The sequence below is a fragment of the Papaver somniferum genome, unplaced genomic scaffold, assembly GCF_003573695.1.
Source record: "Papaver somniferum cultivar HN1 unplaced genomic scaffold, ASM357369v1 unplaced-scaffold_107, whole genome shotgun sequence".
Lineage (NCBI taxonomy): Eukaryota > Viridiplantae > Streptophyta > Magnoliopsida > Ranunculales > Papaveraceae > Papaver > Papaver somniferum.
In genome coordinates, this window is record NW_020619603.1 from 2934317 (window position 1) to 3066518 (window position 132202).

Consider the following 132202-nt stretch of genomic DNA (forward strand, 5'->3'; position numbering starts at 1 on the left):
TCCTTTTGTGTGACCTAAATAACAATTTTTTTAGTCACACCTGAACTTGTATACTTAATATGTTTGGTAAAATGCTTAGCCGAGCCACGAGTATGGTTTTAAGTTTCACATCCTCTGCTTAGGTCTAATTCATGTTCAAATACCATCAACAAATTGGTTTCAGTTTTTTATATCTAAATTAACTAATCATCTTAATCTTATTCTAGTTTTACGACTTAAATTTAGGCTCTTAAATCAACGGATAGTTGCTATTTGAATCTTGTTTGGTGGGGCATTGAATTCAGTAAAGCCTCAAGAGAAGCTCTGCGTTGTCACCGCGACTAAAGAAAAGAAGCTGCATCACCCATGAGATAGTAGTTGATTGTGGAAATAATAAGCTTTACCTAATTCTTTAAGTTTTAATTCTGGGTTCACTTATTAACATGCCTATTTTGGGTTTTTAATCTTTTACCAAGGGGACTAACTATCCAACTCGTGTTCTAGTTGGATTATTGATTTGTAGGCTCATCTCAGAATCAATGGATGATCACTACTCGTACAACGTTCTGGAAAGCAGAAGTCGAGAGTTTTCCAAATGACATTTCACACCACATATACAGATAAAGTCCTTGACTAACTCATTAATATTTGATACATTCCATCGTTTTGTTTCATGAAAGTGCAGAGGCAGAAGTGAACTGTTAACAAAATTATTTCTTAACTAATGATTGTTCCTGCCTTATATGTTTAACCATTTGCACTAACATTTATTGCAAAAGAATTCGGTAACACATGGTGGGAGCAAGCATTGGTTTGATTTTTGAGTGTTCAAGTTTATTCATTCCTTGTCAATTCACTCAATACTGATATAAAAATTGTATTTTTGTAGCAGTGTTACCAACGAAATTAGGTGATACTTATGCAACACCAGTTTACAATAACAAGGGGCAGTGAGAATCAAGCTACACGTGTACACGGACTCGCAAAAGTGCCAAAATTGGATGAGTTTTAATTTCCTTCTCTTTTTGATTTTAAGGATTATAAAAGACTTCACCCAAAAAGTGACAGAGCATCATAACTAAGGAAGGAACAGTAACATTTTTGGTGCGAACATGGATGAGAACAACCTGGCACGCAATTGTCCCCTTACTACACTCTCATCATGGAGGACTTTGGCCTATATATTCCCAGTATTGACACGTTTTATCATCACTAACTGTGCCTCTGGTTGTTATTTTTATTACTACTGCTCTTACTACTAATGCCATCACTTACCTCTTGAGTCCCGCCTTTCAGTTCTTAATGCCACAGGGTGCAGTCCTCAATGCCACAAAGAAACCAGACCGTAGAGAAAACGATAAGTGTTAGATTCTATCATTAATATTTAAGGGCATTTTCTGTTCTTCTTCATCTTGACATGGCAGGGGGCAAAAAGTGAGCTTTAGGCAGGCACAAAAATGAGTTAATAGCACGTTGATTCTCAACTGGTGTATTCACTCGACAAATTTTATTGTTACCTCTTCGTTATTACTCTCTCGTTAATCTTTATTGTCGAATATCCTATTGTATTTTGTTTTTCTTGAAAGCGCAGGTTCAAAATGAGTTAATAGCAGGTTTTTCTCAACTATATGTGCTCTCTTGACAACCTTTATTGTTACATCTTCGTTATTACTCTCTCAGTAATTATTATTGTTGCATCTACTATGGTGTTTATCTTTCTTGTTAATCTAATCTTTATTGTTACATCATACTAGGGAAAAATGCAAGTTTGTGAAAACACCAACTTCTTCTCAGAAAAGATTCCTGCTTCCGTTCTGTTCTGTCGCGCAGCCAGTAAACCGCAGATTGTCATTATCGTCTTCAACGGCAAGTTTGCATCACGCAACATAGTCACGGCCTCATGGGAACCAATAAGTTTTATTTCCTTTTTGTCTCATCTATTTTAGTTTAACATGGTTTGAGTAATCCTTGTGTCTAATCTATATGATTTATTCAATCCGTAATAAGTGTTCAATTCTCTATCTAATCTTTAATCCGCTAAAATGGCATTTTCTGTAGCTATTCTTCTTGACAATGCTGGGGGCAAAAAGCCTTCTTCAGGCAGATGCAAAAATGAGCTATAGCAGCTGCAAAAATGAGCTAATATCAGGCTCTTCTCAACTATCTGTGCTCCCTTGACAATCTTTATTGTTACATCATACTGGGGAAAGCACTTACATGCAATCTCTCAGGACTCCCCCGTAAGTGTCTATGAGTGTATGACCGGGGGAAGGCTTCCAAAAGAAAGAGATACCCAACATGACACGCCTTTGGCAGCTCGGCGGAACGGGTGTTTGTTTATATTGCATACGCCACGTTACCGAGAGTTTCGGATCCCCACCGCTTGGTAATCCCCTGGCCAGGGTTTAGCCAGCGGGGTGACAAGTCCACACGTAACGCAAGGTAAAACCCCCTTGTGAATTTACGCGATCAAACACTCATCCCACACCTACAAAACATGAACTTCAGCACCAACCAATGGTTTGATCCACACTAGAGCATATTTAAAGCTGCAATATACTGGGAAAGCTCACAACCAAGTTCTAGGAAGCACCTATCAATCAGAAAGGGTAAGATACATTTGACTTCTTTGTCTGCAGGAATGTCTCAGAGCTTCGGTAAAGAATAGGGGCAAGTATTTATACTTCGATGTAGCATATTCTTTACCAAAATTCTTCTACAAAGAGCCCAAGTCATTCAACAAGGGGCAGTACTTCTTATTATTCCTTATTAACGGTTAAGAGTGGCATTTCTCTCTTATACTTCATACTTATAATTGGTCATGCTTCATATTTCTAATTGGTTATGGTTATACTTCATGTACTTCATATTGGTTATACTTCATACTTCTTATTGGTACTTCTTATACTTCATACTTGTTATTTCTAGTACTTCATATTTCTTCAAGGATTGATCATTGATACTTCTTACTTTGGTACTTTATACTTCTTACGCGAAGTGTACTTCTTCAACAATTTATACTTCGTACTTCCACTTCCAGTACTTCATATATGAAAAGACTTACTCAAGGATCGATACTTCTTACTTCTTATACTTCATGCTTCTTGTCAAAAAATACTTATTGCGGATTTTTTATTTTTATCATACTTCTATTCGTTATTGATCAGTGTTACTTCGTGTACATCTATAATCACTCCACATACATCATATATGTTTCTCAACGATACTTATCTCATTACCTATACACTCATAAAGTACTATCAGTCTTCTATTACAGGAATCTTTATACTTATTCAGGAATCAATGCTTATTATTATTAATTGTGTTTCCATAAGAACTAATGTGTTATAAGCAGGAGCAACAAAAGATGTCGGTGCCACTGGATCCAGTCCAAGCAAGCTGCTAGTACATGCAAAGCAGAGCTGAACTCATCTCACGCTACAAATCCAATCACCATAGTTGAAGAAACAACCAGTTTCCTCGGCCACAACGCAACAAAGAGATCCACACTTTCTGCTTGTACAATTGTAACGGAATGATGCAGTCTAACATAACCCAACTTATATGTGTACGCATACAGCAAATGTTAACGGTTTAGTTTCAATTTTCTTTGGTTTTGCAGGTATGTAAGCCAAGAATGGGACATCCAACTTACCCTCAACAGCAGATTCCAATAGCATTGGACATGAACCTCGCAGATTGAATCATTGAGATATACTAGCGTTTTTGTACATTGAAATAACTTTTGATCTTAAGTTTACAGGCACAAAAGGAGGCAGACATCAAATTAATGTGGCGAGTACACTTTGCCATGAAATTGTAATTTATATTTGAAACTACTTTGTTTGCAGGAAGTTGATCAAAGATGCCTTGGAATCTCGCAAAGAATGGGGGCAAGTACATATACTCCGGCGTAGTTTTACATTCTTCACTTCTTCACTTCAATTCCTACACCATCAACAGCAGCAGGACAATCGTAAGACCTATGCAAGAAGTAAGAAATGCAGCTAGAGCAGCAGAGCGTGAATCTACTACTGGGGAAGGATCAACTCAAGACCAAAAGACAGCTCCATCAATCAAAGAAAAACTCAAGCCACCTACAGGTCAAGTTAAAATTTATTTAATACATGTTTGAGTCTCTGAGCAGTGCTGTTTTTTTATTTCAGAAAAACGTAACCAAGTGTTCGGTACAACACAATTCCGAAGAACTCAACCGTCGACCATTACGCACGACTCAATGCGCAGATAACTCCAAGCTGCAGAATAGAAGGAAGATCCCTCTATCAGCTCCAGAATGCACACGCCACAGTCGCTTGCCTATAATCTGTTGCAACGAAGTCCACCACGCTCCCAGCAAGACACATAGCATCAATGTGCAACCATCTCCATAAGAAGTAAGTGCACAAAACTAAATCTCAACTCTTTTAGCTACATGCAGGTCTAGCCTACAACCACTAGCAAGTGCATAGAATTCTATCTCACAACTAAAGACAAGCAGAGCTACACACCAATTGGGAAAGGATCCACATGCATACCCTTAAAAAAGAGCTAAGTACTCATAACTCTTGAATCTGACACTTTAAAAACTCGATTTTCAACTAAAACTTCTAAAACCGTTTCAAATTTTCTTGGTTCATCCATTTTGTTTTTATGAATTCCTTGTACCTACTATATTTGGCCATCGGTATGAGTCATGAAAAGGTCTCTTACTGATAGTAGCGGCACACTCAAGATGACAGGTACCAATACATGCATTTGCACGTACGTACAAAGTTGTGTCTAATGACACCTTACAAACTACCCATCTCGATAACCCTCTTGAATTTGAGTCCCCGATTGACTTATGCTTGTGAACTAGATGATGTAGTACATATTTTCATAAAGATTGAATGGATGGCGAGTTCCATTCATCTAGTTATCATCTCTGTTCATGACGTATTGGGATGAGATCTTTACACTAATGTGTGTGCTTATGCGTAAGTATTGGCAGCAAAACTCTGTACTTAAGTGGACATTTCAGGCTAAAATCTCTCATCATGACAAGGCAGTGAAAAAAGCAACCACCGGGGAAACACAATAACCAGGAGGAAGACACTTCACACCATTGCCAAGAGGCACCAACGAAATGGTAGCCGCATCAGACCTAGCCAAGGCGCAGCATAAAGCATATCAACATCAACTGTCAAAGCAAGGTACAAGCAAGACATGAAGACGTTTTCTTAAGGATTGTTCTTCCAACAAACCTTATGAAAATGGGCAAATTGTAGATACAAAATATAAACATCAACACGTGGCACTTGATTAAGGCATCAATAACATACAATTCCACATCAACATACACTACATCTTTCTTATGTTAGCTTAATTATTAAGCTAGGGATATTTTAGTAAATAGCTTGGTATCTCTTTCCTTTATAAAGGAAGAGATTAGGTCAGAGAAAGGGATGGCTCTCTTCTCATCTATTTGACCTCTTTACTTACCTTTTCACTTGCAGAGCTCCTCATTAATGGAGGCTCTTCATATACATAATAAAATCACTAATCCGTGGACGTAGGCCTGAGTATGCCGAACCACTTTAAATCTGGTGTCAACATTCAATATCGCTCACCCCATTCTTCTTATATTTCACTTATCATTTCATTGATTTCATTTTAACCATTAAATCAAATTTGGTTGTGCTACTGCATTTTCAGTAGTCACACTTCAGATTACCAAAATTCGCTTAAAAATACTGATGATCATACGTGGAAGTTAGATCAAGGTACTGGGATAAGAGAACTCTGCCTCGATTATGCACAGACGGTATTTTGGTATGAGGCAGATTATGGGTCTATATAATACTCGAGATCTAGACGCAAATATGGAGTCACGTGGATGAAAGGTTTTGGGTCAAATGGCAAATATTCTATGGTTCTATCAATTTACCATTTTTGGATCACAATGGTAAGTTTTTATGGACATAAACATGAGGAAGGATTCCTTCACACTCTTATAATCACACTATCTCACACGTTGGACGCTATTTTTGAGGATAAAAACCAAACTATAACGGATTTGAAGTTAATATTTTGAGGATATGTTTGTCTTACTAATTTCTACATATACACCAAATATGAGCTCATTCCGAAATGTAAACCCTCATAATCTACCGGTCTTTATTTTGACGGCCAGAAATCCGCAGATTTTCAACAGCTCATTTTCGAAGTAGTAGCTAATGGTGTTATACGTCTCGGAATACGCTCATTTTCGATAGGAAAGTAGAGCTATATAATACTCCCTTCGTCCCATTTTACTTGAAAGTTTAGGTTTTTTTTAAGTCCCAAATTAGGTGAAGGTTTTCATATTTTTTTCACTTTTTTCCTGTTTTGTCCCTGCATTGAAATTAACCACTAGAAATAAGGAACAAAAAACTTGGAGATTTAAATATTTTAATAATTATAATTAAGGGGATATATATGAAAAATAATTAATCTCTTTCTATTTTCTTAATCTACGTGAAATCATCTAAACCTTCGAGTAAAATAAATTGGGACGGAGGGAGTAGTAACATATCCCCCAAGTATTAGCTTCAAATCCGTTACGGTGTGATTTTAATTCGCAATAATTATGTCCAACGTGTGAGATAGTGTAATAATGAAAGTGTGAGGGGATCCCTCCTCCATAAACATAGTGCACATTTCGGGTAACAAGCTAGGTTCGGAATTGTGGAGCAATTTTGGATTGCAACGGTAAATTCAAGTTGGCTTCCACATTTTGGATAACACAAATTTTAGTTAACAATGGCGCATTTTAGGGATCACCAGGCACTTTTGAAGTCATTTTTTTTTGAAGCATAAAATTTCATGGAACTACTAAAGCACTATTACATGGGGTAGGTGATACCTACAAAGACAACGCTTACAATCAGCTCATTAAGTTTATAGTCTTCAATAACATGACGATGGAGCAGAATGCGAGCAACACTTTCCAGATCAACGTTGCGTTGGGGGGAAGTGTTGGAATTGATGAGGTGAATATGGTTGAGGTTATCGATGGTCCGTAGCTTCGATGAATGCTTTCCACAAAAAAAGTTATACTTTTGTTGGACACAACAGTGCCCAAAGAAACTTTGATGATGGTATTGGGTCACAACTCAATCGATCTGAGGAGCTAGTGCGACATTTGTGTCCAGATGTTGTGGTATATTGCTTGTGCTTTAGCTGTCCATTTCCTTGTTTTCCTGCGGTCCATGGTGGTACTTTTGAAGTGATATTGTAGATTCTGGGTCACAAGTAATTTTTTGATTCACATTATCACATGACAGATTATAAGTCGCGCAAAAAAGTATTACTATCGGTATCTCAAATTAGACTAAAAATAAACTAAGATGAAAAAATTGATAGTAACAGTTTTGCAGAAACAGATATAATATTGCCAATGAGAGATAAGCTTTGGTTACAGGAAGTCGAGACCAAGGTGCAAATCTGAGTTGTAACATCCACCGGGACAAGCTTTTTTTTTTCTTCTTTTGATAGGCTAAAGCCGAACCCAGGTCCCTGCCCAAATCCCGCCAGTTAGACTAGCCCTACTGCTAGACCCAACCTCGCCAAACCCCTCTATATAACTAAATTAAATACAAACCTCTACGGTGGGAGATCGAACGCTTGATTTCCTCCTTACTGGAATTGATGGGATGCCACTGAGTTATGCTCTTGAACCCCATCGGGACAAGCTTTGGATTACATGAACTCGGGAACAAGTAGTGGCAGAGTCATCTCAAGGGAAGAAGGGTCGGCAGTTGCATACCCTGATGGGCTGACCCGCGAGCCTAATAATTTTGAAATTATTGGACTTCAAAGCCCAATTATGCCTAACTGTCCACTTTAAAGAAGATTGCCTTCCCAGGACAAGATTTCTGACGGCGCTACTGGGTGCCAAGGTGCAAATTTGAGTCACAACTGCCATTGTTTTTATTAATAATGTATCGACTAAGGGACAAGGTAAGCTCATGTAACATTCCAGCCTACCTTGCCCTTGAGTTCATCGAAGTAACATATACGTGGCCAATATTTTATTGCAGCATTTGGAGTTTGACATATTTGTTTCAAATAGTGACGCGATGGAACTTTATTATACAGGGAAATGGAGAAAACGATACCTAATTAACTAAAAACCTCTCACTCTCAAATCTGATCCCCATTTCTCAATTATTGGAGCTCTTCTTTATGTGTTAAACTAAAAATATATATAATTAGGTTAAAATATTGTGGTTCTTGTTAATTAACACAAATTAATAAACTTATCAAGTAAAGTACGTAATTAACAACTACTATAACTATTGATTACATTATTCTTTTTGACCTTCTTAAGATTATTCCCATACAAACACATGGCTAGCTTGCCTAGCTAGTTGTTTAATTAGCTCATTATAATCTCTATTATCAAGAATTATGAATCTCCTATCACTCGATTAATTGAGTTTTCGTACGATATATGGTGGTCAGATGGATCCTATGAGCTCTGTTGCTATAAGTATCCATTTTCAGTTGGAGTTGTTCATCGGAACAAGACTTAAAAATGGGTGAAATTCTCGCACTTACATAAGTGCTAAAAGTCCAAAAGGTATAAAACCGCTGCTAAAAGTCCAAAATGGTATTTTTGGACTTTTACCAACCGTTTTTCAGCCCTCGAGGATAGATTTTTAATAATTGTTTTGCTCAAAAGAGGATTTATCGAGTCCCACAAACATACCACGTACGTATCATTGACGGTTGACTATTGCAGTTGACTGACACAAGTATTCGGGTGGACTCCTACTAGACACTCGAAAATTGTATTGTTGACCGTTGACTAAATAGTGTCGAGTGTTATTATCATGAATATGAGTCCAGTTGACTGGTCAATATTTTGAACGCACTATTAGTGCACTCTAAAAAATGTTCCCACTGCATTTATCGTGCACTCGTGTATAGGGATATGTGCGTCATTTTTCGATCATATTTTGTCCTTCTGGTCATGTATGTTGTTTGTGGAATTCAATATTACGTTGACCATAACACAGAATTTGGTGATTTTTCAAGTCCCTTTTTTGGCAAAAATCTCCTTTTGTTGCTACGAGTATCCAACATCAATTAACTCTTTTTACCTCGTGCACACATATTACGTGGAAGTCTTGAATCCGTGGATAACCACCTATAAAATAAATACACACATCCTTAATTTATATATCGATGGTTTGATCGGCCGGGTTCTTTATTAGCTGAGTTGATGCGTGACATGCATCTGACATGAAATTGACTTGGCCGGAATGACCGAGTCACGTTACTATATATCCTTCTGTTCTTATCAATCTTCGGCAAATTACGTACACAGCATGGTTTCTCTTTACTAAATACCGTTGAATCCACAGTCCGATCTTATAAAACTGTGATTAGTAATTTTGATTAGTGAGCTAATTAATTAAAAACTAGATCAGATAACATTAGATTAAATGTAGACCAGATCAAACCAAAATGAAAGGTGTGCATGGTCGGTGATGCGTAAAGGATCCAGCTTGCAAAATAAAAACCTAAATCTCCTCCATGGATTCCTTCTTCTTCTTCTTCATTCTCAAACACATTATTAATAGACATTACTGTATTATTCAACCCCAGCAAACAGTATTAATATTGTGACGCATGCATCTTGTGGTATAGGATAGTGATGGAATGAAAGAAGAAATGGTCCAAAATCAACCAATAATATCATAAACCAAATCTAACTAACGTGACAAACATGAATGTGCCTGCCGCCCTGCCTTTGGGTAATGACTCTTCTTAGCCACAAACTCACAAGAAATATCAAAAAGTTTTTTCTTGCCATGTTTTGCAAGTTGCTAAGTACTTTATCATGTTTGCAACATGCTCCTTAATTATACTTTTCTGATGTTTGCGAGTAGGGGAAGGAGGTAGTTTCGGTAGGATAAGATAAAGTGGGTGCAACTGCCTACACTTGCCAATCAGGTGTTTAAAGTATGTTAGCTGGTTAGGATGTTAGAAGTAGAAATGTTTCTGCTTCTCCAGAATAGAAAATTAATCCCAAAAATCATAAGCAAAAAGATTATGCTTCCTAAAATGTTAACCTTCTTATTTCCAAAAGTTATTTTAAAATTGTGTTGATGAACTAACTTTTTAATTTTTTGACTTCTAAAAGTCGAAAAGCAACCTCCCAAGATACATTGAGACGTCAAAATAACTCTAAACTATATCTTTTATAAAATGTTTTGCCCATGTAATAAGACCTTTTTTTGCTCCCTTTAACCTCTAATCTTGGCTCTGCAAATGGTATTTATTTTCTGATGTTTGCATGATAGCTTCTACTGCATTGTATGGAAATTGGAGATTTTTCGTTTGTTGGTAATGTTAGGCTAGTTTACGTGTGAATATTATCGAGTCGATCAACAAAACCAAACTATTAGTTGTGGGTCAAGAGGATTAGGTGTATAATTACCACATATGTGTACATCACTATGACTAATTCCTATTTGATTAATTAAGGTATTTGAGATATTTGCTCAAGCATTTAAATTTATCTAAATACGTAAGAGCATCGTCATCAATTGACAGTTATACTATGATGATGATGATTAAATAGTTTTCTAATTTAGCAGGCCAACTCCCTTGGGAAAGAACAGTTTTGTAAGCAAATATTTTGACAGTCAATTTGATAATTTATTACAAATACTTTATTTATATACAAATAGTTACCCGCAACCATAGTATCCATGATCATACCATAAAATTCTAAATATGCCTACCGGAATAGGTAGTGCATTCATTCACGATTGATCTTAGTAAACATAGAAATTTTAGAATCTCAATGCAAAAAGAAAATTCATGTTTCATCGTGATTGATCTTTCGATATTTGATAATATACGGGTTTTTCTGCTCTACAATTACTTTCATTTTCATGTAGTGTCATTTAAAACTGTTATATGCGAGTGCAAAGGACTCGAGTAATTATCCCCGGAATCTAGCTTCTGGCGAATAGGCTTATCTTCGAATCATAACATTACTCACTTTTCTTTATGAAATATATTAGTGAAGTTTCTTTGAGATCAACAAACTCCAAAAAAAAAAAAAAAACTCGAAAATAACTTCATATAGGAACTGACTTTCTGGCCCATTGGACTATCGAGCTGGGAATCAGGTGCGTAACAATCGAACTGTCCCTAGATGGTCTAGGTCTTGTTTGTTTAGATCTGAGTTTGAGTTGGTCTTTGATTCAGTCCAAATAAGATGTCTGTGTGGTCATTTTTCTGATGTTTGACGCGAGGTCTGACTGACTTGACTAATACATCTGACTCGGTGTCTCATTCAGTCTGAATCAAATGTCAGACTGATTGTGTGTTCATTTATTTAATGTCTGACTAGGGGTATGACTTGAGGCATAGCTCTGACACTGAAGTATATGAATCAGATACAAAATTCTACTGGATTCGTCGAGACATATCTAACTTAATTCAAAAAGAAGCTCAAAATTCAAATGTAATGAGTCAGAATTTAGACGAGTGAGACGGAAAAAAAATCACAGATCGCTCGGTTTTTTCCAGACTCTACCGGCTCATTTGGATCTGATACATCTGAATCTAACTCAAAAATTATAAAATAACATAATTACAAATTTTTATTTTTATTCAATTCAAATAGTGTCCAACGAGTTAGGTACAAAATGATATCTAACACAGATATACGAGCCAAGTCAGACCGCGAACGAGACATTAAAAAAGATACTAAAAAACCGACCTGACATTTGATTCGTCTCAACCAAACAAAAATCGAATCAGATGCCGAGTCAGATTCAAATCACGAATCACAGCCAAACAACCACGATGCCATCTAATTGATACTCCCTCCGTCCCTAATTAGATGACCTACTTGGTTTTAAGTTTTGTCCCATAAATAGATGACCTATTTTTATTACTATAAGAAATATGTATAATTTGATAGTTATGTTTATATTCGTTACGTATGTGTTTTAAAATGTTTTTCAACGGTATAAAGTTTACGAAAAACCGTGATATAGTTTAAAAGATAAATCATTTCTAAGTTTTACTAACATCCTTGTCTTAAAAATTGTGCAAACTACAGTTAGGTCATCTAATTAGGGACGAACGAAGTATTTGATTGCAGCTGCAAGGCAGTAACAAATCGGAATAAGCCATTTTACACCAGAAAAAGTCAAAAAAAAAAAAAATCAATTTCTCATACTTATATACAGAGAGGAAAAATAAAATAAAAACAAAACAAGAAATAATTTTCTCAGATTATTAATTTTGTTGTGTGTGTGGGGAGGAACAACAGATTGATCGAGTGGTCACGGAAGCTCTCCTCTGCATCTCTCTCTCTCTCTCTGTAGAAACCAACAACAGCCCTCTCTCTGTAGATTCTCTCTGTATCTGCTGCTCTGAAGAAGAAGAACCTGGAGATTTTGAATTTTTGTCTTTCTCTCTGATTTTTCTTAAAGAATTTGCTAAAAAGCTTGAAGCTTTGACACAAATTGATCAATTTTGGCATCTGGGGGTGTTTCATTTTTGAAAGGGTTGTTATAGTTACTGATTTCATGAATGGAAGAAAAGGAATTACAGTAAAAGGAAGAAGAAGGAAGAAAGGGTATCCCAACAGAAAATGCTATACTTGAAACAACCCAACAGCAACTCAATTTGTTAGGGTTTTGTTATATAAAAGTTTGATCTTTGTCTCTCGCATGTCCATTTGATCTTCCCTCGAGCTCAAGCTCGGGGATCTCTGAAGGGTTTCAGATTTTTCATCAATGGCAGCAAATAACGAGCTTGATCCAATAATGGGTAGTAGTTATTTTCTTCAGAAGTTTAAGTTATACGAAACTGAATCGGTAAACTAATTCTTCAATTAATTTCAATTTTGCCCATTTTTGTTAAATTAGGGTTTTAGTACTCATTTTGAAGATCTAATTGGTGTTTCCATTTGCCCCAAATACATAGTCTTGTAACTTGTTTAGTTATTATTGATCTTGAACCGTAGAACCCGTGTCGTTTATTCGTGCACAATTGTATGTTGCAGCATGCCCAGAATGCAATTGGGGTTTGATTTTGTGATTTCAGTGTGAAATTTGAGTGGTTTTGTTTTTCTTTGTGACAGAATTTTTATATGGTGGGAAGAGACAAGAGTAGAATGGTATGGAGAGTGTTAAAGATTGATAGATTAGAGGCTACTGAGCTAAACATTGGCGAAGATGCTACTACGTATTCGCAAATAGAGTGTTCTGATCTACTGAAGCGAATAGACGAAGGAAACAAGTCAACTGGTGGACTTAAGTTTGTCACTGCTTGTTACGGGATTGTTGGTAAGTCTTTGAGATTCGTGCTTCAGATGGTTAAATTGTGTCTTCCTTTACTCATTTGGTGGTTTTGTCTTGCTAGGATTTGTGAAATTTTTGGGGCCTTACTATATGATACTTATTACGAAGAGGAAGCAAATTGGTGCAATATGCGGTCATAGTGTTTATGCTGTTACGAAGAGCGAGATGATTCCGCTTCCAAATTCTACCGTGCGGTCCACTATGCCTTTTTCTAACAACGAGAACAGGTCTTTATCTATTCTGTCTGCAAATGTAAAATGATTGCAGTATTTCTAAAGGATATACCTATAAAGAAATCGTAGTCAAAGGGGTTCAGTTCTCTTGTTTATTTAGACAAGAAAGTTTAGTTTTGATTACATTATTTGCTAGTTTGGACACATAACCTGATCTGTGGACGCCTTTTTGTGCCAATAGACAAGTCTATTGCATTGTGGAGATGATATGGTCAAACCCAACCCCGTGATAGTCGTCTGAATAATCCATTGCATCTATGAACCTTCAGTAATTCCTTTGTCCTCATTAGGTTGTACTATGAAAACATTTGAACGAAATCATGTATTGTAAGTGTTCATACTAGTTGCTTTCTTTCTTATGTTATGGATTACCATCTACAAGCTATATTTCTGTTCCAATTATGTATCAGTTCTAGTCAACTCTGTTATCGTATGTTCTATGTATTGTGTTTTTATGTCCCATTTAGCAAGGACTTATTTTCATAAGTTCTATGTTTGTGTTTCTTGTTGATGGCATAGATACAAGAAGCTCCTATCCACAGTGGATCTTACAAAGGACTTCTACTTTAGCTACTCATACAATGTTATGCGTAGTCTACAAAAGAATTTATGTGATGGAGAGACGAGGAAGGTCCTATACGAAACAATGTTCGTTTGGAATGAATTCTTGACACGGGGGATCCGTAATCACCTCAAAAATACTTTATGGACAGTTGCGTTGGTCTATGGCTTCTTTAAACAGGTAATCCTTCTCTTTCTGAGTGCAGTGACAATGTGAGAAAATGATATTTGGTTCATAAAATAAAACAATGGGATAGATATTCACATATCTCCCAAATCTGCTTCCTCTTCTTTTATCTGCCCACCTTATCTGCAGTCTGTTAGTTTAAAGCGTGTCACCGTGTAGTGATTATCAACAGCTATTCTTGAAATGCACTTGGAACTATGACTGGGTTGGGTTAGGTACCTCAGGAGAATCAGCAAATGCTTATGCACGATTTATGAAGGCTTCAAATATGTTGTAACTGATGGAATTTCCCCACCTTTGCGTGCAGGCTAGACTTTCGTTGTCAGGCAGAGATTTCAATTTCACACTCATTGCTAGGCGTTCACGTCATTATGCTGGCACCAGGTTGGAACACAGCCATGACTGCTAAAATGTGTTTCCCGTTTAATCTTGTCTTTCCCTGATATTGTTTGTATGCTGAGATCACTTACAAGGGGTCTGAACATTTGATGGCCGTGAACTAGGAGATCCTGAAATCAAGGCAGCCATCTGCTCTTATCATTCACATTTGGATATTCTTAGGATCATAGAGGAAAATTCTTTAATTCCGAGAAGAATTTGAAAGTTCTGTAGTGATCTGATTGGTTTGGTTTGGCATAATGTACTAGATTTTGGGCACAGAATAGTGGGTTCTGATGCCACTGCGGGTAGGAAGACAGGTCTTGTTTAACACCCCTCTCCCAATGCCTACCCTATACTGGTCCCTTTATCATCAAGGCTCATGGCACAGGGGCAGTACAGGGTAGGCATCTGGAGATGGGTGCTTCAGTTTGGTTTTAGAGCCAAGTGGTTACCTGTTATTAGACTACTTGAAAGTCATTTACTTATTTAGTTGTGTTCTCGTGCAGATTAGATTTGGGAATCATGTCCTGGATTAAGATTGACCTTATTAATTATCTGGTTATGGTACCTGAAGAACTTCATATCGGCGTCCCACCTATAAGTCTAATTTCAGGAATATCATATTGTATCCTAGATTACCACATGTTTTCAGCTCTTAGTATCGGATCTTTATATTCAAGGGGCTCATATTACTTCTTGTTCCTTTCACTATGTAGGTATTTGAAGCGAGGTGTAAATGAAAATGGTAGAGTAGCAAATGATGTTGAGACAGAGCAGATTGTGTTTGAGGATGTTGCTGAAGGAAGTCCAATTCAAATAAGTTCTGTGGTGCAGAACCGTGGTTCGATACCCCTCTTCTGGTCTCAGGAAACTTCTCGTCTCAATATGAAACCTGATATTACATGTGAGTTTAAGAAATATAAATCAGCAGATAGAAAGTAGTAAGTTTTTTTTCGTCTTTCTACTGACAATTCTGTTCATGATTATATTCCAGTATCAAAGAAGGATCAGAATTACGAAGCTACCAGACTTCATTTTGAGAATCTGGTCAAGAGATATGGAAACCCAATAATCATTTTGAATTTGATCAAGGTAAGCGATTATAAAATCATAAAAATTGAAGGATGTCGATCAAAACAATATATTATTGAGGGATCAACTAATTAGCTACATGTATATCTACTGATACATACCCCAGTATCTTAAACACTGATTATTGTTGTTTTTGTTTTCAATCATTGTTGACAAAAACCAGACACGTGAGAAGAGGCCACGAGAGTCTATACTCCGTACAGAGTTTGCAAATGCAATTGAATTTATTAATAAAGATCTTCCAGAGGAGAACCGCCTGAGGTTTCTTCATTGGGATTTAAGCAGACACTCAAGGAGGTAAAACCATCATGCTCAGTGATTCAGCAATGATTTTCTTTTTTCTTGTAAGAAAATCTTGTCTAACGAGCACTTGTCTTTTCAGCAAAGCTACAAATGTACTGGCAGTACTAGGTAGAGTGGCTGCTAATGCGCTGGACTTGACAGATTTCTTCTTATGTGAAGTAAAGCAAGAGTCGGGACCCGACGAAACAATAAAGTCTCCTCCACATGAGTAAGTTTTACCTAACAAGCAGTCAATTTTTCGAACCTGTTTGTCTTGATTATTTTGTTGTTTGAATGTGTATGTTAAACCATCGACTCAAAGGTGTATAATGTCTCATTTGTGATCTGCTCAAAAAATAAAATCCTATGGATCTGATTCACATAACATCTACCGGGTTTATCAGCTTACTTGCCTTATCACTAAACATAGACGTGGATGGACCAACTGTGGCTTGGATGGGTCCCAGATTTGTGCTCGATCCAGCCTTTAGCCTCCCCCTCTTCCTTATTTGCCATTCCGCAGAGAGTACTGAAATCATATCACCAATAACTTCTGGTCAGATTTTGCTGTGCTAGTCCAACATATTACTAGCATTGCCTGCTTGGTGCAACTATATCTCTCCCTAAAATCAAATTTTAAGTCATTATATTTGTGCATTATTCCAAAATTAGGGACGAAAAATCATTTTTATTTTAAACTGATAGGTGTGCATTTTATTACAGGACAAGTGATGCTTGTGATGGGTCTCCCGTGACCCATTTCGACGATAACTTAGAGAGTGCAGATAGCTCAGAAACATTCCCTGGTGAAGAGAGTGGTGAAACTCAAGAATATCCCTCAGTGAAACCACTTAGATGTCAGAAAGGGGTTCTCAGGACCAATTGCATTGACTGCTTGGATCGCACAAATGTTGCACAATACGCCTATGGCTTGGTTGCATTGGGTCATCAGCTCCATGTCATAGGGTTCATAAACGTCCCAAAAATTGATCTGGATTCCCGTTTGGCTGACAATGTAATGCGGTTTTATGAAACAATGGGTGACACCCTTGCACACCAATATGGTGGATCTGCTGCTCACAACAAGGTAACCACCTATGCTGATCTCTTGCAGCGTTGCTCCATTTACTATCTTATTGATTCATTCAAGTTATTAGTGTGAATTGCGTATCTAGTGAGAGAAAAGCTTTTTACTTTAGGATATTTAGATGGATTCATCCGTCAGAAACCTGATCGTAAATAGTTACTGAAGTTTGTACAAGGGATTTGTTCATATATTCACAAGGAAAAATCCTTGTGCTATGATTAAAGTATGATTCTTATGTATGATTGCATACGTGTGAGACTACGGTCAATCGTAAAGAGGTTTCTTAGTATCTTGCTTCATCGTATCTGAAGTAGCTGTTTTATATTCCGAAGAATCTAAACCACAACCTAAAATATGTAAGACTGTATCATCTGAATGTATTTGCAACACCTGTGTTAAAACAGATATTCTCCGAGAGAAGAGGCCAATGGAGAGCAGCAACCCAGTCCCAAGAATTCTTCAGAACACTTCAACGGTACTATAGCAATGCCTACATGGATGGCGAAAAGCAAGCTGCAATAAATGTGTAAGTTCACAAAATGACTCTCCATAAACTCTAAACTATTGTCAGAGAATAAAGCATGTGCTACCTCCGAAATCACTAGGAAAGGCAAACACACATGTAACGCAGTTAATTGTGGCGCAGTTCTTGCATCTAATTACCGAGTCATAGTGTTTAAGCCTTTTCCATTGCGTTAAAGACGTCAATGATTCATATTCTTTCTGCACTTTTATACCAAACGATCAGGTTTCTGGGCAATTTCCAACCACAACAAGGCAGACCTGCGCTATGGGAGCTGGACTCAAATCAGCATTACAATGCTGACAGTATGAGGTACTGGAGTTGTTACGTTTACCATACATTTCTTTTGCCCTCACTTGAAGTAAATGATTTTTCTCTTTTAGATAATTTGGCAACCATTCTTGATTGTTATGGACTAATGAAAAAATATGTGGTTATTCACTTACTTATATATATTTACTTACCTGTATATGCAGTACATATTTCAAAAGATCGTTTTCAGAAAATCTTCTTTCTGAAAAAAATCCCCATTCGCCGAACACAACAGTTAGAGAAAAGAAACTTCCTGGCTCACCTTTGCTTGAAAGAACCCAAGGAAGTAATAAACGTTTTTCTGACTCCACTCCAGAAATATCAACATGTGAAAGTGAAGCGTCATATAACAGGTTGGCTTCTATCACTTGCTAAGGATACATTATGTTTTTCTTTGACCTACGGTCAGAGAAACCTTTTAAATGCCATATGCGAAGATTTGGCTCATCCAATTATCACTTTGCTTTCCGTTCTCCATTATGGTCAGTAAAATATTTCTTGCCATCTTTTGTCTCATTCTCTTGGTTTAAACATCTTGATTTGTTAACTGTCGGAGGTATCACATTGAAGTGATACTTTAGAAATGTGAAATTCCCATCAGTACGTTTTTTTTTCAACATATTCACACTACATGCCACCCGTAATCTCTAATTGTCTAATCTTATCATATATTTTTGTAGGCATACTCCATCAATGGCAGACAGGCGACTTTTTTCGGACATGCGGAGCAACCAGATACTTGATGATGATTCATTTAGCTGCTCAAATTTTGTCGATCTTGAACTGATTTCTTCCTCTGGGACTTCTTGCGAAGAAGAGTCTTATGAAAGGTAACTTCTCCAACTGGGTCTTTTTAAAACATGTAACTGTCAGTGCCATAATACAAGTGTTAGTAACACCATTTGTACTTACATTGTTCCAGGTCTGAGCTCATAAAGTCTCCATTAAGTGGAATGTCAGGAGAGGATATTTCGAATCCGTCTCCAAGTGATAGTGGATCCAGCATCAAGGTTTGTGATTTATCACATCAATGCAACTTAACTTCCACTTATCATTTTTCGAGGGATGTTTTCTTTCTACCCTGAACCTTTACCCGATAAGAGACTATCGTAATTACTTATGGTTCAGACATCTATCTCGAGTAAAATACTGCATTACACTGTAGTAACATGTTACCCTTGCAGGGAAGAACACAGATAGGGGAAGACTCATCAAGCAAAACAGTGGATGAATTTTCTGACAGATTTGCTGACTGGGTGAATTGTGGAGAGACGCTATGCCATTGAGGTGCAAACGCTAATGTATTCATCCGAAATCTTGCATTTAGTTTCCTTCATGGCTATATCCATCTCGACACGTGACATTTCCCGCCAACACCCACATTGTGGATTTGTGTATGTAATGGGAACCATGATTCGTGAAGGTCGTCAGAGTGAGCACAACTCATCATTCATTGTAAAAATATATGTGCCACCCCCTTAGAGGTTCTCTTCTGCTGTTGCACCGCTCGCAAAGACAACAATGAAGTTTCGCTTGGTACAGAACTACGAGGAGTAAATAGTAAAAAGTAAAGAAATATATTTTTCCAAATTCAGCTCTTTTCTTTTCCTTTTAACACCTTATCTATGGACTTGGGGGTCCTAAAATCTTGTAAATATGGTAGTATCAGCTCCAATTAATTCGCATTCACAGATCGTCTGTTTTTTGTTGTTATGAAATAATTGTTTCAAGCATAATGTTGGAATCACGGTATTCTGTCTGGCTCATTTCATACTGCTTGTTCAAGCCTATAATCTTACAGTCCCCGAGAAGTCCCAGTCATGACTGCAGTGCTGCTGAACCAAATTGAACTGCAGTGGAGTTGCCAGTCTTGCCTAGCCAATGCAAATTTCTTTGAAGTATGAGAACCCCAACGGGAAGCTACTGTGATGGGAACTTAAGTCTTTATTTAGAGTGCGCCTGGCCTTTGAAGCAGTGCAACGAAAGGCAGCAAGCTACTGTGATGGGAACTCACAGATGCAAATTGAATACTCTGAATACTCCAAGAAATACAACATGTGCAAATTGAATACTCCAAGAGATGCAACATGTGCAAATAGAACTTGTCAGTGGTTGAACCAAAACAGAAGGCTGATCAGGGGTTTCCACTATAAGCCTCAGAAAAATTTGCTAGCAACATATCAGACATAAATGACAAGCAAATAAAATGACAAGCAAATAAAATGACAAAAGGCTTCAACTCGAATAATCCTCCTAATGGTTCATTAACTACAATCCATTAGTGTGAAAAGATTCATTCTGCTATGAGAATAAATAAGAGGTGTGCAGTATCGAGCTAAGAAAAACCCCAAACATCTTTTAACTACATACTAATTAAAACAAAACTATCTCAAAAGAAAATAAAAGGGTTTGATATAGCCCCATGACTAAATGAGAAAAGAGGCGGCAAAAATATAAGATCTACAATTCCCAGCCACCAGGTGCAGGCATGACGGCAGGTTCAACTGGTGCAGCTGCTGTCTCCCAAGCTACCTCTCCTCCTTCCACGGGAACTCCTGTGCATGGTAAACAGATAGAAGTAAGATCCCAGCATTATCACTATAATACTAGTGACTGCAAATACCTGAAAATGATATGTAAAGAATGGATATCGAGATATATTACCTGCATCTGTAGCCCACTCTGCACCACCAGCAAGGGCTGGAGCAGCAACAGCATCACCGGCCCATTGGCCATCGGCACCCCAATTATCATTAGCGATCATACCACCACCATATTCAGTAACACCATATTCGGCCACTGGAGCACCACTCTCATCAGCTTCCTGATCCTTGGTTTCCTCAGGCTCCCTGTAGAAAAATAGATCCACCTGCAAATAACAATTGCTAAATAAGTTTCATTGATATCCCATGTACCGTTGGAATCCATGAAAGAAAAGAAAAAAAAATGTAATACACAGTTCGAAGCACCATTCACCGTGAGTAATTGAGCAGAATGAACATTAACAACGGTGAAACATGAGAAACGACTACCTTTTGACTATTTCTTAAAACTACATTAGATAGAGGCGAACGATGCAAAATAATAAAAACTTCACAGTTCCACAGTGCATCTCAAACGAAAATCATGGGGTTGGACATTCTTACCATAACATCCCACTTGTGTCCAGGGAGAATGGTGCCACGCATCTGCAGAACCATCCTTGCCAACATCCAGAAAAGACACCCAATGCTGTTCTTTCCCTTGTTGTTAGCAGGGATACCGATGTCAACATATGGCATTGGTGAGTCCGTGTCACAGAAGGCAATTGTGGGGATATTACCAAGAGCAGCCTCCTTGATGGGCTGCAAAACGTATCAACATAGACAGAAATGAGAAAGCAGTGCAAACACATTGAACAGATACTCTCCATAAAAGCAATGAACGAATCAGTAACTAAAGTGAAGAGATATACCTGATGATCAGTCCTTGGGTCAGTAAGGATAAGAAGACGTGGCTCGGTGAAGGATTTCTGCATCTGATTGGTAAATGTACCAGGGGTGTGTCTTCCTGCTAATGGCTGAGCACCAATGTAGTGAGCGAATTTCAACACAGCCCTCTGTCCATATGGCCTTGCAGATTGAACAATAATGTCTTGTGGGTTCTCAATAGCAACAATAACTCTAGCAGCCATCATAAGCTTCTCCCATGTCTTTCCAAGGTTGATAATGTAAATACCTGACAATCAATCACAAACCAATTAACAATTCATATGTCAAAACACCATACGAAAGAAACAACATTTCATGATGACTACCATTTACAAAAGAGGACAATTGCAACATATGAAAATCTAGCACACAATTTCATAATAGTGCAATGGCCCTCCACATTGTAAGTGGTAGTCATCATGAAATGCTGTCAATAGCATGCATGCAACATCTAACAAAACCCCAGCAAGTCCAATCCCATTAAAAAATCAATAATCCACAACTACCACTGAACACCACCACCCACCAGACAACCACAATCCACCACCCCCACTATCATGAAGCGCTAGTTTCTTTCAAATGGGATGCACTGACAAGTCTCAAACCTAAACTGCAGCATACATACGGTAACTAGCAAAACGATTGATCAAAACACAGGACCGAGAACCCACCAAAATCCACCACCACCCAGGCCTCAACACCAGAACATCATACAAATAGTAACTTTCAAAACCCCATCAAAACTCAATCCCATTCACATAAGATCAATAACCCACCACTGACCACCACAATCCACCACCACCACTATTATAAACTGTTGTTTCTATCAAATGGGAGTAGACACAAAACAAGTCTCAACACCAAAACAACATCAAACAAACAGTAACCAGCAAAAGCCCTACAAAGACTAATAGATCTAAAACATAAGAACAAATAAAAACACCCCCGAACCCCAAAACATGAAATCAAACTCTAAAAACACTAAAAACATGATTATTATGAAGAATCGGAGAAAGGGTCTAGTTTAGATTAGTTTACCATCAGCTCTTCTCTTGAAGACATATCTTTCCATCTGAAAATTAACATTTTTGGTACCGAGATGTGCATCTGCAGCTACGAGCATCTGTATATCTTCTTCCTTTTGAGATAAAACTTTCGCCATGATTGATTGCTTGCTGCCGCCGTGAATTCTTCTTCTTGTTAGGGTTTTTCACAGCAAAAGGTGCAAAGGAGAGAAGACAAGAGAAAGGGATTATAAGGCCATTTATATAGAGAGCCCTTTTAACTAAAAAAGCCCAAGGGTTCATTTTTTTTGGACAAGATGACGATAATGCCCTTGTGGTCTATTACCTTGGATGTCTGAAAACTGACTCAGGATCTGATTCGGCTTGTATTTTTATTATTTGAATTGGGAGTTACGTGAGTCAGTTATCATTTGTGCCTGACTCGTTGGGCGCATATAGTGTAGCCTCGGTCCAGATCCCGCTGAGACGAGATTTGTCTGAAAAACTCATTGAGACAACCAAAATTGCACCGAAATGTGGCTGAGATTTCACCTAATACAAATTTAACAAATGATTACTGTTGTTTTCGTGTTATTTACATTTCTTAAAAATTAGTGTTGTTTCTTAAGAAAAAAAAAAAAAAAAGTATAAATCTACCACTTGACAAGTTTTGTATAACGAGTCAATCCGGACATAATGAACGAGTGGGAATCAGACGAGTTAGTGGAGTAAGACACTCTTTTTGTTTATAACTCAAATGACTCATTTGAGTCTTTCTCATTACATATGAGGCTGACTTATTGCATGTCCCGACATTTTTTACTAGATTATGGGATTATAATCGTGTCCAACGAGTCAGATACAAAATTGTACCACGTTGTACCGAATGTGTGAGCCGAGGATAAACTCAAATCAGACATCGAATAATTGAAAAACAAATGATCTAGCATCTCACTCAAAGCCAAACAAATAGTGTGTAAGTTAAGGAAGTAAATCTCATATTCAAGGTGTAATTCCACCATTTACTCTGATGAGGTCAAATCGATGATATGAGGCTAGATCGATGAGTCGAGGTTAATATTGATGTTATTCAAGTGGTTTGTTTAACTTGTTTCTAAGATGAGTCGAGGTTAATATTGATGTTATTCAAGTGGTTTGTTTAACTTGTTTCTAAGATGAGTCGAGGTTAATATTGATGTTATTCAAGTGGTTTGTTTAACTTGTTTCTAAATTACTGGCAAAATAAATTAGGTGTTGTATCTCAGATCTATGGTGTGATCCACAATCTTGACCCTGATTCAAAAATTGTAGTACGACTTTAATTTACTTTGGGTGAATATCTACGTTGTAATCTAAAATATATTATCACGACCCAAATATTGTCATGTTAAGCCAAATTTTCCCGACCCAAAAACTCCATTTTAACCGAGAACATGCATTGTAATCTAAAATTTTCACCACAACTCAACACAAGTTTCATTGATATTATGGCTTTTTACTACTGTACACGATGTGTATGATATGTGTGGTTTTGAATCCTTCCTCAAATACATGACAACTTCAACTTGTGCATTTTATATGACTAGTTTGTTTCATTACATATATAAATAACAAAAGATAACAATAACCAATCAAATTCCAAAATTAGAATTAGAAAATGAATTGTTTTAGGTATGTTTATAATTTTTGTGTTTTCGTAAATAAGATATTAGAGGAAACCAAATCAAGAGTTGGACATAATTAAAATACCGATCACGAATACCGCAGACACCTTTCTTGAATTAAAATGGAGATTACCTTTGACGTATTCCTATTTTTGAAAAGATGTACAGATCATAAAAAATTGTGTACTCTTGAAATTTATAGCTTCTTGAAAAGGCTTGAATTTTAGTCAATTTTATTATTCAAAAAAATGAAAGAGAGTTTTATAGAGCTTTATGGATAAACGTTTTCTTGTATTGTTTGGGTCTCATAAATTTGTATATTTGCGAACTCGACTCCAATTGCTCATCCCTACGTAAAAGATAAAATGATAAGACAAGCGATAGAAGGCCATTTATACAAGAGTCCTTTTAACAAAAGCCGATTGTTTATTTTGACAAAATGACGATAATTTTATTATGTCCTATTACTTTGTACTTGTGTGTTTGAAAGTTGAAACTGATTCGGGATCTGAATTTGACATCGAGTCGGATGTTAGATCATTTGTGTTTTTTTTCTTTCTTCTTCTTCTAATGTATGACTCAGAGTTAGAGATTTGATTAGGCCCATACATCTGACTTGGAGGTATTTGAATCATGTACAGTTACGTGCTTAACTCGTTGAGCACATATCTAATTGAGTTAATAAAAATTAAAAATGTTATAATTATACTATTTTATTTTTTTTATTTTTTTTATTCAGATATAATGATTCAAATCCAATTATAATTAGTCAAATTCGGAAGAGACTGTTGAGTCAGGAAAAAAACAAAACAAATTGTGTATTTGTGGGCAGGAATAGGCCTGCCTAATGGAACATACCACATCATATAGCTCGTGTATTTTTTTCCCAGTGGGAAAGTTCATGAGTTGCACTATTCACTGTTCAATTAACAAAAGAAAATAAAACTTTGGGATTAGTTTTAATGTCTTGGAAGAGAAAGTGAGCTCTTTGGTCTTCCAAGAGCTGCCTCATCTTGATTTTCTCTATGCTACATCACTATCAATTACAATCTTCTCGTACTTTCTTTCTCAATTAATCATCACGACATATGTAATCGATCGCGCTTCGGCTTCTTCTGCTAAAATGCATCTAAGGTGTGAATGGTTTCTGCATGTATAAAATTACAGTTAGAATCAATGCGTTGATTTTTCTCCAACCCTACTTGAGGAGCTATCCAATTTGACTGTTGGTTAGGAGTTATAATTGCAGTGATACAATTCAAATCAAATGTCTTATCAGGATTCAACATCATTGAATTAAATCTAACCATAATCGCAATAGATTTTATAGACTTTCCATCATGAACAATGTCAATTCTGTTCGTCCAGATATACCAAAGCAGACAAGTACACAAAAGGGAACTTTCAAATCTTCCAAATGAATCCTTGCAGGGATAAGCTTGTAACCAGAATATATTGTACAAAGTTATGATTTTGAAATTGTGGACTTTGAGCATTTATTCAAAACCAAAATCTACTCAGATTTTTGCATATGACCAAAGAATTCATGATAAATTATGGTCTCATTTTGCATGATTTGTATGAGTTGTAGAGTTTGAAACCCATCATCAAAGGCATGATAACTTCCATTGGTGCCTTTCAATATGACTATTTTGTTTCTCACACAACTACAAATAAGAATAAATAGCATTAACCGCCCATATATTTCAAGATTAAAATTAGAATGAATTGTTTTACGCTTATTTACAATGTTGGTGTTTTCATAAGAGGTATCATAGGAAACCACATCAAAAGTTCGATATCACCAAAATTTTGATCTCAAATATCTTTATCATCAATACTGAAACAAACATAGATTACCCCATCTTGTTCCTCTTCTTGAAAAGATAATTAGAATATTAGAAATTATATATGTCTTGAAATTATATTTATAGGTTCCTGACACCACTAGAGTTATAATTGATTTTATTTTTCAAACAAATTAAAGAAAATTGTATAAAACTGAGGAGACATATTATTGTAGTCTCGATTTGGGTCTTAGAAATATGCTTCTAGTGTGTTCTATGAAATGCCAAAATTTCATCCAAGTAGTTCAATTCAACCAGTCATGTAAACACTTTAGTGTTGGTGTCAATTTTGTGCAACTTATATATTTTTCTCTACTTAATTATGTTTTTGTGTTATTGGCGAACAATATTTTTGAACTGCAACCATAACAATATTTTTATCTATTATATCTGGCCAAGATAAACGATTTTCGATATTAAGTACATCAGTTTCTTTAATGAAAATATCATATACTAGATTATGGAACCCTGGTTAGATCTACTAGCTGAGGTTTCTGTTGGCTCAATTCAAGTGGTAAGTTTAACTTGTTTTTATTTGCAAAACAGAAAAAGTGTTGCATTCAAATATTATTCAGTGACCCAAAATCTGAACTCTGATACAAAAATTATCACGTGACTTAAAATTCGCTTTGATCATATCTACTTTTAAATCTAAAATATGGATCATGACCCAAAATTGTCATGTAACCTAAGTTTCGACATGCCCACCTTCTGATATTTTTGCATATGTGTGTGGAGTTTGAAAGCCTTCTCCAAATGCACGATGACTTCCGTTGGTGCCTTTTAATATGACTAGTTTGTTTCTCCGCAACTATATATAAATAAGAATAAATAACAGTAACCGGACATATTTACGAGATTAGAATAAGAAATGAACTGTTTAAGTTTGTTTACAATTTTGGTGTTTTCATAAGTAAGATATTAGAGTAAACCAAATCAAAAGTATGAGATCACCAAAATTTCAATCACAAGTATCCACGTCAACGCTTTCGAAATACATAAAGATTTCCATGTCTTTATCCTCATCTTGAAAAGATATTTAGATTATAAGAAACTACACAAGTCTTGTGATTCGCCGCATCTCGGCACAACTGAAATTTGACTCAATTTTATTGTTCGAAAAAATAAAAGAGAATTGTGTAGAACTTCATGATCAAACATTTTCATTTATTTCTCGGTTTGCGTATTATGAATTTGCTCTTAAGGTCTGTTCGTTGGTGCCTTTTAATATGACTAGTTTGTTTCTCCATAATTATATATAAATAAGAATAAATAACAGTAACCAGACATATTTACGAGATTAGAATAAGAAATGAACTGTTTAAGTTTGTTTGCAATTTTGGTGTTTTCATAAGTAAGATATTAGAGTAAACCAAATCAAAAGTATGAGATCACCAAAATTTCAATCGCAAGTATCCACGTCAACGCTTTCTAAATACATAAAGATTTCCATGTCTTTATCTTCATCTTGAAAAGATATTTGGATTATAAGAAACTACGTAAGTCTTGAGATTTGCCGCATCTTGGCACAATGAAATTTGACTCTATTTTACTGTTCGAAAAAATAAAAGAGAATTGTGTAGAACTTCGTGATCAAACATTTTCATTTATTTCTCGGTTTGTGTCCTATGAATTTTCTCTTAAGGTTTTCCATGAAATGCAAAATTTCATTCTAAGTGGTTCAATTAAACCATTCATTACACACTTAAGTGTTGTTATTGATTTTGTATATTTGTCTCTATCTAATTATGTTTAATATCAAGTTTGAAAATGTTAACTCAGTTCCTTCAAAAAATTATGAAAACTGAACTTTTATTTATAACGAAGTGAAGAGAAAGGAATTTGCCAGATTAAAACGAAGCGAAAAGTTATAACATTTAAGCTATAATAGTTAGAGCTATCTAATTATGTTTAATATCAAGTTTGAAAACGTTAACTCAGTATCCGTTCAAAAAGTTAAGGAAACTGAACTTTTATTTATAACGAAGCGAAGAGAAATAAATTTTCCAGATTAAAACGAGGCGAAGAGCTATAATAGTTAAATTTCGCTGTAATTAAGCTATATCGAAACGAAATTCTCCACCATAGTGCTTGGCCTAATCCAGAACATGCACCTATAATTAAGCTATAATAGTTAAATTTCTCTATAATTAAGCTATATCGAAGTGAAATTCTCCGCCATAGTGCTTGGCCTAATCCAGAATATGCACACCTTCTATTTAATTAATTTTGCATGATGTATATGAGTTATGGTTTTAAAATCCTTCCTCAAATTCATGATAATTTTCATTGTGCATTTTATATGACTAGTTTCTTTTTCTCATAGATATAAATAAGAATGGATCATACTAACTTACCGATCCAAAAAAGGATAAAAAAAAATCATAGTAACCGGCCATGTATAAGATTAGAATTAGGACTGGATTATTTTAAGTTTGTCTCAAACGTTGGTGTTTTCATAAGTAAGGTATCAGAGGAAACCAAATCAAAAGTTCGACATCACCAAAATATCCATCTCAAATATCTTCATCACTAATACCAAAACAAACAAAGATTACCTCACCTTCTTCCTTTTCTTGATCCCACTACTACTAGAGTTATAATCGATTTTATGTTTCCAGCAAATGAAATAAAATTGTATAAAACTTTCTATTTTTCAAGCAAATGAAATAAAATTGTATAAAACTTGATGAAAAGACATATCATTGTATTCTCGGTTTGGGTCCTGTAAATATGCTTTTAGGGTGTTCCATAAAATACTAGAATTTCATCCAAGTAGTTTAATTCAATCAATCATGTGTACGCTTTAGTGTTGGTGTCAATTTTGTGCGATTCATATATTTTTCTCTCCTTAATCATGTTTTTGTGTAATTGGCAACAATATTTTTGAACCATAAGCAACAAAAAAAAGATATCTGCATTCGGCCGTAGTGGGCCTAAATTAGTTAACATAGACTAACACTAGCCCAATAATGGACCCAATTTGAAGAGAAAAGAACAGAACATGTTAGATTCTTCTAGAATTTTACTGAGATTTCTTCTAGAAATTGGTAGTTCTTTCTCCCAACACCTCTAGAAATTTCTGCAACTCCTCTTTAAAATCCTCCCCAACCCGTTCGCTCAGTCATCTCATATCATATCATCACAGTGTCAAACTTTTCTCTTACCAAGTTGTTCATCCATCTCTATATTTCAATTCCAAATCCAGCTTTTCAATCAAGTGTTGTTGTTGAAACAAATCAAGAAAGATGATGAGCTCAATGTTGTTTCCAGACGGTGCTCTTGATCTATTGCATGATCATCTCCACCACCACCACCATCATGATCATGGCCATGATCAGAGAGACAAGTTGAGAGCTGCTTTAATCTCAAGCGGTGGCGGTGCTGGTGGAAGTTATCCAGCTGTTGACATTCTCGACACTCCAAAGGAATACATCTTCCATTTTGATGTACCAGGGCTGTGCAAGACTGATATCCAAGTGAATGTAATGGAGGAAGAGAACGCTGATCGCAATCGTGCCGTCGGTCAGATCTTGGTCATTGAAAACGCTACCAGTGGCGGTGTAAAGAGGAAGCGAGAGGGAAATGAGGGTGGTGACCGGGAAAAGAAGAAGAACGGCCACGGCGAGGAGGCTGAAGGAGGATCAGCATCATGCACGTCTTTTAGGCTTGAAAGGAGGGTGTACCCAAAGAAATTCATGAGGAAGTTCAGGTTACCTGAAAACGCTGATGTTTCTGCAATCTCAGCCAAATGTGAGAATGGGGTTTTAACTGTTAAGGTGGAGAAGAAACCTCCTCCTCCACCAGCTAAACCCACTGTCAAAACTGTTGAAATCACAACTACTGGAAATTAACTTGTTATCATATCATGTAATAGCTGTAGTATCTGTTAACTAGTATTAGTGTACTGCTTCTGCTAGACAGTTTCCAGTTTGATGTAATGAAAGTAAGCTACATTTCCTCTGCAAGTGTTGTTGCTATTGAACATTCTTTTACCAAGTTATACCATTACATTTCCTTCACTACCTGATGTCCCAAAAATCTGGAGCTTTTCGCCTGCACTTCATGAGCTCCCTTTATTATCCTTCTACAATTTCGGAAAAAATCCTTTACAGGTAACTGTTACAAAAAGAATATCTCTGATGGCCTTGCACCTTTAACATCAACCAACATTTCCCCTTGATACAATTACTTCCAAGTACATGTCCATCTCTATGCGCCGTTCACTCTTTGAAGCTTTCTGCCTTGTTATCCATCTTGCTGGTTTTACTGCTTCCAGAGTTGTTGTATTACATATAGTGCAACTATAAATTGACTTGTGCATCATTAAATTTACAGAGGTAGGAACCCATACAGGGTCAGATTATCTGGTATGCACTAGAAGAAGGAAAATCCAGTGTAAGCCAACTCTACTCCTCAGCAGCTTTAGGGACCATTGCCGTTCCAGATGACTGTTTTTTATAGAGCAGTAGAGCCACTATAAGACTGGCGGCAAGTCCAACAACTCCACTGAACGGCTGCATCGTGTCTGTACCAGTTAACCATATGGGATAGCTGCGATGGTAGATTAAAAATCCACCTTTCTGCAGGATGTAACATGATGCTAGGATTCCTGCTCGCATTCCGATCGGAACAGCCAGACTGCCTTTGTTTCTTTGTCTCGCCCCAGATAGAGCTAGAGACAATAGCCAAAGCCCTGGTATTGCCTGCAGCGACCTGCAATCCCATGACAGTGGAACAATTAGAATTCAGATGCCTCCATTTACTGCCTCATCATTCACTTTTTAATGGAAGAAATAAATGGAGCTTGGAAAGATGAACAAACTAGAAATCCATCAACTACTGATTAACAACGGAGGTTAGGGACTGATGCTACCACTCACAACTTCAAAAAGTCAAGCCTAGACTTCTTTACCGGGAATTTAAATTTTAATCAACCTACACATCAGCAAATCTTCCTGATACAGAAACTACTCTGTAGTCTAGTGGAGGTTAAAGAACATACCTTTGAAATATGGCAAATGCAAGTCCTGAGACAAGAACTGCACGGTGATGGCCAATATCCACAGCTACTTCTTCAGGCAACCATGACCTAAAAAACAATTCTTCCACAATTGCCACCACAGTTGCCGTCACAACTGCTTGACCAGCCAACAGAAGCATTCCACCATAACCTTTGAGCAAGAAAATAGCTTGTGTTGAAGACGAAGATAGGCTGGAAGGCCACGAGAGGCTGGCACAACCAAGTAGCGCATTTGTAGAATGTATCGATAAGATTAGCATGAATCCTCCTAGCAATCCCACTGCAAAGTCCTGAAGCTGCATGTGCAAATTACAATAATTCTTAGACATTTGGAACAATCTCAAAGATTACAAATCTCTTAAAAAACAACCATATAAATCCACAAGCAAATTGATAACGATACAACAAGACTGATAAACAGTAGACTGTCAATATTTACGGAAGTTTTATCAATTATGATTTCTTCCAATAGCAGAAAAAGAACACTGTTTTCAATGAATCCTGAAAGGTTTTTCATCTTCGCAGGACTTGGACTATGCACTTGCATCTTGTTTACCTAAGTAGTCTAATTATGCACCAAAAGATTCCTTTCACTGACTCATACTGCATTTTTTTGGCACTTATATAAATAAATAACAATTGAGGTTAAGCTGATGAAAACCAGTAGGAGAGTACCTTCGGCAATGATGTCAAATCCAGGCCGTAGCGCCTAAGTGGATGTTCGTGATCACACTCGCGAATTCTCTTTCCCCACAACATTATCAGGATTATTACAGCTGCGTAGAGACCCACAATGCAAGCATATTCGGCCATTCCCGAGCTTTGTGTCGTCCAGTTCTGTACAAGCGTCGGCAACAATGGAATGACCACCGGCGTCCATAGAACAAGAACCATGCAAACAAACCCAAGAATCCTGCGAAAGACACACGACAGCAAAAACAAATACCGCATGAAGATTGAGAGTTCATACTAAAAGCTTAACAACAATCATTCGAGACAAGTCGACATATTTCGTATGGTCGTAGTCAGACACAACTAAGAATGCTATGAAGTATAACTCCATATGGTACAGGAGGAGTAGGACAAGTCGGCTGAGTATAAAACTCCATTCAGCAAGGAAATGGCATAATAGCATAATACATGGAAGATGTAGCATAAGAATGTGCACAGTTTACTGGGACAGCAGCTACGTAGCATGGATGGGTCTTGTTGTTAAGAAAAAACAAGTTACCTCTGAGGCAAGGGGCGCTCTGAAATGTGTAAGAATGAAATAAGTCTGTTAGTCAAGCTCATAGCACCACGTAGACCACCCCAAAGTAAAGCAAGCTTCCCAACCAGTCTTAACATTCCACCCCTTTGTCCCCACTCTGCCAGAACTGCTACCAACCTGTACATAATATTCAAGTGACATTTGAAACAGAGATTAGTTATATAAAAAATGAGGAAAACGTAGGAGTTGGTTTAAAATACAAGTGCTCTGACCTATCCTGATCCACAGCACCATCACTCGTAGTAGGTACCACAGGAGCTGCAACAGACATTGCTTTCTCAGCAAAGCTACTCACTAGGTTATTTTGGCTTCTATCTGAAATGGCATCCCCATTTTCGTTTCTATTCTCACTGAATGAGGTCGATGAGATTTCAGCAGATTCACCGTTTTCAAATTGTTCTTCTATCTGAAAGCAAGGAAACAGATACAGCATGAGCAGAGTGCATATTATATTTTCTTAGTACAAGATAGGAACGAAATTTCAACAGCAACTAAGTAAGGTATAATAAATATTATGATTCAGAAAAATGAGTTGCAATATACATTGCTTTCTCCAAAATGAATGGTCTTGAAAATAAAGAACAAGGTTGCATCATCGGACTATTATTATGGGAGGATAATAGACGGAAGCTTCAAAGGATGCAACGGAAGAGGTCCACAATGTTTAAAATGGAAAATGCAAATCACAAGCTTTAAAAGAGGACCAACTTCAAAGGAGACCAACACATTAAATGCTTGATACTATTAACACCATATCGAACATTTAATATGCTGAAAAACAAACAAGAGCAATATCAAAACCAACAACAGCTTCTACAGTAACAAATTTACCTGTTGAGGGACCAAGAAAGCAGATGCACCCAAGGCAGCTGTAACAGCACCAACCACGACAGTATTGCTGCTCAGATTCTGCACATTCTCACTAGCTAAGCTAATAAAATTATCCAGCGCAGAGTGTTCGTCCTCGCTATCAGAATGTTCATCCTCACTATCAGAGTGTTCATCCTTCTCCTTCTTGACTGAAGGTTTTTGCTTGCTAAGAGTCCCACCTTCATGACCTTGAATTTCCTCCCTTGTTATGTTGGTTTTATCAACACCATCCTCCAAACTATGAGAACCATCCTGCTGCACAGCTACAGTGAAGTACTTCCTCAGAGCGGCCAAGCAAGAGCCAACAATAACACCAACTGGCAGAACTTTTCTCAAGTAAGTGGTTTCAGTAACAGCAAAAGAAATCGTCTTCAATACATACCCACCCTGAATAGTGCCTAGTTTTCCTGAAGATGGCTCTTTATTTTCTTCCAAACCCCGGCTTTGTCCAATACCCAAGGAAACTACATCTGCTACTCGTTCCAACTCACTCGCAAGCGAGGGTTCCATCTCTTGCACACCTAGCCTACGACCAACTTCAACCTTCAGAGTGTCTAGTATGATATTTTTGACTAAGAGCATCGGATCCCCAGATCTAGGGGGCCGCCCTCCAAGTTTTCTAACAAGATCATCCGAAGAATTGTGATCTTCAAGGGGCCGTTGTTCATTTTCCGTATCTAGTACTACATAGGATGTTTCAATAATTTCGTCTGCATCATTGGCCTCTGCTGAAGAACGGACATCTTGACCCTTACTGCTACTTCCCTTATATTCATTAGTGTCATCATCAGATTCAGAAGCACTATCATCATCTTCGTCATCCAAGAACTTCCATTTACCTTCCTCTGAAGAGTACTCAAGGAGTAAGTCAGTAGTCGAATCCAAATCCAATGATTTGGGACCGGAAACATTTGAAAGTAGATATTCACGGAGGTATTCATTGTACAGTGAATCCCCATATGGGTTCACTGTTACATATACTGGAACCTTGTGCAATTGTCTAGTCTTGCCTGAGCTTTTTGACACATTCAAATTTACCCCCCTCTTCTCGCCCTTACCCTTAACTGCATAACCACCTCCCTTACTTCCTTGAGAGCTAAAACTGTTTTTCATGTATGAAATAGAGTTCTGAGTGAGCTGCTTTCCGCGAGATCCATTTCCTGCATCCTCTTCTGTATCGTCAGATTTTTCAAGGTCATCATCAGAGTCTAAGCTCACTTCACCTTTACCAGTGTCTCCACTTGCTGACTTGACTTCACCTTTATCAGCGTCTCCACTTGCTGACTTGACTCCACCTTTATCAGTGTCTCCACTTGCTGACTTGTCTTCGCTTTGCGGTACAGCAGCTTCCCTAGTAGAAGAACCAGGTTGCTCACCGCTCTGCTTTTCTTGTTTGTCACCATTTTTCTGTTGATCTTCCTCATTTTGCGCATCATACTGGTTAATTATATTTTCTAGAACTCCAAATACACTATTAACAGCCATCTGGGTTGAATCATCAAACCCTGTAAATGCTTCGAATGCACCAAGAGCCGGAGGAGGAGCCGGAGGATTTGGTGGGGGTGGTTCTTCCGCCTTGGAAGAGGCTTGCTGGTTTTGATCTGTGGAAGGCTCTGGTTTTTCATCTTCCTTCTTTGGAACATTGTCTGCTTCCTTGTCCGTAGGAGGAGCCTCAGGAGAAGATGCCGCAACTGGCGATGATTCTTCTGTTTTTGCTGTTGTATCCTTCTCATCAATTGAATCATCCTTGGTTTTTCCATCAGTGTGTTGGTCATCATTATCCTCTTTTTTGCCTGAATCAGCAGTTGCTCCGTCCTGATCCGTTTTCACCTGTGCCCCACCAGAATTGCCAGTGTCAACTGTTTCCTCGCTATTACTGTGCTTGTCCGATGTACTGCTTGTTCCTGCCTCATTTTGATCAGCCGACGAATCTATATTTTTTTCTTCAATCTTTTGATCTTTGGATTCGCCCTTTTCCTGATCTTGGTCTATCTTCACAGGCTGATCCTTATCGCCAGTATCATCAGATGATCCATCACTCTCTTTCTTCGACTCCGAAGTTTGAACATCATTTGATTCACTTGCAGGAGGTGAAGGTTCTCCAACTGTTTCTTGGATACTTGCTTTAAAGTCTGATAAATTTATTTGACTAGCATCCATAATTCCATCAGCATTTACTTTCATCCCCTTAGCTTGTGTCATTGCAGAAACAGCAGCTGCAAGCTTTCCACGAACATCTTCAGGCACAGCTCCATCTAGAGCCATCTTAAGTGTTTCTCCTTGCTCCATGGCCATCAGGACCTGGAGAAGAACAACTTATAGTTATCACACATATTGACAGTGGTATATCAAGGTATAACCATAGAAAATCACCGTAGGAAATTCACAGAAGTTGGAAAGTTCGAAAATTGGAACAGCCTATTAAACTAATATAAGATATAGAACTCGGAGAGACTAGCTTCAGATGTTCAGTATGAAACATGTAGCTGTAGCATTTGGGTCCATAGCTTTGGCTCTTCAAATTTCACAAGGAAACCTTAGTCATACCGACCCACCGAAGCACGGTAGATCCATCTTGAAATAAAATACAGATAGTACAAAAGCAATACCTTTCTCTTCTGTTCTGGTGATAGTGTACCAGGCATAGTCACATCAAGCATGTTCATTACCACTTGTGCACTCTGTAGAACTTGGCTTTCTTCGTTAACAGGAACCTCCCCCTCCTCTTCGACTGCTTCAGCATCAGGTGAGCTACTATGTTTTGGTTCATCACTTTCCCCCACTTTTTGTGTTTCAGAGTGGTCGGGTAATTGTTTTTGTGATCTTAAAGGAACATTAGCTACTTTATCACTTTCTTCGGGTGGATCCACACCATATGCACTTAAAGCATTATATTCGGAAAGATTCCGGATCTTAGACGAGTCCTTAGGCTCATCGGATGATATACCTTCAACTAGAGATAAACCTTTTGAAGGATTGATTGTAACATCTACATCTTCCAGTAAAGGATGACGGCCCTTCAAAAATCCAAGCTCCACTGCTGTAAGCCACTGCAGAGGAAAGCATACAGATGTCAGAAAACATCAGGAAAGGTACCCGCTGGATTAGAATCTGGTGAATATATCAAACATGCCTAAAACGGCAGAGGTAAGGGCACCTAAGGGTGTCAACAAGGCATACAGCAAACAGAGACCAAAGCAAGCTGAACAAGCGGAGCCAGATGCAGAAAATTGACATAAAATGGAAAGTATCAAGATGTTTTATAACTTAAAATTACACCCAGTATGCTCATCTACTTTATTTAAGGGCACTTGCATCGCTAAGGAGAATCATAAACCATGGTAAAACTTAATTTCCTGATAAAATCAACATCTATCTTATTACCTCAATGACGAGACCCTGGCACCAAGGCGATGCAGATCTCTCGTTCATAATGCCGGAAGGTAAACGAGAACGGAGAAGCACGCTTGTAAATGGATTTTCTGCTATTGCACTTCTGGGAATCGAGAACTGTGGGGCTGTCCCATTGTCAGTCTGAAAACCAATAAGACCAAAGTAAGAAATAGTACTTCTAAGTATAAAAAATTGGAGGTTCCAAAACTACAGGATATACGAACACATGAAATTAGTGGAGGTAGAAGATTAGGAATGGGGAGCCTGCCTGAATAAAGAGTGTTGGAATCTTCACTTTGTCAACCGATTCTCTTGTACTTGATTTTGAGTAGAACTCTTCGATTCCCTCGTACCCACAAGATACCACAGATATTGCTTGGTCAAAATCACGTAGTGAGGTGGCTTCTAGAGCTTTTTCCACATCAAATTTCTTTGCTCTGCCTTGAAAGAGTGCCTGAAAGTATCAGTAGCATTTTAGCGGCTTTAGCCTACTGGACCCTGTGAAATAATTAGACTACATATTAAAAGAAGGTAAAAAGTAAACGATGCATTTAGCAGTTAAAGGTTCACAAAATCAAAAACCTTGTTGGATTTCAAAATCTCTTTTAATCCATCGGCCAGCTTCTGGTCAAGAGCATTGTGATGCAGAGATGACCTAGTGGCTTCCTCTAGATCGAAGGGATTGTCAATGCATACAACAGCCGTTAGAGGAGTTCTCTCTGAGACTTCTGCGAGGTATTTGGTAAGCATATTTGCACCATAACCCCATCCAACCCCCATCAATGTATTTCCTGGCCTAGAACTATTGATAAACTGTATAGCCGTACGGATATCATCGCTGTCACCAGCTGTAAATAATCTACATAAATGAAATTTTCATGAGTTCCTAAAGAAGACAATACAGAATGTTTGAATGAAATTCAGCATAGTAAAACACGTATAACATTAGTTAGCTTAAATGGATCCCCAATAGTTCGTATATCCCTATATCATCTAGAGCACCCAACCAAATGCAAAAATACCCAACTCTCATTTATCAATTATCCCATTTCAAATACTTGTGCAGTTCCAATACGTAAACCGGAAACAACAATACACCTAGTTAGTGTGCCCAGAGCTTAATACCAGTAGCATTAGCAAGTTAAGAACTAACCACGATATGCACATTTTCACCATACACTAAGAAATCAGCACAATTAGATAGTCTACTGCATACATTTAAAAACTGAAATGAACACAAATATTTTCTCACCTTGGGGTAGTAAGTGGAGAACCAGCAGAACCTCTAGGATTCATCACAATCGGAAAACACCCCCGTCTAAGCGTCTCCGCAACAAACAGCTTCACATCCCTATCGCCACTCCCTTCAGCCGTGCCAGGTACAAGCAACATTGTTGTATCTAACCCATTCCCTTCTTCCAAATCCAAATTCACCGGCCAATCTAACGAAATCACACCACCATCATCACAACTAACACAAACTCTCTGATACACAACACCATCACCACCATCCTCACTACTAAAATCCCTCACTCTCCCATTCAATTTCACATAATGCCTCTCCTCTTTCACTAGCTTCTCATTAACATTACCACCATCATTCTCCAACAACAAAATCGATGAACACCGTAAAATTACGAACCGATTAAACGGCGTCGGACTACTAAACAGTACCCACTCCTCATCCTCCTCCCCACCACCACCACCACTCAATCGCCGCTGCCGTGTGGCGGATGATGAATTCGAAAATAAAGCACGTCGTCTCTTCGATTTCGGTTTTGATTGTTGTAAGTATAGAAAAATCCCAGAAGCTAAACCTAGGGCAGGTAAAATCACATCAAATGAATTAACATAAGGAAATTGAGTAATAAAATTCTTGAATAAATTGTTGAACGAGGATGAAACTATAACTTCTGGAGACAACGAATTGTGAATTGAAAAAGATAATGATGATTTCTTCTTGTTTTTTAAAAATCTTTTCCAGACACGAAATTGTTGGATTTCTTCATGAGTAGTTGTTGATAGAAATGAGAGGTGATTTGTGTTTGGGAACTGGATTTGGAGATTTGAATTTGGAGATGTTAAACTCATTTCATGTGATGAAGACGATGATGAATTGAAACCAGAGAGATGAGTGGAGTGGAAATGGAGTGTGAGAAAAGAAAATGGAAAGAGTTATTAGGGATCTGAATAGTGTGATATGAGGTGGGTATTGGGAATTGGAGGAAGTTTCAAGAAAGGCGGTAGAGTTAAAGTTAGATGAGTGAATGGTCGACGCGTGGCCTGTACTTCCGCGCCAACTCTGTGTTTACTGTGGATCGTTCGTTTTTTATTTTTATTTTATTTTATTTTATTTTTGGTGGAAATGTTTTGTGGGGATGTCATTCTCATGTAACATGTACCGTCGGTTTGGTGAACTGAGTCGTGTGTTTGATGATTTTTGTGGTTATAATCCTCAAAAATGAACCGACATGAAAATTCATACCAAACTAGAGATCCAGCGGTTCGGAGTTTTGATGCCATTCTGGAAACCGAAAATGAATATTTGTCCAAATATTTTTAAAACATGGTTCAAATGGAAGAGTAAAAATTAGTATGGATGAAATGAACACCAAAAAAATAGTATGGATGAAAGTAGATTCTTAAATTTAAAAAATAGTAAGGATGAAACTGGATGCATCCTGATGTAAATTAAAAATAAAAATAAAAAAAGTGTTTGAAAATGGGTAGGATGAAACTGTTTACATCCTGACTATTTTTACATTTTTGTCCATTTAAACAGTATCAAAATCTAAATGTCCTTTCTACCCAGAGATTGTCGATTTTGGTCTTTTTAACTAATTTTGTGTTCTCGAAAAGCATGGTGAAGTTTCTTGTGGTTATGGTTTTTAGTCTCAAATAAACAGACATGAAAAAAAAGCCAACATCGCCAAGAGGATATCATTTCATCGGAAGGGGTACCAAATCCAATATAAGATAGAGGAATTTCTTTTATATGAAATTTGATACTCTCCTTAATAAATTGGTATCCATATTATCAGTTTTGGAGAGAAAAAAAAAAGGATAATTATTCGTATATTATCGGAATATTTTTGAACTAGTAGCATCAATGTCTAAACATGCACGAGAAATTTAACTTGGTCGTATAACTAGAAATGCTAGATTTTAGAGGATGGTTGTTACTCCTAATTACGTTGGTTGTGTCGAGGCTCTAGCAAGCCGACATAAGATTCTTCTATATTTTTATGAGATAATATCTCTACCCTATCTTGACTTGCTGGAGAAAAAAAAAGAATCATATTATTGGGGTTTGGAAAGTCAATGGTCTTCTGGGGCTTTTTAGGATCATGAAATAGCAAATGAGGTTATCCCTTATCACATCATATTCCTAATGTCTATTATACCCTTAAATTTCACTATTCATAAAAAAAAAATCCTAAATCTATAATCTTCTTCTTCTCCTTCTCCTTCTCATTTACAATCATGATGATGATCATGATGAAGATCATAAAAAAATAACTAAATCTATTATCTTCCCCCTATCCTTTTCTTCTCATTCATAAATTGTGAAAAGATGATGAGCATAATTTCATCATTATGAGGATGATGATCATCAAAAAAAACCCAAAACTACTAGTACACCCGTTGCCACGGTGGAAGGGCCGACCGAAAAAAAATCGGAAAATGGGGTTTTTTATGACTACTTTTGTCCCGTTTTAGAAAAAGTGATCACTTTTCCTGAAACGGAGTGAAAGTATCACTTTTCCTGAAACGGAGTGAAAATATCACTTTTCCTAAAACAGAATGATAGAATATCATTTTTTCTAAAACGGAAAATTAATCGATCCATAAACCAAAATATGGTTGCATGATGTGTTATACATTCTTTGTGGTGGTTTGCATAATGGCTATGCATTCAATTTTTGAGAATTGTGTCTAAAGTGCAAGTATCACTTTTCTTGAAACAAAGCGAGTACATCATTTTATTAGTTGCAAAGGAAAATTAGTTGATGCATAAACCAAAATATGGCTACATAAAGTATTATGTATCCTTTGTGATGGTTTGCATAATGAACATACATTTAATTTTCTAAAATTATGCCTAAAATGATAAATACCTCCTAACTTTTTGTAAAAACTTTAAATTTGATATTGTTTTTTGTACTCATTGCGTAGATTTTTTTATAACCTTTCCAACGATATGAAATTCGTAAATTTCAAGGCACGGACTTTTAGATATGTTATATTGAAGTTTGTTTTCCAATTATAGCCCTAAAAAGATAGGATACACAAGTAGATATAGTAATTGGACTAAAAGGGAGGGACAATTTTGTCTAGTGAAAAAGTAACCATGGACATGGAAATTTCTAATCTTTTTTATCAAATTGAACATTTTTGTTAGGTTTCATTTGACAAAAAAGTGGCTATAAAAGGGACTCCCTCCCTACGGGCCCTTCGGGCCCTCCGGTCGGTCGGCCCAATTATCTTCTCTTTCTCCTTCCCATTCATAGATCATGATAAAGATGATGATCATTATAGAAAGAAAAAACTAAAAAAAACCCACCATTTATTTTTGTTTTAAATGGTTAAAAAAATCCAATTCGATGAATTGCGGGTAAAAAAAAAATTCTGAAAGTATTTACGGTTGGGAGTTCTTAGATTCCCAACCGTGAATCAAGATTACGGCCGGGAAAATTTGTCGACCCAGCCGAGAGTTCATTTCGGCTTGGTTTCCCAACCGACAGTTTTTTCGATTTTTTTTAGTTTTCAAAACCAGTTACGGTTGGGAAAACCCAGCCGCAACCGAAACTTATTCGGTTGGGACCCAACCGTAGAACGCAAAAACGGTTGGGAAATGATGGTGTTTCAAGCCGTATTTTTTATTTACGGAGTGGAAATAAGAACTCCTAGCCGAAATCATTTTTCTGATTTTTTTTTTTTTAGAACCAGTTAAGGCTGGGTTTTCCCAGCCGTAACAACAATTTCGGATGAGTTTTCCTAGCCGTAATTGGTTCTGGAAACAAAAAAGAAAACGAAAAACTAATTTCGGTTGGAAAACCAAGCCGAAAAATTTACTTTCGGCTGGGAATCTAAGAACACCCAGCCGTAAACACCTTCAGAAGCTTCTTTTTTTTTTAACAGAATCATATTTTTTAACCATTTGAAAGCAAAAATAAATGGTGGGTTTTCTTAGTTTTTTCTTTTTATGATGATCACCATCTTTATTATGATCTATGAATGGGAAGGAGAAAAAGAAAATAATAGTTTTGGGTTTTCCTTATGATCAATGTTCTCATCATGGTGGAAAAATCACGATGTGATGGAGAAGAAGAAGAAGTAGAAGAAAGAAATTTGAATTATAGATTTAAGCTTTTTTAATAATTTCATCACGATGAAATTATGATCATCATTTTCGTTACGATGAAAAGAAGAAGAGTATATTTACTATTTTATTTTTTTAATAATATGTTTATTGAAAAGGGTATATTTGACTTTTACTATTAGTTAGGTTTCCCCTATCCATATTAGGATGTTAGAACTCAAAAAAGCCCCCAAAACCCCTTGACCTTAAAGCCCCGGTAATAGAGTCCAAAAGAAATTCTGTCTTCGTTGTTAATCTCAAAAAAAACGTAGATATATCCATTTTACTCTTTTTTTTAGCTTATGGTGAATCTCTCGGATTGAGGGTCAGGATCTGATCGGATCATATTTTTTTCCCCTTCCTCGTTGTATGAGTATGGCCATTTTTATTTATTTATTTATTTATTTATTTTTAAGATAAGGTGAACTGGTGGTAGAGCTAGGACGAACTTGGATTAACGGTTTTTCTACTTTTTTTCAAACTTTTTTTTTTTTTTTTTTTGAAGTTGTTTCAAACTTTTGTTGATCCACTTCGTTTTTTTATTTCTGTTCCTGGATGTCCATTTCTCAAAAAGCACATACTTTAGTTGCCTTTGATCATTTCAGGATCTCCTAGAGACCTTGAATGGACATCATAAGCCCATCACCCATGGTTGACATGCTTGTCCCCAATTTCACTTCTTCTGCCTATTTTTTTGTGGATATATATATGGTTTTTAATCTCAAATGAACCGACATGAAAAAAAGAAGAAGAAGATGATACTACCACAGAAGATTATGTGTTTGACAAAAAAAAAATAAAATAAATTGCAGCCATGCTGGGATGTGGCTATTTTGGCTTTTTGGATATTCTAAATCTCCGGATGGATATATTGTTGTGGCCTCCAGATTTTTATTTGTTGATAACTTTGGTTGTTCTACATAGGATTTTGTTTTTCTAGTACTACAAGGAATGTTCAACTGAGGATATTTATGTGTCGACAGCTTTTTCTTAGTATCTATCGACATGAAAGAACGAATTGGAGCCACTGGTATGGCCATGATTGACATGCTCGTCTCACAGCGTTCTTTTAAATATTTCTTGACATAACTTGTGCATTTTTCTTTGTCCAACTTTTTTTATTGAACGGCCATGAAAGATGGAGTTAGAGACATTGATATGACCATGATAGGTCTATGCTTCCCATGCTTGTCTCACAGACTGATTGACTTCACTTCTTTCGCCTATTAAAATATACAACCCACTCCGACTCTTTAATTGTGTGAAACCAAAGTTGCAACAACCATATAAATGTGAAACGTGTCAGGAATCCTCAAACGTAACTAATCTCGAAAACAGGCTTGCAAGATTAGAATTCTCCGAGGCTTACTAAGCACGGGACCTAGATTGTCTTAGGCGATGTGGTACTATTTAACAAAACCAAAGGTCCAAAGTTGAAACAAACATATAAACTACGATCCTGGATAAATATAAATTTGAAATCTGGGTAAAAACATTGTAAGAAATTTATTAGATAAATTTGGTTTGATTAATTACCTTAGAACTGATATCCCTAATAACGCAACAACAAGATACAAATGCAGAACTAGCAACTTCAATCAATTGCATCGAACACCTCTAGCTGAAAATCCAAATTAAGATTGTACAACATCCCCCACCAATGCAGCTCCAATCAGAAGACTGTTTTTATGCCCTAAGATTATGTTGATGTAGATTCTTGGCTTACCAATCTTTATGTAACCGTTGAGTCTTGGGGTATTATATACCCTGTGTAATTGTCCACAAGTAATTTATTAAATAGCATTCTTCAAAAAAAAATAAAAAAGGTCAAGTCAACACTTGAATAATGTTGACTTGGTTTTTTTTTTTTAAATAAGATTTCATAAATAAAACTTAAGTAAGACCGAGGCCCGAATTACATCATTAGTATAGCCATCTTATACCGAGAAGAAATGTATTTCTTCTCCTAATATTAGATTTTTCTATTAATAGTTTGTGATTAGTACATGAAGGGGGAATAACATCCCAATCTAAAATACCACGATTTGTTTCTTCTTCTTTTGCTAACGTGTCTTGTATTTCATTACTCCTTTTGGACATAAAATAAAATCCTAAGAAATTCTGACAATATTTTACCAGTCTGTCTGCTTCCTCCAAAATAGTTTTACTTCTATAGATTGCCATTTAGGTTCTTTTTAAGCTTTCACATTCACTTTCTATGTTGAGATTGGGTGAGTTTTTTTCATGATGCCCATATTGTTGCCTGCAATAAACCTATTGTTTGTGTTTCTTATGGATCTGAACATGATGAAGGTCCTGCTCTTCCTCCTTCAAGAATATCTGAACTAGTGTTGACTTGACTTACGCATACTTGACATGTTCTATGTATTTTAAAGATGTCTTGCCGTAAAGGAGGGAATGTGGGTTTCCTTAGAAAGGCATTTTTGGAACACCATCCAATTACCATGAAATAATATATCTTCATCTTCGAAATTGTTGCTTTATTTGAATGGTGGTCTGCCTTTTTTCCAAGTATTGATTGTAAGAGTATGCATTGCACAATACGATCTTTGTGGACACATATTTCCGATAGTAAAAGGTTTTGGTGTCTTACTAGCTGATTGACCCGTCGAGATGAAGAATGATTGATTTATGTAAAGTATATGTCTAAATTGATTTCCATGATAGGTCTAACTTTTTCATTGAAGTGTTGATGAAATTGCCAGAAGATAATTCTTCAATTCTGACAGAATAGGGAGATATGCTACTCTTGAACATTTGGCTCGCAAGAATCAGGGTAAGTTAACTAAATGATTGTACTAATTCGCTGAATTAAGGAACAATGCAGTTGACATGAAAACTATTCCAGATCAAAACTTAGATATTCATTAGAAGAGATAAGAGAAAAAGAACATACAAAGATCGAATGGAGAAGTAGAAATCTTTCCTTCCAAAAGGAATACATAACTGCCAATATGGTGGTAAGAGCAACCACGCGTAGTAAACTAAACGGAAAATGGGTCATTTGTCCAAATATTTTTAAAACATGGTTCTAATGGACGAGTAAAAATTAATATGGGTGAAATGGACATCAAAAAAATAGCAAGAATGAAACTGGATTCATCCTGTCTTAAATTTAAAAAAGAGCGAGGATGAAACTGGATGCATCCTGATGTAAATTAAAAATAAAAAAGAATATTTGAAAATGGGTAGGATGAAACTGTTACATCCTAGCTATTTTTACATTTTCGTCCATTTGAACAGTATCAAATTTTACATGTCTTTTTCGCCCAGGAATTGTCATTATTGGGTTAATTGACCAATTTTGTGTAAACTAAATTGGGCTACGGGCCGACATTTAAGGATGTGAAAGTAGAAAATTTTGGGGATGTCCAGATATGTTTCCATTGTTATATAAAATTTACCTTAGTTATGAACGTGTTTGTTCCTCATTTCGGGATTTGATCTAAAACCGGAGTCAGATGGATATTTTTCTTCCATCTTTGGGTTTGATTGAAGCCGCAATGTACCGAAATGTCCCCAAAAATAATAATATAGTAATAACTACTCCCTCTGTCCTAAAATTTCTGTCCTCTATTTTATTTTCATCTGTCCCAAAATTCTGGCCTGTTTCTGTTTATAGTCGTATTTTTTAGTCAAACTTTCAAATATACCCTTTAATTTTTTATAATTATAAAATTGTATATATAATTTGAGACCGAAATACTGGCCTCACATTGAAAGTTAGACCAAAAGCTTGAATTCTAGAGCTTCTGGCCCCCGACAATTAGGATTTAAGGATTTTGAAATATTTTCGGCAAAACAAATGGATAAATGATCAAAACCAGAACCACAATGAAAACCCTTCTTTATCTTTTTGTTGCGTCTCCATTTACCTACTCGCAAAACCTGAACGAAAACCTTAATATTTTTCTTTCCTATTCTCTTTTTGTCGCCGTCTCCATTGATTCTATTCTCTTCCCTGTTATACACATGATTTCAATTTGCAAGCGATGGATTTGATGTAATTAGTCAACTAAAGAAGAAAATAATTTATTGATGTGATTTTTGCAGGTGAGAGTGGGAACCGTGAAAGTCGGAAATGCACGACCACCATAAAGGAGTAGAGGAATGAAAATCATCCATAGTTTCGTTTTGTTGGCGAGATGATGCTGACATTTATTGTAATAATGAACATTATAGTTAGGTAATCATTTACCGCCTCCTTACGAATTCCTACTCTTCTCCTCTCTCTGTTTCAATTATCAAATCCTATAGACTTAGCTCTTTTCTATTTATCTTTTGTGTCGCAAATGATGTTACGTGGATCCTCTTGCTTACACGGTGAAGTCCTATTGGTTTTGTTGGATTGAGAACTTTGTTATTTTTTGATTAATCAGGATATGTGGGTTAATTAATTAATTTTTTTTGATTAATCGGGATACGTCTTACATTGTTGTTTTCAGTTACAAGCTATCGAGTATTATGGTTTGTTTCTTCTATAAAAAAATATGTGTTTATGGGTGTAGGATTAGTAGAGAATGAGCGACATTGTGTTTTCATATGTAAAATTATCTGACCAGATTGCAAGTATCATGTGTAAAAGAAGGATAGTTGTTTCCAAATAACTGGCAGGTATATCACACCTATTTCTAACAAAGTGTTTTTGTATATATGCAACCAGCCATGGGTGTGTTTTTGAAATGTTTTGTGCGCAGCTGTAAGGACGATTTTGGTTTATTTGTGGAGTCCAGTATGTTTCCGCCCTTCTGGTGGGTTATTTTTGGGCAGTACTTGACATCGTACACAAAATGCGTTTGTACAAACTGGTGAGGAATATTTTATTTTAGTTCAATCCTAGGTACATGACTATACTTTTGCATTATTAGTCTCCTTTAAAAAATTAATACTCTTTGTTGCTGTAATGGAGTAATGGAATAATTGCAGGAGGTGAAGAGAAAGAGGAGTAAGCAGTAGTAGACCAAAATCCTAACCAGACTTAGGATGCGATGTAGTTCGTTTTTGGATGGTACTGAGATGATAGCTTAATGCGCACTGAAAAAAATATCATTTAAACATTGTCTAATTAATCAGGTGAATTTTTAAATTTCAGTTTCAATTTCTCATCTGAACTGCGTGTTTCTTTATTACTGAATGGGATAATTCACCGTTTCATTTTTGAATTTAGCTCATCATATTCAAATTACAGATAGAACTAAGGTTTGACCATTAGGTGTAGCAGCGCATGTTTGTCAAACAGGATTTCAGTACGAGAAAACACATATCAAAGTTATCTGCAAGTGCCCGTGAGTTGCCTGAATTTTTCGAATTTTTAATTGCAGGTTTAGTTGGTATCTTATAAATCACTGCAAATGCCAAGTAGCTTGGGAGACATGTTGGCCAGCCATGTACGACAGGTATTCAGTTTTTACTATCATTATGACCATTAGTTTACTATATCTAGAAATGCTACCAAGTCCCTAACCAACATATGAATTTCTATGTTAGGGATTCCAAATTGAAAGATTGCTTCTTCTACAAATCAACTTGGGCAATGAACCCATTCGATAAGACAATGACCCAGCGCCGTTGGTGATAGCCATTTGCTCCACTTTTGGAAAGAATTATATATCAAGGTATTCCAGTGATCAAACATACACAAAGCTTCATGAATTTTCTACTTTCATTCATCCAATTTGTAGTTTGAGATGTAATACAATACACCTCTTATTTATATATATGGGAATCGGGATTTTGCCGAATTAAAATGAACATGAATTTGTGGGATTAAGAATGACTATGTGTTGTTTCCATAACTCTGCTATGAACGTGTATGGTTCACTTCGAATCATTGGATCTAACTTCCATTTCGTATCCAGGTTTACTCAGCGCCATGAGATAGCATATTAATGCATCTATAATGAAGTGACAGAAGAAGTTTTAGGTCAAATTTTGAAATATCACTTTGTTTTTAAAATTATTTTAGATTAGTGAATCATTCTTTAGAGTCTTTACTCTATAACTCAAGACTCCAGTATTTCGGTCACTTGCTCATCTCTTTTCATGCATTTTTTTTTAAATTTTTTGTTCCAAATGCAATCGCAATATACCGTTAGTTAGTGATTCAAAATGGTTGATGACATGTAGCTCTTCTCTTATTCATTTGCTGTCTTTTCTTGGACCTGAATTGTTTTGTTACATGTCTCTTTTGCTTTTTATTTAGTACGACAGTTGTCACAGGGTTTCCTTTTGAGTCGCTGACACATCAAAACAGGTATTAACAAAAGCACATCCTTCTTCTAAGGTTTGATCCATTTCATCACTTACTTTCAGTTTCACAAAGCAAATTTACTCCATCACATCAATGTATATTGTCTTTCTCTCTCAATTGACAAGCTAATAATTGTAAAAGTAGTCTATACAAGGATCTTTAGGCGAGAGTATTGATTATAACTAGATACTTGAACTATATATGACTTATAGAACTATGTTCCATGGCTGAGTAGTTAGGGTTATATAGATAGAATTTCATTCTGGGTCGATCCGAAGTACGTATGCCTTTTTTTAATATTAGTTGGGTTTGTCAAATTAAGTACTGAGACTGTTGCACATTTTTGTTGTAACGAAATTATTGTTTAAGTTCTTTTAGATTTTTCATTTTGCTTTCAACTATTTGTGCATTTATATATTGTTTTTTTTTTTTAGTTTTTGGTTGTATGAATGCTCTGAGGGGTTCATCTTTTATGTTCAATTTTATTAGTATAAAAATTAGTTTCTCAATACCAAAAGGAACGGGATTAGTCTGATTTATTTGTATTGGAAAGCAATGTGGCCATTGAAAATTCAGCCGCAAAATGTTGTTATTGCAAATTCAAGTCTTTATCTCTACCTGCCAGGTGAAACTGATTTTATATATTATTGAAGTATTAAGTACAACATTATGTGGCCGCTTAATTATCCTTCTGATTGTATATATTATTTAAGGCTGGGCCAGTTAATGACCAACATGATGAAGAATTGCAGCGTGGCTCCTCAAAGGGCAGGGATAATACCAAGATCTCAAGATGAAAGTAAATAAATGAGGATGCTGATTTCGTGTAAGAGGAAGAGCCAGCATCAGATGATGAACTCTAACATAAGAAGGAAATGTCTTTCACTTCACGTCAGCGAGCCATTCCATGGAGCATTGAAGAAAGACATCTCTGTTATTATACAACTTGAGTTATGAGTACCTTAACCGCACGGCAATCCTGGACCACCAAAAAGTGAGTAATTTTAGTGTATTGGAGAAAAATCATCAATTTAGTTAACCATGCAGAATTTTTTTGAATTAGATCGACAATTAAAAAACACGGAAGCAGCTCTTAGGCGTAAAACACAAGCAGAAAAGGCAGTTGGGTAGTATGAGGTTTGCACTTCATTGGATTTTCTTCTCCTTCTTCCTCTGTTTTTTATTCTTATAGATGTACCCTCTTATTTAGTGTATAATTGGTTTGACTTCAGGCTGAAACCATAATTATTGGTCAATATTTTAGCAGGATGGACAATGAAGATAAGTTGCAAAAGCCACGGTAAGAAATAAGCATGCAGGTACTGACCGAATATGAGAATTATATGGAATTTGCATTAGGATAAGGTCCAATAGTTTCTCAACCAAAGAAGAAGGATGATATCATGATAGATATTTTTCTATTTATATTATATATACCAGACCGATTTTTCTTCTTCTCGAATGGATTTTCTCAATCAAGCTAAAAGTCTTAATGAATATTATAGAACGAACATATGTAATTATCGGACGAACATATGTAATTGTGATGGTAATAACTTCTTTTTTATTTTATTTTATTTTGTAAGGGTAATCCTTCTCCTTACTTTGAAGAGTAATACAGTTAAATAATGGATGATATACGACCATTACTACTTTAAGAAATTACAGATGAATGAAATTCTTTTCTAAAGAATTTTCACAATTGTTCTTTATTTGTTTTTTCTGAGGATATTTTAGATTATGGATATTTTACGATTAATTTTTCTTATGTCATTGCAATATGATTTTTAAAAATATATATATATATTTTTTGTTTTATAATTATAAACATAATTTATTTGTTTCCCGTGAAGTTATTCTATTTGGAACCAAAGAATTTTATATGATTTAAAAAAAAAGTTATATGCTCTTAAAATACTTTTTTCTTTCCGCCGCAGACTTATCAATTTGGCTCAAATAGGCTGAACCCGTGCAACACACGGGCGCAAAACTATTTCTTTTTAAATATAACCAATCCATAATATTTAATGTTATCTTCCTGAATAGGAAACAAATCTTTTAAATCAATCCGTAAAATTATTTTTAAATATAATAGTCTTTAATGATATCTTTCTAAATATGAAACAAATCGACTAAATCAATCCATAAAGATTTATAGTTTTATCTTCTATTTAAATACAACCTTGCTAGGTGATCAGCTGAGTAACAACTAGTTAACAACTAAATGTGACGTGGTAGCTGAAGTGGCAAAATAAGTGGTTATTCGTCTCAACCACGTCATTAAATCAGACAACGAACAAATTGAGATAAATTTTTACATCTTGTTTTCTCAAAGATTCTTTTTTATCCTCCCCCGAATCTGAGAAGCCATTATATACTCTTGGAATAATTTGATTGATTTAGAAACCAGATCTAAGATCAAACGTATTGTTCTTTGCTGATTAGAAATTCTAATGTTTTTTAATGGAAGATTTCATAAGAAATTTCAAACCAATCGTGATGATAAGTACGATCATGCTTAAATTTTAAATCCGAAGACATCTCTACAACCCATGACTTTTCCAACTATTTAGATGATGATGATCCGATGTCTCTCTAACATTTCAAACACCCCATTATTGGTGGATCTTAATTGCCTCCTCCTATTACGTCCAAGGATCTCTACCTTGTTCCGTATGCGAACTTTCTTCTCTTAGATATCTTAATTTAGGAGATAATAATCTAACTGGAAAACTACCAGTTGGTATCACCAGACTTCAAAACCTTGCGTACTTCGTTTATTGGTAGTTAAACCCTGTGAATGCCATGGTGGTTTGATTTTGTTACGGTGATTTTGTAACCGGAAGACGAAGAGAAGAGAGGAATCAAAAGAGAAATAATAGAGGTTACGTGGATGACAAATAAACTTTCTCGTATTGCCACTTGGTGCCACATCAATATGCGGTCATTCAGCTGTTAGATTAAGCTGTTAACATAGCAATTTCGATTTAAATATTTCTATAAATAATAAAATTATTTAATATGTATTCTTCTTACATACTCAATAATCCATATAATCTTTTTAATTTTGGTAATAACATAGCATTCAATAGGGGTAATTTTGTACACTCCTTCAGTCTCCTTAATATCTTGACTTAGTCAAAGCGGACTAATAATTTAGGACGGAGGGAGTAACAAGTAACAGTGGAAACACACAGTTGATCACAATGTGAAATAGCCCGTGTGCCTCGTATAAAATAAATCCTGGCAAGTGGCAATGATATATTATAATTGGTAGTCCGGCCCCAGAATCACATAGACAGGAATAGATGCTACTGTCTAGACTATATTCTACATACCCTTAGTCATGAAGCTAAATTCAGTGCATGCTGAGGAAGTAAGCGAGGGAAAAGGAAAGAAAGTAAGATACCAGCAACTTGCATGGATTGGCGGTGGATATGGATAGATAGAAGAGGTAAAATTTGCAGATTTTTTTTTTTGCAGTCTGAAGTCCCATAACTCTCTTAAATAACACTCCTTTACTTTCTGTCACATTAACACAGAAGTCAGACCGAGAGCCATGAGCATGAGATAGATAGAATGCATTGGTAACAACAACAACAACAGAAACAGAATTCAACCAACAGGAATTAAAACAAAAGTGACGAACCCCATTTAAACACCAACCAACCCATCAAACCACCCAAAACAGCTAAACTAACTAAAGACACACAGAGAGAAAGGGAGTCATAAATAATGTAAATCCAAGTTGGAAGCTCCTCCCTCTTCTTTTAATTGGCTTATCTATGGGCATTATGCATGCACTTGATTTCTGCAAGTGTATACATCATCTCATTGGCTTAATAAAACCAAAGTCTTCATTCCAACAACCACTCTGTTTGTAAGACACGTGTATAATCAACCTCTGATCTACCGTTCGTCGATTGACACGTGGAAGACAAAGAAGGTTAAAAAGTCAGGTCAAGTGTCATCAAGTTCTCTGAAGTAAGTACATTAGCCAATGTAGTTTATTGAGTGAATAACTAGTTACTTTGGAGTTCGCAAATCCCAACAATGTATCCAAAGATGACGAAATCTGATCTGATATGATCTCATCTGATCTGTTCGCCTCTGATCACCACCATCTTGCTTACTAAACAAAGTCTGTCTGCCTTGCAACAGGTTTGTCCATGTTAAACCCCTTTTTCGGCCCTACATATGCAGTCCAGCGGGTCCACACCTTGTGGGGGTTGTAATTTTTTTTTTGTTTAACGATTTTTAGAATTTAAGTCGATAAGCATGTATTTGTAGTCCAGTGAATGAATAACCGGATACGCTCAATGCCGCAAGATTAATTAGGCCTTGCTTGCTTCTGTCTAAATTTTAGGTCCGGAAATCACTTTCTCTAAAAAAAAGGGAGGGATAGACTAGATAGTCAATCAAGGAACACAACTCGATAATAACTAGATTAGTGGAGATGATTAAGTTTGAAATTTGAATCTTTTGCTTAAAAGTCTATTAATATAGGGAGTGTTTTAGAACAGGTTATAAATACAGTTGAAAAAAGAAAAAGTTACTGGTAGAAGAAGAAAAGAGAAAACAAAACGTCTGCAAAAGGAAACCAAGTGCCCATATGAAACCGATAAATGTCACTCAGTCTGTCAGATGCATAGTCAGACACAACACATACACATAACAAAAAAACTCAAGAATTTAAAGAAGTTAGAAGAAGGAAGAAGATACCATTTTCATTTTCATTTTCAAACTAAAACTACTAGGGTAACTACTATCCCTCTTTTTCTCTCTGATCATAATCATAATTATCCAACAAATCAATCACTCCCCATCTCCTCTTACTGGCATGCAAAACGTCTTTTGAATAAGGAAGGAAGACAGATTTTCAAACCCTACTACACATTTATTATTATACTTACAGTTACTAATCTCTTCAAAAGCTCATTTCGAAAGCTACTTCAACTCAACTCTCTCCATCTCTGTTTAATAATTTCAAAAACTCTATATCTTCTTTGATTGCTTTTGTTAAAGGTCAACGAATTGAATCATCGTCGTCATCAAATTCAAATTATAAAGGGTTAGTAAATTAAGTACTTAGTAGAAAACGTTTGTGGATTGATTCATTCATTTTCTGAAGTGTTCTTTTTCTTGCAGAGATGGGTGGTGAAGAGGAAATAGGGAATTCAAGACTTCATCGTGAAGATAACAACAATAATATTATGGATCAGTCAAATGATGGAGGAGCAAATAGGGTATTCCCATGTCTATTTTGTTCAAGAAAGTTTTACAGTTCACAAGCACTAGGAGGACATCAAAACGCTCACAAAAAGGAAAGAACCGCAGCAAGAAAAGCACAGAGAGCTTCTGAATATAGACTGTGTAGTTTAGCTGCTGCTTCTTCACATCCTCCATTAATCTTTGCTAATCATCATTATAATCATCTTAGTTCGTCAAGATATATAACAACTCCTCATGCAGCAAATCTTAATCATCAATTTTCTAATAATAATCATCATCAGCAATTATTCTCTGATGGGTTTGGATCACATGGGGCACCTAAGTTTGATTATGGAATCTATCGTGCTGGTGGACCTGCTGGTGGTGGTGCTAGTACTGCAGGTAATCACCATGGTATTTGGTCTTATCGTCATCAAGCTGATGACCAGAGCTTCTTGAATTGGCAAAAGACTTTAAGACAAAATGGGTACAGCAATGGAGAATCGTCTTCTGTTACTACTACTAATAATTCTAGTTCATCATCTCATCTATCGTTGCTGAATATTAAAGAAAATCTTGATCAGCATGATCAACAAATGAAGATTATTAATGGTACCGATAAGGATAAGGAACAGAAACTTGACCTATCTTTGCATTTATAGTTCAGGGAGGTACAAAACAAAAAATTTGTAATAAAGTTCTGATCTCAAATCAAACAAGGATGAGTTCAAGAAAAGTACAAGAAGTGTGATGAAATTTTTGTTTTCTTTTTTAGACTAGCTAGGTTTCTTTCTTCTGTTTTGTTTTAATGTTGTTATCTTCTCCTCAGTTGATGATAGCACCAAGGCACTTACTTAAAAACAATATATAAATTTAGGGCCATGGATAAGTTGGTTAAAATACTTAGTTGCTTAAACTCTGTCGACCGTGGTGGGAACACAATCTTGCGCTTGGCGGCACAAAAGAAGCCGATGAAGGTAAATTTTAATCGAATTTCTTACTATACAATTCAGTTTGCACATATAACTGAAATTTAGCTTGACGCCTGAGCATGCCTTTGCGTTGGTATTCGCCAAGTGGGATGGAGAAGTCCTCAGTAGTTTTGTCATATTTTTCACGGCATTTTTTATCGAACTGCCGGTGGTGTATAAAACATGCAATTGGTAGCTAGGTCTAACTTTGTAATTGGACTTACTGAGCGTTTCTCTAACTGTTTAGTTTAATCGCAGGTTCGGGAAGAAGATGTGGCTTAGGTGTAGTGTGGAGTCTTGACGAAATTGCATGAAAATAATTCTTCTATTGGTAAAAAGCACAGCAGGCTGATTGATTGAATCAAAGGAAAAATGCAGTTAACATGAAAACTGTTCCAGATCATATCTTTGAGATGAGAAAAAACAACAACCGAAGATCGGATGGAAAAGTGGACATTGTCCATTACAAAGTGATTACAGCCAAATACGGTGGAAAGAGCAATCACGCATTAAACTAAATTGGGCTATGGATATTGAAGGAAGTGAAAGCAGAAAACTTGTGGGGCTGTTATGTTTCAATTTTTCTATATAACTTCAACTTATTAATTTGTGTTGCTTTTCATTCTTAGATATGATCAAATCATAGTCAAATGGGTTTGAGCCAAATGTAGTTGCCCATATGTCCCCAAAATGTATATAAAAAAACAGTGGAAAATTAAACTACAGAGACACGGTTGATTACACTATGAAATAGCGACTTTGCCTGATTCCTCCGTTTATTTGGCAATACTTGACTCTTATCTAAACCCTCTACTTGGAAATGAACAGTCATGCATGAACCAGAAGGAGAACGACACGGGATTAGCCAAAAGGTTTTCGGGACAAATTTTGGAGTAATAAGCACTTTCTTTGAAATGGCTGGTGCCGCTTCTTCGGGGTGGTACGAAGTTGGTAATGATTAGTTTTATGGGCAGTAGTAGTAGTCCGTCCCCGAATCACATAGACAGAGGAATAATAGATGCTACTATACTACTCTGCATATCTATGTATCCATCCATAGACCATAGTCAAATGGGTTCAGTGCATGCGCTTAGGACCTTAGGTAGAAAAGAAAATTGGTAAGAAATAAGGAAAGAAGGAAAGAAAGAAAGAAACATAACAACAAATTGCATGGATTGGCGGTGGATGGATAGATGGAAGAGGTGAAGTTTGCAGTTTTTTTGCAGACTAGTGTCTGTCCAAAGTGGCAAAGTCCCATAACTCTCTTCAATAATACAGAAGTCAGACAGAGAGCCATGGGCATGAGATAGATAGAATGCGTTGGTAACAACAACAGCAACAACAGAAACAGAATCCAACCAACAGGAATTAAAACAAAAGTGACGAATGAACCCATTAAAGCACCAACCTTCAAACTCCCCAAAAAAACTAAACTAACTAAAGACATAGCTAGAGAAAGGGATCAGTTGACATAAATAATTACTGTCCAAGTTGGAACCCCCTCCCGCTTCTTGTAATTGGCTTATCTATGGGCATTATGCATGAACTTATATTCTGCACTACTGTACATCATCTCATTGGCTTAATAAAACCAAAGTCTTCATTCCACCACCACTCTGTTTGCAAGACACGTGTCTTATCAACCTCGAATCTACCGTTCATCGTTGGAAACGTGGAAGACAATGAAAGTTAAAGAATCTACATTAGCCCTTTGTTTATCTAGTTACTTTAGAGTTCACAAATCCCCACAATGTAAACAGCAGATGACGAAATCTGATCTGATATGATCTCATCTCTGATCTGATCGACTGATCACCACCATCTTGCTTACTAAACAAAGTCTGTCTGATTTGCAACAGGTTTGTCCATGTTAAACCCCTTGTTCGGCCCCACATTTGCAGTCCACTGGCCCCACTCCTTGTGGGGGTTGTAAGTCTTTTTTATTATCGAAATTTACTGTAGAATTTAAATTCATAAACATGCATTATGAATTTATGATCTTCCTATTATAGGCTGATGAGTGACCGAATAACCGAGTATTATACGCTCAATGACCAAGATTAATTAGCGCGTACATTAATTAGGCCTTGCATGCTTCTGTCTAAATTTTAGGTCCGGAAATCACTTTCTCTATAAAAGGGAAGGATAGACTAGATAGTCAATCAAGGAACACACCTCGATAATAACTAGATCAGTGGAGATGATCAAGTTTGAAATTTGAATCTTTTGCTTAAAAGTCTATACTACATTAAGTGTTAGAACAAGTTATAAATGCGGTTGATAAATGGAAAAAAAAAAGTTAGGCTTTTGTTAACTTGCGGACACATGTTAAGGTTTAATAAAGAGTTATTTTATTTCACTGGAAATTGTGTTTTGTTCTCTTATTCTACTAGAAATTGGTTTTTATTACATGAAAAACAACAAATCTTTTTTCCAATGCAAAAAATCATTGTATTCTGTTGAAAAAAATACAGTTTTATGTGAATAAAAATTACTAATAAAAAGGTTTTTCCAAAAATAAAAACACCTTATAAATTTTATCGGGTTGGGGTTTTATATATATGAAGAATTTTTTTTATTGTATAGATATATAGAAAAACCTCTCTTATATCCCCTAAGGTTTTTAGTACTTCTTCTTCGTTTTTTCGATGTTTGATACGAGGGTTTTAAGTGCTAACGATTCGTGAGTTTTCCGCTGCCAAGTTCTAGAATGACAAGTTTGAATGTGCTATTCAAGCTTGTTAAGATTGTTGTATCTTGGAGGCAGATGTACCCGTAGGGTTATAGCATCATCTTTTTCAGAGTGTAGCCGGGCATTCTTGTCTTAAGGACAGTATGTTGAACATGCGCCTCAATCTACCATTACCGTTTTTCTTGTTTCCATGGTGTTTAGCAGTATATTCAAGACATTAACAGTTGACTAAGGAGAACACACGAAAATCAGATAAGTGCCTCTTTTATTGATTAGTTATTTGATTTTTTCAGTTTTAATTGTTATTACCCAACATATTCAATGCAATAAAACAAACAAATTTTGTTTCCAATGCAAAAGATAGTTGTTTTAATGAACCTTAATATGTATATGGGTATACAAGTTAACAAGACCCAGAAAGTTACTGGTTGAAAAAGGAAAGAAAAGAGAATTTAAAACGTCTGCAAAAGGAAACCAAGTGCCCATGAAACCGATAAATGTCACTCAGTCTGTCAGATACATAATCAGACACAACACATACACATAACAAAAAAACTCAAGAATTTAAAGAAGTTAGAAGAAGGAAGGAGATACCATTTTCATTTTCAAAGTTCAAACTTCGAATCAAAACTACAATCTCTCTCGGTTCATAATCATAATTATCCAACCAATCAATCACTCCACATCTCCTCTTATCGGCATGCAAAACGTCTTTCGAGTAAGGAAAGAAAACAGATTTGAATCCCTAGCTTGCAGCTACTACACATTTATTATTATACTTGCAGTTACTAGACTCTTCAAAAACTACTTCAACTCAACTCTTTCTATCTCTGTCTAATAATTTCAAAAACTCTATATCTTCTTTGATTACTTTTGTTTAAGATCAACAAATCATCACCAGAAAATTCAAAGGGTTAGTAAAGTACTTTTTAAAATGGTTTGTGGATTGATTTATTGATTATTTGTTCAAGTATAAAGTGTGTTTGTGTGTGTGTGTTTTTGACAGAGATGGGTGATGAAGATAACAACAACAATATTATGGATCCGTCAAATGATGGAGGAGCAAACAGGGTTTTTCCATGTTTATTTTGTTCAAGAAAGTTTTACAGTTCACAAGCACTAGGAGGGCATCAAAACGCTCACAAAAAGGAAAGAACAGCAGCACGAAAAGCACAGAGAGCTTCTGAATATAGACTGTGTAGTTTAGCCGCTGCTTCTTCACATCCTCCATTAATCTTTGCTAATCATCATTATAATCCTCTTAATTCATCAAGATATATAACAACTCCTCATGCAGCAAGTCTTAATCATCAATTTTCTCATAGTAATAATCATCATCAGCAACAATTATTCTCTGATGGGTTTGGATCACATGGTGCACCTAGGTTTGATTATGGAATCTATGGTGGTGGAGGTGGTGGTGGTGGTGCTAGTACTGCTGGTAATCATCATGGCACTTGGTCTTATCGTCATCAAACTGATGACCAGAGTTTCCTGAATTGGCAAAAGAGTTTAAGACAAAATGGGTACAATAATGGAGAATCATCATCTATTACTACTACTAATACTAGTTCATCATCTCATCTTTCATTGCTGAATATTAAAGAAAGTCTTGATCAGCATGATCAACAAATGAAGATTATTCCATGTACCGATAAGGATAAGGAACATAAACTTGACCTATCTTTGCATTTATAGTTCAGGGAGCTTCAAACAAAAAAAAAAAAAAATCTAAAATAAAGTTCTGATCTCAAATTAAAGAATGAGTTCAAGAAAAGTTAGAAACGTACAAGAAATATGATGAAATTTCTTGTTTTCTCTTTTAGACTAGCTAGGTTTCGTTTTTTGTTTTGTTTTAATATTGTTGTCTTCTCTTCATTTGATGATAGAGTACTTTTTATAATGTTATTTACTTTTAATTTGATGAAGTAAAGAGAATAATCTTCTGTACTTTTCTTTTGGATGGAGTTTCTATGTTCAGACATTTAGTACTTCAGACGAAGTTCATATGTTTCCTATCTATGGTGTATAGTAGCTTCACGACATTACTTCAGTTACCAATATTAGAAATTTAAAATATTCAAACTAGCTAGAATGCTAGATTAAAACCAGCGGAATGAAAGTTATGGTACGCGTGTCTGTACAAAAACTCTTATCTACTTAACCCGCGTTTTTGGATGGGGACATTCCGGACAAATAAGATATAAACAATTATGATAAGCATATCTTATCTTATACCAAACGTAAGATATAAATAATTATAATAAGCAATATTTTTTTCCAAAAATACATTTTTTCCCAAAAATACATTTTTTTTTATATTTTTGGAAACAAAATTTGTTAGAAGTAATTAACTGGAAATACACATGTCAACATCTTATTTGTCCCCAATACCCCATCCAAAAACGCCCCCGTCAAAAATTTTCTCCCAAATTTTGTCATACGGAAAAAGAAATTGTCGAACGAGGAATGTAGATCAGTTGATTAAATTAGTCACGGGATATAATTTACATGTGTCTGTTACAAGCTGTATATTTCTATTTCGAACGTTAAGTCAATGAGTTCCCAGGTGGCAGAGCTAGTCCGATGCGTATTTCATGTCCAAGTATTATCCTTCTGGTGAAATGTGGCACAACTTGTGAGTTGTTTAAAAGGTAAAGGTTGACATAAAGGATCGTTAATAACGGTGCCGCATAAATCAGTACGTATGTATGGTTGTACACTCCTCCTAATTCCAAATGGTAAAATCAGTTCTGCAGATGGGATTTCAGAGATATAGCTAGTTCGATGCGTAATTCATGTCCAATTACTATTCCAAGGCCTTTGATATAAAAACTGTCGAAGACTTGGGACTTGGGAGCTGTCTAGACGACAAGGTTTGCTGTGCGTAAAATTCGTTAGTAGCATAAATGAAATGACGCCGCATAAATCAGTTATGGTAATGGACAAAATATATGTCTGTATTCAGTAGAATTAAGTCAAGTTATCAGAAGGACTTATCTAATGGGATGTGCATTTCTTCTCTAATATTGTTTAAGGCATCCAGATCAGTACATAATCGACCGAAGTTTATCCCCAATTTCCCAATGTCTCCATAACAAATTATTAACTCAGCCCATTTCCTCTTTGTCAAAGCGGACTCATGCCTAGAGAACTGATAAATTTGACGGTAGCAAAGCATTCATGGGCTTGGCCTGTATTGTTTACTTTCAGGTGGTTCACAGATAAAGAATTATGCTGGAAAGAAAAAGAATTTTCATCTGCGCAACATACGGGTGAACATTTGGCACCTACTCTGCGGATCCGATCCGGCCAACCTTTTATTTGCGAGTGAGTGTCCGACTCGTACATTAATGGGCCGGATGTGGGATCCAACGGATTTTGGATTGAGAACAACGCCGTCTTATAGTTTCCTAGTGTCCTAGGTGAACTTCAATTAAGAGACTTTTTATGTGATAAAGTCAAGAAAATAAGTATTTTTTTTTTTTAGTTTTGGAGGTACGTTTGCATACTACTAAAAAGGATAATTTAGATTTAGCTTGGCGGCCGAAGGTCCTCGATATATTTTCAGTTTTTTAGGTTAGATTTAGGGCCGTATACCTTTTACTTGGCATAAAACATCCCAAAATCGATAGCTAGCAGATACTAAGAGTTGCTTTTAGTTGTTACAAAACAATTTGTAACAATTATAATCGTTACAAAACAACTTGTAAGAGCCAATCATTGGCCTTGATATATTATGTTATAGGGGGATTTTGCGTTTCCACCTGATTAAAGATATCTAATTTGCATTACCCCCAAGAGATTTATAATAGGTAAAAACCCCTTTAACTTGGATGTGCCGTAATTGGGCAGTTTAATACCGCATGTGCAGTTCACATGCGTGTCAGAAAAAATATATGAAATTGTCAAAAGACATACTTACCCCTGGATATGTGGTGCATTCTTAGCCCCCCAAAAAAATTGACCGTTCAACGGGCATCTCCTTCCATGTTATCTCTGCTCAAACCTCTATTTAACTCAGTTGAAATCCATTCTCTGATTTCACCAAACCTCCACATCATTTAGTTAGCTGACTTATCACAAGCAAGGAAGAACACTAGCAGACATTAGTGATCGAGTATGGGAGGTGGATCTTCAAGTCTCGACAGTGAGGTAAGTTCCTGCCTATGCACCATTAAAGGGGGTAATGCAAATTATTGTATTTACAGTAAGGGTGTATTACAAATTTAAACTGTGATTTTTCAGGTAAAAGATGAAGCTTCTAATGAAACCACCTGTCAAATTTGTTTTCAATCAACACATTCAGCAATGAATTGCCCATTTATATATTCAAAATGTAGAAAATGTGATGGGATTAGAAGAGTTTGGGAAGGAAATACTCAAGCTAATCCACAAAGAAGATTTTTGAGGTGTCAAAACTTCATCTGTGGTGAATTTTAATGGCTGGATGAAGCAGTGAGGTTGCCACCACCTAGACAACATCAAGCAAAGGGGTGTTCAAAGTGTCATAATCTCTCACATTGGGATAAAGATTGTCCTGAAGGAAACATGGAAAAAAAACAGATTAGTGCAAATACAAGTATTGGTGAATTGTGTGATCAGTTCCAAAGCTCAGTCAAGTTAGACATTGGACAGAAGAAAAGAAATTCTATGTAACAAGTAAAACTGAAATGTTATAAACAGATTTCTGGAACTAAAGTAGCATCATGTCCAAACTTACAGACTTAAATGTAATAAACAGGTTCAAGTCTTCTTTGGTCAGTATCTTCATATTTGTGTAGTGTGTATTGATTGCAAACTTATAGACTTAAATGTACTTTTCTTCTCGTTAGGATACGTATTTTTTCTGTTATACTATTTCAATGCATCCATGATTTGAAAAAATACGTATTCAATATGTCAACTGACATAAATTTTTTGGCGTTGGAAAGCAGCTAGGCTGCTATTATTAACCTCCGCAGAAACCCCCGATGGATACAAGCTGAGGAAGGTGTTGCAGAACTTGCAGGTTGTAATAGAAATCGTGTTTGCCACAATACGGAAGTGAAGGGTTTTATTATGATGAAAAATAGTTGGTATGATAACTCACATCGAAAAATGTCTTCGATACTATATATAGAATTCCACTTTGCATACAAATATAACAAGCTTTTTGAGTAGGTACTTTTCTTACCCAATTTTGTGAAGTCTCAGCCGCAAGCATGTTTATATGTACCTCTTCCAAATTTACTTTAAATCCATTCCCAACATTTGTAGACAGGAACTATATACAAGTGGACTTATATAATCACAAAAAAGTTTTTGATACGATGTTTTATAGCTTATGTGATCGACAGTAGAGGTTTTGGTCAAGTGTTTGTTGGATGGTTCATGAATGGGAGGCAGGCACATCGCGCATGCGTGTTATACTAGTAAAAAATAGCCTATCTAAACTTAAGGATATGGACCAGGGCGTGGTATCACAAGAACATCGATAAAAAAAGAAAAGAAAAAAAGAATCAATTATGTCTGTATGTTTTTGAACACTGTTGTTTATGGGTGAAATCGTTTCTGCCGATTTTGGTAATTTCGGTAGGTGAGGAAGAAACAAATCTAAACCCTAAACAAATGTACTGCACGGGAGTACTTTAGATTCGAGAGATCAATCTGTACAACTCCGGCCTAAACCAAGAAATGGTCGTTCCAGATTTGCTTCGGTCACAAAGAGGAGGAGAAGGGATGGTTTAGGGAGGGAAGTGAAGAGAGTGTTGAGACCAGAATAGTTCTGGAAGAGTAGTACTTGACTTGTATCAGAAGGTGAAAGCTTTTGGGAAAGATAACAAAGTTTCCTTTCTAAGTATTGTATATCTCCTCACCCAAAACTTGATGTCTTGGTGGAAATAGGTAAGGCCTATTTATACAAGTCTAAGTGAAACGCACTGTGTCCTCGTAAGAAAAAGAAACAGATGAGTTAAATGGGAAGAGGTGGTAACGCCTGGTATTGATGTAATTTGATGGAATTGATGTTCCATAATGAAAGATCGTTTCACCATTACTTCCTGCATTTACTAACTGTTTTATTCTCAATACACTGTCTTGAAATGGGCATTTGTGAATGCCACACGCTATAGACCGCTAAACCAAAACCCTAATGAGCATCCCCCAGTTTGTGACATACGTTTTGATGTCTAGAGTGTTTTCGTGGAAAACATGTAACATGTCGCTGGTTACACATCGGGTGCAAGCGGCAATGCCAGGTTGCAAATGGTGCGTGGCATGTGCCAATGGAATGCGTGGCATGCCTTGGTCGCAGGTTGCAAATCGGGTGAAAGAGGCAATGCCATGATGCAAGTGTTGCATGGCATGTGCCAACGGCATGTGTGGCATGCATTGGTCGCAGGTTGCACATCGGGTGCAAGAGGCAATGCCAGGCTGCAAGTGTTGTGTGGCATATACCAACGACATGTGTGGCATGCCTTGGCCGCAGGTTGCATATCGGGTGCAAGAGGCAATGCCAGGATGCAAGTGTTGCGTGGCATGTGCCAATGGCATGTGTGGCATGGCTTGGTCTCATGTTGCACATCGGGTGCAAGTGGCAATGCCAGGCTGCAAGTGGTGCGTGGCATGTGCCAATGGAATGAGCGTCGGCTTTGGCCGCAGGTTACACATCGGGTGCAAGTGGCAATGCCAGGCTGCAAGTGGTGTGTGGCATGTGCCAATGACATGTGCGGCATTCTTTGGTCGCAGGTTGCACATCGGGTGCAAGTGGCAATGCCAGGATGCAAGTGGTGCGCGACATGTGACAATGGCATGAGTGGAGGCTTTGGCCTAGGGTTTGCACGGTTTAGCAAGCTATGTTGCAAGCGGCACTTGGCATGTGCCGATGGTGCGTGTGGCGGCTTGGGCCTAGGTTTGCACGGTTTGGCATGCTAGGTTGCAAGCGGCGCTTGGCATGTTCCAATGGCGCGTGTGGCGTCTCGGGCCTAGGTTTGCTCGGTTTGGCATGCTAGGTCGCAAGCGGCACTTGGCATGTGCCAATGGCGCGTGTGGCGGCTTGGGCCTAGGTTTGCACGGTTTGGCATGCTAGGTTACAAGCAGCGTTGGCATGTGCCAATGGCGCGTGTGGAGGATTGGGCCTAGATTTGCATGGTTTGGCGTGCTAGGTTACAAGCGGCGCTTGGCATGTGCCAATGGCACGTGTGGCAGCTTGGGCCTAGGTTTGCACGGTTTGGCACGCTAGGTTGCAAGTGGCGGCTTGGCCTAGGTTTGCACAGTTTGGCATGCTAGGTTGCAAGCGGCGCTTGACATGTGCCAATGGAACGTGTGGAGGCTTGGGCCTAGGTTTGCACGGTTTGGCACGCTAGGTTGCAAGCGGCGCTTGACATGTGCCAATGGCGCGTGTGGCGGCTTGGGCCTAGGTTTGCACGGTTTGGCACGTTAGGTTGCAAGCGGCGCTTGGCATGTGCCAATGGCGCGTGTGGCGGCTTGGGCCTAGGTTTGCACGGTTTGGCATGCTAGGTCACAAGCGCCTCTTGGCATGTGCCAATGGCGCGTGTGGCGGCTTGGGACTAGGTTTGCACGGTTTGGCATGCTAGGTCGCAAGCGGCGCTTGACATGTGCCAATGGTGCGTGTGGCGGCTCGGCCTAGGTTTGCACGGTTTTGCATGCTAGGTTGCAAGCGGCGCTTGGCATGTGCCAATGGCGCGTGTGGCGGCTTGGGCCTAGGTTTGCACGGTTTGGCATGCTAGGTTGCAAGCGGCACTTGGCATGTGCCAATAGCGCGTGTGGCGGCTTGGGCCTAGGTTTGCACAGTTTGGCATGCTAGGTTGCAAGCGGCGCTTGGCATGTGCCAATGACGCGTGTGGCGCAATGATTGCGCGTCTTTGTTTTTGCATAGTTGTCGTGATGCGCAGCAATGACGCGGCTTTGTTTTGGCATAGTTGCCATGATGCGCAGCGAGTGTGCAACTTTGTTTTGGCATAGTTGTCGTGATGCGCAGCGTTGGTGCGGCTTAGTTTTGGCATAGTTACCATGATGCGCAGCGAGTGTGCGGCTTTGTTTTGGCATAGTTGTCGTGATGCGCAGCGAGTGTGCGGCTTTGTTTTGGCATAGTTGCCGTGATGCGCAGCGAGTGTTCGGCTTAGGGTTTGTGAGTTGAAAACCTAGTTTAGCATTTGAAAAAAGTTACCCTGGTGATTTTTTACATTAGTGCATTAAATGTTCTAATAAATGCGCTTAGCGTCACCGGTGACGTCATGCTATGCGTAAGGTTTTACGATTTTACCCATTGTCTAAAAACCACCATCAACATTAAGTCCCCTGCTTAGCTTGGAACAGGAGCCTTGTTGCAAGGTAAGCATAAGATGGTGACAGACGAGGACAGAACTGAGACAGTAATCCGTGAAAAGGGGTTAAGGAGACTTGTCTGACCTTTTTCGAGATGTAAGTAGAATTCGCAATTCTTGCCTCTGGTAGCTTTGTATAGACCCCAGTCGTTTACATGCCTTTGTGGTCAGGCTTTTGATCGTGAGGCGGAGATGCTAGCATAGACTGGGTGTGAAAGGACTTGTCAGTATTAATGGGCCTAGAATGGACGTGGGATATTTGGCAGAGCATGGCGTTGGAAAGCATGGTGCGGCGCGGATTGGCAGCTGGCGCGGATTGGGAAGCTGGCGCGGGTTGGGAAGCTTGGTGTGGATTAGGAAGCTAGCACGTATTGGGAAGCTTGGTGGGACCGGTGCTAGCAAGGAGGGCGCATGCGTATGTTTTGGGAGTGGTGAGATTTTTCATTGCCTTCCTTCAGGCACGGCTTTAATCAAGGCATTATTTCTTTATTCAAAATCCGTTACACCCGTCATTTCTTCTCTCCTTTTTTTAGGGTTTGTATAATTTATATATACTTCTGGTGAAACTGCGTCGTCTTCCTCTTTCCAGTGAGTGTAGGTAGGGTAAACCCTATTCTGATGGCGTCTCCCAGTAATGATGGTACCACCAGGTCTTTGGAGAGATGTCGTGGGGTTGATAGAGGCCGACCCTTCTATTATGAGGAATCGTTGGACAGGATCGGGTCAATATTTTGCGAAATCAAAGCAATCGTCCAGGATATTCCCTCCGTCTATCCATGTGAGATACAAGCGAAATCCCAAACTTCTATGAATTCCGACATGGGGGAGTTAGGGGATCTTCCTCAAAAGGCTGCTGAGAAAGTTTCAGGGACGTATGGAGAAAACTCTGTTGGTGATGTTGGGGAAATCATGGTGGCGCATATCAGATCAACTGCTGGAGCGGAAACCAGGAAGGGGTTGGACATCGCTGCTGCTGAGACGGTGTCCAGGTGGGACATGGAGTCTGTTGTTGTCGACACGTCTTTCCTGTGGAATCTCTGCTTCCCAAAGGATTGCTGGGGAAAGTGTCTGAAGAAGCTTTAATAGGGGCGCCAGGAGTTCGAGCCTTTGCCAGCTAATAGTTTTCCTCTTTTGCTTCTTTTCTTGTCTCTTAGTTGTTTTGACGTTTTGTAATCCCTCTTTTTGAATTCATGCCGAACTTCTCGTGATTTCATACTGAATAAAACTTATAAACCCGAGACTTCTATCGGAAAGGATGTCTTGACTTCCGTGTCGTCTTTGTTGGAGTACCCAGTTGACTGAAAATAGTCTTCTTGGTATGGTTATGATTTCTAATTAGCTTGGATGGGTAATTTTTTTTTTTTTGATTTGGAGATTTTACTGGAGGGAAAAGATAAGATTGCTTAGTAAAAGAAAACTGAAACCCTGCTGGAGAAATGTAAGTGGTGCATTTATCTCGGGGGAATACAATTGTAATGATGAAAAGGGAAATTGCTGAAAGAAATATCAATGAGTGGATGTCGGAAATTGAGGTAGTGTGGTATTTCAGGTACTGAAGGGTTCGAGCCATCGTGAATGGACTACCACACCTTCCAGTTTGTCCGTGTTGATGAGATTGCAATAACCGCCTAGGATGATGTCGGCCACCAGATATGGTTCGTCCTCCTTTCCTTTAGGAGGTCTCTTTCGAACCGTCATATTCATTGTCATCTTTCCGACTTGAAACGAGGAATCCCTGACCACCATATCTCTGATCTGGAACGGGTTTGGTTGTTGTGCAATCGCTCGGTTCCTGTTTTCGTCATCTCCGAGGGAAATTTTCAAGTCCTTGGCGAAACGCTTGAAGGGCCCGGCGTTCCATTCACACCTTTTGACAGCATCGCGCTCGGAAATCGTGTCGAGTCCCCATGACGGGTTATGACGAGAAATAACTGACTGTATAGAGGGTTGTTCAATCAGACTTACTTGAGTTTGGAGCTCGTGAGATAGCGATGGAAGGCTTCCTCCAAGCAATTGAGTTACATCAGTAGGTTGTTGACACAACAACAAGTCGGATGGTTTGTTGGATACTCTTTCGGGCGTCGATATGGGCAGATGGGATGTCCCTAGTTTTATCTTGTTGTCAAGTATCCACGAGCATCCCAGGACCATGTCGTAACTCAATTCTTTGACAATGTGGAACCTTCCATGTGTTGCAGTATTTCCCACGCTGGCTTCGAGATTGACGTAGCCGGCTGCGTTTAGGTTTCTTCTCTCAAGGTCCTTGATGACTGATGGGAGTAGACATCCTCTTGCTTTGTTATTCCTGCTGCTTTCAGGGTCTTGAAATTAACAATGTTGAATCCTGAGGCCGCGCCAATTAGTGTGTTGTTGAAATCGGTGTTCTTCAAATGGACCGTAGTTAGAAGTCCCCAGTCGCGCTTCTCAGTAGTATCGTTGGGGAAGACTTGTGCCTTTGGTGCGGCTTCTGTAGTGGAAAGAATTCGTTTTCCAGATACTACGTGGTTGAGGGACGCGAAAATTTCTTGGCGTTGTGCCCTGGAGAAATAGAGGATTTCGCATACGTGCTGCATTATGGAATGCACGGTTTCATGTACGGAGTCCCCAGAGACTCCACAATTCCTTATGGGGAGAGGGTCCCTATGTTCTCCTTCGTTTCCTAGACGAAGCTCTCATGCTTCCACCTTTTCCTTGAAAATGTGCTTCAACTTGTTGCAGTCGCTGGTCGGGTGACTGACGTATCTATGGTAGTGGCAGTACTCGGGATTTTCCATTTCGGCCTCGGTTGGTGGGCGTCTGAGTGGTGGCAGCCTGATGACATCATCTTGAACCCACGCTTCTAAGAGTTCGATTACCTCCTCAACCGGAAACGGGAAGTCTAAGTCGTCCTCTCTTGTTTCATGACGGGATCCGGGAGCCTTAGTCGTAGCTTTCCGTGGCGGAGCTGTCCTTCGTGCCGGGGCCACGCGTTTAGGGTGTTGGTCCATCATCGGTGCCTTCCCATTTCCTCTTTCGTCCACCATGATTACATAGGAGGGGCCGGTGTTGTACAACTTGTTGAGGAGGCGCGCACGTCTGCGAACTTCACGGACCTCTTCACCTCTGGGTGGTCTGGTTCTTTTTAATAAAGCCGGTGCTGTCGTGGATGATTGTTTGGCAGCTTCATGGAGTTCGGAAAACGTCTGGAATCGTAAGTTCTCCAGTAAGGCGCGGTAGATGGGAGTCATTATGTTGATGCATGAATTCACCAGTTGTTGTTCAGTCACATTCGGATCGTGGCAGTCCAGTGCTTGTATCCTGAATCTCTTGATAAAATCATTAGGATGTTCGTCATTTTGTTGGAACATCCTCCCTAGATCCGAGAGAGTGACTTGTTCAGACACGAATAAATATTTCCTGTAGAATGACGTAACCATTTCACCCCAATTGCGGATAATTCCTGGTGTGATAATGTTGTACCACGTGTACGCTCTTCCGGTAAGTGATTTTGAAAACTCCCTTAGGCGGAGAACGTGGTTGTACTCATGTTCTCCGAAGGCCTCCAGGAATCGCGAGATATGTTCCCGTGCATTGCCGGTTCTATCGTACAAAGCGAATTGAGGGGTCGAGTACCCTCTTGAGAGAGGAATTCTCTAGATCTCGATTGGGTAAGGAGGGTGGTGTTGATGTGTATCCGTCTCGTCGTTTTTTATTCGATTCTGGAGAAGTCGCTCTAAATCTTCTCGTGTGACAAAGTTGGACGGATGATTTCTTGCTATTGAGGCTCCAATACGAATTTCTTCGCCTGTGTCAGTGCGCTCTTCTAAAGTGTCGGCTCCAGGGTCATTGGGAGTATCTGTCCTTGACTCGGGTTGGCGTAGTCCCCGCAGGGTTGAGGTGCTGACCTCAGGGTTATTGGGAGTGTCTGTCCTTGACTCGGGTTGACGTAACTCCCGTGAAAGCCATTCCGTTAATGCTTTGAGAGAAACAATCACCTCTTTCTGGGTTGAAACCATGTCTGTCTGGGCCCTAGCAAGAACTTCTTGTCTCTCCATTAAATCGGCGATGGTGATGTAAGGTTTGCCTCCCCTGTTTTCTCGCCCTGGTGGTGGAGTAGACGTTGTTAGGATGGTGGTTAGAGGTGCCGCGCTTGATAAAGCGTTAGGGGTATTAGCGGCGGCTCGAGCTCTGGTGACTGGTGGTGTAACACTTGAAGGAGTACCTTTTATTCCACTCTGGTTAGCATATTGCGCAGGAGTGTTCAGAATGGAGGAAGCTCTGGCTCTGGTGACGGGTGGTGTAACGCTGGAAGGGGTGCTTTCCGCGTTGCTAAGGTCGGCAAGTGATGTAGCAGTGCCGTTGGAAAAACTCAGTGCCAAGAGCGATTTCCATACTGATGTTTTCGGAGTTTGTCGCGGATCCATACCTTAGTTCTACCATGCTGAAAGAATAGAACCGGGAAGGCAATATCGGAACCGTGAATTAACTTTGCAACTGAAAGATTGACCTCCCACAGTGGTCGCCAAATGTTTATGGGTGAAAATCGTTTCTGTCGATTTTGGTAATTTCGGTAGGTGAGTGAGAAACAAATCTAAACCCTAAACAAATGTACTGCACGGGAGTACTTTAGATTCGAGAGATCAATCTTTACAACTCCGGCCTAAACCAAGAAATGGTCGTTCCGGATTTGCTTCGGTCACAAAGAGGAGGAGAAGGGATGGTTTAGGGAGGGAAGCGAAGAGAGTGCTGAGACCAGAATAGTTCTGGAAGAGTAGTACTTGACTTGTATCAGAAGGTGAAAGCTTTTGGGAAAGCTAGCAAAGTTTCCTTTCTGAGTATTGTATATCTCCTCACCCAAACTTCCTGCATTTACTAACCGTTTTATTCTTAATACACTGTCTTGAAACGGGCATTTGTGTATGCCGCACGCTATAGACCGCCAAACCAAAACCCTAATGAGCATCCCCCAGTTTGTGACATACGTTTTGATGTCTCGAGTGTTTTCGTGGAAAACATGGAGCATGTCGCTGGTTACACATCGTGTGTAAGCGGCAATGCCAGGTTGCAAGTGGTGCGTGGCATGTGTGGCATGCCTTGGTCGCAGGTTGCACATCGGGTGCAAGAGGCAATGCCAGGCTGCAAGTCTTGCGTGGCATGTGCCAACAGCATGTGTGGCATGCCTTGGTCGCAGGTTGCACATAGGGTGCAAGAGGCAATGCCAGGCTGCAAGTGTTGCGTGGCATGTGCCAACGACATGTGTGGCATGACTTGGTCGCAGGTTGCACATCGGGTGCAAGAGGCAATGCCAGGATGCAAGTGTTGCGTGGCATGTGCTAACGACAAGTGTGGCATGCTTTGGCGCAGGTTGCACATCGGGTGCAAGAGGCAATGCCAGGCTGCAAGTGTTGCGTGACATGTGCTAACGACATGTGTGGCATGCCTTGGTCGCAGGTTGCACATCGGGTGCAAGTGGCAATGCCAGGCTGCAAGTGGTGCGTTGCATATGCCAATGGCATGAGCAGCGGCTTTGGCCGCAGGTTGCATATCGGGTGCAAGTGGCAATTCCAGGCTGCAAGTGGTGCGTGGCATGTGCCAATGACATGTGCGGCATGCCTTGGTCGCAGGTTCCACATCGGGTGCAAGTGGCAATGCCAGGCTGCAAGTGGTGCGCGAAATGTGCCAATGGCATGAGCGGCGGCTATGGCCTAGGGTTTGCACGGTTTAGCACGCTAGGTTGCAAGCGACACCTGGCATGTGTCAATGGCGCGTGTGGAGGCTTGGGCCTAGGCTTGCACAGTTAGGCATGCTAGGTTGCAAGGGGCTTGGCATGTGCCAATAGCGCGTGTGGCGGCTTGGGACTAGGTTTGCACGGTTTGGTATGCTAGGTCGCAAGCGGCGCTTGGCATGTGCCAATGGCGCGTGTGGCGGCTTGGCCTAGGTTTGCACGGTTTGGCATGCTAGGTTGAAAGCGACGCTTGGCATGTTCCAATGGCGCGTGTGGCGGCTTGGGCCTAGGTTTGCACGGTTTGGCATGCTAGATCTTAAGCGGCGCTTGGCATGTGCCAATGGCGCGTGTGGCGGCTTGGCCTAGGTTTGCACGGTTTGGCATGCTAGGTTGGAAGCGGCGCTTGGCATGTTCCAATGGCGCGTGTGGCAGCTTGGGCCTAGGTTTGAACGGTTTGGCATGCTAGGTCGCAAGCAGCGCTTGGCATGTGCCAATGGCGCGTGTGGCGGCTTGGGCCTAGGTTTGCACGGTTTGGCACGCTAGGTTGCATGAGGCACTTGGCATGTGCCAATGGCGCATGTGGCGGCTTGGGCCTAGGTTTGCACGGTTTGGCATGCTAGGTTGCAAGCGGTGCTAGGCATGTGCCAATGGCGCGTGTCGCGGCTTGGGACTAGGTTTGCACGGTTTGGAATCCTAGGTCGCAAGCGGCGCTTGGCATGTGCCAATGGCGCGTGTGGCGGCTTGGGCCTAGGTTTGCACGGTTTGTCATACTAGGTTGCAAGCGGTGTGGTGGCTTGGCCTAGGTTTGCACGGTTTGGCATGCTAGGTTGCAAGCGGCGCTTGGCATGTGCCAATGGCGCGTGTGGCGGCTTGGGCCTAGGTTTGCACGGTTTGGCATGCTAGGTTGCAAGCGGCGCTTGGCATGTGCCAATGGCGCGTGTGGAGGCTTGGGCCTAGGTTTGCACGGTTTTGCATGCTAGGTTTCAAGCGGCGCTTGGTATGTGCCAATGACGCGTGTGGCGCAATGATTGTGCGGCTTTGTTTTGGCATAGTTGTCGTGATGCGCAGTGATTAGAGTTGTCAAACGGGGCAAGCCAGGGCCAACCCGGCCCTAACTTTCCAAACCGTGGTAGCGTTAGGGTCAGCCCTAGCCCTAGTACTATTCATGGACAAGCCAAAAAACCCAGCCCTAACCCTAAGAGGGTCAGCCCTGGCGGGTCGACGGGTTGGCTGGTCACTGTTATCAATTTTTTTAAAAAAAAAAACTAGCCGTGAATGAGAAGATTCGAATAAAAAAAAATGAGATGCAAATGTGGAGATTCGAACCCAGGTAAATTAGGTGGTCACATAGCATACAAACCACTGGACTATGAAAGCGGCTTTGCCCATTTTTCTGTCAATCACATATATGAGTTACGCGGTATTTTTTCACCAAAAATAAAGAATTAAAAACCCTACAACAAACCTTTCTCATTTCTTCTGCCGCATCACTGTCTCCTTCCTTCCTCGGCTCCTCCACCTCCCTCCTTAGTCCTTCCTCTCTTTTTCATTTTTTTTTTTACTTTGCTTCTCTAACTTTTTAGATCAAGATTCTCCGCCTTTCACTTTGCTTAGACCTAGATTTTTCTAGGAATTTGATAATCAGTTGATTATCATTTTTTTATTTATTCAATCAATTGATTAATATTTGTATGGGAAAAATCGTATACAAACCAACATATCTATCCTCTCCTTATATGTTTGCTTCTCTCTTTCTTTGGATTTAATATAATGGTTGCCTGATTTGAATGAATTAAAAGAATGGGTATTCACTGGATCTTCAAATTCTAGACTTGTTCTATTGTGCATCTTATTTGATAGATCTATGTTTGTTACCATCTTGTTTGTGTATACTTAAAGTTAATAAAGATTTAGATATATATGATTTAACATCTTGAAAGTAAGAAATGAACTGATTGTAAGAAATATCAAGGCCAGGTTTTCTATTTTTCGTCAAAGTAACATAATTTAACGGGTTGCGGGTAACCCGCGGGTTGACCCTAGCCCGACTTGTTTTATAGTAGGCCTATATATGCCAACCCTAACCCGGTCCGTTTACACAACAAGCCAAGCCGAGCCGGGTTGAAACAAGTCGGGTTAGGGTCAACCCGCGGGCCGGGTTATAAATTGACAGCTCTAGCAATGATGATGTGGCTTTGTTTTGGCATAGTTGCCATGATGCGCAGCGAGTGTGCGGCTTTGTTTTTGCATAGTTGCCGTGATGCGAAACGAGTGTGCGGCTTTGTTTTGGCATAGTTTTCGTGATGCGCAGCGATGGTGCGGCTTAGTTTCCATGATGCGCAGCGAGTGTGCGGCTTAGTTTTAGCATAGTTGCCATGATGCGCAGCGAGTGTGCGGCTTTGTTTTGGCATAGTTGCCGTGATGCGCAGCGAGTGTGCGGCTTAGGGTTTGTGTGTCGAAACCCTAGTTTAGCATTTGAAAAAAGTTACCCTGGTGATTTTTTACATTAGTTCATTAAATGTTGGGAATTTTGATAAAGTACCCCCGTTTTTTGATATCCATAAAATAAATGCCCCCGTTTTTTTCAATTTTGTTAAAGTTCCCTTACCGTTTACTTTCACACCTTGGGCCAGCATAATTGAGTCAACCGTCATTTACCTAGTCAAAAAATGGGTGAAACTACCATAAACCCCTACACTATATCTAAGAGTAAGAGGAAGTTCAGCCGACACTCTTCCTCTTCTCTTCTGTTTCTTATTCTGTTTCTTCTTATTCTTCTCCTCCCCTGTTCTTCACTCCGGTGATTCTGAGAGTAATTTTCAGAGTATAAGATCGAGAGAAAGGGGGTGCGGAAGTTTAGGGAATAACTGGTGATGGTGGTATTAATTCATATAATCAGCTCGAACTCAGGAAAAGTAAATCAGGTAAATTTTTTTTAGGGTTTGTGATCTTTTGATTTTATGTGAAATTAATCATGTTACTGAAGAGTAGAAAATGGGTTTTCAGTGATGAAGATGATAAAGATGAATTAGTAGTTGATTTTAAGATTTAGTGAGTATTTGAAAGAGATTTAGGGTTCTTGGTGATTGAGTAATTTATAGGAAATTCATGGGTTTTGTCTGAACTGTGTCCTCCTGAGATTGAAGAGATGATGATGATTCTGTAATGAAGAAGAATACTATGCTGCTGAATCGAGAAGATAGTGATGGAATAGGAAATGGGTTGCACTTGGATTCACAGTTAGGGTTTGTATTGAAGGCTGCTGAGATGAACAAGAAATCAAGATGCAAAGGATATACTTCTGCTCAAATTACAGAATGGATCAAGAAGAGCATAAGGAAATTAGGGTCTGGTGGTACTGAAATTGAAACTCTGTAATTGAAGATTTGATAGTGAGAGTTGGTAATGTTGTTTTAATGAAGGGTTGTGGTGCAAAACAAGGTTGCAGCTGCTGTACAGATGAAGACTAGGACAACAGTCATGAAAGACGCAGTGATGATGAACTGGTGGTGTTTGAACTATGAAATGGATTTGGTTTATGCGGTGTGCAGCTGGTGTTGTATGGTAGGAGTGTGCATTGTAGGGATGTAGATGAAGTCGAAGTACTAGGATCTCAAGAACTGGAGCTGCATTAGGAGATAGCAAATGGCAGGAGTACAGGGTATGAAAGGAGTGTATGAATTCCAATGGACCGAGACAGTGGTGAGTGTTGTAGGGTTTGTTATGAAGTTGGTTGTGTATGGAATATATGCAAGTAGATGGAGATGCTAATGGTGTTATGCGTGTTGGTGGTTACATAATGGATGCACTGGTGCTGGTGGTGGTGGTATGTCAGAGTTGCAGATTGCAACTACAGATGAACAAGGGTTATGGTCTATTGGTGGTATGTTGATGAATGGTTTTAGAGGAGTACCAGCTGGTTATGTTGATGTCTTGGCTGGATGAGAAAGGCATATTATATGTGGCCTGGAGATGTTGGTACACAGATGAATGGAATGTGGAATTGGAGCAGAGAAAAAGTGTTGCTCATTACAGGTAATGGTTTATATGCCTTGGCTTGTGTAGCTGAACTGAAGAAAATGATGAATGGAGAATGAATGGGTTTGAATAGATGAAATGCTAGGTTGTGCAGGGAAGCAAAGAAATGACCTGAAATTATGGCCGGGAAACAGCCATAAACAGGGGAGACAGGAATTGCAGGAGCTAAAGAAGTGGAATGATGTGCCGAATGTATATGAATTGAGCATAAGAATGGATGAATGCATGTTGGTGGACTGGTTTATACAACAAGAAATTAAATGGAATCTGGTGTTAGTGTTGCAGGCAATAAGTCCCTTCCCTTTATACTACTGATGATGAACTTTCATCAACCCATTTTTCTAGAGAGAATGGTGTTAGTGTTGCAGGCAATAAGAAGAAGTGGAGTTGACTCGACTCAACTCGGCGATTCAAGAAAATCCAACTCTACTCAGGAGGAAGGACTTTTTGGACATTTTGACCTTGCCACCTAAGCATTAACAACTGCTAACTGCCATTTACCGTTTTTTGAATAAAACGGTTAAGGCAAGGGTACTTTAACAAATTTTTAAAAAGCGGGGGCATTTTTTTAGTGCAATGTTAAAAGTAGGGGTACTTTATCAAAAAGCCCTTAAATGTTCCAATAAATGCGCTTAGCGTCACCGGTGACGTCATGCTATGCGTAAGGTTTTACGATTTTACCCCTTATCTAAAAACCACCATCAACAACTGTATACGTTTCTCAAGACATCTCCGTACCTTGAGGCTCAAAACCAAAAGAGAGAAACACAACAATATTCCTTTCTATCTCAAAAACATAAAAAAATCATTTGACTCTGGTTTCGATCAAATCCCGAAATGAGAAACGAACACAAATTAATAATTTTCAGTTTGGGATGTGTAACGAACGGACAGTTGCGAATTAGGGGTCACCCGCAACCAAACCATCAAAGTTGCGGATTTTGAAAATTGAACCGTGACCGGTCCAATCACTCGCGGATTTCACATCCGCAGATCAACGGGTAATGCGGACCGGATGAGGTTTAACTGCGGATTTAGTCAGAAGAAAAAAAATTAAACTATTGTAATATAGAGAAAGAGGAGAAAGAGACACAAAGTAGAGAGGAAGAATAAGGGAGAAATTCTATTATCGTGTGTATAGAATTCAATGTATAAGCCTCTATTTATATAGACCAGTATAACACGCATGCGGGATGCGCTTGCCTTTCAATTTCAATTTCAAGACCGTAAGTATGCACCCAAAAACCTCTATACATCAAAGTTTTATATATTTTACTTATGCCTAAATTCAATCCTAATTAACTCAATTAAGTTTCATATCACCTGATTAAGTTTCATCTAACCTGATGTGCGACTTTATATCGTATATTCATAAATATCTCGAATAAAACATCCAAGCCTAAACTAAATTCACATGGACCAAAACATTTTTTGTTCCCAACTTCCAAATCCAAGATAAGAATTGGACGCTTTATAATACATAAATTTGAACTTGCCAACATAATTCTATATGAGGGTGCTCAAATTACTACATACATGAGGAATTCAAAGAGAAAAAGACAATTCCAATTGCTAGTAGTGATATTTGCAGCGGCCTCTTGAGCTAAACAGCAGGTGCAAGTTTGCTCTAAAATCTTATCTTTAAGCGCGGTCGTAAGATGATTCTGAATTCTTTCCTCACAAACAATCTGTCAAAATGACCTTTTATGTTAGAGACGAAACACAATGCTAAAAAGTTAACAAAACTGGGGATAATTTTGGTTGCATCTACAATGTCAAGTGCTGATCAAGTAAATTGGATTCACTGATGAACAAAAGACAACCTGGTGCAAGATAAGGAACTATAAGTGTAACTCACTTGATCATAAACAATCTCAGAATCTGTAAAGGCAACAACACGACGAATCTTGTTGTCCAATGCATCAAACAGATAATCCATCAAAGCCAAATAGTGACCAATTGATTCCCCATTATCAACTGATTTTGCTCACCGCTGACAGTTTATATTTTATAAGACTTAGAAGGTTATCAGTTATTATCGTGGCAGTTCATGCAGTCCAGATAGTTTGCAAGTGCTAAAGGGATGTTGCCTAAAGCTTGCAAAATCAGCAAGAATTCAAGTGACATTATAAACCGTTACAACACCGTGACCTCATACTTCAAAGTACAGTAGAAATGCAATCCCACTTACTCATCTGAACTATAAGTAGACTTCATGTACATATAAATTTCAACTTACCCCAGACTGATTACTACCAACTCAACCAATGAATGTGGCACATAATTAAGCTTGACTTGAAATATTAGTACTGGAAAAGCATCACTACAAACATCATAATTTGAAACAGGTTTCTTACCTTCAAAAGTTTATCTCTGATTCTCTCGTCGTTTCTGCGTACGTCACCACCACCACCACAGCTCCCCAACAACATCTAAGTACTACTATGCAAAAACAGACAAACCCATTAATTCTAGAAAGAAAAAAAAAACAATCTACACACCTAACAACAAACCTTCCCCAATTTCTCAATAAGAATTCATTGTCCAACTGTGAGACAGGGCACATGATCAGAGTACCACTCACTTGTCAGCTATAGTTCATCCCTGATTTTTCATAGCGTACTACAAATCCCTTAAGGTTCTTAAGAAAGAGAACTCAGCAAGTCAAAATCCCCACTTGCAAAAGAGATTCAGATTAGGTTATCAACAAAACTGAAGTTTGTTTATAACACTCCAGGCTAGTAACATGAACTTAAACATCCACAACACATAACAGGTTGGGTAAATAACGTTTGAAGGCTATGTTTTATATTGAAATTTGTTCTTCAAGGACTCAGAATGATGCTCATTCCAAGTATCTTTTTGCCGTGTTCTAATTTATAGCCTATATTTCTGTGGTATTCTTGCAAAGGGATTTTATCAAAAGCGCACGAAAACGTATTTTCTGTAGCATTCATCATGTTGAGCATATTAAGATAAAAGATCATGGCAAAGCAAATTCACGACAAATCATAGACAGTACAGTTAAAGGACTGCCCCACTTAATAACGCTATACTCTGAGAAGGAACAAAATTGCATTACGGTGAGGCTATCTGTAAATCCAGCCAAAATCGACAGTCTAATTGAAGCATCATTTCATGGAAACTTTTAAATCCGAACCCATTCAAATTTTAATGGCTATATTTCATGAAAAGTCATCTAAAATTTCAGTTCAAAAAATTAAATTCAGTAATACAGGATATTTATGCTCTTACAGCTCCAACTCCATCCCATACTCATTCTAAATATCAGTTCCGTTGACAATCACATCATGCAACAATGAAACATAATAATTATGCTAAGTTAATTAAGAAGAATTCATTACCTCAAAATGGTTTTATCTCAAGCAAATTGAATTCAACTTCTTCTTTATTTGATTTGGCTCAACAAATCATCCCAACAGTTCAATTCAACTAATACCCAGTAATCTTTCATCAGTATCCTTCTCTAGATCGACGGAGAGTATGTGGATCTCTCAATTACCTAAATCGAAACTCCAATCGGCGATATTCTGTAAAATCAGTGGAGTCGATTAGGGAAGAAAGATCTGGGGAAAAAACTGAGAAGCGTAGATTTTGTTTTGGTTTGGCACGATTACGCATGTACCCCTCATGTGACTGAAACTACGGAAAAGTAGGCAGGAAAACAAAAACACGGAGGATAACTTAGTCCTTTCCTGTGGGACATGTGAAAAACCCTCTTTTCTTTATATTAGTAAGATATAAGACTCGCTGTGCAAGATATGTAAACCCTAAACTTAGACACGAAGGGCATCTTTGTAAATAAACGTTGTTTATAACACTTCCCCTGATGACCACTGTGACTAAGTCATTACATATTATACCAGGAAAACTCAAAAGAGAAAAACCTGAAATTTCATAAGCATGTAAAGAATCGAAATAGTGTTGGACACGTAAATGTTGGCTCATTAAAACCTTGACAATAAAACCCAATGGGAAAAAATATCTTGAACGAAAGGAAAAGAGTACAACTTTTGATGATTTATGGATGCTAACTCATCTTTATGAGTATTACATAAAATAAACATCAAAATAATAACTCTAGTCTATCTCAAAGACGAGTTTAAGCTAGCATAATTCTAACTGCAGATTTAAGAAGGAAAGAAAATAGAATTTAAGCTGCTAAAGCGTGGAATTTTGTGTTTTTAAGGACTCCTAAAGAGACCTATAACGTTGAACTCATCAACTGTCCGGATTTTTGGTTTTGCATCAAATTTCTAAAAACACATAAAGGATTGTTGATCCCGACATAATCGAGTCAGGTGGCTTCCATAATATAATTTGAATCCTACAAGGATAACAAATTTGAATATCTTCCCAACCACATTTCTTGTGTAAATGCAATACGAGCCCTTTAGGGACTACCACGCCAAAAGCATCATACATGGAGAACAAAAATTTATAGAATCAATCCTAGGGTCTGAGAAAAAATAGAACCCTCAAATCGTTTTTACAACGAAGAAATTTCTCGTATAAAGACGCAATATGACTACACCAACCAGTAATTAATAGGCTTGGCATGTTTAAGGTGTTAAGTTTGGATCCAAAATTGCATCAATCGAGAAATTAATCTAACCTAAATTGGATTATATGTCAACCAATCACATATGTCGATATTCCTCTGCAGAGGTTGGGATTCACAACCACCATCATTTATTTTTTCAAAAGATAATATAAATGAATATTCGACAAATTTATAGCTTACTGCGATCCCACATAAATCCCAAATGTATGCATACTTTGAAAAATTCTAAATTTAGAGGTACCAGCGCCCACAGGTGTTATGATCTCCTATTATTCAAATGAAGATATGAATTATGAGAATGGATTCATATTATGATAGACTCTATCAGAACACTATCTAGCTTGTACTAAAATGCTACATGCTTGCTAGAAGTGATTGGATTTTACTTTTCAAACGACACAATAAGCTTATGGAAAAATTAAATGAGACATTTCTACGCCTATTATTTAATGGCAGCATTCATCGATTTGATTTACTGAGAGAGAAATTGATATAAATTTTAAAGTTAATTAACATAAGCTTTTGATAGTGTATATAGTCTCCCCCTGATTATGGCGGAAATAGTTGTATCTCATATTCAAAATCAAGTTTCGTAAAGTATTATCCGATTAATCGAGGACATGTACTTAAAATAATTTCTGAATTTTAACAATATCAGGTTGGGCACTAGATACTTACTCCAAGGATCATTAAAAATTATTCGAAAAATGTAATCTACTTGAAATACAAATTGAACAAAGCATATGAATTTTATTGGTTAAAATCAAAAAGATATAAATGTGCAAATAAATCTCCAAATAACTCCATGACCTCAACGGCATGAGATTGTGGACACTTTATTTTCCAAAAGAAATTAAATTCAAGATCATAGTCACTACAACGACTAATTGATGATATAGGTCAAGAAGTCGGGTGCGCACCCATTTATCTTGAGTGTCCAATTAGAACAATCCCAAAATTTGGAGATGATTTACACGATGAAAATTAAAATTATAAAAATATCCAACAAGAATGCAGCAATTTCTCGTTTTATTGGTATTTGCAACTATCAATACCATAATAACGATATTCAATATTATGATATCCAATCTTCGTGGTTCTGATAGAATACCAATTCCAATTAGTTTATATGTTTCTTTTGGAGAAGACAAAAAAATATGCATCATTACTTTTTGCGGAAACAAAAAATTCACTACAAGACAAACACCTAAAACAACACAGGAAAACTGTTTCGAATTGGTATGACAACGGTTTTCAAGACGTTGTCTACCCGTGTGTTGTGGAAAGCCTTGTCATTTCGACTTTTCTCCATTGTCGTTCATGACATGATAACAACATTATTTTCCATTGCATTCGTTGTGATATGTAGCCTAACAGTATTTTAAAAGCGTTGTGGAAGTATTTTCATATTTAAAAAAAAATAAATAGCTGAAAAAACAATTGATTAAACAAAACAACAAACCATAAAAATTATATAAATTGATTACCTCAAAATGTATTTGCTTTTTTACATTAAATCTATAATACACAGAACATAAAATGTAATTCCAATACTTCTTTGCATTGAGCCTCAACACTGGTCTTATATGCGTTCTTTAGTGATCTTTCGAAGTGAAAAACAGTGACTCCCTGCACAGAACTACAAGAAAATACAGAATGATCAAGTGTGGGTCATTGGGACTCAAAAACTGAAGATAAGAAGCTGCCGTATTCCAGGAATACCAGCTTCATGGTTGCTAAATTGTGCTTCCAGAACCACTATTAACGCATCATTATCCAAGACAAAATTGAATGGTTACACAGAATAAAACATGTAGTAAGAATCTGAGCACCAACTAACTGAATAAGAGGCCCAAAAGAAGGAAAAAGGTCACCTTAAGAAGTCGAGATAAAGCAGCTTTCTTCTGAGTGATTGGGACCACAGATTCTGTCAGCGACTGAGCAGCCTAGTTGATTCCACCTACATACATAAGTTTAGTGTTCAACATGTGAACCAACAGAAAAAACAATAACTTACATATCAAAAAGACAGTCTGTAATCTCCAAACCTCGGAATGGACAGCCACTTTACAAGAAAACAAGGTAAAAGCGAAAACCAGGTAAAAGCAAAAACAAGGTCCAGTAACAGCGCATCACCTGCAAAAAAATGGTCCAACACCGACCCAGATGGAACCCTCTATGGGAACTGGCTTCAAATTAAAAAAAAAATGGACAGGGAATTTTATTTTATAGGCACAAGTGAACCTAAACTTCGATCCGGCAGTTCTCCATGTTGTGAGATTAATTCCACTACACACCTTCAGATATAAGAATACCAGCAATATGACTAATTTCCACGGAAATAAGGTGACATTTATGTACATTTAAAGATAGTAAAACTAAACTCCTTTTTATGGGTCATTTCTGTTAGAAATTGAAATAATTTTAACGTTGAATAATATTTATGGAGATATACGAACATAGTGGTGTTGCTCGTATAGAGCTCCTAGAACTCTAGTAGTGAAGGTGGAAGCAAGGATTTGTAACTTCGAATTTTCTTTTCTATTGAATTTAATCTTCTTGCTTGCTTACAAATGGTGCACAACATGCCTATTTATAGGCTTCATATTACTTCACTCTACTCTAGTTGTATTTAGAGTTTTCTAAATGTAAACTAATTTGACCTACTTGACTTTCTCTAGAATATCCTAGTAGACATTTAGACTAGGACATCTTTTTGACTAACATTTGTAACTTAGCCAAGTCTCGAAGGACTTTGGCTCCTCTAGTACATTCTAGAATACTTGTTTTCTACATTTCTCTATATTTTTCTAGATCATTCTAGACAATTACAAATTAGATGTTCCAACAATTTCTAGCTGCGCCAAATAATAAACAGTCTTTGGTTTAAATGCCCAATACATCCTCATGATCAAATTATGTTTCTTCTCTAGCTACTGTACATGTGCACTATTTTTCATTCTCATTCAAATAAGAGGTAAATTTGTACTTGCCATTACCTATCCGTTTAAAGACAGTGATCTAGATGATTAAAACAAGATGACCACTAACCTTTCATATAAACTGCCCTCTTCTGATTGTGAACCAGTAAGCACGGCATGACGCATGAGTAGCCCACTCCGAGTTTGGCATCCCGTGCAAGTTGGTTTCGAGGTAGACCCTTGTCTGATGTTGACAAACACTGGATCACTAGACTCACTACCCAATCCCTCTTTTACACACAAATCAGATTTTTCTTGACAGCCATAGTACGATTCTTACAATTGGTTTCTACAATTACCCCATTCGAGATCTCATACTGTGATAGACTGATAGTTCTGCACTACTTACACTACCCCTGCAAAGTAAAGGTCCGAAAATAAGATTTCAATAGTCACAATAGTTCTAGAGTACAAAAATGAGCAGGAAAAAACAATAGGCTTTAACCACAACTTTAAGTGCCCAGCACAGATCATTGGGTGATCAGTTGAAATTGAGCGTACAAAATATGAAATAAACAATACCAGAATATTATACAAATCCATGAACATTGGTTCACTCTCAACCCCTGAAAACCTTACCTCAGCGCACTTTTGTTTAGAGAGGAATTCACCAAATTGAATTCTGACGAAGATGCATGCTGCGAAAGAGATAGTCTGTAATCTCCAAACCTTGACTTCTTCACATGGGAAAATCTGTCCCTCCGGAAAACCGTTGCACAACCACTAATATCATATAAAAATGAATCATACTCGAATTAGTAACTGAAGCAGAATCAAAAGACAAAAGATAGATATAGAGACGAAGGAGTCACCATTATCGCTTCTAGTTCATACGTCAGAACACATTGCGATGAGAGAAAGCAGTCATATTTGGTCTTCACTGAATATACTGGTTCTGCCATCCATTCAAGAGGCCAGTAAGCATCCTTCTGCACAGGGTGTACTCTTGCTCAATCCCATACCTGTTAATTCAATAACGCAAATCAGATTAACAATACTACACAACTCCATATTCGAAGCATTTGATAGAAAATCTTCTGAGCTTTAAAGAAATATCACTAGAGGTTGAAAATGGAATTAGAATCAATACCATGAAACTTCTTTCTCAACAATAGGAATGCTGAAAATCTTTTCAGCAGCGCATTGAGATCGATTCTCCTTGGGGAGTGTAAACATTACATAACCTAAACAATTCATCACAAAAGACATAATAGCAACATTAGAAAGACAAATTTGTCTGCCAAAAAGGAATTCTCAGATTGTGTTAACCCGAACTTTAATAAAGTAGGGATCCGAAAATGATTTTGCTGATACCATTATGGCCCCCTGCCTGCAATTCAAAAAATCTGCATCTTAATAATCTTTCCATGAATAAACTGAAGGAGCAGCATTTGACAATATAACTGCAACTCTAAATTTTTCCTACGAAATGAAAGAAATATATTAGTTAAGAGATGCTCCAAGTAACGAGCTTATCTTCAGCTGACTTAATCACTGCCTCTAATAATTTCTGTTCTTTGCAAAGGGATCACATAATAAATTACAATAAGTTCATAATCTCATACCAAATTAGTGTTATGATTCAAAAAATCTAACTAATCAAGACTACCTGAGATATATCCATGAATTTGCAAATATTAGTTGATACAATTAACAGAACCATTTCATTAAAACATCATCTGATATATTTTGGAGCAACCATCATCTGAAAATGAAGAACTACATTACACCTAGCTAATAGCATTTAAAATGGTTGGAAAATCAATAAGACAAACGAAAACCCATTAACTTTACCTGCTGATCTTGATGAAGGCAGAGAGGATCCACTTGATCTACTTATATCCTCCATTAACTCGATCTCTCGAGTACCCACAAAAAAGAAATCACAAGAAAGATAAGGGATAAACCCTAGATTTCATTTTTCGTTTTTACAGAAAAGAAAGTGAAAGCTTGTCGCCCGAGAAAACTAAGGAGGTGGAGATGAGGATGAGAAACATTATTTGTCTGAGACAAACTAAGATGGATGCGAAAAAAAAATCTCGTCCGAGGGAAGAGGAGAAAAAGAGAAAGGAAGAGGCGGAGAGACCAAGAGAGACAAGTTAGGACAAGATTAGGTTTTTGTATCAAGGGATCTTGCGCCTGCAAATCTCGGGGAAATTCCGAACGGAATCAAGGGCTCTCATGACTGGCGCATGCTTTTCGTACGTGTGTATTTTTATGTGATAACTGTTGGGAGGTGGTCACAGCATTCGACAATGGTTTTATATGCGAAATGTCGTAGAAAGCCCATTAATCTACAACGTTGGGCAAAACATTGTGATACGTCCGTTGTAAATGGGTATTTTTCTTGTAGTGATTCCACTTCGTGGTTGACGGATGATTTGGTGTAAAATACAAAAACCGTATATATAAAATCACATGATCTGCGTCTAACATGGACAAAAGATACCAAACGGATTTGGACGTAGGTTTTTCAACCATGCATGTGATTCACTACCGTAATGGCAATCAAATCTGAATCAACACCAATTTTTCGTGATTACGATTGCATTAAAGAAATAAAAACGGTAAAGCAATCCAATTTGTGGTTGAAAAATGGTTCTTTGTAAGGGATAGAAACCATATGAATCACATGATCAATGTCCAATGAATAAAGATACCAAAATTAATTGGCCGTAGGTTTTTCAACCATGCATGTGATTAAATACCGTATAGGTAGCTAAATCGCGATAACACCAATTTTTTTTTGGTGATTACAGTTTCATTAGAGGAATAGAAATTGTAAACCATATTTCGAAGGATTTTTTTTTTATTGTTCTTTTTCTTCTTGTGATTACTGGAAATCCAGCAACACACCCAAATGGAAAGTAAATAAGATCTAAGACATGATAAACGCAAGAACAAAAGATACTTTACTAATTTCCAGCGAAATATAAATTATACTCGTGGATTATCGAGAAACCCTAATCCCCACTCCAAGCCTATGGATTACAAGGAAACCCTAACTCTCCCTCTCTTTTCTCCACTGCTAGAATCCCCCCCTTTGCATTGCTCAAAGGTCTCTATTTATAGGCCTAAGCAACCATAGTGGTATACATCTCATATCATTTCGCCGAGGTTACTTTATGCTTCGTCTAGTGCATATTCCATAAATTTTCCCCCATCTTTCGCTGTCTTTACGTGGTCTTGTCGGGACACCTGTCCTTTTCTTGCGCCCTACTACTCCTACTTCGCGATTTGTCTTCTTCGCCAAGAAATCTTTTGTTGCTTCGCCTTAGCATCTTAATGGCCCTTCTGTTTTTCTTCGGGGTGGGGAATTACCTCGCGCTGGGGATCTGTGTCTCGCCTTCCGATGTTGACTGATTTGATAGGTTACTGACACGGATCTTTGACTAGGATTTCATTACCTTACTTGGTATGACACGTGGCAATCCTATATTCCCCCTGAGTGCCCCTTCAAGGAGGTTAACCCTAACATGCATGTTGGTCTCCTCCCATCCGGTTATTACGACACTCAGTTGTTTTCGCGACTTCTTATTCTCCTCGCCGATAAGGCTTGGAGTTACGAAGTCACACCCTAAGTGGGGTTTCTTTGGGATCGAGTGCATCGTAGCCAAGACTTGCCAGACGGACATGGACGGTAACGCTCCAGACGTCCCAGGCACCCGCATCTCAACCGAATACGTCGGCGCCTTGGTCATATTTCTGCACTCCTTATCGAAGGCCATCATAAAAGGGGTCCCCAGCGGATAGGTCTTATCATTACCCCTAGCTTTCTGTCCGAGAGTTGTCCACGACATGCATTAGGTCTTTGCCTCTTACATTTTTATGCGAACTAGGGTGCATGCCGTGGATTCCCAGCCTTCCTAGGCAAAGGTTTTGAGTTTCCCTGGAATTTTTTTATTTCATATTCATTATTTGCATCCTAATCTTGAGGTCTTACTGTCTTTGGCTGCTCGACGAATATTTATTTCATCAAAATTTCATCAAATTTTTATAACTATGCTCTTCGAAGATTGAGTACATCGATTGTTTCATTTTTATCATCAAAATAAAGCGAATACACTTATCTTATCTCGTCTACTCTTCTTCCTTACAAATGAGCTCGGCTTGGTATTCTTTCAACTCCTTCATTCGTACTGCACTTCTTATCTTGAATAGTGCCGAGAATAGCGGCTGCCTAGTTGACAAAGCATAGATGAATGATCGCACCAACTCCTCTTCTGAGATTCTTCCCTTCAATTATTTGCATATTGCTTCCCATCTTGCAACGAGGCTTCACAAGCTCTCATTATCCCTTTGCCTTCACGACAAGAGCGCTTCTATCCCTGGCTTGCATGGCTCGCTACTTGAAAATTTGTTCACCATTTGCAAATATCTTTCTCTCCTTTCCCTTGGGATATTGTTTCTTCTTTGAATAACCGCTATTGATTGTTGCATTCGATACTCTCTTTCCCTGAATTCTCTTCTGCTGTTTTCGATGGCTTTCTTCAAGTCTTCTCGCTCTTTTTGCTCACCTCGCCCTAGACCTTCTCGTTTTCGTGCGTAATTTTTTTCTTCAGTTCATGCTCTTCCCATAGCATATCTCTTCTCCTGAATATCACTATCTTCATGCTTCCTTTTCAAATGATTATTTCTGATAATCAACTTCTCATTTTTCCTTTCTAACCTTATTCGTTCCCTGACCAGATCTTCTTTCCTACGCCTCTCTTGGTAAAGTTCCTCCTTTAACTGGGCCATCTCCTCGTCTTCGCGAATGTCTTTCAATTTATTCTGTATATTTTGTATTTCAACGCTTTCCTCAGCCTCTTGTTCTTGCACCCTTTTTCCTCTTGACCGGTTCATCTTCCCTCATTCTCGTGGAATTTGTTTCTCCTTTGTCGTGGAAGTTTCCCTTTTGTTCTTTGTCATTTTATTTCCTTCAGCAACCTTCCCCTTCTTGGCCTTTCTCCCTGGCTTTTGATTGACCTGGCCTCCTTCCTCGTTATCTTCCTCAATATGAACTTATGCTTCATTGATTTCCTCCTCGTCCTCTTGCGTTACGCTCAATTCTTTGCTAGACTCTATCATAAATACCATCAGGTGCTCGGATCTTCTTTCTTCATTGACTTTCTTCCTTTCGCCCATCTTCTTTCTTATCTTTTCCTCATAGTTATGCACGTCTTTTGTTATACATTCTTTTGTATATCTCAGATTTCCCCTTATCTCGCCGATTCATCTTGGCATTGGGAACCGGATCGCCTGGTGATATGTCGACGCAAATACCTTTATTCCATGTATCCAAGGACGCCCTATGAGAGCATTGTAGGGATAATCGACATCTACGACACAGACTGTGACCTTCTTCTCTAGTTCTCCATCGAGAATCTTCACGGTCAACTCCCCTTTCGGCTTAGACGCTACCCCATTGAACCCATATATGTTATATGTAAAAGGTACAAGATCCGAGTCCTTGTATCCCATGGTCCTAAAGGTATGGTAAAATAGGATATCGACTGAACTCCTAGTATCAACTAAGATTTTGTCTATTTCCCAAATTCTCCTTTCCTCAGCTTGTTCTTCCTCCCATCTGTAATATTTTCCGAATCCCAAGGTCACGACCAGAGGATTTGTGTGCGAAATTTCCCCGTCAGGTGCATCCTTCGGCGAGAAGGTTATCTCCCTCTTCTGCCATTCCTCTAACGGCTCTTTCGCCATGACACTGAATATTTCATTTCCCTCGAAATCCCTCTTATGTACTCTTTTAAGCACATTGTCCTGAAAGTCTTGGAGACTCTTGGTTGCATGAATTATCGAATTACAGTTTGATTGTTGCTTTCCTCAGTCTATCTCGATCCGGTATATTGGCTGATTCTCACGAGGTAGCGGGGGTGTCACATAGCTCTCTAGGAAATGCGCGAGTTTCCCTTGGTCTATCAAGCGAAGAATAATTCGCCGAACGTTCCTGCAATCTATTGTGTGGTGTCCATGGAAGCGATGATACTTACAGAATTCATGACTTCGTGACCCCGATGGGGGCTCTCTCCCGAAATTTGGTGGGGGCGGGATTTCCTCCGTCAACACTATTGCCTCCCACACTTTTTCCACAGTTGTGTTAAGTCGTGGGAGTTTCACATCTTCAAAGATCGGTGCATTGGAACTTCTTTCCCCGTATCTGGGTCCCTGATTATTCCTAGGTTGGTATCCCGCATTGTAGCTTCGTGGCTCATGATTTCTTCGTTTCGAATCCTCATACCTTTGTTGATCAATCCATTCCTGATCTCCACTCTGGACGGACACAAGCTTAGTTGGGACGGGAACTGCTGGCCCTCCCTTTCCTCGCCCGAGTTCATCCTCTACTGTGTGTACCGTCCTTGGTAACAGCCTAGAATTCCCTTCTTTCGCTGGGCCAGCGTCATTTCACTGACCTGCCTCTGCTTTTCCTCCAACGCTATGTATTCCTCCTGGTATTCCCTCAACTCGTTCATTGTTATCGAGTTTCGAATAATGAATATCTGTGTGTACAGAAGGTCTGTTGGGATCAGAGCATTCACGAAGGGTAAGATGAAGTTTCGTTCATCAACTCTCCCGGCTAACTCGCTGCACACTGTTCTCCATCTCGTGACCAAACCCCGCAAGCTTTCCATTGGCCTTCTCCTCAGGTTGAACAATGTCTCTATCCCTGGCCTCAACAAGTTGTTGCTTATATAAGTCATCAAGAATATCCTCTGCAAATCTTTGAATGATGATATCGACTTCTCTGGGAGCCCATAAAACCAGGATAATTCTTCCCCTGCTAAGCTCGCAGGGAAATATCGACAAAGTACCGCGTCATTTCGTCCCCACTGCATCAACGAAAGGGTATATTGCTTCAAGTGTTGCACTGCACTTTCCAATCCACTGAATATGCTTGCAAGCGTTGGTAACACGCATTTCTCCGGTATTTCCGCATGCATGATCTCATAGGTGAATGGCGACTTATCTGCTTCCTCTATCGCTTCTGCTAACTGCACTCTTCCACCTCTTCGTGAGTTATTTATTAAAGCCCTCATGTCTCTTAGCTCGTTTAAAACTTCTTGGTTCAAGTTTCCTCCATCCTCCTCATGGTGACGACCTCTCATCACGCTAAGCCTCCCTTCACCTGGTCGTCGTCTTTCCTCCCCGTCTCGGATAAGGTTCACCTGATGTTACAGTTCGTCCTCCCATCTATGTTCCTCCTCATGTCTCCGCCTTTCATCTTCCCATTGTGAGATGTCCATTGCTCTTCTCAATTATCTTTCTTCGTCTTCATTCATTCGTCGTCATCTTCGTCCTCCTTCGTCTTCTTCGTGTTCATATCTCCTTCGCCGCAACTCATCTTCCTCCGAAGATACAGTGTTTTCTTCCGAATCTATGGCATCCTCCACGTTTTCGTTAAGTCTTCGGTTTTGTTGTCTCAACCTAGCGTTATGCCTTTCCAACTGCATCTGTTATTCCGCCAAGTCCCGGTATCGTTCTCGCTCACGATGGAGTGTCTCCCTTAGCTGGTCCAACGTCATGTTTTCTTCTCCGATATTCTCCTCCATCTCCTCACGAGTCATCTCCTCCTCTACAACAGTGTTTGTATCGGACGTGTGCACCGATCCTTCCCTGAGGCCATCTTCTTCCGTCCACCGCTGGTTCTCTTCTCGTCTTACTCCTGCAACTGATGTTACGACCCGTTCCATCCTTCCCCTTTTATCCGTCAATCGTTTGCTTTTCCTTACTGCTATTACATACGCTGCCCGATCTGGTACTCTAGCCATCAACCTATCCTTATTTCAATATCAGCTGAACTTTTCCAACCCTAATTACCCAGATCTCCTATTTTCACAACCTCGCCTTTCTTCTAACTCTTAGATGAGGATTGACCCCCAATCTCCAGTCCCTGTTTCTGGGCGCCAAAATGTGATTACTGGAAATTCAGCAACACACTCAAATGGAAAGTAAATAAGATCTAAGACATGATAAACGCAAGAACAAAAGATCCTTTATTACTTTCCAGCGAAATAAAAATTATACTCGTGGATTGTCGAGAAACCCTAATCCCCACTCCAAGCATATGGATTACAAGGAAACCCTAACTCTCCCTCTCTTTTCTCCACTGCTAGAATCCCCCCTTTGCATTGCTCAAAGGTCTCTATTTATAGGTCTAAGCAACCATAGTGGTATACAACTCATATCATTTCGCCGAGGTTACTTTATGCTTCGCCTGGTGCATATTCCATAAAGTTTCCCCCCACCTTATGCTTCGCCTGGTGCATATTTCACGTGGTCTTGTCGGGACACTTGTCATTTTCTTGCGCCCTACTACTTCTACTTCGCGATTTTTCTTCTTCGCCAAGAAATCTTTTGTGGCTTCGCCTTAGCATCTTGATGATCCTTCCGTTTTTCTTCGGGTGGGGAATTACCTCGCGCTGGGGATCTGTGTCTCGCCTTCCGATGTTGACTGATTTGATAGGTTACTGACACGGATCTTTGACTAGGGTTTCATTACCTTACTTGGTATGACACGTGGCAATTGTATTTCGTGTACCTACATTTCTATTTGAAAAAATTAGAGAAGACACCAATTTTTGGTGATTACAATTTTATTAGATAAATAGAAATTGTTAGCCATCTTTTGATGGTTATTTTTTCTTTCTCAATAAAAAATATAGAGAAGAAAGGCGAATCAACAAAAAAAATAAAAATTGACTGCCTTGGTATGTACAATACCTAAAAAAAAATTAGTTGGAAAAACACAAAATACTGTTGAGATTTTAGTATATAGTGACAGACGCCACTTTTAATTGATACCTTATGGCCCGTGTGCCTCTGATGGAATACACTAATAACATAGATGACGAATCCCATCCATGAGCAGATTTGGTTAACCTTGCGGACCAAACGGTTAACTAGGGTTGGAGACCTAAAATCTCCCTAGCTTACAGTGATTGCTACCACCTGATCTACAAAAGGATAAAAAAAAATCTTAGTTCTAAAATATCAAACAGGAACCCATATGCAACAAATCTTTGTTGTTTGATAAAAGCGTATAGTAATAAACTTAAAAACAGAGATTGTGATATCTCTGTAATGACTCCATATTTGCATATGCGATGGAAAGTTTATCCCCGGCTGGCCAGACTACAATATTTCTTTATTTTTATTTTTTACTTAGTCGGTAGAGCTACGTCGCTGATAACGTATTGTAATATAGAGAAATAGGAGAAAGAAACACAAAGTAGAGATGAAGAAGAAGGGAGAAATTTTATTATTGTGTGTATAGAATACAATGTATAAGCCTCTATTTATATAGATAGAAGACTTGGTGTCCAAGATGTATGGCGCGACAAGGTGGTTGGCATGCCATTGGCACATGTGGCATGGCATGCTTTTGCGCGGTTTGGGGTGGCCAAAACTAGGGTTTTGGGCCAAAGGTTACCATGCGTTGTCCGACGATCTTGGACAGATAGGATTTGCATCTAGGATTGAACGGTGGCCGTTGATCGTCGCACGCCTTCGTTTTGGTAGCCGCATAGGGAAGGCCGGCATGGTATGGCGCGACAAGGTGGTTGGCATGCCATTGGCAAATGTGGCATGGCATGCCTTGGCGCGGTTTGGCGTGGCCAAAACTAGGGTTTTGGGCCAAAGGTGACCATGCGTTGTCTGGCGACCTTGGACGGCTAGGATTTGCATCTAGGATTGAAGGGTGGCCGTTGATCGTCGCACACCTTCGTTTTGGTAGCCGCATAGGGAAGGTTGGCATGGTAGGGCCAAGGCAAATGGTGCGCACGGCTTGGCATAGTGGGGCCAAGAGAAAATGGTGCGAACGTCTTGGCATAGTGGGGCCAAGGCAGGATAGTGCGGAAGGCTTGGCATAGTGGGGCCAAGGCAGAATGGTGCGGGCGGCTTGGCATAGTTAGGCAAAGGCAGCATGGTGCGGACGGCTTGGCATAGTGGGGCCAAGGCAGAATGGTGCGGATGACTTGGCATAGTGGGGCCAAGGGTTTGGACGCTTGGCATGGTAGGGCTAAGGCAAGGTGCGGTTTGCTTGGCATGGTGAGGACAAGGGTTTGGCATGCCATTGGCGCATGGTGGGGCCAGCATGGCTAGGGACAAGGGTTTGGCATGCCATTGGCGCGTGGTGCGGCCAACATGGCTAGGGCCAAGGGTTTGGCATGCCATTGGCGCACGGTGCGGCCAGCATGGCTAGGGACAAGGGTTTGGCATGCCATTGGCGCACGGTGCGGCCAGCATGGCTAGGTCCAAGGGTTTGTCATGCCATTGGTGCATGGTGCGGCCAGCATGGCTAGGGCCAAGGGTTTGGCATGCCATTGGCGCGTGGTGTGGCCAGCATGGCTAGGACCAAGGGTTTGGCATGGTGGGGAAAAGGGTTTGGCATGCCATTGGCGCATGGTGCGGCCAGCATGGCTAGGGCCAAGGGTTTTGCATGCTATTGGCGCATGCTGCGGCCAGCATGGCTAGGGCCAAGGCAAGGTACGGTTGGCTTGGCATGGTGGGGCCAAGGATTTGGCATGCCATTGGCGCGTGGTGAGGCCAGAATGGATAGGGCCAAGGGTTTGGCATGCCATTGGCACATGGTGCAGCCAGCATGGCTAGGGACAAGGGTTTGGCATGCCATTGGCGCATGGTGCGACCAACATGGCTAGGGACAAGGCAAGGTATGGTTGGCTTGGCATGGTGGGGCCAAGGATTTGGCATGCCATTGGCGCGTGGTGCGGCCAGCATGGCTAGGGCCGAGGGTTTGGCATGCCATTGGCGCATGGTGCGGCCAGCATGGCTACAACCAAGGTTTTGGCATGCCATTGGTGCATGGTGCGACTAGCATGGCTAGGGACAAGGGTTTGACATGACATTGGCACATGGTGCGACCATCATGGCTGGCATGCCTTGGCGCGGTAAACGTGGCTGGCATGGTTTGCCATTGGCACAGTGGTGAGGCTGGCATGTCTTGGCGCGAAGATGTGGCTAGCATGGTTTGCCATTGGCACAGTGGTGCGGCTGGCATGGTTGGCATGCCTTGGAGCGGTGATGTGGCTGGCATGGTTTGTCATTGGTACAGTGATGCGACTGGCATGGTTGGCATGCCTTGGCGCAATAGCGTGAGAATTAGGGTTTTGCATGGATGATGTTAGTCAATGTTAAGGGTTTTGCCGTGGAACATGACCCATGTAAAAAAAGAACGTACCCCGGTAATTCTTACGTAGGCATGCTGATTGATTCAATAAATGTGCTAATGGTCATAGTGACGTCATGTCGGATGTACAGTTTTACGATTTTAACCCTAAGCTGAAAACCACCATCAACACCTTATAACGTTCAACAGTACCATCCGGTATATATTTGATTTTAAACACCCGTTTACAACCAATGGAGGATTTTCCAGGTGGAAGAGTAGTGATAGTAGAAGTGTCATTATCTTGTAGAGGAGTGTATTCTTTAACTATGACATCACGCTAAATTGGATTTTTAATTGCTTCGGTAAATGTGCGTGGTTCATCATTGTCGATAACAATCGAGAGAAAAGCACGATGTTGCGGAGTAAATTTATCAGAAAAAATATAATTTGTAAGAGGATAAGGCGAATTGGACGTACATTGCTGGGTTGAGCAAATGTAATCCTTCGAGTGAGAAGGACGATGATGTTTTCTAGTTGACCTACGCAAAGCAGTATCTGGCGCAGACACTGTAGGATTAGGAACTGTAATCTCAACAATGTCTTCAGTAGAACTAGATAAAGATATGAATGGAGAGTCGATGCTTGTAGATGTATTATTAGCACATGTAGTGGGACTTAATGAGTTAGTATCACTACGAGACGAATTAGGTGAAATAATAGTGGATGATGAATCCAAGATAGGAATTGTTGGAGCTACAGATGTGCATTCTTCGTAAAAAAACGACATTGTTCATATAATGTGGAATGACATTTTCAGATGACAATTTAGCATCCTTGAAGGGAAAAAGGTGTTCATGAAAAACAATATCACGGGACACAAAAGTGGTCTTTGTGTCAAGGTCTAAAATGATATAGCCTTTGTAATTGTATGGATATCCCAAAAATACACCAGGCTTAGCTGGTTGATCAAATTTTAGAAATGATTTTTGTGCTCCGAGCATAACTCAAACAACCAAAAACACGATGATGACGGTAGTTAGGTGCAGTTTTGAAAAGAACTTCATGTGGAGTTTTATTTTTTAGTAAATGAGTAGGCATTTTGTTGATAAGATAACAAGCTGTCAGTACACATTCACCTCAATAAGTAATTGGTAATTGCGACTGAAAACGAAGAGCTCTGGCTACATTAAGCAGATGATGACGTTTTCGTTCAAAACTCCATTTTGTTGAGGAGTGGAAACGCAATTGTGTTGGTGACGAATGCCATTCACTTTAAACCACGTTTGCATATCACGGGAGATAAATTCCAATCCATTGTCAGACTGTAGTCTTTGTAATGTAATAAGAAAAAAATAAGAAAAGGAATTGAAGTACCAGTAGATATGTGATCATTTTTCTTAGAGTACTGAGTGATAAAAAAATTGAAAAATACTGAATAAATTTAAAAGTCTCGCCTTTTGTGTGCATGAGGTAAACCCATGTACAGCGAGAAAAGTCATCGACTATTGTGAGGAAATTCTTTCCACCGGTAAGTGATGGTGTCACAAAGGCACCCCATATATCGCAGTGAATAACTTCAAAACAACGTGTGGAAGAAAGTGCATTTTTATTAAACGATAATCTACTCTGTTTTTCCAGAGGACATACATCACAAAAATGGGAAGAACTAGAATGAGTGTAATCAAAAGTACAACATAAAAACTTTAAACGATCTACGCTAGGATGACCTATCCCACAATGCCAAATATCTAAAGATGCTTTATTGCAGAGAGCCTTGTGCGTCACTGGTGGCTGCTGATGGACTTGAAGGTGATACAAGCCGGAGAAAAAAAATTGGCCTGACCAATCACTCGACTCGTGACTCTGTCCTGAAAGAAACAAACATTATCGAAAAAATAAGCAACACAGTTTAACTGGCGAGTTAATTGACTCATAGAGATTAATGGAAACTGCAAGATGAAACTTAGCTTATATAAAGACAACTCTCTCTTTATTGATGTTTTGAAAATCTCTCAAAACTAAACACAAGCTCTAATCTTGTTCATATGATCAACCACAACTTTGGTGATCATATATATATAGAACTATGAATTCCTTTTCCTAGTCCTATTACCTTATTACATGTCTTTCCTTTTCTTAGAACTAGATGACTTCTAATTCCCTTAGGATTACATCAATTTCCTAATCTTGTCCTAACCAACTTTTTAGTGACTTCTATGTTGAAGTTAATCCAACATTCTCCCCCTTAAGATTCAACTGTGCTTGTGAAAAATCTTGTACGTATGATGGTGCTCTCGTCTCCCATGGCTCGGTGTAGACAAGCTCTGATACCAATTAATGGCAACTGCAAGATGAAACTTAACTTATATAAAGACAACTCTCTTTATTGATGTTTAGAAAATCTCTCAAAACTAAACACAAGCTCTAATCTTGCTCATATGATCAACCACTACTTTGGTGATCATATATATATAGAACTATGAATTCCTTTTCCTAGTCCTATTACCTTATTACATGTCTTTCCTTTTCTTAGAACTAGATGACTTCTAATTCCCTTAGGATTACATCAATTTCCTAATCTTGTCCTAACCAACTTGTTAGTGACTTCTATGTTGAAGTTAATCCAACAGAGATTAGATTGAACTTGAAATTTGGAATGTGATGCACATTCGAGAGTTTAAGAGTGGGTGAGAAAAGAACTTCGCCAATAAGCTTAATAACAGAGAATGAGCAATCCGGCAATTGCATTTGAATTAAAGATTTAACAGGTGTATAAGAAAAGATCGTCCTCAGGTGGTGGTAAAGAACCGTTGACAAAACCCAGTTTGCCTTTTGCATTCAAGGCTTTGGTGACCCGCCTGACCCAAGCACCATAGTTATCTCCGTGGAGTAATGGAGAAAAGAGAACAGTGGAAGGGTTGTCACTTGGATGAATAACATGTGGGTCTAGGATTCTAGAGTTACTAGTTTGATATGAGTGATGGGTTGGAGAAGAAGGCGAAGATGCATCAGATCCAGACATCTTGACAATGAATTTAGATAAAAAATCAGAGGTGAAGCGGAAGAGATAAACTAATTAAGGTTCCTAGGACCTACAAAGATACCATCTTAAAACTAGAATCTAGATATAATATGAAGTCTCACAACTGTGTAGACTCTTTTCTTTTCATTCAGTATTTATATACAGATTACATGAGAAGAGTTCAATCTAAACCTAAACAATTGAACGCGTTTACAGGATAGTTACTTTGTTACAACAATTACACAGGACTCAGACCGTTAACAAACTACAGCTGTTGTATTGCGGAAGACTTGGACTTTAAACAGACTACAACTGCTGTATTGCGTGTGACTTGGACTGGTGGTTAAGCTTGTATCTGGCGCAGCTACTGTGACTATGTACATACGTCTAATAAATCTTTCCATGGGATATGCATTCATCCTGTACTCTCGGTTGACCAAGAAACGTTCATGCATATTCAGCGGGTTCAGATTGAGCCTCTTCGGCGTTGCACGTAGAAGCAAAAGCGCTATTGAAAGCAAAAATGCTAATCAACGAGTTCAAAAAGAAAGCATTTTGTTTAATGTATTCGATAAAAATGAAATTGTTGATCTTTTGTATACATTGCTTGGTTAATATATTTAACTAAAAGAAACAGAGGTGTCATTTTTAGTAATTTCCTTCCGGACTTCCTCTTGCAGAAGACCTAGATTAATGGTCTTGCGCTCGAATCGTGTAGACTAGTTGTTTTAACAGTAAATTGCATCATGATCTTTACGAACGGTCTGTAACCTCTCAAAATTGATTCGTAATGTATCACTGTAAGCATAGATGTGTAGTACTAAACTGATAATTTCTAAACTTGTTGTTTATCTCTAAACAGAGTCCGGCTATGTGCACCTCCACTAACCTGGGGTGCACATTCCTCCCTTCACTATAGGAGGATTTATTAACCCTGGTTAGTTTTTTCTTTCAATATTATACATCAATGTTTACATTGGAATCTGAATAAACAAAAAACTCTGAACGTTCTGATTTTTCATTTTACACCTCTCTCTTTATTTATTTTTCTGATTATCGTTCCACTTTTCAACAACATGATATTTCAAACAAGATAATTTGATGAGTGCCTACTGCATAGTTCTTAAATGTGTTGTACTGTATGTCATTTTGCATCAACCTCTAATGGAGTAAATGATTTTTGATCATTGTAATCCATCAACAGCGTGAATGATTTTGGATTGTTGTAAACCATCAACGGAATGAGTTGTTCAAGAATAGAATACAAAAAATCAATACCGATTAACATAGTACAAAAGTAGAGTTGTCTTGCCTTTGCTGCAATAAAACAATTGCTGTTGTCTATAATATACTTGATGTATGAGATTTATAATCAATCACTGTTTTTGATCAATAATTAGCTGGGTATTAATTTCCGTTAACCACTTCTTTTTTTAAGCATCGCCAAGGTGATCGTTTAGGTTGAAATGTTTTTGATCATGATTAAGGAAGTAATAACAAAGGCAAGACAGAAATAATAACAAAGCAAGACCCGTAGTAATTATACAAAAATGGAACAAAGATGAAGAAGTAAAATCACACAGGGGTTAAGCAGAGACCATGGGAAGCAGAAGGTTAGACAATGACCGAGATACAGAGGGAGAACCTGAATTTTTTTCTTACCAAATTTCATTTTTGTTTCTTCATCTTTCCCGATTTCCAATTAAATGCATTAAATTTCAATATTTAAAAACAAATGCTTCAAATTTCAATATTTAAAAACCATAAAGTATGGTAAGAAGCATAGCCAATTAGAGAGGGAGGAATGTGCACCTTGAGTTAAGGTGAGGTGCACATAGACGTACTCTTCTAAACATTCAATAAAAGTCTGTAATATCCTTTGGGGTTCAAAAGGACTGGTCTATGCAAGGATTTCTTCGTTAAACAAAATGTCATTTGACTTTTTACCGGAGAAAGTACATGCCAATGGCCCAATACCCAACCAACTAGGACGGAAACAAATTTAGCATCCTAAACAGAAACAACACTCACCCTCGGGCAGAGAAAGAAGTGTTTTTTTTTGATACATTAGACAGACAAATAGTAAAACTAACTAAGACCCAGAAAACTCAACTTCGTCAGCAATTCAATAGTTCCCCACCAAAGAGAAATTGATCAGCCAGAATGTGTTGGAAAAACCAATCTCCAGGAACCCATATATAGCGGCATCAGGTGTTGTCTGATTGACACCGAGATCTTCTTGCATCAGTTCGTGAAAAACCCAAATTGAATTGCGATAAAGGCCAAATACAATATATTTGCTTTAACACTGAGCCAAAAATATTCGGTCCGAAAATAGCTCATATAAGTAAGCCGTTTAAACAACGGTTTATCAAGAAGACAATTCCGGAGCCTACTAAAAAGCCTTTCCATAAGAGGATTGTGGGATGTTAGATAATAGAAGAAACTGGCAAATGGTAAAATGGCAACCCCAATCACCATACCGGAAAATTTATTATGTAGTATAAGATACCAGTAAAACGGTGGACCGATGGTTTTGACTACTATCGTGTAACTTAAGCTGATACAGGCCACTGCAATAGCCAGCAATACTTCAAGATATCCAACTATTGAAGCGGTGGATCCAGATGGACGCTGTTTAATAGCATCAAATGTAATTACAAGAATCGTCAATCCACATACTACAAGTGATAGTGAATTAAGGAGTATGTATGATTGGTAAATTCTTGGTGATGTATATGCCAAGATAGCGGTCCCAGCATAACGTATTAAATAAGGGGAAAAACCAGAACCCCCTCCCTTAGTACTATTGTAGCTCGAAATAATATTCATCCACCAATAATCTTCCAAAACAATACCAGGTGCTGATTTCTTGAACGTGTATGATGGATACATTGAAGTAGTATACGATTCACTGTTCTTTGCAGCTGTTAATAGATCCTTGACAAAGTTAGCTCTATAAGTGATAATCTCATCATCAGCAGAACTAATATTACCTCTTAATGTCAGCTGTCCTGGCAGGTTGTTTGTATGCGAGGAATACGATACAAAACCTTCAGACATAGCACGGTTGCCGATAACCTTTCTTAAATAATAAGTAAACATAACAGGGTCCGCAATAGAATCAATCTTTGAGTCTTCCTGGAAAACACCACCAGGTGGATTAATAACAGCTTGGAAAGCGACGCCGGCTATGAGAGCTGCTACAATCATTATAGTGTTCAGTCTCTCTTTTAGCCACTCATTTTTTGATGTTGCACTTTGTTCCCCAAGATCTGCAGTAGTGTGATAATCATAACAACTTATTCCCAAGTCATACATTTCATATCTATCTAACATGTGTAGGGCTGTTACTTCCTGGTTGTTTCGGATATTTATATCAGCTCCTATGTCATCTCTCTTTATCAGATATTTTAACATCTGCAGAACAAAAAGTGGGATTAATATAGTTAGACGATCTATCTTCCTTTGAAATGATTGAACTTCACGTGTTGGTAAAGACATCAGCACTTTATCTATGAGTCATATGATCAGGTTGTATGTGCATGTCAATATTAATAGTAAAAATTTAAGACTAATATTTACCTTGATCCGCTTCCTTTGTGCCGCCAGGTGCAAGATTGTGTTCCCACCACTGTCCACGGAGTTTACAGAGATTGGGTCTGGGATATCAGCAATATTCGCAGGGTTATCCACCAAGTATTTAACCAACTTCTCCATGGCCCTGAACTTATTATGTTTAACACATAAGTGGAGTATTGTCTCGTTTGTGTTGGGTAGTCTACGATGAATGGCTCCAGGGCTCGTTCGGATCAACAAATCCATGATCTTAACTTCATCTCTCATGGCTGCTAGATGTAAGGGTGTTCCTCCATTATGATCTGGAACTAAACAAGCACCTGGGTGGCCAGGGTGGGCTCTTAACAGCTCTGCCACCATGTCAATATTGTATCTTGCGGAAGCCAAGTGAAGAGGAGTACAACCTTGGGAGTCAACCTCCATCGCCAGTTGTGCATGCCTATTCACTATTTCTCTTGCAAATTCAACATAACCATGGGTAGCTGCTACATGTAAAGGAGTTTGGAGGAAACTAGTAAATCTTTGTTCAGCAAGAGGAAAATTTGGATCTGCATCGAGTATTCTCCTGAGCGATTCAACATTACCTTTTCGTGTAACATCACGAATGATATCCATACGCTTTCTCTTTGAGTGATTTCTCTATGTAATAATTTAGGTGGGTGTTTATAGGGTAATAATGAGAGACATCAGCAATATAGTTTCTCGAAGTTAAATAAGTTTTTCTAAAGTTTATAGGGGATCAGTAAGATATATAAGCAAGATTGTGATCAGGATTACATCTTGTCCGGGTTTCATCTTGATTTGCATCCTATGTCGGTATTGGAAATTGGAGTGTGAGAGATGGAATTAGGAATCGGGAAGAAGATGCATCAGGAAAGACGGTATGGTCAGTTAGATGTGTGCAAGTGGTTGAAATACGGCCTCCACTTCTGCGCCAACTCGTATGAATTGCACATCCTTTTTGAAGGATAATTTGGACTAGGACTGTGTAGGCCATGCTATTGCGGCCATGAAATTGGTCCTGCAAATGCAAGTGTATTTTTTTGGTTTTATTAGTAAACTTTTGTACGATTGGAGAGGGATGCCATTTTCAAAGTCGTACATCGGTGGCTTCATCATTAAGTGGAAAAGTTATATTCGTGTTGGTATGGCCAATATGGGTCCGTGCTTGACAACTTGACATGTTAGTTTCACAAACTTAATTCATTTTCTTTTGTATATGAGTATAACTGGTGCTAGACGACGACGTATGTATACGCGTTTTCTACTAGTGGGAGAACCATAGACACATTTCGTTGTCGAGAAAGGGTAATAGGAATCTTTGATGCTTGACCAACATTTTTATTCAACCACGGAAATTGAATCCAAAATTTTAAACTTGAAACACTGTATTTTAGCTCCGAGGCACCAAAGTGAGGACATCCCTTATCTTATTACACTGGCTGAGACTAACCCATGTGAGCATCCCTAACATAAAAAAGACCTGTTTTGAGGCATATTCATTTTTTTTGGGCATACCTAATGGTGCTAAAATATGGTCACCAGATAAAAAATATCATCACTTATTCACCTTTTTTGATAATGGCATAACTATCTTTACTTAATTGAGTAAATGATTATGATTATGATTAAAATCCCCCTTATATTTAATGATAATGATTAATTAGTAATGTTAGTGAGTGATTAAAGTTAAGTTGATAGTATTATATTAGTAGAGAAATCAGATTTTTCTGAGAGAATTGGTTTTTTTAGAGGAATAAGAAGTGAAAAAAGAAGTGAAAAAAAATCTAGATTTTGGAGATTATTGAAACCCAAGATGGGTGATTTAAATGACGAAGGAGAATCTTCATCTGGTGAAACAAAATATAACACACAAGTATGTTTAATATGCTCTTTTTAGGTTGAATTCCTCGAAAAATTAAATATTCACATGCAAGTTCGGCGAACTAGAGAGGTTCGGTTGAAAACTGGTGTGATACATAGATGAACATTTCGCCACATTCTTTACCTTATTGTATGGTTCGGTTATATTTGCATATTATCTAATCAGACGAACTTGCAGTTTGCTAAATATATTGAACTAGGTTCGGTTGATAATTGAGATACGCATACAAGCTGAACTATTCTTAAGCACCTTCAGGGTGACAAACAGAGTGAAGTTCAGCTGCTAATCCGTCTCAACTATAAGACGAAGTTCATTCTGTAATCGCAAACAATATGATTTTTTTATTTTATTTTATGATTAAACCTATTATATCAATCAAAATAATAAAATAAGTAACGGGTGTATAGAAAATATCTTTTAATACTCATTTCAAGAGTCGGTTCTTCACTCGGTTGAATGTATGATTGAATTTCAGTTTCATCACCTCAAGTTCTTCTTGTTCTTCAATTGACGGATTAGAAGAAGAATTTAAACGACTACCTAGTGTTTGTTTCTTTGTGCGAGTCATATTATATTTATGTTTAATAGATGATCAAATTTTCATGAATCGATAATTAATAATTTTAATTTTTGATTTTAAAGCTAGAGAAGAGGAGAATATGTTTAAGTTTAAAGGTGATTTTGATTTTATATTTTTAATAATAAGGGCAGTTTAGTAATTTAAATCGTTTAAGGATATATAGGTCATTGCACTACCCTTTAGACACCCTTTATAAACCCACCCTAGATGGGATAATGAATAAGTATGCCTAAAAAAAAAAAGAACCATCTTTTGGGAACCATGCTTTTTTGACGGGGACCATAAAATGATATGAATGTCTACCCTATAGTTATAAGAGGTTTCCTAAAGTGTGGAGATGACTCATTAGCCCTTTCCTGTAATTAAGATTATAACTAATCTAAATAACTATCTAATCTAATCTAATAACAAAACTAATTCATTAACCTTACCTTAGACAAATTTGTGAGAGAATTTTTTTTTTGTCTCCTTGTCTTCTTCCTTCTCCTTGAGCATCAGAAACGAAACAAGATCCTTGATTTTAGCAATATGCAGATTTGTGGATATTTTCATATAGCCACTACTTTCAATCACTTTTGGTTGAAATAATTGAGTCGTAATCATCAAAATATGTTCAAAATGAGAGTTACAGGAGGAAGTTCGGTTAAGAGATTTGTATAAAACCCTAGATTTGCCAACCGAACTTCCTGAAACTAAGAATACCAAGAACAGTTCCGTTTAGAGTAAAAATTTGTTCCTAACCGAACTTTGTAGTTCGGTTGTTCCGAAAACTATTTTTTCCTAACCAAACTTACTCTTCATAAGAAAATGTTGAGTTCGATTTCGTCGCAAAAAATATTTCTTAACCGAACGATTCTACGTATACTCTAACATAAGTGTTTGGCTACCTCTCCTGGAAACAAATAGCTGAACTAACCAAAACCTTCATTAAATAGTTGTTCGGCTACCTGCGTCTGCTAACACACTAGCAGAAAAGTTCGGCTACATGTTCTTCAGATATCGTAGCCGAACTGCTTTGACCTAGACGAAATTTGTTTCTAAAATTTTCCATTTTCCTAAAGTTTTGGCAAATTCAAGCAAGATTAACTAAATCTAAGCATACCCAAGTACCCAAAACTTCGTCCTTTGGTTTTAATCTTGAGATTGAGTTCGTTCTTTTTGGGTTTGAAAACCATCTTCTTCTTAAAAAAAAAAAAACCTCATATCAATTTAACCTCACTAATCACTAATTAATCATTCACTAGTCAGTCATTAATCATTAACTAATCACTGATTAATCGTTAATTGATTTTATTTATTCATTAACTAACTAATAGTCAATTAGGAGAGGTATGTTTGGTATTACCATAAATAGTTGGATAAGGGATGGCTTTGTTTTACTTCTAAATAACCTATTGTTGATGGTGGTTTTTAGCTTAGGGTTAAAATCGTGAAATCGTACATCGTACATGACGTCACTATGACCACTAGCGCATTTATTGAATCAATCAACATGCCTACGTAAGAATTACCAGGTTACCTTTATATATATATATATATATGTGTCATGTTCCATGGTAGAACCCTTGGTAATGACTGACACCATCTTCGTATATACAAAACCCTAATTCTCACACCACCGTGCCAATGGCAAACCATGCCAGCCACGTATCCGCGCCAAGGCATGCCAACCATGCCAGCTTCACCACATGTGCCAATGGCATGTCGTGCCAACCACGTCTCCGCGCCAAAGAATGCTAACCATGCCAGCCGCACCACATGTGCCAATGGCATGCCGTGTCAGCCACATATTCGCGCCAAGGCATGCCAACCTTGCCATCCGCACCACCGCGCCAATGGAAAACCATGCCAGCCACGTCTCTGCGCCAAGGCATGCAAACCATGCAAGCCGCACCACCATGCCAATGGCAAACCCTGCCAGCCACGTCGCCGCGCCAAGGCATGCCAACCATGCCAGCTGCACCACATGTGCCAATGGCATGCCATGCCAGCCACATCTCCGCGCCAAGGCATGCCAACCATGCCAGCTGCACCACCGTGCCAATGGAAAACCATGCCAGCCACGTGTTCGCGCCAACGCATGCTAACCATGCCAGCCACACTGCATGTGCCAATGTCATGTCGTGCCACCACATCTCCGCGCCAAGGAATGCCAACCATGCCAGCCGCACCACCGTGCCAATAGCATACCATGTCATCCACGTCTCCACGTCAAGGCATGCTAACCATGTCAGTCGCACCACATATGTCAATGGCATGCCGTGCCAGCCACATATCCGCGCCAAGGCATGCAAACCATGCCAGCCGCACCACCGTGCCAATGGCAAACCATTCCAGCCACGTCTTCGCGCCAACGCATGCCAACCATGCCAGCCACACTACATATGCCAATGTTATGTCGTGCCACAACATCTCCGCGCCAAGGCATGCCAACCATGCCAGCCGCACCACCGTTCCAATAGCATACCCTGTCATCCACGTCTCCACGCCAAGGCATGCTAACCATGCCAGCCGCACCACATATGTCTATGGCATGCCGTGCCAGCCACATATCCGCGCCAAGGCATGCTAACAATGCCAGCCGCACCACATGTGCCAATGGCATGTCGTGCCAGCTTCCGCGTCGAGGCATGCCGACCATGCCAGCCGGACCTAAACCATGCCGCTGGGTGCCAAACAAGGAGTTGCAACAATCAACGACCACTCTTCCATCTGAGATGCGGATCTCAGCCGTCCAAGTTCGCCACCTAACGCATGGCAACTTGCGGCCCAAAACCAAACATCACGGGTTTTCCAAAACTCTAATTTTGGCCGCGCCTACATTATGCCAAATCCATGCCGACCCTAAACCATGCCGCTGGCTGCCAAACGAGGGGTTGCAACAATCAACGACCACCCTTCCATATGAGATGCGGATATCAGTCGTCCAAGTTCTCCACCAAACACATGGAAACTTGCGGCCCAAAGCCAAACATAACGGTTTTACCAAAACATGCCGACCACGACAGCCGCACCACCGTGCCAATGACAAACCATGCCGACCACGTGTCCGCGCCAAGGCATGCTAACCATGCCAGCCACACCACATGTGCCAATGGCATGCCGTGCCAACCATGCCATCCGCACCACCGTTCCAATGGCAAACCATGCCAGCCACAACTCCGCGCCAAGGCACGCTAACCATGCCAAACCGCACCACATGTGCCAATGGCATGTCGTGCCAGCCGCATCTCCGCGCCGAGGCATGCCGACCATGCCAGACGGTCCTAAACCATGCCGTTGGCTGCCAAACGAGGGGTTGCAACAATCAACGACCACCCTTCCATATGAGATGCGGATATCAGTCGTCCAAGTTCTCCACCAAACACATGGAAACTTGCGGCCCAAAGCCAAACATAACGGTTTTACCAAAACCTAATTTTGTTCGCGCCTACATTATGCCAAAGCCATGCCGGCCCTGAACCATGCCGCTGGCTGCCAAACGAGAGGTTGCAACAATCGACGTCCACCCTTCCATCTGAGATGCAGATATCAGCCGTCTAAGATCGCTACCAAACGCATGGAAACTTGCGACCCAAAGCCAAACATCACGGTTTTACCAAAACCCTAATTTGGTCGCGCCTACATTATGCCAAAGCCATGCCGGCCCTAAACCATACCACTGACTGTCAAACGAGGGGTTGCAACAATATACGACCACCCTTCTGTCTGAGATGCGGATATCAGTCGTCCAAGTTCGCCACCAAACGCATGGCAACTTGCGGCCCAAATCCAAACATCACGGTTTTACCAAAACCCTAATTTTGGTCGCGCCTACACTATGCCAAAGCCACGCCGACCCTAAACCATGCCGCTGGCTGCGAAACGAGGGGTTGCAACAATCAACGGACACCCTTCCATCTGAGATGCAGATCTCAGCCGTCCAAGTTCGCCACCAAACGCATGACAACTTCCGGCACAAAGCCAAACATCACGGTTTTACCAAAACCCTAATTTTGGTCGCACCTACACTATGCCAAAGCCATACCTGCCTAAACCATGCCGCTGGCTTCCAAAAGAGGGGTTGAACAATCTACGACCACCCTTCCATCTGAGATGTGGATCTCAGCCGTCCAAGTTCGCCACCAAACGCATGGCGACTTGCGGCCCAAAGCCAAACATCACGGTTTTACCAAAACCCTAATTTTGGCCGCGCCTGCAATATGCCAAAGCCATGTAAGACCTAAACCATACCGCTAGCTTCCAAACGAGGGGTTGCAACAATCAACGACCACCTTCCATCTGAGATTCTGATCTCAGCCGTCCAAGTTCGCCATCAAACGCATGGAAACTTGCGGCCCAAAGCCAAATATCACGGTTTTACCAAAACCCTAATTTTGGCCGCGCCTACATTATGCCAACCATGCCAGCTGCTCTACATGTGCCAATCGCATGCAGTGCAACCTTCCACGCCAAGGCGTTCCAACCATGCCGCATGTGCCAATGGCATGTCGTGCCAGCCACATTTCCGCGCCAAGGCATGCCAACCATGCCGCATGTGCCAATGGCATGCCGTGCCAGCCACATCTCCGCGCCAAGGCATGCCAACCACGCCACATGTGCCAGTGGCATGCCATGCCAGCCACATCTCCGCGTCAAGGCATGCCAACCATGCCAGCCGCACCGTTGTGCCAAAACCACCCCAGCCTTTCCTTCGTGTCGTTGGATGCCAAAATGAAGGGTTGCAACAATCAACGACCATCCTTCCATCTAAGATGCAGATCTTAGCCGTCTAAGGTCACCAGCTAACGCGTGGAAAGCTTTGGCCCATATCCAAACCGGCCCTGCTTTTGGACGCGCCTAAACCATGCAAAAATCCTAGCTTGACCACGCCTAAACTATGTCAAAGCCACGCCGACCATACGTTCATGCCGTTGGCTACCGAACGAAGGGTTGCAATAATCAACGGCTACCCTTCCTTTCAAGATGCAAAATCTCGACCGTCGGGGTCACCACCGAGCTGGCAATTCTCCCAAGCTCAACTTGCCAAACAACATCAAAATGCTACACATTTTCCATGAAAACACTCGAGACATCAACACATGTCACAAACTGGGGGATGCTCATTGGGGTATTTGTTTGGCGGTTTATAGCGTGCGGCGTACACTACGCCCGTTACAAGAAAGTGTCATAAGAATGAGTTGGTTAGTAAATACAATGAGTAATGGTGAAACGTTTCTTTCATTATGGAACACCAATTCCAGGCGTTACCCGTTACCACCTCCTTCCACTTTACTCAGCCGCTTCCGTCTCTTACCAGACCAGAGTACGTTTCACTTCGACTTGTATAAATAGGTATTACCTATTTCCACCGAACAACAAGTTTTGGTCAGGAGCATACAACACTCAGAAATCACTTGTTAGCTTTCACTTTATGATACAAGTCAAACAACTACTCTTCTAGAATCAATTATTCTGGTCTCAACACTCTCCTCGCTTCCCTCCCCAAAACCAACCCTTCTCCTTCACTTTGTGACCGAAGCAAGTCTGGAACGACCATTTATTGGTTTAGGCCGGACTTGTACAGATTGATATCTCGAATCTAAAGTACTCCCTTGCAGTAAATTGTTTAGGGTTTAAGCTCGTTTCTCACCCACAACATACGAAATTACCGAAACCAGCAGAAACTGTTTTCACCCTCAAAAAATTGGCGACCACAGTGGGAGATCAATCTCTCGGTTGCAATACCAATTTCCAATTTCCAGTATCACCTTTCAGTTCCAACTTCAACATGGTGAAACTCAGATCCGGATCAGCTGCGAGCTACGAGAACACCAACGTGGAATCTGTCCCTAGTGTTAATGCTCCTTCCAGCGGCATCACTACACCACCTACTAATCCCAACAACACCGAAAGCACTCCTTCAGGCGTTACACCACCAATCACCAGGTCCAGAGTCGCTGCCTCCTATAATGTTTCTGCGCAACCTGCTAATCCTGGCAGCACCGAAAGCGCTCCTTCAGGCGTTACACCACCAGTCACCAGGGCCAGAGCTGCCGCTACCACCCCTAATGCTTCGTCAATCATGGCGCCTCCAACCGCCACTAGGATTCCAGTTACCCCGCCAACGGGATGAAAAATCGGAGGAACCAGAGGGAGCGGACCCTATATCACTATCGCGGGTTTGATGGAACGACAAGAGGTTCTTGCTCGAGCCCAAACGGATATGATCTCGACCCATAAATAAGTACTCGTCTTTCTCAAGTCCCTGACAGAACGACTACCACATGAATCACACCTTCTAGAGCCGATGGGAAACACCTCCAACACCCATGGCGCCGGCACCTCAGCGAAGCGCATCTTCGTGGAAGAAGGGATTCGTGTTAGAACCTCATTGGAGAGAAATCAGCCGTCCAATTTTATCACACGAGAGGATTTGGATCAACTTCTTCGGAATCGAGTCAAGAGTGATGAACTAGGCATACATCATCATCAACCCCCTTACCCATATGAAATACAAAGAATCCTTCTTCCGAGAGGGTACTCTTATCCTCAATTCAGTTTGAACGACGACACCAGAAATGCACATGAGCATATATCCCGATTCCTGGAGTCCCTAGGAGAACACGAATATAATCATGTTCTTCGTCTGAGGGAGTTTTCGAAATCGCTTACCGGAAGAGCATACACGTGGTACACCAGCATCGTGCCAAATAGCATCCCCAGCTGGGGTGACATGGTTACTGCATTTTAAAAGAAGTACTTGTTCGTGTCTGAGCAAGTTACCTTCTCGGACCTAGGAAGAATGTACCAACGAGACAACGAACATCCAAATGATTTTGTCAAGAGATTCAGGGTTCAAGCACTACACTGTCATGACCGAACAGCAGTTGGTGAATTCCTGCATCAACGGTATGGCTCCCATTTACCGCGCCTTGCTAGAGAACCTATGTTTCTAGACATTCTCTGAATTACATGAAGCTTCCAAGCGATCAGCCACGACAACACCAGCATTATTATAAAGAGCTAAACCAAACAGAGCCGAAGACGTGCGTGAAACTCGCGGGAGTAGACGTCTTGCCAACAAGCAGTACAACGCCGGTCCCTCCTCTGTGAGGGTAGTGGAAGAGAGAGGAAAAAGGAAGGCCCCAGCCGAGGACCAGTAGCCTAAACGCGAGGCGCCAGCACGACGAGCATCCCCATCACGGAGGGATGCCACTAAAGCTCCCATGCGTCATCACGAAGATGAAGGAAGTGTTTTGGATTTCCCATTTCCCATCGAGGAGGTGATCGAACTCTTAGAGGCGTGGATTCAAGATGATGTTATCAGACTACCATCTCCCAGGTGCCCACCGACCGAGGCCGGGATGGCAAACCCCAAATACTGCCACTACCATAGATTTGTTCATCACCCAACCCGTAATTGCAATATACCAAAGCATATATTCAAGGAAAAGGTATAAGGAGGAGAACTTCAGATGGGGAACGAGGTAGTGCATAAAGATCCACTTCCGGTGAGGAATTGCAGGGTCTCTGGGGACTCCGTGCACGAGACTGTACAATCCATGATGCATCATGTATGCGAAATTCTCTACCTTTCCAAGACGCAACGTCAAGGTATCTTCACGGCTCTCAATCGTGTCGTGTCAGGAAAACGGCTTTTTCCTATCGTAGAAGTCGCGCAAAGAGCCAAGCTCTCTCAGGAAGCGGTACTGAAAAGCACAATTGGGGACTACTGACCACATCCTCTTTAAGAGGTATTGAATTCGGAAACACACTACTTGACGCGGCCTTTAACTTCAACATCGTTACCTTCAAAACTCTGAAAGCTGCGGGAATTTTGAAGCAAGAAGCTACCCATTCCCCGTATGTAATCAAGAACCCGGAAGGGAAAGCCTTGAACGCGTACGGCTACGTTAACCTCGAGATCAAGATAGGAGACACTACAACGCATAACAAGTTCCATATTGCCAAAGAACTAAGTTACGACATGATCCTGGGGCGCCCGTGGGTATCCGACAACAAAGCGAAACTGGGAACACCCCCTCTGCCGATGTCAACACCCGGCAGAATCTCCAACAAGCTGTCCAACCTGCTTCCGTGTCAACGACTTACTAACGGAACTCGATCACCGGGAGAGATCCCGTTGGCGCTGACCCATAGATTCCAAACACAAGTAAGTCTGGTCGAATTATCTTCTCCACAACCAGTCATTTCTGCTCTTATCCCGTCATGGGGACTCAGTACGATTACCAGCACGAACGCTGTCAAGAGATGTGAATGGGGCGTTGGGCCATTCAAGAACTTCTCCAAGAATTTGGAAGATGCAGTCAACACTGACGAGACCAAGATTCATGCGGTTGCAGAACACCCGAACTCATTTCAAATCGGAGATATGGTGGTCAAAGAGACCTCGTTTCAAGTCGGAAAGGTAACGGTGAAGATAGCTGTTTGAACCGATTTACCCAAAGAAAAAGAAGACGAGCCGTATCTGGTGGAAGACGTCCTTTTAGGTGGTTATTGCAATCTCATCAACACCGACAAGATGGAGGGCGTGATAGTTCACTCGCGATGGCGCAATCCTTTCAATACCTAAGGCGTTGTACTACTTTCTCTTCCAGCACTCTTCTTTTAGTATTTTCTTCAGCCATTTCTCTTTCCACTCAATAATTTGTATCCCCCCGAGATGAATGCACCGCTTTTGTTCTTCATTAGGGCTTTATTTTATTTAAAGCATACCTTTCCTTCCCAATGAGTTTTCCGAATCTCAGAAAAAAAAACACATACCAAATAAATCCCAAATCATCGAAAAAACATTAACCATCAGATCACAACCAGGAAATCCGAAACAGTGCCAGAAATACCTTATTCAATTATTCAAAGCTCTGAAGGGAATAATGTACGAATATGAAAAGGCAAAATGGAAGATTTGGGTCTTTCAAATAAGAAGTTTTATTCAAAGATGTGAAAACACAAGCGGGATGCTAATTGGCGAAACCCTAACTTCACCACGAATACAAAGAAGGTAAAAATGAGTCTACAAAGCATCGACTATGCAACAAATATAAACAATAAAAAAGAGAAGCTAGCCATCGAAAGCAGATGTGCAAGTTGCCAATGCCTCAGTCAGAGCTCTTTCAAGCACTTTCCCCAACAATATCTTGGGCAGCAAAGGTTCCATCCGAAAACCGTATCAGTGGTAGCAACCTCAACATGCCACCCGGAAGCTGTCTCAGCAGCAACAACATCTGTCTCCTTACCGATATCCGCTTCAACAACCGACCCATCATATGCCACCATGACTCCTCCAATATCACCAAAAAAGTTTCGGCGTCTACTCTGAAATCTTTTTCAGTTTCATCAAGTGCAGCGTCATCTTTCTTGAAAATTTTCTCAACGACCTTTCGAGGAGGATTTCCCGAGTCATCCACATCAGAATCAGCGACCTTTCGAGGAGGATTTCCTGATTTATCCACATTAGAATCAAGGATTATGACGTCGTCTTGGACAGGGAAGTTACGTGGGCTTTCCCCTAAAAATTTCACAAACTCAGTCTTCCGTCGCTTCAACCGAGAAGCAAACCGTTCTGCCCTAGCACTGGACCGGGAAGAAGTTTTGTTACAATGAAGCCTCTCAATGCACCGGTGTGCTTCGTCACCTTCCCATTTCTCCTCCATGTTCACTGAAGCTAAGAAGGTCTGAACACGCACCCGCTCTTCTCCTAGATAGGTAGAAGATTTAGAGCTACCTACATAAGAAAGAAGACAAACTGGAAAACCATGGAAAACAAGAAACGATACCTGTAAAGAGAATGGGCACGATTTCAAAACGACCCGAGCGAATGAAGAATTCAAGATCATCTCTTATATATAGAAGAGTGATAAAGTCCCGAAAAGGAAAGCTTTCTACTAGCCGTGAATTAAGTCGTGACATCAGGTTTTAATTAAACCTTGTTCTACCAGCAAATATATGGAAAAGTCTCATGCCTGGACGTGCGAGAAAATTAGGGTTTGGTCAGAAACATGGAAGTACGTGTTTGAGGCACACTATCCCGCGTTGTTGCTTCTCTGATGCCAGCACCGAGACTTGAAAGAAAAACCAACAACGTAGCATGAGAAGAAGGAATAACGCCCCCTTTTGTGGGCATAACACTTTCGGAATTTGAATATGGAAAGGATTTCCTGTCTGAGCTATGCATGGAAAGAGGAGCTAGGCCTGCAAGCGACGTCAATATCCCACGCCACACCTAGCTAGCGCCATGCCAAGCCAGCGCTCATCCCAAGCCGATACTACTCGGACAACTTCATTCCAAGCCGCATAACGCCTACGGCTCCCATCCCTAGCCTAGCCAAGATAACGCGTATCCAAGCCAAGCCGACATTCTGCAACCGCCTCTACCATTTCAAGGTCTAGCCAGCAACACCACAAGTAGAATCTATGCAAGGCCACCAACACGAGAATCACGAACTCTCCTTACTTCTCGAAAAATTTTAGCCGGGTCTTCTTGACCATCTTTTCATGACTTTTCATTTCGATTTTATCATTGCCTGTCACCATCTTATGCTTACCTCGCAACAATGCTCCTGTTCCGAGCTAAGCAGTGGACTTAATGTTGATGGTGGTTTTTAGCTGATGGTTAAAATCGTAAAACCGAACATCTGACATGACGCCACTATGACCACTAGAGTATTTATTGAATCAATCAACATGCCTACATAAGAATTACCATGGTACCTTATATATATATATATATATGTGTGTGTGTGTCATGTTCCACGGCAGAACCCTTGGTATTGACTGACATCATCTTCGTATATACAAAACCCTAATTCTCACACCACCGTGCCAATGGCAACCATTCCATCCACGTCTCCGCGCCAAGGAATGCCAACCATGCCAGCCGCACCATCGTGCCAATGGAAAACCATACCAGCCACATCTCCCTGCCAAGGCATGCCAACCATGCCATCCGCACCGCATGTGCCAATGGCATGCCGTGCCAGACACATCTCCGCGCCAGGGCATGCCAACCATTCCAGACGCACCATCGTGCCAATGGCAAACCATTCCATCCACGTCTCCTCGCCAAGGCATGCCAACCATGTCAGCCGCACCACCGTGCCAATGGAAAACCATGCCAGCCACGTCTCCGCGCCAAGGCCTGCCAACCATGACAGCCGCACCGCATCTGCCAATGACATGCCGTGCCAGCCACATCTATGCGCCAAGACATGCCAACCATGACAGCCGCACCACCGTGCCAATGACAAACCATGCCAACCACGTGTCCGCGCCAAGGCATGCTAACCATGCCAGCCGCACCACATGCGCCAATGACATGTCGTTCCAGCCACATCTCCACGCCAAGGCATGCCAACCATGCCAGCCGCACCACCGTTCCAATGGCAAACCATACCAGCCACGTCTCCCCGCCAAGGCATGCCAATCATGACATCCGCACCGCATGTGCCAATGGCATGCCGTGCCAGCCACGTTTCCGCGCCAAGGCATGCCAACCATGCCAGCCGCACCACCGTGCCAATGGTATGCCGTGCCAGCCACATCTCTGCACCAAGGCATGCCAACCATGACAGCCGCACCACCGTGCCAATGACAAACCATGCCGACCACGTGTCCGTGCCAAGGCATGCTAACCATGCAAGCCACACCACGTGTGCCAATGGCATGCCGTGCCAACCATGCCATCCGCACCACCGTTCCAATGGCAAACCATGCCAGCCACAACTCCGCGCCAAGGCACGCTAACCATGCCAAACCGCACCACATGTGCCAATGGCATGTCGTGCCAGCCGCATCTCCGCGCCGAGGCATGCCGACCATGCCAGACGGTCCTAAACCATGCCGTTGGCTGCCAAACGAGGGGTTGCAACAATCAACGACCACCCTTCCATATGAGATGCGGATATCAGTCGTCCAAGTTCTCCACCAAACACATGGAAACTTGTGGCCCAAAGCCAAACATAACGGTTTTACCAAAACCTAATTTTGTTCGCGCCTACATTATGCCAAAGCCATGCCGGCCCTGAACCATGCCGCTGGCTGCCAAACGAGAGGTTGCAACAATCGACGTCCACCCTTCCATCTGAGATGCAGATATCAGCCGTCTAAGATCGCTACCAAACGCATGGAAACTTGCGACCCAAAGCCAAACATCACGGTTTTACCAAAACCCTAATTTGGTCGCGCCTACATTATGCCAAAGCCATGCCGGCCCTAAACCTACCACACTGACTGTCAAACGAGGGGTTGCAACAATATACGACCACCCTTCTGTCTGAGATGCGGATATCAGTCGTCCAAGTTCGCCACCAAACGCATGGCAACTTGCGGCCCAAAGCCAAACATCACGGTTTTACCAAAACCCTAATTTTGGTCGCGCCTACACTATGCCAAAGCCACGCCGACCCTAAACCATGCCGCTGGCTGCGAAACGAGGGGTTGCAACAATCAACGGACACCCTTCCATCTGAGATGCAGATCTCAGCCGTCCAAGTTCGCCACCAAACGCATGACAACTTCCGGCACAAAGCCAAACATCACGGTTTTACCAAAACCCTAATTTTGGTCGCACCTACACTATGCCAAAGCCATACCTGCCTAAACCATGCCGCTGGCTTCCAAAATAGGGGTTGAACAATCTACGACCACCCTTCCATCTGAGATGTGGATCTCATCCGTCCAAGTTCGCCACCAAACGCATGGCGACTTGCGGCCCAAAGCCAAACATCACGGTTTTACCAAAACCCTAATTTTGGCCGCGCCTGCAATATGCCAAAGCCATGTAAGACCTAAACCATACCGCTAGCTTCCAAACGAGGGGTTGCAACAATCAACGACCACCTTCCATCTGAGATTCTGATCTCAGCCGTCCAAGTTCGCCATCAAACGCATGGAAACTTGCGGCCCAAAGCCAAATATCACGGTTTTACCAAAACCCTAATTTGGCCGCGCCTACATTATGCCAACCATGCCAGCTGCTCTACATGTGCCAATCGCATGCAGTGCAACCTTCCACGCCAAGGCGTTCCAACCATGCCGCATGTGACAATGGCATGTCGTGCCAGCCACATTTCCGCGCCAAGGCATGCCAACCATGCCGCATGTGCCAATGGCATGCCGTGCCAGCCACATCTCCGGCCAAGGCATGCCAACCACGCCACATGTGCCAGTGGCATGCCATGCCAGCCACATCTCCGCGTCAAGGCATGCCAACCATGCCAGCCGCACCGTTGTGCCAAAACCACCCCAGCCTTTCCTTCGTGTCGTTGGATGCCAAAATGAAGGGTTGCAACAATCAACGACCATCCTTCCATCTAAGATGCAGATCTTAGCCGTCTAAGGTCACCAGCTAACGCGTGGAAAGCTTGGCCCATATCCAAACCGGCCCTGCTTTTGGACGCGCCTAAACCAAAAATCCTAGCTTGACCACGCCTAAACTATGTCAAAGCCACGCCGACCATACGTTCATGCCGTTGGCTACCGAACGAAGGGTTGCAATAATCAACGGCTACCCTTCCTTTCAAGATGCAAAATCTCGACCGTCGGGGTCACCACCGAGCTGGCAATTCTCCCAAGCTCAACTTGCCAAAAACATCAAAATGCTACACATTTTCCATGAAAACACTCGAGACATCAACACATGTCACAAACTGGGGGATGCTCATTGGGGTATTTGTTTGGCGGTTTATAGCGTGCGGCGTACACTACGCCCGTTACAAGAAAGTGTCATAAGAATGAGTTGGTTAGTAAATACAATGAGTAATGGTGAAACGTTTCTTTCATTATGGAACACCAATTCCAGGCGTTACCCGTTACCACTCCTTCCACTTTACTCAGCCGCTTCCGTCTCTTACCAGACCAGAGTACGTTTCACTTCGACTTGTATAAATAGGTATTACCTATTTCCACCGAACAACAAGTTTTGGTCAGGAGCATACAACACTCAGAAATCACTTGTTAGCTTTCACTTTATGATACAAGTCAAACAACTACTCTTCTAGAATCAATTATTCTGGTCTCAACACTCTCCTCGCTTCCCTCCCCAAAACCAACCCTTCTCCTTCACTTTTGTGACCGAAGCAAGTCTGGAACGACCATTTATTGGTTTAGGCCGGACTTGTACAGATTGATATCTCGAATCTAAAGTACTCCTTGCAGTAAATTGTTTAGGGTTTAAGCTCGTTTCTCACCCACAACATACGAAATTACCGAAACCAGCAGACAGAAACTGTTTTCACCCTCAAAAAATTGGCGACCACAGTGGGAGATCAATCTCTCGGTTGCAATACCAATTTCCAATTTCCCAGTATCACCTTTCAGTTCCAACTTCAACATGGTGAAACTCAGATCCGGATCAGCTGCGAGCTACGAGAACACCAACGTGGAATCTGTCCCTAGTGTTAATGCTCCTTCCAGCGGCATCACTACACCACCTACTAATCCACAACAACACCGAAAGAAAGCACTCCTTCAGGCGTTACACCACCAATCACCAGGTCCAGAGTCGCTGCCTCCTATAATGTTTCTGCGCAACCTGCTAATCCTGGCAGCACCGAAAGCGCTCCTTCAGGCGTTACACCACCAGTCACCAGGGCCAGAGCTGCCGCTACCACACCCTAATGCTTCGTCAATCATGGCGCCTCCAACCGCCACTAGGATTCCAGTTACCCCGCCAACGGGACGAAAAATCGGAGGAACCAGAGGGAGCGGACCCTATATCACTATCGCGGGTTGATGGAACGACAAGAGGTTCTTGCTCGAGCCCAAACGGATATGATCTCGACCCATAAATAAGTACTCGTCTTTCTCAAGTCCCTGACAGAACGACTACCACATGAGTCACACCTTCTAGAGCCGATGGGAAACACCTCCAACACCCATGGCGCCGGCACCTCAGCGAAGCGCATCTTCGTGGAAGAAGGGATTCGTGTTAGAACCTCATTGAGAGAAATCAGCCGTCCAATTTTATCACACGAGAGGATTTGGATCAACTTCTTCGGAATCGAGTCAAGAGTGATGAACTAGGCATACATCATCATCAACCCCTTACCCATATGAAATACAAAGAATCCTTCTTCCGAGAGGGTACTCTTATCCTCAATTCAGTTTGAACGACGACACCAGAAATGCACACATGAGCATATATCCCGATTCCTGGAGTCCCTAGGAGAACACGAATATAATCATGTTCTTCGTCTGAGGGAGTTTTCGAAATCGCTTACCGGAAGAGCATACACGTGGTTACACCAGCATCGGGCCAAATAGCATCCCCAGCTAGGGTGACATGGTTACTGCATTTTAAAAGAAGTATTGTTCGTGTCTGAGCAAGTTACCTTCTCGGACCTAGGAAGAATGTACCAACGAGACAACGAACATCCAAATGATTTTTTCAAGAGATTCAGGGTTCAAGCACTACACTGTCATGACCGAGCAGCAGCAGTTGGTGAATTCCTGCATCAACGGTATGGCTCCCATTTACCGCGCCTTGCTAGAGAACCTATGTTTCTAGACATTCTCTGAATTACATGAAGCTTCCAAGCGATCAGCCACGACAACACCAGCATTATTATAAAGAGCTAAACCAAACAGAGCCGAAGACGTGCGTGAAACTCGCGGGAGTAGACATCTTGCCAACAGCAGTACAACGCCGGTCCCTCCTCTGTGAGGGTAGTGGAAGAGAGAGGAAAAAGGAAGGCCCCAGCGAGGACCAGTAGCCTAAACGCGAGGGCGCCAGCACGAAGAGCATCCCCATCACGGAGGGATGCCACTAAAGCTCCCATGCGTCATCACGAAGATGAAGGAAGTGTTTTGGATTTCCCATTTCCCATCGAGGAGGTGATCGAACTCTTAGAGGCGTGGATTCAAGATGATGTTATCAGACTACCATCTCCCAGGTGCCCACCGACCGAGGCCGGGATGGCAAACCCCAAATACTGCCACTACCATAGATTTGTTCATCACCCAACAGTAATTGTAATAGACCAAAGCATATATTCAGGAAAAGGTATAAGGAGGAGAACTTCAGATGGGGAACGAGGTATAGTGCATAAAGATCCACTTCCGGTGAGGAATTGCAGGGTCTCTGGGGACTCCGTGCACGAGACTGTACAATCCATGATGCATCATGTATGCGAAATTCTACCTTTCCAAGACGCACGTCAAGGTATCTTCACGGCTCTCAATCGTGTCGTGTCGGAAAACGGCTTTTTCCTATCGTAGAAGTCGAGAAGTCGCGAAGAGCCAAGCTCTCTCAGGAAGCGGTACTGAAAAGCACAATTGGGGACTACTGACCACATCCTCTTTAAGAGGTATGAATTCGGAAACACACTACTTGACGCGGCCTTTAACTTCAACATCGTTACCTTCAAAACTCTGAAAGCTGCGGGAATTTTGAAGCAAGAAGCTACCCATTCCCCGTATGTAATCAAGAACCCGGAAGGGAAAGCCTTGAACGCGTACGGCTACGTTAACCTCGAGATCAAGATAGGAGACACTATAACGCATAACAAGTTCCATATTGCCAAAGAACTAAGTTACGACAGGATCCTGGGGCGCCCGTGGGTATCCGACAACAAAGCGAAAACTGGGAACACCCCCTCTGCCGATGTCAACACCCGGCAGAATCTCCAACAAGCTGTCCAACTGCTTCCGTGTCAACGACTTACTAACGGAACTCGATCACCGGGAGAGATCCCGTTGGCGCTGACCCATAGATTCCAAACACAAGTAAGTCTGGTCGAATTATCTTCTCCACAACCAGTCATTTCTGCTCTTATCCCGTCATGGGGACTCAGTACGATTACCAGCACGAACGCTTGTCAAGAGATGTGAATGGGGCGTTGGGCCATTCAAGAACTTCTCCAAGAATTTGGAAGATGATGCAGTCAACACTGACGAGACCAAGATTCATGCGGTTGCAGAACACCCGAACTCATTTCAAATCGGAGATTGGTGGTCAAAGAGACCTCGTTTCAAGTCGGAAAGGTAACGGTGAAGATAGCTGTTTGAACCGATTTACCCAAAGAAAAAGAAGACGAGCCGTATCTATGGTGGAAGACGTCCTTTTAGGTGGTTATTGCAATCTCATCAACACCGACAAGATGGAGGGCGTGATAGTTCACTCGCGATGGCGCAATCCTTTCAATACCTAAGGCGTTGTACTACTTTCTCTTCCAGCACTCTTCTTTTAGTATTTTCTTCAGCCATTTCTCTTTCCACTCAATAATTTGTATCCCCCCGAGATGAATGCACCGCTTTTGTTCTTCATTAGGGCTTTATTTTATTTAAAGCATACCTTTCCTTCCCAATGAGTTTTCCGAATCTCAGAAAAAAAAAACACATACCAAATAAATCCCAAATCATCGAAAAAACATTAACCATCAGATCACAACCAGGAAATCCGAAACAGTGCCAGAAATACCTTATTCAATTATTCAAAGCTCTGAAGGGAATAATGTACGAATATGAAAAGGCAAAATGGAAGATTTGGGTCTTTCAAATAAGAAGTTTTATTCAAATATGTGAAAACACAAGCGGGATGCTAATTGGCGAAACCCTAACTTCACCACGAATACAAAGAAGGTAAAAATGAGTCTACAAAGCATCGACTATGCAACAAATATAAACAATAAAAAAGAGAAGCTAGCCATCGAAAGCAGATGTGCAAGTTGCCAATGCCTCAGTCAGAGCTCTTTCAAGCACTTTCCCCAACAATATCTTGGGCAGCAAAGGTTCCATCCGAAAACCGTATCAGTGGTAGCAACCTCAACATGCCACCCGGAAGCTGTCTCAGCAGCAACAACATCTGTCTCCTTACCGATATCCGCTTCAACAACCGACCCATCATATGCCACCATGACTCCTCCAATATCACCAAAAAAGTTTCGGCGTCTACTCTGAAATCTTTTTCAGTTTCATCAAGTGCAGCGTCATCTTTCTTGAAAATTTTCTCAACGACCTTTCGAGGAGGATTTCCGAGTCATCCACATCAGAATCAGCGACCTTTCGAGGAGGATTTCCTGATTTATCCACATTAGAATCAAGGATTATGACGTCGTCTTGGACAGGGAAGTTACGTGGGCTTTCCCCTAAAAATTTCACAAACTCAGTCTTCCGTCGCTTCAACCGAGAAGCAAACCGTTCTGCCCTAGCACTGGACCGGGAAGAAGTTTTGTTACAATGAAGCCTCTCAATGCACCGGTGTGCTTCGTCACCTTCCCATTTCTCCTCCATGTTCACTGAAGCTAAGAAGGTCTGAACACGCACCCGCTCTTCTCCTAGATAGGTAGAAGATTTAGAGCTACCTACATAAGAAAGAAGACAAACTGGAAAACCATGGAAAACAAGAAACGATACCTGTAAAGAGAATGGGCACGATTTCAAAACGACCCGAGCGAATGAAGAATTCAAGATCATCTCTTATATATAGAAGAGTGATAAAGTCCCGAAAAGGAAAGCTTTCTACTAGCCGTGAATTAAGTCGTGACATCAGGTTTTAATTAAACCTTGTTCTACCAGCAAATATATGGAAAAGTCTCATGCCTGGACGTGCGAGAAATTAGGGTTTGGTCAGAAACATGGAAGTACGTGTTTGAGGCACACTATCCCGCGTTGTTGCTTCTCTGATGCCAGCACCGAGACTTGAAAGAAAAACCAACAACGTAGCATGAGAAGAAGGAATAACGCCCCCTTTTGTGGGCATAACACTTTCGGAATTTGAATATGGAAAGGATTTCCTGTCTGAGCTATGCATGGAAAGAGGAGCTAGGCCTGCAAGCGACGTCAATATCCCACGCCACACCTAGCTAGCGCCATGCCAAGCCAGCGCTCATCCCAAGCCGATACTACTCGGACAACTTCATTCCAAGCCGCATAACGCCTACGGCTCCCATCCCTAGCCTAGCCAAGATAACGCGTATCCAAGCCAAGCCGACATTCTGCAACCGCCTCTACCATTTCAAGGTCTAGCCAGCAACACCACAAGTAGAATCTATGCAAGGCCACCAACACGAGAATCACGAACTCTCCTTACTTCTCGAAAAATTTTAGCCGGGTCTTCTTGACCATCTTTTCATGACTTTTCATTTCGATTTTATCATTGCCTGTCACCATCTTATGCTTACCTCGCAACAATGCTCCTGTTCCGAGCTAAGCAGTGGACTTAATGTTGATGGTGGTTTTTAGCTGATGGTTTAAAATCGTAAAACCGAACATCTGACATGACGCCACTATGACCACTAGAGCATTTATTGAATCAATCAACATGCCTACATAAGAATTACCATGGTACCTTATATATATATATGTGTGTGTGTGTGTCATGTTCCACGGCAGAACCCTTGGTATTGACTGACATCATCTTCGTATATACAAAACCCTAATTCTCACACCACCGTGCCAATGGCAACCATTCCATCCACGTCTCCGCGCCAAGGAATGCCAACCATGCCAGCCGCACCATCGTGCCAATGGAAAACCATACCAGCCACATCTCCCTGCCAAGGCATGCCAACCATGCCATCCGCACCGCATGTGCCAATGGCATGCCGTGCCAGACACATCTCCGCGCCAGGGCATGCCAACCATTCCAGACGCACCATCGTGCCAATGGCAAACCATTCCATCCACGTCTCCTCGCCAAGGCATGCCAACCATGTCAGCCGCACCACCGTGCCAATGGAAAACCATGCCAGCCACGTCTCCGCGCCAAGGCCTGCCCAACCATGACAGTCGCACCGCATCTGCCAATGACATGCCGTGCCAGCCAATCTATGCGCCAAGACATGCCAACCATGACAGCCGCACCACCGTGCCAATGAAACCATGCCAACCACGTGTCCGCGCCAAGGCATGCTAACCATGCCAGCCGCACCACATGCGCCAATGACATGTCGTTCCAGCCACATCTCCACGCCAAGGCATGCCAACCATGCCAGCCGCACCACCGTTCCAATGGCAAACCATACCAGCCACGTCTCCCCGCCAAGGCATGCCAATCATGACATCCGCACCGCATGTGCCAATGGCATGCCGTGCCAGCCACGTCTCCGCGCCAAGGCATGCCAACCATGCCAGCCGCACCACCGTGCCAATGGTATGCCGTGCCAGCCACATCTCTGCACCAAGGCATGCCAACCATGATAGCCGCACCACCGTGCCAATGACAAACCATGCCGACCACGTGTCCGTGCCAAGGCATGCTAACCATGCCAGCCGCACCACATGTGCCAATGGCATGCCGTGCCAACCATGCCATCCGCACCACCGTTCCAATGGCAAACCATGCCAGCCACAACTCCGCGCCAAGGCACGCTAACCATGCCAAACCGCACCACATGTGCCAATGGCATGTCGTGCCAGCCGCATCTCCGCGCCGAAGCATGTCGACCATGCCAGACGGTCCTAAACCATGCCGTTGGCTGCCAAACGAGGGGTTGCATCAATCAACGACCACCCTTCCATCTGAGATGCGGATCTCAGCCGTCCAAGTTCTCCACCAAACGCATGGCAACTTGCGGCCCAAAGTCAATCATCACGGTTTTACCAAAAACCTAATTTTGGCCGCGCCTACACTATGCCAAAGCGATGCCGACCCTAAACCATGCCATTGGATGCCAAACGAGGGGTTGCAACAATCAACGACCACCCTTCCATCTGAGATGCGGATCTCAGCCGTCCAAGTTCGCCACCAAACGTATGGAAACTTACGGCCCAAAGCCAAACATCACGGTTTTACCAAAACCCTAATTTTGGCCGCGCCTACATTATGCCAACCATGCCAGCCACACCACATGTGCCAATGGCATGTCGTGAAACCTTCCACGCCAAGGCATGCCAACCATGCTGCATGTTCCAATTGCATGTCGTGCCAGCCACATCTCCGCGCCAAGGCATGCCAATCATGCCACATGTGCCAATGGCATGCCGTGCCAGCCACATCTTCGCGTCAAGGCATGCCAACCACGCCACATGTTCCAATTGCATGACGTGCCAACCACATCTCCTCGCCAAGGCATGCCAACCATGCCAGCCGCACCGTTGTGCCAAAACCATGCCATCCATTTGAGATGCATATTTTATCCGCCCAAGGTCACCAGCTAAACCCTGCTTTTAGCCGCGCCTAAACTGTGCCAAAATCCTAGCTTAGCCACGCCGGCCATACTTTCATGCCGCTGGGTACCAAACGAAGGGTTGCAATAATCAACGACTACCCTTCCTATCAAGATGCAAAATCTCGACCGTCGAGGGTTACCACCGAGCCGGCAAGTCTCCCAAGCTCAACTTGCCAAACAACAGCAACATGCTACACGTTTTCCACGAAAACACTCGAGACATCAACACATGTCACAAACTGGGGGATTCTCATTGGGGTATTGGTTTGGCCATTTACAGCGTGCGGCGTACACTACGCCCGTTAAAAGAAAGTTTCATAAGAATGAGTCGGTTAGTAAACAAATGGAGTAATGGTGAAACGTTTCTTTCATTATGGAACATCAATTCCAGGCGTTACCCGTTACCACCTCCTTCCAATTTACTCAACCGCTTCCATCTCTTACGAGACCAGAGTACGTTTTACTTCGACTTGTATAAATAGGTATTACCTATTTCCACCGAACAACAAGTTTTGGTCAGGAGCATACAACACTCAGAAATCACTTGTTCGCTTTCCCATCTGTTAGCTTTCACTTTCTGATACAAGTCAAACAACTACTCTTCCATAATCAACTATTCTGGTCTCAACACTCTTTTCGCTTCCCTCCCCAAAACCAACCCTTCTCCTTCACTTTGTGACCGAAGCAAGTCTGGAACGACCATTTCATGGTTTAGGCCGGTCTTGTACAGATTGATCTCTCGATCTAAAGTACTCCCTTATAGTACATTGTTTAGGGTTTAAGCTCGTTTATCACCCACAACACACGAAATTACCGAAACCAACAGAAACCGTTTTCACCTTCAAACACCTACTAAAATTGAAATGATTGGTCCCCTACAAAATAGAGTGGTGCCCAAAAGATGGTTCAAAATAAATGAGTATGCCTAAAAACAGGTTACACATAAAATCCATAAGGCATCAACCCTAAGTTTGTTTAACAATATCGCAGACTAATTGGCCAAGCGCAGTTATATTTCCAACTCTTTAAAATTATCTAACTGTTGAGGAGAGTGGAGTGTACTTCATTAGTTCCTCACTTAGTAGCCAGGAACGTCAAAGGCTATCTGGTATCTCCATGAGATCCGCGGTTCCGCGTTCCCAAGTGAGATCCGTGTTAGGAGCGCGCTCCTAGCATGCAAAAAACGCGTTCCCAACATTCAGAACTGTGTGAAACTTAAATCTCACCTATTTCCAACTTTAGAACTAGAAACTAAAGAGACGTGATAAATCTTTATCCTTTTTTGCTCCTGGTGTTTGTTACTTAAGGGTTTTTCAGACTCCATTGACGTATACTGTTGAGTTTTCATCAGAAAAGGTAGGTAGTTATATATTCCTAAAGTCTAAGTTGAAGAACAAGAAGTAGAAGGTTGTTGTTGGATTGCAGGATGAGTACTAGTAGTAAGAGAGAAATGGAAGGGTGGGTTCTCTTCGGCTTTTATGAAAACGGATTTGTTTTTAGTTAGTTTTTTTTTTTTTTATGTTTTTTTTAGCAAGGGGTTTTTGTTTTGAGAGCTACGGTAAGGTGAGTAATCCAATTATCGTCAAGGGGTTCAGCATATAACACATGATGTAGTCCTTACATTTCTGTATTGAGAGAGAATTTACAAAGAGAGGAACAAAACCAGAAGCACATGCAAGAAAGAGCCCTTGTGTTGTTATCTCTCCATATACATATAGGCTAACTACCGGTGGTTGGTTATCCAATAAGTTTAGTGAATAATCGTTTGATGAACAAATAAAGGAGTCTTTGGAAAAGACTCGTAGGACTCGAAAGAAAGTAGTGGTTGTTCCACTTTGGACTGTTTTACAAACCTGTGTATATGCTAGCGCAATGCGAGTTCAGAGTGCTCGTAACAAACAAAAGAAGCAAAAAAGGTCAATGAATGAGATATATTCCTGCACGTAAGTAAGATTTTCTAAAGATTTTATGTAATTGTCTTATTTTTTGATTACAAAATCGGAAAATTGGTAATATAACTAATATTTCTGGAAAACTATAATTCACGCTCCAAACTCGCTTCTGGTATCTCATTTTTTGAAAATTATACGATCTCCCCTTCCGTCCTCGCTCCCGCTCCCGACCTCGTTCCCGTTCCTGGCTACTAAGGTTCCTCATACTGGCTGGCTTGGAAAGAGGCTTGTGCAGTTTGCAATTGCAACTGGCATAGTGATAGAGAATCCAATACCTTTCCTTTGGACTCCTGGCTCAGCCGAGTTTTGAAGTTTAATCTCATTCGGGCACCTTCACATGCAAGAAGTGTGCAGAAATACGAACAGTATATAGAGTTCTGATTCGAACCAAAAATTGAAGTAAAATATAAAAGCATCATACTACTTGACATAAAGGTGTTGTCTGATTGATGCTAATACATCATCTTGCATCTGATCGTTGGGTATCCAATGCTATGACAAACAGTCGCTTATTACGAGCTATGAGAAGTTGCAGACGATTAAAAACTTTAAGTAAACAAACAAACAAAAAACTTCGAAGAAAACAAACAAAAGTTGAAATTTTATTTAAGTGCATAAGAAATGCACAAACAAGTAAAGTATATATACATATCACGCTCAAACCAATTAAACCCAGAGAAAATACATGCCAATCGGCAGCCAGCCAACAAGAACACAAAAAAATATTGAAATAATCAACACCCAAACAACTTAACTAGCTATATGCATCTGGTGTTGAAAATATCTGATCACTAGAATTAATGAATCACAAGACTATCAGCTAGTGTCTGATTGACACCAATTAAGAGTTTACATTTACCTGATCGTTGGAAGCCCAGTATGACTTAAAAAAGTAAACAATAAGCCAAAAGACCGAGAAAAACCAAATAAAATACAACTAATTTAATCCGGAGCCAAAAATATTCGGTCTGAAAATAGATCTTATAAGTAAACTTTCTGAAGAGTGGTTGATCAAGAGCATACTGTCGAAGCCTGCTAAAACGCCTTTCCGTATGAGGATAAAGGAATATTAAGAAATAGAAGTATCTGGCAATTGGCATAACGGCAGCCCCAGTCAACATAATCATAAGTTTAGCGAATAGTGTTCGATACTCGTAAAAAGGTGGACCGATGGTTGCAACTGCTACCATGTAACTTACGCTGATACAAGCTACTGCAATAGCAAGCAATACCTCGAGACATACAACTGTTGGAATGGTGAAGCCGCCGCCAGATGGACGATATTTAATAGCATCAAATGTAACTACAAGAATCGTCAATCCACATACTACAAGTGAGAGGGAATTAAGGAGTATATATGACTCGTAAGCTTTTGGTGATGTATACGCCAGGATAGCGGTTCCAGCGTAACGTATTAGATAAGGAGAAAAACCAGAACCACCTCCATAAGTAGTATTATAGTTGGAAGTAATATTCATCAAACGATCATCTTCCAAAACAATACCAGGTGCATAAATTTGGGACTTGTAGCGAAATACTGACCGAGTCAATGATTCACTGCTTTTGGCAGCATTTACTAGATTCTGAACAAAGTTAGCTCTATAAGTGATAATCTCAGCTTCAGTAATATTACCTGTCGCTGTCTCCTGTGGCGGCAGGTTGAGTATATGCGAAGAATACGATAGAAAACCATAAGACATAGCATGGTTTCCAATTGCATTTCTTAGATAATAAGTAAACATAACAGGGTCCGTAATAGCATCTATCTTTGAATCTTCCTGGAAAACACCCCCTGGTGGACCGATTAAAGCTTGAAAAGAGACTCCGGCTATTAGAGCTGCTACAATCATTATCGTGCTCAGTCTCTCTTTTAGCCACTTAGTACTTGATCTTGTACTTTGTTGCCGAACTTCTCTGGTAGTATTATAATCATAACAACTAATTCCTAGTCTATACATTTCATATTCATCTAACATGTCTAGGGCTCTGAGTTCTTCCGGAGTAGTATTTCTGATATTTACTTCAACTCCCATCTTACTACTCCCTAGCAAATATTTTAACATCTGCTGAAAGAAAAGTAAATTTATCAATTAGACAACCTGTCCTTGATATGCATGATAAGTGTTTACCCCCGATTTGATATATATAACAAAGTACCAACCGTTTGAAAACCTTTAAGACGGCACGATTCTAGTAACCGTTGTTAGGAAACCTCATGACGATATATCAAACCAGAATTACTGGTAGTTTAAAAATCTGGAGAAAAATATGACAAGACTATATCTGACTTGAAAACGTTTACTTGTCAGTTGCCAAAAACGATTTTGACGGTTCGCTAAGGTATCCAGCGGTGCAGACTTGAAAACAAAGTAATAACTAAGACTAAATATTAGACTATACATCATTTACCTTCATCCGCTTCATTTGTGCCGCTAGGTGCAAGATTGTGTTTCCATCACTGTCTACGGAGTTTACAGAGATTGGATGTGGGATGTTAGCAAGATTCGCCGCGTTAACCCCTAGGTAATCAACCAATTTCTTCATGGCATGGAACGCATTATGTTTAACACATAAGTGTAGTATTGTCTCATTTGTATTCGGTAGTCTTTGATGAATGGCTTCAGGACGGCTTTGAATCAACAAATCCATGACCTTAATTTCATTTCTCACGGCTGCAAGATGTAGGGGCGTCCGTCCGTCTTGATCTAGAGATATGCAAGCATCTGTGTTGGCATGACTTAACAGCACTCTCACCATGTCTACATTATATCTTGCGGTAGCCAAATGAAGAGGAGTAAATCCTTGCGAGTCTTTCTCATTCGCAAGTAGTGGATTGAAACGCACAATTTCTGATGCAAAATCAATATAATCTTGCATGGCTGCTACATGTAAAGGAGTTTGAAGGAAACTAGTAAATTTTGGATCTGCAAGAGGAAAACCTGGATTTGCAGCGAGTATTTTCTTGAGCGATTTAACATCACCTCTCTGTGTAACATCATGAATGATATCCATCCCCTTACTCTAATGAGATGCTTTTATGCATATAGGGGAAGTGTTAGATTAAATTAAGGCTTCGTCTAAGAGAAGTTGTTATTGGTTGTTCTTCCTAAGTCTATCTAGTTATAGCATTACAAAAGTCAACTATTGAGAATTTCATTACAAAAACACGAGAAATTCCAACTTGTAACCATTGAATTCTTCAAAGTATTCTGTTTATAATGTATACTTAGCCGATTAAGGGATATGCAGCACATGATAAAATCTATATGTTTGCCGCTGCTTCTTGATTCTCGTTTGTAAATAAGAACTAACACAAAAGAAATTTCAAATTGAAACCATTGATTTTCAGGATGTTTCTCTTCTTCTAATAATGTAAGAAAGGATTCCGTCATTCCGCATATACGTGGAGCTCATGGTTATATCATTGTTATTAATCAGTTGGTGACGGAAAAAGATCCATACAGAAGTTTGGGGAGGGGTCACAACGCATACGTGGTGACTCGGATGCATTGTGCTCACGAGTCGAGAGCACGTCGAGATGTCATAGAGAAAAGAGTTTGACCATTTAGATTGGCGGTGATGTGGGATCCATTCATCCCCAGATTCTGACATAAAAGATCGGGTTGGAGCCACTACTGATACGGCCATGGTTGACATTCTGTTATGAAAGGCTATTTTTCACTTCTTTATATCTAAAGAAAATAGATAATGCATACTCCTGACCCCTCCCCAATTTCTTTCTGCCCCCTCCCAATATTTCTAATTATTAATACGAATCGTAAAATTGAGAGAAATTAGTAAGCCAGAGAAGTATTAATAATCAAATAATCTACACATAAATCCCCAATTTCTTTACTATTATACGTCTGTCGTCAAATGTCATGACCTTAATAAGAGACGTTTAGGTAGTTAATTTGTAGACAAAAATTCAGACGTATAATGGTAAAGAGAATGACATTTGACTTTTCATTTATATAAGCATCAAACCAACTTAAAACTAGAATTATACTCTAAAAATACAACTGAACTCTAAGAATGTAACAGTGTTTCTACCATGGGAGGAGAAGCCGATCAGCTGGAGTGTGTTAAAAAAATTGATTAGTTGAAGAATTCTGCTTGACACTAATTAGGAGTTTTTCTTGCATCTGATTGTTGGAATCCCAGTTTTACTTATGATACAAAAGACCAGCAAAAGCAATATAAACCAGAAATAATTTAGCAATGAGCAAAAAGAATTCGTTGGTTCTAGGATTGCTTCTATAACTGTTGCAATATTGGGTTTTGGATTTTCTATCTCACACAACTGTGTTGAGATTGATTTCATCATTTTGTATGTATACTTGTACAACTATATTGAATGAGTGAAGATCCCAATACTATAATTACATCAAAAGAATTAAATTTATTTCTATAAATAAATCAAAGAAATTAAAACTAATTACATCAATATTATTCTTTGCATGTACTAATCTTGTTTCCATATTCTTCATTGCATGTACTTAATATGTGTTGATCTTCTTATATATTTGCATATGTTAATACCCCCCCCCCCCCAAGTTGGAGCGGTAAAGCCCGAACGAACGCCCAACTTGCCAACTAGACGACCAAATTGCGGAGCTCCCAGAGGCTTAGTGAAAACATCAGCCAATTGATCAGACGACGAAAGATGTTTTGGTAGAATCAATCCACTTATTAACTTTTCACGAACAAAATAGCAATCAATCTCGATGCGTTTAGTACGCTCATGAAATACCGGATTTTGAGCAATATGAATTGCTTCTTGACTATCACAAGAAACAGTGATAGGAAGGGGATAAAAAATGTGCATGTCTTTGAAGGGATAAACTAACAATTGAAGCTCAGCAGTTAGATTTTCCAAAGAACGATACTCAGCTTCAACTGATGAACGAGCCACACTACGCTGTTTCTTTGATTTCCAAGAAATTGGACTATTACCTAAGGTAACAAAATATCCAGTGGTAGAACGAGGAGTAAATGGGAAGATGCCCAATCAGAGTCTGTCTAACCATGGATAGAAGGAGAACTGGATGAGGACAAGAATATGCCATGTCCAATGGTTCCCTTGAGATATCTTAGAATACGATGAGCAACACCCATATGAGTTGATCTTGGATGTTGCAACAATTGACTCATATAATTAACTGAGTATATGATATCTGGTCGTGTTACCGTAAGATATAACAAACGACCTATTAAACGACGAAAGCAGCTTGGATCAGTCAATTCCGTACCATCCGTATAGAGCTGTCAATTTATAACCCGGCTTGCGGGTTGACCCTAACCCGGCTTGTTTCAACCCGGCCCGGCTTGGCTTGTTGTCTAAACGGGCCGGGTTAGAGTTGGCATATACAACTCCACTAGAAAAAAAGTCGGGATAGGGCCAATCCGCGGGTTACCCGTCAACCCGTCAAAATTAATAAATATATCCCCCAATCCCACCAACTCTTTAAAACCCATGATTTGCAAACATATATTAGAATTAGTTAATTTTAAATCAATAAATAAAGCTAATTTTGGATCTACCCAAACAAATATCACAATTTTTAGATTTTAAATAATCAATTAATAAATTAAATTACAACTTAGATTCATCAATCACATATTTATTCAGGATGTCCTAAATTGATAAAAAGACTACCATAATTTAAACAGTGAGTTAGTCTTACTCACATTAATTTAAACATAAAATGATAAAAAAAAGGAAAATGCATGCTTAGTTAATGTTAGGGTTCTCTGCCTAAGAAAACTAAAGCGCCGTAACTGGCTATATCGTTGATTAAGTGGCAATAAAAACGTCCACTTTACAACTCAGTGGTGGGGCTTCTAGTTAAACACCAAATTGACCTAGGTTAGACCTTTACTAAAAGAATAATCCTAAACAATCCTAAATTTTAAATTTAATTTTTAAATTGATAACATTAACAAGCCAACCCGCCAACCCGTCTAGGGCTAGGGTTGGGGTTTTGAGCTTGTTCGTGAATAGTACTAGGGTTAGGATTGACCCTAACCCTAGTACGGGTTGGCAAGCTAGGGACGGGTTGACCCTAGTTTGGCCCGTTTGACAGCTCTACATCCGTAGGAAGCAACTTGAGTTTTGTATCCATTGGAAAAGCTGATGTACGAGCCCTTGCGAGGCCGGAATCCTTAAGGATATCAAGAATATATTTTCTTTGATATAGAAATATACCCTTGGATGAGCGAGAAACTTCAATGCCCAAAAAATACTTCAAACAACCAAGATCCTTGATTGAAA

General features: G+C 40.0%; 7 protein-coding genes and 2 long non-coding RNA genes across 12 annotated transcripts; 4 read left to right on the forward strand and 5 right to left on the reverse strand.

Annotated features, from left to right (window-relative positions):
* Nucleotides 1-12252: 12252 nt before the first annotated feature.
* On the forward strand, nucleotides 12253-19761 carry LOC113327757 (phosphoinositide phosphatase SAC3-like). Its single transcript, XM_026574892.1, has 16 exons — nucleotides 12253-12851; nucleotides 13118-13322; nucleotides 13399-13564; nucleotides 14090-14312; nucleotides 14626-14702; nucleotides 15416-15603; nucleotides 15694-15791; nucleotides 15955-16088; nucleotides 16174-16302; nucleotides 16797-17160; nucleotides 17565-17686; nucleotides 17909-17995; nucleotides 18160-18348; nucleotides 18676-18825; nucleotides 18918-19005; nucleotides 19180-19761. Exons 1-16 carry the CDS (start codon nucleotides 12771-12773, stop codon nucleotides 19279-19281), a joined length of 2403 nt encoding a protein of 800 aa, XP_026430677.1. The 5' UTR covers nucleotides 12253-12770; the 3' UTR covers nucleotides 19282-19761.
* A 452-nt stretch (nucleotides 19762-20213) lies between these two features.
* LOC113328206 (40S ribosomal protein SA-like) lies at nucleotides 20214-22710 on the reverse strand. Its single transcript, XM_026575308.1, has 5 exons — nucleotides 22504-22710; nucleotides 21450-21712; nucleotides 21142-21339; nucleotides 20660-20864; nucleotides 20214-20550 (listed from the first exon to the last, which is right to left on the reverse strand). Exons 1-5 carry the CDS (start codon nucleotides 22625-22627, stop codon nucleotides 20456-20458), a joined length of 885 nt encoding a protein of 294 aa, XP_026431093.1. The 5' UTR covers nucleotides 22628-22710; the 3' UTR covers nucleotides 20214-20455.
* Nucleotides 22711-28885: 6175 nt separating this feature from the next.
* Nucleotides 28886-30000, forward strand: LOC113328224 (18.6 kDa class III heat shock protein-like). Its single transcript, XM_026575328.1, has one exon. The coding sequence runs from the start codon at nucleotides 29229-29231 to the stop codon at nucleotides 29832-29834; it is 606 nt and encodes a 201-aa protein (XP_026431113.1). The 5' UTR covers nucleotides 28886-29228; the 3' UTR covers nucleotides 29835-30000.
* Nucleotides 29825-38741, reverse strand: LOC113328223. Its single transcript, XM_026575327.1, has 11 exons — nucleotides 37789-38741; nucleotides 37119-37395; nucleotides 36805-36990; nucleotides 36528-36677; nucleotides 35753-36193; nucleotides 33105-35444; nucleotides 32486-32679; nucleotides 32235-32390; nucleotides 31679-31916; nucleotides 30986-31299; nucleotides 29825-30696 (listed from the first exon to the last, which is right to left on the reverse strand). Exons 1-11 carry the CDS (start codon nucleotides 38625-38627, stop codon nucleotides 30390-30392), a joined length of 5442 nt encoding a protein of 1813 aa, XP_026431112.1. The 5' UTR covers nucleotides 38628-38741; the 3' UTR covers nucleotides 29825-30389.
* A 14578-nt stretch (nucleotides 38742-53319) lies between these two features.
* On the forward strand, nucleotides 53320-54042 carry LOC113327864 (zinc finger protein 3-like). The gene has a single exon (XM_026574986.1). It carries the CDS (start codon nucleotides 53320-53322, stop codon nucleotides 54040-54042), a length of 723 nt encoding a protein of 240 aa, XP_026430771.1.
* Nucleotides 54043-58051: 4009 nt separating this feature from the next.
* On the forward strand, nucleotides 58052-58741 carry LOC113327865 (zinc finger protein 6-like). Its single transcript, XM_026574987.1, has one exon. It carries the CDS (start codon nucleotides 58052-58054, stop codon nucleotides 58739-58741), a length of 690 nt encoding a protein of 229 aa, XP_026430772.1.
* A 17669-nt stretch (nucleotides 58742-76410) lies between these two features.
* Nucleotides 76411-78737, reverse strand: LOC113328384. The gene is made up of 3 exons (XR_003349374.1): nucleotides 78478-78737; nucleotides 77470-77551; nucleotides 76411-76800 (listed from the first exon to the last, which is right to left on the reverse strand). It is a non-coding gene; the product is annotated as an uncharacterized LOC113328384 (long non-coding RNA).
* Nucleotides 78738-81156: 2419 nt separating this feature from the next.
* LOC113328392 lies at nucleotides 81157-84691 on the reverse strand. Of its 4 annotated transcripts, XR_003349382.1 has the most exons (9): nucleotides 84473-84691; nucleotides 83993-84100; nucleotides 83769-83862; nucleotides 83491-83640; nucleotides 83258-83401; nucleotides 82749-83034; nucleotides 81746-81833; nucleotides 81572-81657; nucleotides 81157-81336 (listed from the first exon to the last, which is right to left on the reverse strand). It is a non-coding gene; the product is annotated as an uncharacterized LOC113328392 (long non-coding RNA). The 4 variants fall into 4 exon arrangements; XR_003349381.1 differs by having other exon boundaries at nucleotides 81746-83034; nucleotides 83993-84008; XR_003349379.1 differs by having other exon boundaries at nucleotides 81746-83034.
* Nucleotides 84692-88498: 3807 nt separating this feature from the next.
* LOC113327866 lies at nucleotides 88499-89778 on the reverse strand. Its single transcript, XM_026574988.1, has 2 exons — nucleotides 89086-89778; nucleotides 88499-88945 (listed from the first exon to the last, which is right to left on the reverse strand). The coding sequence occupies exons 1-2, from the start codon at nucleotides 89776-89778 to the stop codon at nucleotides 88499-88501; spliced, it is 1140 nt and encodes a 379-aa protein (XP_026430773.1).
* Between the last annotated feature and the right edge of the window lie 42424 nt (nucleotides 89779-132202).

Bases quoted from the DNA above. Each gene is read 5' to 3' on its own strand.
- LOC113327757 (XM_026574892.1), top strand. From the start codon at position 12,771: ATGGCAGCAAATAACGAGCTTGATCCAATAATGGGTAGTAGTTATTTT. The intron at 13,565-14,089 runs GTCTTTATCTAT...TTGATGGCATAG, and splicing joins TTTTCTAACAACGAGAACAG to ATACAAGAAGCTCCTATCCA. The intron at 16,089-16,173 runs GTAAAACCATCA...TTGTCTTTTCAG, and splicing joins TTAAGCAGACACTCAAGGAG to CAAAGCTACAAATGTACTGG.
- LOC113328206 (XM_026575308.1), bottom strand. From the start codon at position 22,627: ATGGCGAAAGTTTTATCTCAAAAGGAAGAAGATATACAGATGCTCGTA. The intron at 20,865-21,141 runs GTAAGAATGTCC...TGTTATTTGCAG, and splicing joins GACACAAGTGGGATGTTATG to GTGGATCTATTTTTCTACAG. The intron at 20,551-20,659 runs GTAATATATCTC...TACCATGCACAG, and splicing joins AGAGTGGGCTACAGATGCAG to GAGTTCCCGTGGAAGGAGGA.
- LOC113328224 (XM_026575328.1), top strand. From the start codon at position 29,229: ATGATGAGCTCAATGTTGTTTCCAGACGGTGCTCTTGATCTATTGCAT.
- LOC113328223 (XM_026575327.1), bottom strand. From the start codon at position 38,627: ATGAGTTTAACATCTCCAAATTCAAATCTCCAAATCCAGTTCCCAAAC. The intron at 36,991-37,118 runs GTTTTTGATTTT...TGATACTTTCAG, and splicing joins AGATTTTGAAATCCAACAAG to GCACTCTTTCAAGGCAGAGC. The intron at 31,917-32,234 runs GTAACTTGTTTT...TGTCTTTCGCAG, and splicing joins GAGCGCCCCTTGCCTCAGAG to GATTCTTGGGTTTGTTTGCA.
- LOC113327864 (XM_026574986.1), top strand. From the start codon at position 53,320: ATGGGTGGTGAAGAGGAAATAGGGAATTCAAGACTTCATCGTGAAGAT.
- LOC113327865 (XM_026574987.1), top strand. From the start codon at position 58,052: ATGGGTGATGAAGATAACAACAACAATATTATGGATCCGTCAAATGAT.
- LOC113327866 (XM_026574988.1), bottom strand. From the start codon at position 89,778: ATGAGAGGTCGTCACCATGAGGAGGATGGAGGAAACTTGAACCAAGAA. The intron at 88,946-89,085 runs GTCAGTGAAATG...GTGTCCGTCCAG, and splicing joins TGGAGGAAAAGCAGAGGCAG to AGTGGAGATCAGGAATGGAT.